At 42.9% G+C, this 144,179-nt stretch overlaps 3 protein-coding genes across 3 annotated transcripts; 1 reads left to right on the top strand and 2 right to left on the bottom strand.

The window, feature by feature from the left end:
- The first annotated feature begins 18,890 nt into the window (after positions 1 to 18,890).
- On the top strand, positions 18,891 to 53,681 carry LOC306932711 (HHIP-like protein 1). Its single transcript, XM_079514613.1, has 14 exons — positions 18,891 to 20,093; positions 38,134 to 38,413; positions 38,762 to 39,041; positions 39,436 to 39,561; positions 39,926 to 40,069; positions 44,172 to 44,284; positions 45,878 to 46,018; positions 46,746 to 46,820; positions 47,128 to 47,254; positions 48,779 to 48,924; positions 49,510 to 49,591; positions 49,759 to 49,841; positions 50,133 to 50,435; positions 51,329 to 53,681. Exons 1-14 carry the CDS (start codon positions 19,785 to 19,787, stop codon positions 52,081 to 52,083), a joined length of 2,964 nt encoding a protein of 987 aa, XP_079370739.1. The 5' UTR covers positions 18,891 to 19,784; the 3' UTR covers positions 52,084 to 53,681.
- Positions 53,682 to 59,993: 6,312 nt separating this feature from the next.
- LOC306932753 (eukaryotic translation initiation factor 4 gamma 1-like) lies at positions 59,994 to 122,887 on the bottom strand. Its single transcript, XM_079514665.1, has 33 exons — positions 122,807 to 122,887; positions 109,130 to 109,182; positions 106,745 to 106,856; positions 106,454 to 106,534; positions 103,491 to 103,523; positions 101,595 to 101,615; positions 100,805 to 101,002; positions 98,539 to 98,641; positions 88,982 to 89,229; positions 79,305 to 79,397; positions 79,062 to 79,152; positions 76,721 to 78,796; positions 76,114 to 76,202; positions 75,794 to 75,965; positions 74,971 to 75,104; positions 73,858 to 74,008; positions 72,650 to 73,065; positions 70,448 to 70,594; positions 69,599 to 69,832; positions 69,039 to 69,143; positions 68,129 to 68,410; positions 67,530 to 67,653; positions 67,272 to 67,389; positions 66,841 to 67,100; positions 66,622 to 66,755; positions 66,321 to 66,493; positions 65,944 to 66,069; positions 65,627 to 65,708; positions 65,350 to 65,448; positions 65,047 to 65,184; positions 64,103 to 64,184; positions 62,628 to 62,768; positions 59,994 to 62,313 (listed from the first exon to the last, which is right to left on the bottom strand). The coding sequence occupies exons 3-33, from the start codon at positions 106,805 to 106,807 to the stop codon at positions 62,132 to 62,134; spliced, it is 6,396 nt and encodes a 2,131-aa protein (XP_079370791.1). The 5' UTR covers positions 106,808 to 106,856; positions 109,130 to 109,182; positions 122,807 to 122,887; the 3' UTR covers positions 59,994 to 62,131.
- A 2,764-nt stretch (positions 122,888 to 125,651) lies between these two features.
- psmd2 (proteasome 26S subunit ubiquitin receptor, non-ATPase 2) lies at positions 125,652 to 142,416 on the bottom strand. The gene is made up of 21 exons (XM_079514316.1): positions 142,166 to 142,416; positions 141,042 to 141,098; positions 139,234 to 139,398; positions 138,675 to 138,796; positions 138,092 to 138,316; positions 135,839 to 135,997; positions 135,132 to 135,276; positions 134,461 to 134,521; positions 134,112 to 134,258; positions 131,639 to 131,745; positions 131,300 to 131,427; positions 131,076 to 131,163; positions 129,854 to 130,016; positions 129,025 to 129,126; positions 128,523 to 128,668; positions 128,074 to 128,157; positions 127,623 to 127,791; positions 127,252 to 127,346; positions 126,950 to 127,076; positions 126,600 to 126,718; positions 125,652 to 126,080 (listed from the first exon to the last, which is right to left on the bottom strand). The coding sequence occupies exons 1-21, from the start codon at positions 142,283 to 142,285 to the stop codon at positions 125,898 to 125,900; spliced, it is 2,712 nt and encodes a 903-aa protein (XP_079370442.1). The 5' UTR covers positions 142,286 to 142,416; the 3' UTR covers positions 125,652 to 125,897.
- Positions 142,417 to 144,179: the final 1,763 nt, after the last annotated feature.

The following is a 144,179-nucleotide window of genomic DNA, read 5'->3' as shown; positions in this document are numbered from 1 at the left end:
ACACGTAATTAATAATTATGGAATGGACCACTGGTTGAGAAAGACTGGCCAACAGTAATAATGGTGATCTCAGCCAGTCTGAAGATTCAAATTCATCCCCTGTCAAAAGCCTATTTCTGGAGCCTCGGGCTCCCACTAGTGACTAGCCCAATCCCAGCACAATGCTGGCTTCTTGTGCCAAAGATTAAACGTGTTGTGTAAAATGTTTTGATCCTGGGCTGAAAAAGCTGTGACCCATGCATGGCCAGTGGTCATTTGGTTATACAAGTCAAGCTGATGTTACATAACACTACAGCCCGAGATTTAGCATTCTGGATTAGACTGCTAGAAGATGACAGATGGATCAGTTGTTGGGGGAATAGATCTGTCCTAGAAGGAAAGACATTTTACATTGTATTATTTCAGGTGAATGTCAGCCAATTTCTGAGAGCAAGATGGAGTGCTGTGATTTTTATACTTTTTCTGTTTTGTATGTGTCTATGGAGTTAACATTACTAATCTAATAGACCCCCAGGTGTGGTTAGAATATTAAAATATGTCTTCCCTGTGTATTTTTTGTTTCTTCCTGAAAGCTGAAAGCCTTTGAGTCAAAAGGCCCAATCAAAAATACACCATTTTTGTGGCATCATCATAACCCATACCTGAAGATCATGTTTTGGGGAGGGGGGGATAAATCACGGCACTCCATCTTTGAATCTAAGATTACCCAGAATACTATGTACCCCATAACCAGGGCTATTTAGAAAACACTTGCTGTTTGCTAATTCTGTCAATTAAAAAGCAAACAACAACAAAAGTTGTTCAGAATCCACGAGCCAGTAAAGTTTTGAGCACTGCCTAAAGCCAAACCTTTGTCTTTTCAAATCTAAAAGGTAGGGTACTGTAACTGTCAATTTGTTGTCATTATTTTATAGAAATGAATGGCATCAAAGAAGTGGTCTCATGACTCTCATCCCTTCCTCCTTCACACATACCTCCCCCTCCCAAGATATTGGGTTTACCCCTTATCACCAAACTGCTTTGCCTTTTTGTACTATTTTGAAAATCATTTTTGAATAGTTCAAATAAACAATCTACAAGCTCACGTGTAGATCGACTAGTTGAACAATTTTAAAATGTTTTTCAAAATAGTAAAAAAGACAAAGAAGTTTAGGGATAATGGCCGGGTAAGGCATGCTTACTGATGAAAATAGGGCCCAATATCTTCAGAACTTATATGACATTTCAGACCAGGAGAGGGGAACAGCAGGGTGAAAATGCTGAAAGTTCATTTAAGTCTGAAAATGTAAGTAAGGGTTTTCCGTGGTTTTTTTGTGCCTTTATGATAGTTACAGTGAAGACAGACAAGAAAGAGGGAGAGAGAGAAGGGGAGAGACATGTAGCAAAGGTTGTCATGAACGGGACTCGAACACGCAACGCGCTGTCAGGCCTATATGTGGCAGGCACCCGGACCACTAGGCCCCAGGGTTTTCTGTGTTGAAGAGATGAACGTGAGGAGAGGATGGTAGGGGTGAAGGCTGGATAAAGGAAGGGTGACGCTAGGCTGGGTGAAGATAGGGTGAAGGCAGAGTGAAGGACAGAGATCAGAGGAAGAAAAAAAAAGGTTTAACTTTTCACATTTTGTCAAGCAAGTGGCTACTTAATCCTGAATATCAGGCAGTGACTTACTGTAACTGAACTTTGCCACTAAAGTGTGAGAGACCCATCCCAGACAGAATATACCATGTAGGCAATGCTTTCCACTATGTACTGTATGTGTGTGCGGGCGCCATGTGCACACATGCATGCCTGTAATATAACCATCTAAGTGAATAATACGCACCCACGTGTGCGTCTCACCCGCTCCCTGTGACCCCAGCCTGCGTGAGCTGTGCCAACCTCCTGTCAGTCCTGTGAGGGATAATGACCCGTAATGTGCCTCTCTCCACCTCTGTCTTTCTCCATCCCTCGCTCCCCTCCCTCCGTTCCCTTCCTTCTGACTCCCTTGCTCGCCGTCCCAGAGGGGGGAAGCGCTGCTTCAGGGGGCTGTTAGCACGGTCAGAGAGCAGATCGGAACTCGAGTCCTCCAGGCAAAAATGTCACATGCGGATGAGGAGTTACTTTACCCATCAGAGACAAACTGGAGGGGAGAGCCAGGGAGAGTGAGAGAGAAAACAAGTGAGAGCTGGGTCTCACAGAGAGGAGAGGAGAGGAGAGGAGAGGAGAGGAGAGGAGAGGAGAGTTGTGAGAACCGAAAAGGGCCACGAAATTATATATATATATATATATACACACACACATAACGCCCATTAATCAAGAAAGTAATCGCGACAATAATTACTAAGAACGAACACACACGCACACACACACACACACACACACACACACGCACACACGCGCACACACAGTTGTGGTTTCTGATTGGTCGGTTGAGGTGGAAAAGGGTGAACATTGTCCACACTCCAGACCGTGCCTCATCCCTCCCAGTCATTCTTTTTTTTAAGATATATTTTTTGGGCTTTTTCTGCCTTTATTGGATAGACTGTACAGTATGGTGACAGGAAATGGGGAGAGAGATGGGGGGTGACACACAGCAAAGGTCGTCGGGACTGGGAGTCGAACCCGCGACACGCCGTCAGGCTGGCTTAGCAGCCTAGGTGCCCGGACCGCTACACTAGCCGCCCGGGCTCCCAGTCATTCTCTACGTGCTATTGGTCAAAAGCCTGGAACTGGCACACATGACTTTACAAATGAAGAGGAATGTAAAACCTTACCATCTATCAGCTTGGACTGGTTAACCTGCAGAATCCTGCACCCATGTACTATGATTGAAGCCTGATTTTATTTTGCACCCCAAAAATCAATGGATCACAATTCCTACTAGGAGCACGGTGAAATCCAACTCCAAAGAGTGTACCAATGGAACCAAATGGTCCCTTATGGGTGCATTTGGTTCCCTTGGTAGGCTCTTCAGAGTTAAATGTTAGATGTTACTGTGAGGAACGCACAATGGCTGCGGATGGGACCTGTTACATCAAACAGACACATCCATCTGTCCAGTGTCATAAATGACTGTTATCATCCTGACTAACACCGCTGTGGGAAGTGAACATCACTATTTGTTCCCTGAGGTAAGGATATAAATCACATCAGGGTTTAGTTTTGTACTAAGAGTACTGTGTATGTACATAAGCAGAAAGATCACCAGCAGCATTCACTCAAATACAGCCTACTCTACTACTACATCCATGCAGTGCACCCACCCTTAATCACCTAGCCACCCACCCGCTCTGGGGAACACACCGGGAAGCTACATGGAGTTTTGTTTCCCATATTGTTGTTACAGTGCATACTGACATTTTTGAAATATTCATGATAATTCGCTATTCTACATATAGGCTACTGTTCTAAAGCTTTCCCTACAGCAACATGTCACATCATGAATGAATGATGTTAAGTACAACTACATCAGTAGTTATTATCCTTTTCTTTTTTCTCTCTCTCCTTTTTGTGCTTCTCTACAGACACCTGAGCTCCCTGCCTCGCCCTGTGGCAGAAACTGTGAACAGCAGATTTGTCCACACCTGGGCTATCAGACAACAGGTGGGGTGACAGTCGCTTTGCAGTCATCCACCTAGAGACTGTAGGAGTGTTCATTCAACTCTGAGGGTGTAAAAACGGATTTTGCAGTGCACAGTAATGAGGAGGATGAGGAGCAGCCAATGTTCTACAGCATCGTGGCATCAAGGCTGACGGACAATTACAGTCTGAGATCAGACAACCGAGGACACAAGGTGTTGTGAATTTAGTTGACCCTCCATTTGGTTCTAAGAGTCTCCCTCTAACTACAGTAAGGGTCGGTGAGGGACACAGTTGAGTGGTGGCTTACAGTAGCACAAAATGACACCAGGCACTATCAAATGACAAGGTCTAAATCTAAAGGTTATTACACGCATAGAGGAAGATATACGTGACCAGATGAGTAATGTAAAAGAACAGATGAGTAGGAAAACAACAGATGCATTTGTGCACAGGCGTCAGCTTATCTGATAAAGTATAGCTGATGGCCATGGCGTCAAGTGCATCAGTATGTGCTTAATGAAATGCTGATGACGAGTGAACGAACAAATGTGTTTTGACCAGTACCTAACCGGTACTGGTCAAGCAGATAAATGTCAGTCCTAATCATAAGAACACAATGTTTGAAAGAAGGAAGAACAGATAGAAGAAAAGAAGGATCAACCACAACCCAAACACACAGGCTGCTGGATAGGGGCAAATAAGATCACAAACCGGGCAGAGTCGGGTGTTTATGAGGGAAAGGTGTTGATACAAATAAATGAGAGCTGGGTGGACAGTATACAGGTAGGGTGACCAGATGTCCCTCTTTGCGTGGGACAGTCCCTCATTTCCAAGACTTTTCAGGCGTCCCACAAATTGAGACCCTGTCCCATATTGTGACTGGCAGCAATCAGTGTTCAAATTGAGACCCTGTCCCACATTGTGACTGGCAGCAATCAGTGTTCAAATTGAGACCCTGTCCCACATTGTGACTGGCAGGCATCAGTGTTCAAATTGAGACCCTGTCCCACATTGTGACTGGCAGGCATCAGTGTTCAAATTGAGACCCTGTCCCACATTGTGACTGGCAGGCATCAGTGTTCACATTGAGACCCTGTCCCACATTGTGACTGGCAGGCATCAGTGTTCAAATTGAGACCCTGTCCCACATTGTGACTGACAGGCATCAGTGTTCCCACTTGTCCCACACAAGCGATACTTCTGTCCCTAAAATGAACAGTTTGGATCTGGTCACCCTATATACAGGGTGCTTAGATATAAAGTAGATATGCAGTAGTACTGTAACACACAGGAAGATTGTTTGCGTGAGTGAATGTGTGTTTGAGCATAAACGATCCAATGAGTGGACCAACGAACACAAGTATTAGAGATGAATGAATAGATGATTCTCTTTCCTTTACTCTGTTTGCTTCCATACCCCCACCCCTCCTATTCGTAGTCTTCCAACATCAAGTGTAATGTTTCCCTTTCCTCCCTGAATGGCCTGAGCCAGGGTTGCATTTCACTGTGCTTGCCTAAAGGGGGCAGTGTGGACACTGAGGTGAAAATGAAAGCCTGGGTACTGAGGCTACTGTAACAGTGACAGAGACAACTGAAGAGGCTGTTTTGGGTGGTTTTAAGTTTTGAGACAGCAAAAGATTACTTAGGCTTCCTGGGGAGATGACAATGTTGGACTTGTACAGACACCAAGGTATAAGCTGAACCATTTAAACCGTACTGCACAATCTGATGGCAATATTTTTTTTCTCTGTTTTTAGCCAGCCACAAGTGTAAAGACATGAAAATATAATGCAAATATATTTTAGTACATTTTAGGACTGAATGATGTACTTGCAAGTTGCATGTATGGAAATTGCTGTGGTTACTGATGCACTGTAGTGTGTAGGCACCGTAGGCTAGAGCTGAAACATAAAAACTATCCTGCCCAGGTTCTACTAAGTATAATTAAGCACAATTCAAAAATGTTAAAAAATAGCCGATCTACAAGATCACAATTCTTTGCCTGGCTAAGTTTTTGCGAATTTTAGAAACTTTTAGATAGATTTGTTTTTTTAGCTTAACCTAAATTACATGCCCAAAATAGGGTTGCCATGGCTTGAACATGGTTAACGAAATATAGGCTATATTTTAGAAAATATAATATATATATAACTAAATATCCAAACATCGGTAATCTGTGGAACAGGACTCTCAAAAATCAGGATAAGCATTGGTCAGGCTCTAGTGTCACATTATGCTTGTTGAAATGTCTTTACATGCATCGTAAGAAATGTCTCAGTCACTCCCTTTGTTCAACTGTAGGCCTACTAAAACTCTCCCAGTCCCATGAACCACATGACATTGCTTTTTCAATCACCTTTAGCTACTTAGAAACAAGCTTTAAACGCTACATTTATTAGTTAACATCTACGGTATGCCTAAATTAAATGTATTTTCAAAAATCTCATGGGATTTTGTTGACACAATCATTTCCATAGTTTAGCAATAGTTTTGAGCTCATGTTTCTTCATGACAGAAATGTTGTTGGAACTTATTTGTATGAATTGTACTGTAAAATGTTCATTCAGCAACACTTTTCATCTTTCTGTACCAGCATCTTTCAGTTTTCTGTACCATAATTATCATTATAATAATTGTCATTATAATTTTACATATTGTCTGTTTATAATTCAAATAAACTGATTGGAATGTGAGATATTAGTGTGACAAGCATTTCCTTTTTTTGAGCGGTGCAATGCACAGCTGTGTATCACCGTCTCCACACCATAGCGCAAAACGGTCTTAAGCTGCGCACTTCTTAAGCTGCTCGCAGCTTAAATTCTGAGTTTTTAGACAGCTGGTGGATGGAAAAGAAGCTCCACCTCCGCGGAAGACTTGAGCGGAGGAGAGCGTTTCCGGGAATCTGGCCATCGCGCAAGTATTCGGCGGAGGTGGAGCTTAATTTCCATCCACCAGCTGTCTAAAAACTCAAGCTTTAAGCAGCGCGCAGCCGAGAACGTGCGCAGCTCTTTTGACCGTGTGGCAGCACCTTATGTCTGTCTGTCTGTTCGTATGAGCACGGAATGTGCTCAGCTGATTGGCTGAGTGTGGAATCATTCAGCCAATCAGCTGAGCATTCCGCCAGAATGTGATGTATGATGATGAAAGGCACCGCTCACTTCACACAACGTGTGATTTTTTTTATAGACTTCACGTTTGACTCTTATTACTTATAGCCAGGATTTAAATGTTCATGCATTTTTTGAGGGGCACTAGCCCCTACTATGCCCAGCTTTCCGGGTTTGTGTGAACACAAACATTGGCTTGTGATTGGCTGAGCAAAGTTGAAGATTGAAGATAAAAGTGGGGGCAGAAAAGTGAAGACGCCAAAACCAGAATGACATTTGTGATGATTTGATTGGCTGAGCACGGAATGTGATATATGATAAATAATGTATGATGATTGATGATAAGAGCGCCCCTCACTTCACACAAGTGTGATTTATATTTTATACTTCCAAAAGTCCACTCACATCATAGTTAAACCCCAATTTAAATTAATTTAACTGCTCACTTGTTGTACTGTGGCTTAAAGCAGTGTACGGTATGTCACTTTTCTCTTCTAACCTGGATTTGAAAAGTGCTCAGCATTTTACCATTGAGCTAATGGAGCCAACCTGCTTGCTCGGGGGATAAATTGAATCTTGACCACAAATTATACGGTCATAATTTGTGTCAGATCCTGTGTCTATAGTGAGACATGACCTTGACATGATTTAAATATCTCAATAGAAGAGCAGGGAGATCAAATAAAACCACCCAAATTGTATAAGTTATATTGTATTAACACACTCTACCATACAGAGAAAATTACATTTTATTCATTACAAAAAAGTTACATGAGGTTTTAACTACCATCAGACAACAAGACAAACCTTCAGACTGAATTTGAAACATAACTTTAGTTAAATTATATAGAGAAAATATGTATCAATACTCTAGTACTTTAGTAAATTTTTGTTACACCCCATGGACTACAGTGCAGTTGTATAGATGCTGAACTTATCTTCTAAAATCATATAAAATTATTTCATACAGAAGGATGGTCTTCCTGCTTTCTTTGTCGCACATCCAATGGTGCCATGCCAAATACAATACACACAGCCTACATTCAACTGTATGCTATTAATAACTTGAACTTAAACTGCCAAATATCAGACATTACAGTACTAATCAAGGGTGAATGTTCATTGAGCGTCCTCTACTAATGATGAATGAATATAATTGGTCATCATTATGAATAAAAAGAGGCCGGCTGTCATCTTAGCTAACACTTGATAATGATGTGCCTTGTCTCGACAGAAGAGAAAATGAATGGATGGTGATATGCTTTCATCTTGATATAACTAATGTAAAGTCCCTGTCTCTGTCTCTGCTGTCAAACCAGTCTTTGCAACGCCCAGTCCCAATTAAACGCAGAGATGGTGACACTTGTATGCACTCCATTCGCTCTGACTGTGTGTGTGTGTGTGTGTGTGTGTGTGTGTGTGTGTGTGTGTGTGCGTGCGTGCGTGCGTGCGTGCGTGAGTGCGTGTGTGCGTGCGTGCGTGCGTGCGTGCGTGCGTGTGTCCCAGAGATAAAAAGTCAAATGGAGGTCTGTAGTGTCACTGGGGGTCCTTGAAATTAGCAAATCTAAATTATGTGTAAAACGAACATGCAGCCTTCTACAATCTACACTTGCGACCTTGGCCTCGATGTCTCTCTCTAGCCATCACATCTTCAAACCCTACCCAGCTACACATACACCAGACGTTCCCCGACATTCTCCAACTAACTTGGATTGAGTAATATAACCTTCACGTAGAATTCAGGGACACACTGTAGAATAAACAATAACATATTTCTCACATATCAACTTAATCATACTGTAAAGTACCTCGTCAGCACCAAACTTAAAACTCTATGTCGGAGGTTTTCAATCTGTCATCTGTGTAAAAATACAGTAGTTTACACAGCCTAACACAGCCTTGTGAAATGTGAATTTGGTGGAAAATTCTCTGTTCTCTGTTCCAATTCTCTAGCCTATGGTACTGTAAATGTACCTTACATTCCAGGTACTTGGGAAGGATTTGAAGATAAAACTATTTTAATAGCCATTAACTCACTATGTTATTAAAGATAACGAGAATAAGAGAATTCCAATCACACATACATTACTCTTTAACATTCATACAAGCTATGTATTCTCGATAAAACCAAAAACAATTTAAGAACAAAAATTTAAAACAATTAACATATTGCGGTGACCTGTTTAAGGTTCTAAATCAACGCATGCACACCAGAGTGAGGTCTATAGGGGGCGGGGCACAGAAGTCATTGGCACAAAGTTCAGCACAAACTATAGACACTTAAAGTGTGAGCCAATTTATTTCATTGTGCACGATAGGGTCAAGACGGGATTATGGCAATTATGGCTTTATATAAAAACAGATGCCAGTGCAACTCACATCTCTCTGCTAAGGAGGACCTTCCAACCCTGTTAAAATGCCTATGGCATTCATGTTAAGCCTACTAAAGGATAGAGTCATAATATACGAGGATGTGTCCTTTCTATGCATTTACATTCTTTGAATGGAGAAATATACGTCACCCTGTGACCCCCTACCCTCAGAGGAGCTTGTCTCTTCTGCAATAATACATTGGTGAATTAATTCACTAAGGCATTCACATCCAGTCTTCTTCCTCCCAGTGAAACACACTTGTCATTGTCAAAAGGAAAAGAACTGAAGGACTGAAAACATTGTACGTCACTATGGATACACAGTTATACACACAGGAAGCTGTCATTAATGAGGCCATTTTAACCATTAAATATATTCTTTGTTGTATAACAAAAAGTGTATATGGTATACTTATATACAGTAGTATATGTTTTGACAATTATAGATTTTTTGACAAAATAGTGATTCCATATTGAAAGTATTTTCCTTTTTTCTATTTAATATATTTTTAACCCACGATTTTGAAACCCATTTTTTCACCCAGTGTCAATTATCTAATGTAATCCTGGGCGCTACACTTCCTCTGCCAACCTGGGGGGGCAGCTGACTGACCTCATGCTCCTTCTATGCATGAGGAGTCCAAGCTGCTTCTTTTCACTTGACAGGGGAGAGTTTCCCTGGCAGAACGTAGCGCGTGGAATGAACACGCTATTATGGCCAGTAGGTAGTGTCCCCTACCTACCGTAGGGGACACGGGGAGAACATGCAAACTCCACACAGAAAGGCCCTTTTGAAAGTATTTTACTGAAAGTAAAGGGCTATTAAATCAATACAATTTCCTTTCAGCTGGTGAACCAAATTATACAAAAAGCGACTCAACAAAAGTGAGATTTTGGGGTGGTACTTGTTTATCCATATCCTTTAAAGTTTAAATATAGTTATTTACACAGTCAGTAATAACACTTTCATATCTTTGCTCTGCGATTTCTGTTCTGCTGTAAATTACATGTCATAGTACAGTGCTATCTTGTGTGAAGAAATATTACTCAGGTCCTGTTATAGTGCCACCATGAGGCAGCTTTTCACCTTTTTACCTATAACTGCACCGATCTGCGTGAAACATTGCATGCACAGTTGCACAGTCCCTCTCCTATAGAGTCAAAACTCCTATAGAGTCAAACCAGGACAAACCTTTGACCTGCATTTTTCACATCTGCCATTTATAGCGCCACCAGGAGTCCGACTTTTGTAAAACACATTTTTTGATATTACTCCTCCAGATTCTGTCCAAAAATCCCACAAATCATTACACAGTATCTCTATATAGTCATGTGCTCAAGATGGATCTGTCCGATATTTCATATTCCATCCCAATAATTGGCTAACATTGGCTTTCAAAGTTTGCAGGATTGGCCGGTTTTGAACGCAACACCTCAAATCATGAACGCAGCGTGCAATTTTCGTGAAATCTTTCATTCACTTTCCAACTAGGCTGAGGAATATATCTCACCCTTTTCACATTGGTCTGTTATAGCGCCACCAACACGTGCGTTTTTGCAAAACACATTTTTGGAACAAAATGCCTCGAAACATCCAATTGCCATCAAAGGCGTAAGAAGAAATGGCACCCTTTTCACATTAGCCTATTATAGCGCCATCAGGAGGCCACAATCTGACCTGGCCTGGTGGAACCTGGCATGTGCCCCGAGGGGCACTTTTTCTAGTTTGCTCTGGGATTACTGTTCTGCTGTAAATTACATGTCATAGTACAGTGCTATCTTGTGTGAAGAAATATTAAAAAGGCAGATTAAAAGCAACAGAACCTCTCACCTTTCACCTCTGGATGATGTGACGTGAAAAATTCCAGACTGGCTTTCACATTTTCAGAATAGTCACATTTTGCAGAATAGTGAAGGTTCTGCCAGCACAACATGCCAGTATACAGTAGATACATCTTTACACTTTACACTTTACACTACACATCTCTACACAAATTGTCATTGTGCTATTTTCTCTATTGTCTTGAACGCAATTAGATGCGAGTCTAAGGAGGAGTCTGTAGTTGCCAGTGCGATGTTATACAAATAATGACCCCATGGTACATATAGAAGCTGTTGCAGGGGGACAAATGCATGAATGTGCAGTATCCGGCATCAGACCTTGTAGAAGCTATATGTGATACATGGATCAGACAATGTCACACTGATCTTTATTACTGTCATTGCCTCCTCCTCACCGTCTTCCTGCTCTGCCTCGCTCTCTTTACCGAGACGCTGTACGCTGTACGCTGTCCAAATTATTATTAGATTACATTTTTTTCGGTTCGGAAGTGCGTGCGTGCGTGCGTTGGATGTTAGGTCTTCAGGCAATCTTTCATGCTCCATCTAGTCCTACAAGGCGAATGTCTCTGGGGAGATGTGACGTGTTCATGCAGATACGTATGCATGCATGCAAGCACTTTCAACTTAATTCAGCACAGCAGCTAATGCTCAACCTGGGTACAAGTGTACAAGCTGAGACCCAAAATTCCAACTTTGACAAATTAGCTGGCAGCGTAAAATGTGTATCCAAATAGTTCAAAACAAAGCTCTTGAAGTCTGTAGCTGTAGTTTAACCTTTCAATTATATCATGTTGGCTGTTCTGTTTGCAATCATGTTTTCAATTATTTCAATTTAACTCTTTAACTCAAATTATTGTTAAACATCTGCATTGCTCAATTTACAGGCACTTATGCCAGTGTCCTCTAATGGTAGAAGTGTAGCTGGCAGAACTACGGCCAGGGTCTGTCATCTGTCCAATGAATCCATTCAGTGAGATCCAGCCTGCTCATGAATTTGTAGGTCAGGTTCCTCAACAGAGCCATGCAAAGGTGGTGAGACCCAAAGAACAGAAGAGCTCACTGGAGGCTAGTGCTCCTGGGTTTCTTTAACAGAATCCTAAAACAATCATTGTAGGCTACTTGTATAGCTTGCGTAAGCTCTTATTATACTTCACCCACAGTGGGGCTGTATAGAGAGGGGTGCAGTAAGCTCTAAAGAGGTTTACCTTGTAACATTAGTAGTAGTACAGTGGTGAAATTTCCGAACCAATATATTTGCTTGAACATAGAGCATTCTCCTCTCTCATATCTTCATTATCCTCTAAGGTCAGTAATAATGTGCCCCAGATATTTTGTACTCTTGGACACACAGTGCCACATGTATAAGGCAGGAAACTTGAGTTCCAGGTCATCCTTAGTTCTACAAATCAAGACCATGCTCTTCTTAGCAGTATACTTAATATCAAAGTCAATCCCATAATTTGAGCAGATATTGAGCAGCTGTTGGAACCAGCCGCTACTAGGGACAGTATGGTATGGTCATTTGATTGTGTTCCGGCTTGGATCAATGGAACTAACATCGGCATTACAATGAAAACAATTTCTTTAAGGTTTTAAAGGAAGAAGGAACATTTTTGACAATTATTTGGGGGACCACTTGCAATATCCTCATAGCCCAGGGCCACCAGTGTGCCCCAGCCCACAGGTTGAGAATCGCTGGCCTCACATACTATATACTGAATACAGTGCCCATGCAGTTCCCACACTTACTGTATACCGGTATACACATACAGAGCACACATATGCAATAAATACACAAATTAATTAGGCTACACTTACAGCATCCTCCACCTATCCGTCCTTCACTGAAATGTTTTTTATTTGAATTTTCACAAATATAAAAAAGGTTTTGAGGTCAATGCTACAGTTTAAAAAACGGTTTTGTGAGGCTTTTTGATACTAAATGTAGGTAGGAGTCCTACCATAGGACCACAACAAATTGTTGAAAAAGCAAGAAGACAAGAGAGTTCAAATCATTGTAAATAATTGTAATTCTATGGGCCCCATATTCCGCCCGGTGCAACACAACCGTTTTGTCATTTCCAACCAACGCAGTAATTTAAAAAAAAGCCCCCAAAAAGTTCTGTACAGACGACGGAAATATGTGACAGTCAAAACAAGAGGGAAGAAACATTTATAACAAGGTGAACTGTGATCTTAAAATGAGGTGGGGTGACGGGGTCTGGAGCACTGCTACCTTAACACACAGGGTTTGTCCTTTGCTCTTAGACCTGTGGGGTGGCGGTGGATCAGGGGTAGAGTGGCCGGATGGCAACCGCAAGGTTGCCAGCTCGAACCTGGGCTCCCCCAGAGTCAGTGTTGAAGTGTCCTTGAGCAAGACTCTGAACCCCTAATTGCTCCTGATGTGCTGGTTGGTGCCTTGCATGGTTTCCGCCGCCATCGGTGTGTGAATGGGTGAATGTAATGCACAATCTATGTAAAGCACCTTGGATGAAGGCACTATATAAATGCACCATTTACCATTTAGACCTGCAGCTTTAAGATAATGATCTTATCATTTCCTTACTAGATGGCGCAACGCTCAATCGCAAAGTCTGAGCAAAGTCATCACTCCTGAGCATGCAGCCATCCCTCATGTTTTAAAACAACCTACATGTAATTGAGAGTGACCATATCATGTGTAATATCAAAATAACACTTCACGTCTTCCCAATGCATGAGGAAGACGTGAATTTTGACCAAGCAGCAGGCCCTGGACCAAACGTTTTAAACGCACGCACGCACGCACGCACGCACGCACGCGCGCGCACACACACACACACACACACACACACACACACACACACACACACACACACACACACACACACACACACACACACACACACACACACACACACACACACACACACACACACACACACACACATACACACACACTGTGCCTTGCCTACTGTACAGACTCATTAGGGAGAATTACAGTGGGGTGGAACTGTAGTAAGAGTCTGTCTGTCTGTCTGTCTGTCTGTCTGTCAGCCAATGGGACGGCAAAGCGGCCTCTGGGCAATGGGAAGGGCCCAGGAGAGGCATATATCCCTGGCACTGGCAGCCACGCAGACTGCAGACTAAGGGGCGACTCACACCTTCGCATCTAGCATACAACATTGATGCATGCTAGATGTATGAAAGGGTGTGTTTACATCTTGCCCCAATGCATTTCCAAAGGAAGTCACATGGTTTGACACAACATTTGTGTTGTACGGCTTTCGGCTGTGTTTCGACTGCCCCCCTCCCCCTCATACAACACAAATGTTGTGTCAAACCATGTGACTCCCATTGGAAATGCATTGTGAGGTTGCATCAGTCAATAAGTCTCATACAACAAGCATACATCAATCTGTTGCGAAGGTGTGAGTCAGGCCTTACACAGACAGTGCAGACTCGCAACACAGCAGTCACACTCACGGCTTGATGGGGAAGATGTTCGAACGTCACTCGATATAACTTCAAACCAACGTGGCTACATACGTTACTATTATCATTTCTTGTTTCATAATAAATAATCCTATTTATAAACGTATCTCACACTGTGATAAGCAATTCAGAAACTCAATAATCAAAAGAGAGATTGTGTGGATTTGAAATAAAAGCATGCTATGATATTTATCTTGAAGGCTTTCCTGTTGACAACGCTGCTGTCTGAGATGGTTAGCTTCAATAATAATATCTTTAATCTGCAGTCTATTTTTCTTTTTCCCCTGAGAGCTTAACAAAGAAAAGTGTTTACTGTAGGTTTGGACTGCAACATTTCAAGGTAATTAAGATTGGCTGTCTGATACGCAGGCTTATAGTAGACACAAATAAGGCTTGTTTATATCACATTTCATGCACAGGCAAAATTCAGGGTTATTTCTTTTCTCCATTTTGTTGTGCATTTGAAAGCATAATAAAATAATAAATAAAATACAACGTAATATAATACTATAGACTATAGACGCACGAACGCATGCGAACGCACACACACACACACACACACACACACACACACACACACACACACACACACACACACACACACACACACACACACACACACACACACACACACACACACACACACACACACACACACACACACACACAATAATAAAGGCAGTCTATATAAGGCATGAGAGCACTCTGAGAACAGAGTAGAGCTGTGAGGTGGACTGTTGGCCTCACTCTGTGTTTTGTTTGGCACATTTAAACCTCCTAGTCCCACCTTAGGATGTGTTTACACTGTCCGTCTGTTAGGAAGAAACACCGCTAGCTGCCTAGAGCGCTTCTTCTGCTGAAAATGAAACAATCACACCCGTGTGAAGTGAGGGGCGCATCATCTTACAACATCGAGGAGGGAATTCGGTATAGCTTGTCTAACTCAAGTCTATAACTCTTGCTATGATTAGGTGATGTAATGATCATGTCAAACAAACAGTGTCAAAACAAACATTAAATTCTCTTTATTGTTAATGGGATTTAATGTTTGCATTCATTCATTTCTCTTCATTGTCAATGGCGTTTTTAAAACAAACATTGTACTAAAAACAAACATTAAACCTGTATATAAGAGGGGCTAGCGCCCCTCAAAAATAACAGGAGGGGGGGAAGTAGGCCGTGGGTATCAATTTGATATGCGGCATATCACCACATCACATGTCATCCAGGAGGTCTATGATGCTTACTTCCGTCTCTGTCAATTTGAAGACCCATGGTGAAGACCCATGGTGAAGACCCATGGTGAAGACCCATGGTGAATACCCATGGTGAAGACCCATGGTGAAGACCCATGGTGAAGACCCATGGTGAAGACCCATGGTGAATACCCATGGTGAAGACCCATGGTGAAGACCCATGGTGAAGACCCATGGTGAAGACCCACATGGTGAAGACCCATGGTGAAGACCCATGGTGAAGACCCATGGTGAAGGGGCACAGCCAGAAATCACGAGTCACAATGTGTCATGATAATTTAGGTCAGCTGATAAAAACCGGACCACGTAAGCGCACAAAAGTCAAACTATGGTCATCTTTTGAAAGTGCCTCACTCTACCAAAAAAAGGACACTGGCATGCCTGTCGTGCTATGTGGCAGCCATTTGATCGTTTTATTTTTTGGCTATGCTATTGCCTATACTTAAAAGCTAAAATGACTCAGTCATAAGTGTAGGCTCTTGTAGCGTCCGTTTTCATCCGTTTCCGAAATTCTTCTGTTGGTTCACTCACTGTGTTTTGTCATGGCTTCAGTTAGCTCGTAACATTAGCTTCTGTTGCCACTCGCTCCGTGTTGTGGCGTTCAGCGTATGGGTTTTTATGCTGTTCAGACAATGGGTTTTATGGGTAAGTCTCGCATTGGCTTAGAGGCAGTCTAGAGGCAGCCAATCATGAAAAAGTGTCCATTACGGTTTTATGGTCATCAGTAGTGGTGCTAGCAAATGTAGTCCAGGTAAAGCACCTGGTAAAGATAGTGTGAACATGCCCTTACACACAGTCACTGTAGTGTTTCCTCTGGGCTCTCATTCATGTCAAAGTACAGTAGTGACTTTACGTTCCGTGTTATACTGTAATGTAAGTATGTAACTATAATGTCATAGGCCTACTACAAATGTCAACAATAATCTTTGCTGATGTTTAATTATAAAAATGATGCATGTGTGTAATATACCTCACACAAAACAATTTACTACACCATTAATCTTCCATTGATTTGTGCATGCATGTGTGCTCTGATCTCACTGTAAACCCCAGGTCTGAGACAGATCACAGGGTTTGCAGTGCTGACTTATCATGTATGGTATGTTTGCGTGGAGTGTGTGTGTGTGTGTGTGTGTATGTTGGAGTGCGTGTGTGCGTGCGTGCGTGTGTGTGTGCGTGCGTGCGTGTGTGTGTGTGTGCGTGTGCTTGCGTGTGTGTGCTTGCGCTTGTGTGGGGTTTCCAGTAAAAGTTGACTCATCCACTCAGTCCTTCTACAGGTTAGAGTTTACAAGCTGTTATACTACAGGCATAACATTGTTTTTTAACTCTTTGAAAACCAGTTTCTCTCTCCTCCTGGATGTCAAACCACAATCAAACCAATTCACTTTTGTGCAGCCACAAAGACAAAATGATCTACTACAATTAGAAAATGCAGGTATATTCCTTGATTTGATGACCTGATGAAAACACTTGCTAACAGAATCGTACAACTGAATGAATTTAAAGATGTCATGAAATGTTTTTTCCCCTCATAATTGTTTCAGTCTGAAAAGGAAGCCTGTTGTGCCTCAACCAATTACAGACTCCGCTGAGGCCGCCCGAAGAAGGTGTTTAGATTTCACCTGATTTATGTATCTGTAAATAGATATAATCTGCAGAGATCAACGCTAGGTACAGAGGGAATAACAACTTCTGTGGTTGTAACGTGCTAAAGTTTAGCTCAGATAGCTATACGGCATATTCGTCGTTGAGATATGTCTAATACCTGCCAACTTAATAGAAACAGTTTTCTCTTTCTAAGAACAGGAAGTACAATTGTGTCTGCAGGCAAGAGGTACGTGCAATCCTATATTAAAACCTGAAGATCTCGTTAAAAAATAAGTGCAGTAATCTAAATGTCATCTTCAACAGGATGTGGTCTGTCGTATGCTGTAGTTCTGCACTATACAGTATGTGCTTACTAGAGTAAGCAATCAGGCCATAAGCAGTTCTATCATAATGCAGTTATAACACACCATACTGGAATTATTTTTGATAAAACATTCTACTTTATACATTATACTACAAATATTTGCTACAGTCAGATTATGAAAAAAGATGATGGTGAAAATGCCAATGACAGTATCAGGGGATTTAGAGTTGGTTGGCGTTGGTGGTCTATGAAGTAGACATGATAACGTGTTAATCCATTTTTTGGATTAACACGTTAGTGAAAGTGTGTGTCAGTGAAAGTGAAAGTGTGTGTCAGTATATTGTGGTAGAGTGGAGTGATGAAATGTCTGATCCCCAGCCAGACAGATGAGTCTCTCTCTTCTAAAACTGTGACTGGAAGATAATGAGACACAGATGGTAGATGTATACACACGTGCGCGCGCACATGCACATGCACACGCACACGCACCCACATACACACACACACACACCAATTCAGAGTAATCATTTCACTCTTAACTTTTACAGTAATACAGAGTTCAATTACATAACACTCAGGATTTTGCTGACGTGTAAACACAATAATTGCTCCCACGTCAGAGGGCACGTCAGAATGTTACTTACTGTTACTGCTACTGCGATGTTTCTTGAGTAACAATGTGTACACCAATCCTCAGTGATAATTCCACCCAGAGAGTGTAAAGAATCTCCCAAATTGGGGGGGGGGGGGGGATTTGACTGTGCAATACTGGAGCTACATAATGTTCATACGATACGATATATGCATGGGGGAAAGACTGGAGCTCTTCAGGGAGAATCCATTGAACCTCATTTCCAGAACACGTCTTCGTTCATTTGACCGCACACACACACACACACACACACACACACACACACACACACACACACACACACACACACACACACACACGCACGCACGCACGCACGCACGCACGCACGCACACGCACACACACACACACGCACACGCACACGCACACGCACACACACACGCACACACACACACACACACACACACACACAGCAGAGTGAATATGTCTGTCTGGAAATCACAGAATGAGGGGCAGAGAGGTCTGGGAATGCTGCAGGGGCGCAGGAAAAAGAGGAGAGGGGGAGAGAAAGCTGTAACTTCAGGGCATGAGACGCGCGTTATGTGAAGGAATGCACGTATCTTTGTGGGAGTGCATGGAAGCAAAGAGGAGAGAGAGAGAGAGAGAGAAGAGGAGAGGAAAGAAGCAAAGGGGGAGGGATCTGAGAGTTGAAGTTGCAGCGTGGCTGAATGAAAGAGCTCCTCTCTCTGAATCTTTCTCACTATTTCACTCTCTCCCTCTGCATGCATGGGTCTTGTCCCTTGGAGCCAGCAAGCACATGTCCAGAGCAAACACACTGAGACTCTCCAAAGGGCACAAACGTTGGAAGTAAACATTCAACAGCAGCTGTGGAAGGTGAAACTTCAAACTACTTGGGACTTACAAAGAAATCTGGTTCTGTTTGTGGTTCTTCCTCTCTGACAAAGTGGACTTCCGTTCAACAAAGTGGTTGCTTTTTTCTTTCCTTTTTGTTGGGGGGGAGGGAAGGAAGTTTTGCCTGAATTCTGCCAAGTACAGTTTGAGAAGTAGCCATGAAATGGATATTACAAGCTAAGTTTAACTGCCTGACCTTGCAAAAGTTTGGAAATGGACTTTGAGATATTGATGCTGCCAGACATCAGTCTGAACACACCTTTGTGTTTGCTTCCTGCCTTTATATCTCGCTTAATAGGTTCACCATCATAGATCTATAGTACTTATTTTCTTCACACAAACCAAAAGGACTGTAGGTATGTAGATAACCTGAATACTATTATGGCTACAGTATGTATCTGCCCACTCTACAGGCAGGTGTAAAGTTAGGTCTGTGTGTCTTACACATGCACATATGGACTCATGCATACATCCATATGCACACGCCCACACACTCCACTAAGCCAATCCCTACATTTAGCAGTGGCGGGAATGCTATGGCAACATAGACAATATTATTGAATATGAAATCCTGCAATATCTGAGGCACCGACTTCTAACCTCCCATGTCCTAGTTGTGTGTTTTGAGCCTATTCTCGAAAAAGCTTTGGAATAGGTGTGTCTCAAAACCTTCTTCCGTCTGCCTACGTGTGCTGAGCTTTCTGCATGAGCACCTCTCTAAGACTATAGCATCCTCTGCATCAAACTCCGTCTACACCATGACCCCGAGGAGCAGCACGACACCCTGGCTCATTCAGGAGAGCACCTCTTCCCCTTACCTCCTCCTACACCTCCTGCTGCTGCTCCTCCAGGCCTGGTGGGGGAGCTCTCACCCCCAGTGTCTGGACTACAAGCCTCCGTTCCAACCGCCAGAGCCACTTGTCTTCTGTAAAGAGTACACCAAATTCGGATGCTGCAGTCAAGAACAGGACGAAGTGATATCGAACAAGTTCTACGCCATCATGGACAACTTTGACTACTCTGGCTTCACCATCTGTGGCAAGTACATTCGCAGCATCCTATGTCAGGTAAGACATACACACACCTTTGAGTTTGAGTGTGAGAGAGTATACAAATATGAGAGCGATACGATTGGTCGTTTCTCAAATTAATTGACGTACTTGAACAACAATCTAATTGACAACCGTCAGCCAATCCAATTGAATATCATGCTATATTGCTTTCATCAAGATAAACTATGTATTGCAATTATATTGTATTGTATTGTATTTTGAGTTGTGGCTCTGCTCCTGTGATGCTCCCGATCTGCACCAGCATGACACAGACTGAGTTCTCAAACCCCCTGAAGCTGAGCCTAAAGATACAGAGTTACATTGACATGACAGAAGAGTGCTTGTCGCCCCCAAGTCGACTGACCAACCAAAACATCCTCTTCCTCTTCTGTCCACAAGAGATGATACTGACAGATAGACAAAGACAGAGAGAGAGACAAACAGACAGGCAGACATTCAGCTAGGTAGGTAGTTGATGTTTTCATCCAACAGCAGCAACTGACATGATATTATAAAAAACTATAGTGGAGAGCATACTTCAGAAGAAGTTACGTTTATTTTGGCTTGCTGAAACCGAAGATGAAAGACTAAAATTGTTTATAATCGATGCGGTTTCACTTTGAGTGCTGAATGTTCCATTAGTTAAGACCCTGTCTATTCAGTATGGGATATATTCAGTATGGGATTCACTAGTTCCAACTTACTTTATAGGGTGTTCCATTTACAGGATTACATAGTGAGTTAATCGGCAAGATGAAAAATCACATCAATGTCAGCTGGTGTATGATGAGTCCACTACATAGGCTATAACAATTATTTTCACTATGCATTTGGACAACAGTACCTTAACTCACTGGACTATAGCCTATAGTGAATGATTTTGCACGCCCGTTTAAGAGGAAGGTTGTGAACACGTGGCATTCTACTTATTTTTCTCTCATATGTCTACTGTATATGTCTATTGTACACTGTCTCACTTTACTGCACATTTGTTTTAATGATGTGGTTTGTACTTCGGCCAGGGAATGTTCTCCCCCCCCCCCCCCCCTCCCACACACATTTCTCTGACACACTACATTGAACATTTGAACCCTTCATGGGACATACCCTAAACATCCACATATATTAAACATGATATAATCCACATAAATCCACACAATTAACAGGCTGACCTAACCTGACCTAAAGGCTACTATACAGCAGGAGGCTGGGGAGGCGGAGGGAGTTAGGAGTGAGGGAGTGATCACCAACATGCTGCAGTAGAGCTGGTGGTGACCTGTGCTGAGCATGTACAGTAGCATGAAAGAGTGAGTTGCGTTCTGCTTAAAAATACATTCTAGATTAAACTACTGAGGGTGTAAGTGTTAGATAGGTAGTCTTGCGTTACCAGACTGTTGCCTCTGGCAATTTCCAAATGCTTTCATCATACAGTCTGGAGCAACGGAAGAGCTGTCATGAGTCAAATATAAAGCGGAAGTGGAGCCTCCTCCCCACTTCCATTTCGTCTTTACAGTCGCACACATTTATCCTAATATAAATAGAAATCATCTATATATAGCTTGTTGCTTAGCAGAAAAAGAAATAAAAAATAAGCTCTAAAGATATTTTAAAATATATCTTCGTGAACGGAAATGGCAGCTTCCTTACTCGGATTTCGGTAGTTCTAGACTCTATATAGCATTCAGAGATTGTGAAATAGTTGTCTGGCTATATGCAAGACTAGATTGAGGGCAACTGCATATGTGACCGAGGGTGAATAAGTGTGGGACAACCAATGTGATGCTCCATATGTTTGAGACTCAATTATAAAACAGGGGGAAATACAAAAAAAGTAATGCAGGGCAACAACATCCTGTCAATAGCTTAGACATTGCATTAAACAAACGCCTAATACTCCTATGAGATGTTTATTTAATTAAATAGCCATATCCTCTCCACCATGTGTTAAGAGTCAACATTCTTGAGACAAAAACACACAACCCATAGTCAGAGGGGGATTAAATCCTGGCTGTCTGGTGGTTGTTTAGACTCCCATGTGGGAGAACAAGGTTGTTATCCTATGTGCTGTACCAACGCTGACCTCCTATTTAAACAATCTGCTTCTATCTGTACTTAAACCAAATTCCAAACAAGTTGGCAATCCTATAATAGATTGCCAACTGAGACTAAGGCACGTGTTGGTGATCTAATGAAAATCCAAAGAACACTAAATTATTTACGTTAAGTATCATACAAGGCCTTCAGCAATATGCTACTGGTATTCCAGATGTAATTCACAAGGAACTAGATAAAGTGCCTCTCGGAGTCTGGGCACAGGTCTCCACCAGGGCAGGTCAGGTTGTGGCCTCCTGGTGGCGCTATAATAGGCCAAAGTGAAAAGGATGCCATTTCTTCTTACACCTTGGATGGCAATTGGATGATTTGAGGCATTTTGTTCCAAAAATGTGTTTTGCAAAAATCCACCTGTTGGTGGCGCTATAACAGACCAATGTGAAAAGGGTGGGATATATTCCTCGGCCTAGTAGGAAAGTATGTGAAAGATTTCAAGTAAATTGCACGCTGCGTTCATGATTTGAGGTTTTTTGTTCAAAACGGGCCAATCCTGCAAACTTTGAAAGCCAATGTTAGCCAAATAGGATGGAATATGAAATATCGGACAGATCCGTCTTGAGCACATGACTATAGAGATACTGTGTAACGATTTGCGGGATTTTTTTTGAACAGAAAGTAATATAAAAAAATGTGTTTTACAAAAGTCGGCCTCATGGTGTCGCTATAACAGGCTGTTCTGGAAAATTTGGGGCAGAGGTTCATCATTGGCATCCAGGGAGTGTGTGTGCAAAATTTGCATCGACCGGGTTAACGCACGCACGCACGCACGCACGCACGCACGCACGCACACACGCACGCACACACGCACACACACACACACACACACACACACACACACACACACACACACACACACACACACACACACACGGACGGACGGACGGACAGAGTGCAAAACATACTCTCTTCCCATGGCTTCGGCCTGGTGGAGACAATAATGACTGATTTATTCTTAAAGTAGTCGACCAACAACTGACAACATGCTGCACTGTGAAGCATTGTAAGGATGCACATTTTTGGTGCATGATACCGTTTCACAACTAAGTAGAAATCAGACCACTCTCAGCCTCCCTGATCCTGAACACATTTGTTTAGTAGACAAACATACTTCAGCTACTCATTAGACTAAACAACAAACGCTAACTACACACTAGTTACATAGAAGCATTAGTGTTTGTAAAATCAGTATTCTGAAATAAGCATATGCAGATGTTCAATACTGTGCAATAACTTTCAAAGATTCAATATTGGCGTCGTAAACTCAACTCACATTCTGGGCAAATGATGCACTAGCCTAAAAATAATATGGACAAATAAACTTGTGTAAGAATCCACAACATAGATTCAAATCATGCACTATGAGACACTGACATATCCCTTCCCTTCATTTAAATATAGGGTTGTGTCATTGTGGTGATTATAACCTACAGTAGGCTAGTTCTTTCCAAGGAGGGCTGACTGTACGTTGGGTTAAATAACAGTGCTGCCACTAACAGAAGACATAAAACTGCCAGTCACACTCGAGTCCAAAACACTGCAAACAAATAAAGTGCCCCTCGGGGGACAGGTTCCACCAGGGCAGGTCAGGTTGTGGCTTCCTGGTGGCGCTATAATAGGCCAATGTAAAAAGGGTGCCATTGCTTCCTATACGCCTTGGATGGCAATTGGATGATTTGAGGCATTTTGTTCCAAAAATGTTTTTGCAAAAATCCACCTGTTGGTGGCGCTATAACAGGCCAATGTGAAAAGCGTGGGATATATTCCTCAGCCTAGTAGGAAAGTCTGTGAAAGATTTCACGTAAATTGCACGCTGCGTTCATGATTTGAGGCTTTTTGTTCAAAGCGGGCCAATCCTGCAAACTTTGAAAGCCAATGTTAACCAATTAGGATGGAATATGAAATATTGGACAGATCCATCTTGAACACATGACTATAGAGATAGTGTGTAACGATTTGCGGGATTTTTGAACAGAATCTGGAGGAGTAATATAAAAAAAATGTGTTTTTCAAAAGTCGGACTCCTGGTGGCGCTATAACGCGTTCTGGAAGATTTGGGGCAGAGGTTCATCGTTGGCATCCAGGGAGTGTGCGGGTTAACGGTGCCGGAGATTAGCTGGTAACAGACGGACGGACGCACACACACACACACGGACGGACGGACTCACACATGGACGGAGTGCAAAACATACTCTCTCCCCATGCCTTCGGCCTGGAGGAGACAAACATACTCTCTCCCCATGCCTTCGGCCTGGTGGAGACAAACATACTCTCTCCCCATGCCTTCGGCCTGGTGGAGACAACTAAACATACTCTCTCCCCATGCCTTCGGCCTGGTGGAGACAAACATACTCTCTCCCCATGCCTTCGGCCTGGTGGAGACAAACATACTCTCTCCCCATGCCTTCGGCCTGGTGGAGACAAACATACTCTCTCCCCATGCCTTCGGCCTGGTGGAGACAACTAAACATACTCTCTCCCCATGCCTTCGGCCTGGTGGAGACAAACATACTCTCTCCCCATGCCTTCGGCCTGGTGGAGACAAACATACTCTCTCCCCATGCCTTCGGCCTGGTGGAGACAAACATACTCTCTCCCCATGCCTTCGGCCTGGTGGAGACAAACATACTCTCTCCCCAAGCCTTCGGCCTGGTGGAGACAAACATACTCTCTCCCCATGCCTTCGGCCTGGTGGAGACAATAATGACTGAAAAGCGGTGATTTGGTGACCGTATTCAGTATAGTCTACTATGCTTATTTAAAGACATTGCAAATTTTTTCTGAGTGAGTAAAGATTTTAACTTTTCAAGATTAAAATTCAATTCAATTAAAATTCAATAAAAAGCTAAATGAAAAAAAGTATCAGATCTGCTACTTGTGTTTTGATGCTTTTATGTGATGCTGTAGTATGATCAAGTAGGGCATTAATTTTCCAAACAGAGAGGAAAGAAAGTCCGCACACAGGCCGTATAGGTGGCCTTCATCAGGACTTTTGTCCAGCACCAGCAAGGGACTGGATGTGCGCTAGCCACCTGTTTTTAAATTCATTTTCCAAAAACACAAAAAGTAAAAATATGGAGATAAGAGGTTTCTGCCAGACAGTAACGATATACTTTACTGAAGTTACAATTTCTAATAGTGTAGTTAGTTTTCAGCCAGGGGCCCAAATAACAAATTTGTGACTCACAAACTGTGCTGAAAGCTTGCATGGTTTGACCTTTTGCCATTTATGTCTTATTTTTTTATTTTGAAAATGTTTTGCCTATAAATACATGCCATAAATAGGGAAGCCAGGGTTAATGTGGGTAAGAACCTAGCTAGGCATTAGAAAATAGTGGGGAGAAAAGAACTTGCCAGTGATGCTTATTCATAATATCAGTCACCACAATATAACATGTTTGCATCTCCCCATTTTACTTTAAAGTAGTAATATACTTTGTTTCAAACTTTAAGCCAACACCAGCAGTAAAACCCTCTGATTCCAGAAATCCCACTGCAGTTTGTAAATTGTTGTCAGTGGTCTGAGAGAGAGAGGAGGCCCCTAGTTCAACTTATCCCACTGCCAAGCTACTTATCCTGGGTAAACCCACCACACTGAGGCCTCTGTTTGAGCTGCACTGCTGGATCTCCCTGGCGCTGATATCAAGGAGACATGGGAGGTGTGTGTGTGTGTGTGTGTGCGTGCGTGCGTGCGTGCGTGCGTGCGTGCGTGGGTGCGTGCGTGTGTGCGTTCGCTAGTAAGACAGAAGAAGGCTTGTCATCGCCACCAAGTCGACTGACCAACCAAAACATCCACTTCCTCTTCTGGTCCCAAGAGATATGATACTGACAGAGAGAGAGAGAGAGAGAGAGAGAGAGAGAGAGAGAGAGAGAGATAGCAGCTTACATTCAAGAATGTAACCTGAAGGAGTCAAAAGACAAATAAATCACACCTGTGTGAAGTGAGGGGCGCTATATTAAAGTCTAAGTCTAACTCATGTTGCTATGATTAGGTGATGTAATGGTGATGTAAAACAAACAGTGTCAAAACAAACATTACATTCTCTGTATTGTTAATGACATTTAATGTTTTGTTAGAGACAAGATGACGTAGATTCTCCCTTCATTGTCAATGGCGTTTTTAAAACAAACATTGAACTAAAAACAAACATTAAACCTGTATATAGGAGGGGCTAGCGCCCCTCAAAAAATATATATATTCGCCCCCCCAAAGAAATACATCTGTGGTGATTTCGGCTTGTTAGAAAATCTTGTGGCTGTGTATGAAATAATTGACCCACACTGGTTCTACTCATTATATAGGCAATTTAGGCATAGCATAGGGTGTTGACTGGTCAATGTAGAGGACTAGTGATCAGCATTTTTTATCAATTAAAACGTAACGTACCATATTATAGGCTATAATAATTCTCACTACAAAATGGCAAACTCACTACATAGTGGTCTGAATGTGAGTAGTGAGTGTGTGAACATGTGGCATATTCTCCTTCTCTCTTTCTCCCTTTCTTCTCTGTCTACTTATTGTACACGGTCTCACTTTACTGCCCATTTGTTTTAATGATGTGGTCTACTCTGTAGGGAATCTTCTCCTTTTCTCGTTTTCTTCATCTCTTTTTAAAAAGTGTTCTTTCTATGACACTTTACCTCATTCTGCGGGTCAGTTAGGGTAGACTCCCTTTTCTCTCTCCTCTCTGAGGTATTTTCTGTTGACTCTTTGTTGAGTCATGGAGTTAAACCAAGAAGCCCCACAGTTAACACGTTGAGCCATCTGGAAAAGGACTGGGATGTGAACATGGGAGACGAGGCAGAGATGCTATTGTCAACCTCACAAATAGTCCAGGAAATCTATGGAAAATACAGGATCAACCTCTAACTAATTGCAAAAAAACCAAACTGATTTTGCATCTTCAATATATCCTGAATAACAGAAAAAAAGTTCCCTGGACTTGTCTGAGGGGAAAGTGTTGAAAATGGCCTGTACAGTATGGCCACCATTGACATCCTATTATATGGCAATATTTTCTAAATTTCCTTATGCTTTAAGTAGCATGTGACATATCAAACTAGGGGGTTTTCATGATGCTGAATCCATTCCAAGCATTAGTTTTGCATAAAAACTCATTGGGCTAAATTTGGCCATAGCAACTTGCCAAAATGCGATGATGTCAGCACATTTGGGCAAGTTGCTATGGCCAAATTTAGCCCAATGAGTGTTTTTATGCAAAACTAATGCAAAATCAGTTGAGTTTGGTTTTTTTGCAATTAGTTAGAGGTCAAATTACATTATTACTGGACTAAAACCCCAGCGTCCCTCCCTATTCTGGGCATGTCATAATAGGCGAACATTCAATGGCAATGGGAAGCTCAATGAAGGTGTCAATATCACCAATCAAATGGTGATGATTAGCAACAGTGAAATCATCATTTTACTCAAAGATGAAATATACAGCTTAAAATAATGTGCAATTTGTGCATAGCATAGTTTGTGTGCCCCGGCCACTCCCCGTTTGGAAATCTTCAGGAAAACATCATGTATAATGTGAAATGTATACATACAGTATATACTGTACAATGCTATCTGGAAATAACAGGCCGCAGAATGCCTTTATTGACCAATCAGAATGTAGTATTCAACAAAGCTGAGTAATAAAATAGTACTTGAAAAAAAAATCACACTGTATAAGTTTGAAAAAAAAAACATGATTATATTACTTTTAGAAACATTTTGCCAAACATCACACACTCCTATCCTCCTGGTGGAGACCTGTGCCCAGAAGGGCACTTTTTCTAGTTATAAAGTGGTTTTCAAACTGTTCAAGTTATTATGACCCATGAAATGTCTACTTCTGTCCACCAACCACTTTGTTTATTGTGCGTATAGTTTTCCTTTTAAAGTCATAAAAGTCCTCAAGTTACCTTCCCTTAAATCATCTCACACAGGTTTCCAAATGCCACGTCATGAAGCACACTTCTAGACCTGACAGGTTTACTGCTTATAGCCACACTGCCAGATTTTAAAGCCAGTATAACGTGTATACAGAATACAGATGTGTCCATACGCTCACAGCCTTACCAGCAAATTAGCCAACAAATGCAATAATAGTGTGTGTGTGCGTGTGTGTGTGTGTGTGTGTGTGTGTGTGTGCGTGCGTGCGTGCGTGCGTGCGTGCGTGCGTGCGTGCGTGCGTGCGTGCGTGCATGCATGCGTATGTTTAATTCTCACCATGTGTGCTTCTGGGATGTAATGCTGGTCTACACATTTTGCACAGCTTCATCTGGTTACCATCCCGATCTTCTCCAAATTTGGCTTAAAACAAAGCACGACAGCATGGACACAGTAGTGTGATTTCTATAATTTATGGATTCTAGGACTTCACTTCTTAGGCGATTATGTAATAATATTATTACATAATCGCCTAATCACAACTATTTCAGATAATCGCAATCATTTTGCATTGTCATCATAATCGTTTCCATGTTGAAAAATGTTCAATACATTTTCAAACATTTCCCAAACATAGCAGAAATAGCAGATCTACAAGCTTGTAGATCAGCTATTTACGCCATATTTACCCTATTTCTTTTATAAAAGTATTAAATGTGTCAGTTTTTCTTAAGTCATTATTTCTCATAAGTGCCATGTGCAAGTTGTGATTATGAAGCCTAAAAAACAAACAGAAATGAAAATTGTATTCATATGTTCCAAACACAATGAAATCATTAATCGCAATTATTTGTGTGACAATTAATTACCAACTTAGAATTGTAATCGTGACAGCCTTAGAACTTCTTCGAGTGTACAAATATAATGAAATTATCCTTGTGTAGCAGAGTGGCTCAGAACCTCTGCCTGATGGCCTCAAAAGTCTAATATCTCCCCTGGTCCATAGGGATATCCCTTTGGTCTAGTGGTTAAGATATTGGATTTTGACACGGGAGAACCAAGTTCGAATCCCGGGCGTTACATTGGTGCTGTGACCCGGAGGAGGTCAAAAGGGGGGTGAGTGTAGCAGTGGTTCAGAGCATCTGCCTGATGGCGTCAAAAGTCTAATATCTCCCCTGTTCCATAGATATTGGACTTTGATGCAGGAGACCCGAGTTCAAATCCCGGGCGTTACACTTGCACATGGTCTCATCAAATATCACTAACACAGTGGTATGTTAACAATGTGGTATGAAGACACAGAAAATATAATCATTGCTGTCAGGAAGAGTCTCCATAATTCAACTTTTTGTGTTGTACGAGAATGTCACACAATGAAGTGGTTTATTCTGTCTTTGGGATTTTAAATATTTGATTCGACCAATGATTAACAAGAGTGGCTTATTACTAACTACATTGGATTCTTTGGAACACATTTTCTCTTTCCATTCCCTGAAAGCTAATGGTTTTGGACATACAGTACCAGGTGTTTGCCCAACAGCGATGGTATTCTCCTCAGTGTAGTTAACTGTTCTTTGTGTGTCTCTGCTGAACCGTGTGCAGTAAGTAGCCTACTAGTGACAGTACATTTGGTTGTGGTGAATCCATTGTTATAAAACAGCTGTCAGTTGTTAGGTGTATTTACTCTTCCCTGTGACCACATAAGCCAAAATGAAGTCCTCTCAATCAGAACAAAAGTTGTCCTGTACTCAGTCTCAGTGTACTGGCAAGGGTCATATGGGGACACAATTAAGACTACATACTAACTAGCCTATGCTACATTGTGAATTGGGAAAAAGGCCCTGATCTGTTGCATGTGGGAATGCATCGTTTAAACAGCTAAATCAAAGTCACTGGATGAATGGTGATATAAATAATCTGCTCAGTGTATGGTCTGCTCTGGTGTGGAAATAACAATAACAACAACCTGCTTTGTACTTTGAGCTTACGTTGGCAGAGCTGCGCTACATACTGTACCTGTCAACATGCCTTTAATTCTCTCTGTGCTGCGACCAGATGTATATGTAATGAATGGGCTACCATTTTTCTATACCTCATCTAGAGTTTAATACATCCAAGCTAACACCACAGGGGTTTATCAACTCAAATAAACGAGTGCTATGCTCTCATTTGTTCTGTATTAGGAAAGAGTTCATCTCTCTTTGATTGTCCGCAATGGCATTCCAAAACCATAATCACTGCAGGAACAGACATCGTGTTCCGCCCGCTGGTGGTCACCGCCCCCATGTATTCCAAAAAACACAATCTTCAAAAGGTCAAACTGGCACAGACGCGTTTGTCTTTGCCAGCTTTTGTCTTTGGTCTGATCCAATAAGGCGGTTTCCCATAGAGGCCAGGCTGTCTTCCCTGCCCCATGCTGTGCTTCCATGTCCCTAACAATTCAATTCAATTCAATTCAATTCAATTCAATTCAATTCAATTCAATTCAATTCAATTCAATTCAATTCAATTCAATTCAATTCAAAGGGCTTTATTGGCATGAGAAAACATACGTTTACATTGCCAAAGCAGAAAGCACAATACAACAATACATCAATACAATCAAAACAAAAAATATGTACATTTGAACGTCAAAATCTTCAATAGATCAATTTCTATATTGTACCAAGATCACTGGATGCAGGTATAGTGCAGGAATATACACAATGATTAGTCTTTAGGGTGGTTGTGTTCCGTTTGATATCCTTCTCCTATCACAGCAACTCACAAATCTTGCTGCTGTGTTTGCACATTGTTGTACTTCGCCCAGCAGATATGGGAGTTTTTTGTCATTGGTCATGTTTTCAAAATCTCTGTGTGTGGTTGTAATCTGTGTGAAGTATGTGTCTCTGATGTCTTGGTACAATGGACAGATGGTTAGGAAGTGTAGCTCGGTTTCTACTTCATTTTGTGTGCAGTGGGTGCATAGTCTGTCTTCTCTCGGGATACAGGGGCCCGTTCCACGAAACTTGGATTAGAGATTAAGCCGAGATTTAACAGATATCCTGGTTTAATATATCCTGGATCAGCGATTAACCGGTTTCATGAAAACTGGTTAATCTTGCCAGATTAATTTAACCAGTTAACCTGGATATGTTGAGGCTTGATTCGGTTTCATGAAAGTGATGCTACATTAGTTACCATGGAAACTAATGCTTTGGACTTAGCCTGCTCCGGACCAGGCTAACAGCCAGGTTTAACCTAATCCTGATGTCTTTACTGTTCATTAAGCAGTCAAACTGATCACAAACCAATGATGTTTTCCACACTTATTCAATTATTATGGGTTTATGTTGCCTTATGTGAGCTTGTAGATCAGCTGCTTTTGGTGAATGTTCCCCAGAATAGGTTTGCTGTCGTGCAAGTGCACGGTTAAGAATAATTATTATATTATATTATATTATATTATATTATATTATATTATATTATATTATATTATATTATATTATATTATATTATATTATATTATATTATATTATATTATATTATATTATATTATATTATATTATATTATATTATATTATATTTTTTGTAAAGGTGAAAACCACTAAATATTACCATTACTCATTGTTTTACAACATATTACCATTGTAACGTTTCACCCACTATTGAACCCTTGACCCACAGTTCACCAGTCTGGCCCCCTCAGAGGAGGGAGTTATGGCCAAATATCACAATGCGACAATATCATTATGCTTACAATATTAAGAATTCTGTTTTAAGTTAATAATTTTTTGGGGTAGTTAATCATTCAGTCTATCCACTATTGAGAGTATGTTCTCTCTTTAATTACAGCAGCAGTATTTATTTTAGAAGCTTAAGTCCTTGTATCAGTAAGTCTTTAATAGATTAGTAATGATACTGAAATATACAGAAGGGGCAGTAATGCAACTATTAACACTTTGATTGCTGGAAGATCTCAACAGGCCTATTTGGATGTTGCTGCCATTTAACATTGCACAAAGGCCTTGTTCGGGGGCCCACAGTAAAATGTTCTCTTATAGCGAGAATCACACGCCTACATCAAAAGAAAGCTGAACTTGTCCACTTCAATTAAAAAAATACATTTTGATTTTACCATGTTCCATTCTGGAGATATTGACCTTTTTGCAACACCTGCATTTGCCTGGAAGTGGTTATCTTGAACAGCGAGCAGAGTTATGGATGGTTTAAAGTCAGAGACATTGACAGGCAGATATAAAATTGAACCCAATAAATATCCTATACATCCTATACACCGAATGAAAGCCCTGAATGTGTACTTTTACGAGGAAAACAGTAAACATTGATCCCATCTACAGTTAGACAGTAATTGGTTATTGAATGCAGCTTGTGCCCACCAGATAACTTCAGAGAAGACATGGACGTGAACTCCTCAATATTCACAAAATAAGGCCTATAGCGACATATAAATACTATATACCGTATGAAACAGAAGACTCTCTGCTTTCATAAGGAAAAAAATTGTACTGTAATAATAAAAAAATCACACCCCTGTGAAGTGAGCAGTGCAACTCTACTTCTCTACTTATTCACTACATATATGCACCGCGCAACTATAAAGAACAGTTGCACCGCTCACTTCACAGGGGTGTGATTTTTATTATTACAGTAGAAGTTTACAGACCAAACTGTAAATAAAAGGTTTACATGACTTTCTGTCTCAGTCCGTATATAGCGAGCTGTAGTGAATAAGTACAGAACAGTTGCAACGCTCACTTCACAGGGGTGTGATTTTTATTATTACAGTAGAAGTTTACAGACCAAACTGTAAATAAAAGGTTTACATGACTTTCTGCCTCAGTCCGTATATAGCGAGCTGTAGTGAATAAGTAGAGAAGTAGAGTTGCACTGCTCACTTCACAGGGGTGTGATTTTTTTATTATTACAGTACAATTTTTTTCCTTATGAAAGCAGAGAGTCTTCTGTTTCATACGGTATATAGTATTTATATGTCGCTATAGGCCTTATTTTGTGAATATTGAGTTCGGGTCCATGTCTTCTCTGCAGTTATATCTGGTGGGCGCAATGTGCATCCACCCAGTATCCAATTTATGACAAACTGTACATGGGATCAATGTTTACTATTTTCCTCGTAAAAGTACACATTCAGGGCTTTCATTCGATGTATAGGATGTATAGCATATTTATTGTGTTTATTGTTATATCTGCCTGTCAATGTCTGACTATAAACCTTCATAACTATGCTTTCTTTTTGATGATGATTGCCGCCTCGCCTAATCTATCTCACTGCTTTCATTGTTTTGATCGCAGTAACATTGGGGGGGGGTCATGGGCACATTGGGCAGCAAAAGTCTTGATCCGTACGGCTATAAAAAGTCCCATTCCACCGTTCGGTTCAGAACTATAGTATAACACGGTGAGACGCGTTGTCATCAGCTGATTTTGTTTTTCAAGCTAGTGTAGGGGAACATGCCTGGGCATGCTAGCCTGGCACGGCCAGACTCATAGCGAGGGTTCACTGATGTTTCCTCCGGGGAAGAATCTTCAGTGAATCCCCGCTATGAGGCTGGCCAAGCCAGGCTATGGGCATGCAGCTTGGGGGCGATGGAGGGGGAAAAAAGCGTCACCCGGCTGTGATGTCGACGAGAAGGAAAAAATGACTTCCACAGATGACAACACCACGGTTTAGGTCGCGGAAAAGTTCGTTATACATTACACCCGGGTCGATTACGTCCCCGACGCGTTCATTGCGGTCTTATCACTACAATTATAATGAATAAAAAAGCGTTACAATCACACGTCTGAGCGATCTCCGATTATGACGGCTCTGCATGGCGATACGTGATCCACCAACGGTAGACCTCTCCTCCTGCAGGAGAAACAGGAGGGGAGGGGGGAATCGAGTATAAAAGCCAATAGGTGGAGGAAAGCCTGGTGAGGCGAGGTTAGGTGAAATTTGATTCTTTTCATACACGGGCTACATCGGCATGGGCGCAGCCATTCTACACTGGTTTATACACGTAAAGCGGTCCGCCCTCCTGTTTTCAGGAGGGGAGGGGTTTTTTTTTTTTGGTTTTTTTTTCTGATCACGTGAGCGGGACTAAGCAGCAATGATAGGGCGATGGTTCTTCATTGTCCGGGTGGGTAAAAAGATGAATGAAAGTATGCTATAAAAAAGTGATTGAAACGTATTGATACGTGATCCGCACCCGACGTTTGATTAATTGATAACGTATTGATACGCGATCCGCGTTGGGAGTGTTAAGGATGCAAACTGCCATAATACCCCATGAAGAAGAAGGATCAGTAAATCTGTGTTCCACCGAATGGGTCTAGAAACAAAAAGCCAGGCTCTGCATTCAGCCAGGCTTTATGATCCTGGCTCGATAAATCCGCCCATTCTAAGCCTCGCTTGGCTTTAGTGGAACGGAATAAACCAGGCTGTAAAGACCAGGATTTAAAAAGTCTGGTTTTGGCCTAAATCCTGGATTAGTTAATCCAAGTTTCGTGGAACAGGCCCCAGGTCTGCCTATGACGGCCTTTCTCGATCGCAATACTGTGCTCACTGAGTCTGTACCTAGTTAGGATTTTTCTTTGTTTTGGGTCGGTCACGGTGCTCAGGTATTCTGCCACTGCGTATTCTCTGTTTAGGGCCAGATATCATTCTAGTTTACTCTGCTTTTGTGTTGCTTCTTTCCAATGTGTCAGGTAGTTTTCCTTTTGCTGTTTTATAATTTGGTTAAGTCCAATGGGTTTTCTATCTCGTGGCTCTGTTTGTGTTTGTGCCCGGAGTTCCAGGGCCAGCTGGCTGAGGGGGCATCTCTCTAGATTTTCGCTGTGTGTGAGTGCCTTGTTATGGAGTGCATCTAGGTCGCTTTCTTTTAGGTGGTTGTAGAACTTAAGTGCTCTCTTTTTTAAGATGTCTTGTTACTATGTTAGACTCACAATGTCACTTTTTCTTTGGCGAATTCATTAGACCACCAATTTCTGGTCAAAGTGATTCATACATAGCTTAATTCATAATTTGCAGGTTAAGTTTGAGAACATTATTCTATATATTGAAGTATGTAGGCCTATGTATTGTAGTGGTTAACTAAATACACATGAATCCAACACAACACAATGACAGTGCTGTCAAATATGTCGACTATCTATTACATCTATGAAAAAGTTTAATCTGCAACACAATTTTATACAAAATGTAGTGGGGGTCAGCTGCTTCTCTCTCTCAACTAAGGGGTCATTGGCCTGAAAAACCTTGAAGACCCCAGGTCTACGACTATACACGGGTCAGACTCTGCAGTGTACACTGTTAACAGTATTACTACATACATTGCAAAGAAAATGCATTTCGATCAGATGCATTATAGAAGAAGATGCCCGGAGAGGCGGCAACGCTGTTGTGACCAACTGGCATTTATTACAAACTCACTGCAAGTCCTAAGCTTGAGCTTGGTGTGTTTTAGTATAAGTACAGTTTTCTCCACTCATGCAAAGCCTTGTGGGTCATTTCCAGCACACGTACAGGTCTCTCTCCGTCCTTCTCTCTCTTGAGCACGTGCACACACACACACACACACACACACACACACACACACACACACACACACACACACACACACACACACACACACACACACACACACACACACACACACACACACACACACACACACACACACACACACACACACACACACACACACACACACACACACACACACACACCTAATCTTAGCTGCCCTCTATTGCTTACAGTCTCGCTTCAACAGTACTGAAAATCACAGGCCTCATTTCAAAGAGTCAAAGGCACTGTTTACCATTGACATTATGGCTACATCAAAGCATGCTACACCACACACACCTCATCAGTGGTTCAGCCTAGAAATGGCACCAGCCTAGCTATCCACGTCTATGTGCGATCTACAAGCCGAGTGGGCGAGTTGTAGGCTTGTATCTGCAGTTTTTGTTCCCCCCAGGATTTGGATGCTGGGGTTAGCTGAGTGGTTAATGAGCCTGCCTGGGGAGCCAGAGCCCCTGGTTGTCCCAGGTACGATTTCAGGCCAGGTCAGCAATGTGTTGATGTTTGTCCCTGACCAAGACTCTTAACCCCGAATTGCTCCCCGAGCGCCATAGAATGGCTTCTCACTGCTCCTAGTTGGGGAGGATGAATTTCACCTATGTGCATTTATATTATATGGGCCCTATTTCTGTCCGTGCTAAACCCATTATCCCTATAAACTCCTTTGCCTTTTTGAATATTTTGGAATTTTTTTTTTGATTATTCAAATATCTACAGTACAAGATCACAACGTGTTGATGTAGATTGGCTAGTTGAACAATTTTGATATGTTTTTCAAAATAGTAAAAAAAAAAAAAAAAAAGGCAAAGAAGTTTAGGGATAAGCGAAATTAGAGCTGTAATGTGACAAAAAACACAGCAATGGAGTGATTCCTATTCTATTGTATTCTAAGTGGTTAAAAAAAATAGAAAAATTCTGCTACTGCAATAATACAATAATGCAATAATGGTGTAATGCTTCTTATGTTTTTATTGTTATTCTTTTGCATTTGCTCACTGTAGCACTTTGAGTTTCTAACGAATGGAAAGTGCGTTATAAATAAAATCCATTATTATTATTACATGTGCACTTTTGACTATTACAGTTACTAATGAATTGGATGCAGTTTGGCAAAATAGCTAGAAAGTTAGATAAAGATAAAGACAATATTCAAACCATTATTCATTTGATTTTAACACCATTATTATTGACATTGCCCAATATTGCCAAAGTGCTGCTGAGCAAAAGCAGTGTGTACCAAGTTGATCTACAGTAAATTTGCAGCAAGCTAATGGCTAAATTGGGATCCAACATAACAGCCGGATGTCTGCCATATGTCATTGTGGTTGTCTCAGTCTGTCCTCATACGCAAATAGAAACCATCCATTTAAGTTACTATACAGTAGCTAAATATGCTTTGACATCAAGGCATTTTGAGGCCATGCACAAACCAGTTCTGACAAATTACCCACCAGAAATACCTAGCTGTGGGATGACCTTCAGATATTTTTCATCATTATCGCTGTAAGTGGGCTTTGCTGACTCATCATGATGATGTCATTATTACGCCATTACATGAGATTTCTCTATATGTAATAATAATAATAATAATAACAATAATTCATGAAAAATATATCTTCAAAATCAGTTGTATGACAAGCACAAAGGGCTCCCTGGCTGCACCTTAGTGTTTTAGTGTGTTACGCCGGGGCTCCACCGGGCGCGTCAGCGTCGTGTTCGTGTCTCCGTCACCGTCAGGGAATATATATATATATATATATATAAAACAAGACATCCCTGAGATGAAATAAAAGCCATAATGTAACTTCATTCTGATTCTCTTGCTATGACTCCATTTCTTGGTCATGATGGTTTGAGTGTCGTGCCTGCCTGTGCAGGCCATGCTGGGTGTGCACCGTGTGGCTCTGACTTAATAACTGACTGGACCTTCTTGAGTTCCTTTGAAATCTGGCTGCATTTTAAGACATTGGCTGGTTATAGCCTGGCCCTGTCAGCTGACCAACAGTGGGAGACATTAAGTGGTTGCGTATGGCAACCACTTAATAGATACTGAGTATAGGTCTGTGTTTACTTTCTATTCGTTTTCTCTGAAGCGGAGGAAAGAGTGGTTTGGTTTACGTATGTTTTAGTTATACCGTAGGTATACAATACAGTATGCATATTTTATTAAGGCATGTGTTATGTTCCTGGGAAGCCACGTGCCTACCCAATATGTACAGTGTACAGTAAAACCTTGCAGCTCTCAACCTAGACAAGGTTGACCACTCAGTGAATGTGTGGGGGGAAGTTAGCAAAAAAAATGTTTCCCTTCACAATAGAAGCAAGTGTGAATAATACATACTGTTTTTTGTTTTGTGTCGTTTAGGTTTACTTTTATTTGATCTAAATGTGTGTCATTATTGTGCAGTGTTCATTCTACAGATATAGTTATGCAATACTATGCGAAGTCAAATGTTGTTTTTTTTAACCCCCTTCAGGAGTGTTCACCATATGCAGCCCATCTCTACGATGCAGAGGACGCAAACACACCCATGCGGGTGCTCCCAGGGCTGTGTGGTGACTACTGTTCAGACTATTGGCAACAGTGCCGCAATACCCTTAGTGTGCTGCTGGAAGGCATCGGGGGCATGGGGCCTGGAACCTTGGCCCGGATTTCCAATGTGACTGTGGGCATAGAAGATGATCGTGGGAGGTTCTGTGACTTCCTGGAGCTGAAGGACAATCAATACTGCTACCCTAATGTACTGTCGAATGCAGGTAGGGGATATTATGTATGAAAACACAAATAGTGCTAATTGCCAATGGGAATGTACCTTTTTTCTGTTTGTCTGGCTGCCTTAACCACACTTCCCAAAGATTTCCAAATGTTCTCCTTGTAAATAGTGAAAATATAGAGGATCAACAAGCTGTGAGCTTATAGACAGGTTATTTCGGAACATTTCTGAAACAAAAATGGGGCTTAATTGGTAAATACACCCACATACAGTACAACTTTATCCCTCAACTCTATATCTGATTTCATGTCTGTTGTGTCTGTCTTGCACAAACACAAACAAGTCAAGTGACACAACCCTCATCTCTGTATTCCACCCCATTTCTTCCCAGAATTAAATGCGAACCTGGGCTCAGTAGTGGAAGACTCTGACGGCTGCCTGGAGCTGTGCCTAGAAGAGATTGCCAACGGGCTCCGCAACCCCGTGGCCATGATTCACGCCGATGACGGGACCCACCGCTTCTTTGTGGCGGAACAGCTGGGCTACGTGTGGGTGTATCTCGCCAATGGCTCCAGGATTGACCGGCCATTTCTCAACCTTACCCGTGCGGTCCTCACCTCACCCTGGGCTGGGGACGAGAGGGGGTTTCTCTGCATAGCCCTGCATCCCAGGTTTATGTTCTGTGCTTTCTGACTCTGACCACCCATGTTGACTATGATTAGGAAAAGTAGAGTCAGCAAACTAGGGGTGCAACAGTTAAACAAACTAATTGATTCAATAGATTGAATTCCAAAACACACAAAGCTCAATGTGCCACGAGTGACACTATAAAGTATAAAACAGGGCATAAGTCGCGAATCAGACTAATACATTTAGTCCATTATAACAAAATATACAAATCTTTAAATAATTTATGAAAAACGCTTTTTCGATTACTTGAAAACGCAATCGATAGAATAATCGCTAAAAAGATCATCAGTAGTTGTAGGCAGCCCAACAGCAAACCAAAGTGAAATATGGCTTTGACTTTTGACTACTACTGAAACTGCTTCTTTGCCTGTATAGGCTTTCCACGGTCAGAAAGGCCTACGTGTACTACTCTGTATCTGTGAAGAAGGAGGAGAGGATTCGCATCAGTGAGTTCATGCTGTCAGCCCATGATGACAACCAACTGGACCACTCCTCTGAGAGGTAAAGGGAGGTACAGAGAATACATGGGAATAGAATGAAGAGAGAGAGAGTTGTGTCTATGTTTGTGTACAGGACACACCAAATGCCTAGTAGAATTTATCACACTGAAGTTGTGGACAATTTTCTTGGTAAATAAGAAAAGGGTCCAATATTTTTAGATTTAGAATTTAATAGTACAACTGATGGTGCGTGCGTGCGTGCGTGCGTGCGTGTGTTTAGATGTGTCTACATTGCATACAGTGCATGTGTTTCCATATGACTGTATGTCTGGGTACTGTATGTGTGCATGCATTAAGTAGCTAATCACGTGTCTGTGTTGTGTGTGCAATGAGAACAAAACCTATGAGCCCATCTTTCTGTTTAGAACACTCTTGGAAGTGGTGGAGCCAGCATCCAATCACAACGGGGGACAGCTTATCTTTGGACATGATGGCTATTTGTACGTCTTTATCGGTGATGGCGGACGTGCCGGTGATCCCTTTGGAAAGTTTGGAAACTCTCAGAACAAGTACGTACTGTTAAATAAGTTGTATGTATTGCTCCCATGAAAAAGAAAATTACATTTGAACCGAAATAATTAGACCTCCTCTGCAACGACAATCCACCCAATTGTTAATGATACTAGCCCTTACCCGTTGTGAAATACTTCACGGGGGGTACTGCGCCCTGGGTGCGTTTTCACATTTATCATTATACATATTATATTATATCACATTATATATATATATAATTATATTATTATAGTATGATGATGATGATGATGATGATGATGATGATGATGATGATGATTATAGTATGATGATATCTGCCAAGTTTGAACATACACCAATACATAAGGAAATTTCAAATTTCATATTTCAGATGGACATGTGATATCATATGCTTTGGTATACTGTCCTACCATTAGGAAGGACTCCAAGCTTAATGTTTTATGTGGGAGGGTGTCAAATCCAATTCACTGAACAATTTCCATCTGCATTTATAAGACTGAATGCATAATACAGTGGCAACTTGTAGTTTGTGTGTGTAGTGTACTATCCTGTTCACTGGAGGGAATTAATTACATTTACAGACTACTAAATGCCATAAACTCTTTAATATGGAAAGTCGTGGGTGGATGTCAGACCCATTTACATCAGCAATGATGGGGTAGAGAATGACATCATAATTATGGTTGATGTTCAGTTCAGCTTGTACTGGTAGCGTTTTATGGTTGGTTGGGTGTCACATTCACTTAACCACATGAACCCTTGCATCCCTATGCTGGGGTGAACACCAACAGTCTGCAAGAATAGTGATTGTTGTGAGCTATTTTCAGTGAAGAGAATTGGTGCTGAGGGGAAAAAGTAGCAAACCTAATATAAAGCCTTGGGGGACCCCTCATCTAAGTATAGTTTGGTTTAATCAAACCGTTTACACACCAATTCAAAGGGTATTTGTTGGCTTTGCCCCTAAAAAACAAACACAAATAATCTAACAAACATGTATTCGTATTAGGAAGGAAGGGACTGGGTCCCTTGAAATTGCCAGAAATAGAAGCTATGACATATGAGATCCTGACAGATAATGTGATGTGTTTGTGCATTGTATGCACGCAATGTTTGGACCTCTGGTTTAAGAGACTTCAGGCCATCGTTAGTCTTTTACAGTGTTGGTAAGCGCTATGACTCAATTCTCAACACATGCATACATGACATGTATGGCCTTTATACTACAAGATACAACATACAGTACACTTAATGGATTGCAGGACCATAACAACACTGGTACAGTTGGTGCACGTGTGTGTGTGTGTGTGTGTGTGTGTGTGTGTGTGTGTGTGTGTGTGTGTGTGTGTGTGTGTGTGTGTGTGTGTGTGTGTGTGTGTGTGTGTGTGTGTGTGTATAGATGTATATAGCTATAGTATGTGCAAGGATGAATCATCTTGAAGTGTACACACATTATGTATGCATCTATGTTTACATGGATCCACTGTGTTTGTGTACGTATGAATGCGTATTGATTTGTTGTGCAGTCATGAAGGCACGTCTGTAAATGTCTTTTACGGATGAGTTCATTTTTAGCACCTATAGCGCACAACTGCCATTCCTCATGCTGACTGGCTGTCACACCTGATTGAATCACAATGGTTGATGGATTTGATGTTAAATAACCACTGCAGGGATAATCATATGGGTATATAATAATAATGTTTTTAATATAATATGTAATTATTTAATTAATAACATTAATTACATATTATTATATTAATCAAGGTGTACAAGACGGACCAGCTATATTGTATGGTTTAGTCACACTCAGGAAAAGACAGGTAGCAGAGACTAAAATGTAAATGTTCTCTCTGGGAGTAACAAGGATGGATATAGGATCAGGAACGAATACATCAGAGGGACAACAGCCCATGTTAGATGTTTTGGAGATAAAGCCAGAGAGGCCAGACTGAGATGGTTTGGACATGTACAGAGGAGGGATAGTGAGTATATCGGTAGAAGGATACTGAGGTTGGAACTGTCAGGCAAGAGGCCTAGAGGAAGACCCAAGAGGAAATGAAATTAAATGAAATTAAATCTATATTTACCCAGGGTATCTGGGCTAAGCTCAAGAACTTGTTTCCAGCCAGGCCCTGCTCATAGAACACATTTCATCGTAGTGGTTGATGCCTTGTTCAAGGGCATTTCAGCGGTGGTAATTTTAACGTGTCGGACGGCTGATTCGAACTGGGAACCTTCCGGTATCTAGACCGCGCCGCTATCCGTTCGGCCACCGCTGCCACTAAATATGGATGTAGTGAAAGAGAACATGAAGTTAGTTCATTTGAGAGAAGAGGAGGCAGAGGACAGGGTGAGATGGAGGCAGATGATATGCTGTGGCGACTGTGATGTGGCAGCACCACAAGGTTCACTATCAGCCTTGAGTTGAAAACTATGTATTTTTCCACACTAAGGGCTCCATTTTCGTCACCGCTAAACCCCTTATCCCTAAACTTCTTTGCCTTTTTTACTATTATGAAAAACATTTTTGAATAGTTAAAATGGCCAGTCTACAAGCTCACAACATGTCAATGTAGATTGGCTAGTTGAACTATTCAAAAATGTTTTTCAAAATAGTAAAACAAAAAAGGCAAAGAAGTTTAGGGATAAGGGGTTTAGCGGTGACGAAAATGGAGCCCTAAGGCTAAAGGCAGCCACCATAACGGTGAATATATATATAGGGTAAATCCAGGGCCGTTTCCGAGACAATTTCCAGGAAAAATAAAACACAATGTGACCCCTTCAGTCCCGTAGTGCAGTGGTAAGTCAGGGCAGTGTAAAACCAGCGTGTGATATTCACCAGGCCAACTGTCTGAACCGCAAACTTGTCTGGCCAGGGATGCTACTTTCCCACCATACTACTACAGTCTCAGAATTATACTGATGAATCAATGAGTGTTGAAGAAGAAAGCAAAAGCAAGCACTCGGTTGAGTATTTCCACGTCATAATGTCACGGGTGCACGGTTCTGGAAGAACAGAATCAATGAGTGTTGCAAGCTTTAAAACGCTGTACTTCCCCAAACATGGATGGCCATGTTTGATTGTATTTAAGAAATAGTCACATTTCATTGACTAAATGTGTACATTTAATAGTAATTTTTTGCTTTGATGATGATGGTGTTGTCTTCATTGTGTCTCTTTACTGGGGCTCTCTCTCTCTCTCTCTCTCTCTCTCTCTCTCTCTCTCTCTCTCTCTCTCACTCTCGCTCTCTAACTAGAAAAGTTAAAACAAATAGGCCTATAAAGGAGGACACAGCTGCTCAAACTATTTCAGTTCAGACCCCAAATTTGAGCAATGTCGTCTTACATTGGGACCCAATTGATTGTACACATTAGAAACAGAAGGCCTATATTTTGCACCACAAACATAGGCTATACGTAGAAAAATTGAAATCCACACTGCTGTTGCTAAGGGTAAGTGATGAGAGGTTTTGTTGACATGCTTGTATTAGTTGTGCTGGGCATGAGGGAGAGACTACACCCTGCCAAATCTAATATTGACTCTACACACTGCGAGCCACCACACATTGCTGGTATGTGGGGGAGAGAAGAGGGATGGGGGATGGAAAGAGGGTGAAAGGAGTATGGAGAGTAAGGGAGGGAAAAACAAGGGGAATGAAGGAATACAAAATTGAGGATGGGAAGAGGGAGAAGGAAAAAGATGAGGGTGCAAGAGAGACTGAAGGTGGGTGTAAAAGTGCATATTATTTTTATATTTAACTACAGACAGTATTTACAGCAAATGTTACTATAGAAAGCTACAAGGCATTATGGTCAATGTAATGCCACAAAATACATACACCCCCCTACCACACCGCACACATATTCTAATCGAAATCACCGATTCGAGACATCTGACATTTGCAGAACCTAACCAAGCGGCAAAATATGTTGTGTTGGGAGTGTGAATGCATCGGGGGGAAGAAAATAAAATAAATTTAAAGAAGCAGATAGGCCTATGCCACATTAAGTATACGTATATTTTTACTCCCCACTCAAAAAAGTGCTAAAATTCGAATTACAAAATGTAAGAATATAATTTTCGATAGAATCTAATTTTTCGCCTGTATTGTGTAAAGGTCCACTCTACTAGGCAAGGCACTGCGCATTGATGTTGACAACAACGATGATGGCGCCCCCTACAGTATCCCCTCAGATAACCCCTTCCTGGACGAGAAGGAAGCACTCCCAGGTAAGGCATTGTGCCAAATAAACATGGTGACACTCAAATCTACCAAGGCATAGAAATAATCTAATGTCATTATATCTGGTAAGACTTTACTGGAACTTTACTGGAACTTCACCTTCATAGCAGTTGGATATGGACTTCATAGAAGCAAATTCATTCATACGGATTTCATCATTACATGTATCATCTGCTTGCATTAGTTTAGGCTCAGTCAAGATGTCAACCATTTATTGCAATGATATTGCATTGTATTTGGCGGTGTGGCTCAACTGTGACACAGAGGAGAGAGTTGGTTGACTGATGAGCTGTCATTTATGGTAGCAGCCAGAGAGACGTTGAGAATGAAAGAGTCAATGTGGTTCTGGTTAAATAGACTGCATAGATTGAACCATTAGGATCATGACCGTATGCAATGCTCTATATGCATCCAACCCTTCCACGTTCAGCTTGGGCTGCCGCTGCACCTCCGGTCGCCAGCCGACTCATTGCTAGTAAACGTACAGTCGTGATTTTGTAGGGAACAAAAATGTATCAAGTTGAGTTCTTTAAACCACACTATTTCATTTGAATACGGTATTTGATGTTATGGTTTTTCATAGTTTCATAGTATTATTTGTGTGGCGACGTTGACATGATAGAGGCCCAGGTGCCCTGCTGGACAAACGGCAATACAGGAAGAAAAGGAAGATTCTGCAACACTGGTAAAGAAACTCAGCTCCACTGGTTCATTATTGATTCAACGTTTCGATCACTAGGATCTTTTTCAGGAATACTATGAATAGTATTAGTATGAATAGTATTCCTGAAGAAGATCCTGTTGATTGAAACGTTGAATCAATATTAAAACAGTGGAGCTGAGTTTCTTTACCAGTGTTGCGGACTCTATTTTTTCTTTCGATGTTGACATGATGACATGAGCTAAAAACGTCTTAAAATCTCCTTTTAAAAACGGCAGCTTTTCCAGTTATTACACTGCTGCCTCCCACTCATCCACTCTCACTACTCACGCACTGACTGACTATCTCTCGCACCCATGAGGAATACATAATCTGCGCTCATATCTCTCTCTCTCACGCGCAATATCTGTAGGCCTATCATAGCTACCTTTCTCTTTCTCTCAGTCACACACACACATGCACGCTCTGGTGTAAAACATGCAAGGTGCAAACAGAGTTAGTTGGCACGTAGCCTCTGCACCCAGGCTTTTATTTTCGTTCGCATTCGGCTCAAGAGTTGGCATGTGATGGCAGGCAGTTTTTAAATCATGATGTGGGACAAACAAAATACATGGGTCTAAAATATCAGAAACACGTAGCCTACCGTACGTCCACTAGCAATGGCGCCCGGAAGTGCAGTGGCGGCCCAAGCTGAACGCGGAAGGGTTGGATGCGACTTGACTTCAGTCTGCCTGAATTACGTGTACAGTATGTAATTGGTGATCGTTGTGGCACGGTGTGTCAATTCACTGAAGGATTGAAATCTTCTTGAGAAATGCCATTTTCAACAGATTGGTTGATGTCTAGTTTAAATGGTTTAATAGATGTATAACAGCCTACATACGGTATGCCCACATGACTTACCTTCCTTCCATTGCAGAGATCTATGCTTACGGGGTACGTAACATGTGGCGCTGCTCCATTGACCGGGGAGATCCTACGACAGGCCGGGGACGAGGCAGGATGTTCTGCGGAGACGTAGGACAGAACAAATATGAGGAAGTGGACATCATTGTAAAAGGTAGGTTCTCACAAGTCCACCCATCTATCCATCTTCATCGGTTTATCCCTTGGATGGTCACAGTAGTAACAGTTCCAGCAGAGGATCCCAGGCTTCCCTTCCCCCACCTGCTGGTCCTCGGTCTGCCCCGTGGCCTCTTCCCAACTGGGCTTGCCTGGTGAACCTCAGGAGGAGGCATCAATACTACAGTAGATGCCCGAACCACCTCAACCGGCTTTGTTCTCCACTGGGGGAAATTCAGATGCCAAAGGCACCTCTCAGTTGACAGGAGCTCTCAATTAATAATATCAGCTATCCTGGGATAACCAATAATAAGTTGTTATTATTAAGGTATGGCCTTTAACATGGAGTTCAATTATACATGGTTACATTTTTCCGTGTTTGTGTGCAAAAAGCATTCATATGACTAGCTCAGCAGACTCAGAACAGGTGTAAATAGTAGAAATTGGATGTTTTCTCATAGTTATAACAGTACAGTTTTAACGTAGTCATCAGTAGCCTACTTGAGTAGCCCATCTTAAAAGTCATGCTGTACATACTGGATATTCGGTATAATACATATTCCGTACGATTCTGTATTAGAAACTACTCTGTAAATTCCTATGTGTTCATTTGATTTATCCATGTATAACTCAAAGTATACATTCATAAGCCGAGTTAAAATAATACTCTGAGAAACTGTGAATTGTTGCTAAGTTGCCCTACATGTATCATTGAATCTTTGAAGGAGGGAACTATGGATGGAGGGCCAAAGAAGGATTCAGCTGCTATGATCGTAAACTCTGTCACAACTCCTCATTAGGTGAGTCTATCTTTACTCACCTTCTCACTCCCTCCATTTTGTGTCCACACTCAATTTAAATCATTTTATATATTAACCACTTAAACCCCATATAGTTGAGTCCCTCAGGGCTCTATACTAGTGTATTTTCAGTTGTCTGCTATTGTGGGGAAAGCTTTCCCCAATATGGATGTTGGGGTTTAAGTGGAGTGTGTGCATGACCTCATTGTGAAACAGAGATTGTTTACGGTAAACAAAATTATACACTTTAGAAAGCTAAAAAAAAGTTAAACCCCTTTGTTGATGACTTGTGTTTATCTCTGTGCAGATGACATCTTGCCTATTTTTGCCTACCCCCACAAACTGGGCAAGTCAGTTACTGGAGGGTACATTTACAGAGGTTGTCAGATGCCCAATCTAAATGGGATCTATATCTTTGGGGATTTCATGAGCGGGTATGTACTATACTACGAGTTGTATGGTATTGTTGTGTACTGTATCTTCAAATGCTTAAAGCAGTCACTACTCACTACATACGACAGGGCATTCACTTCTAGTCATTTTTACTAGTTGCCTAGTTTACTAGTCGACTAGTCGACTAGTTGTTTAACTACCTATTATGTTTGTTTGTTTTTGGAAATAAATATTTGTACATTTAAAAACTGTGTACATGGTGACTATAACTATAATCTACCTGATCTTGAGGCCTACAAAATCGGGGGAAAAATAAAGAATAAAAAAAAATAACTTTTTTTTGTTTGGTCGACTAGTAGATTTACTAGTCGACTAGTAAACTAGTCGACTAGTTGCTTAATGCCCCATACGTACATCATTACATAATTACATCCCTGAACATAGACAATTCCATTGCCACCCCCTCCACCCAAGTCCGCAAACTTGGTGTCATCCTACTTTTTGCCCACCTCAGTCCCACACTATCCCAAACTGCTGCAGAATCACTCATCCACGTCTTCATCACATCCAGACTCGACTACTGTCTGCAATATCCTCCTATGCGGTGCCACTATGTGCAAAACTCTGCTGCCGGCCGCCTGCCCACCAAAACCCGATCCAGAGAGACACTAGTTCTCTGTGACCTTCACTGGGTCATCTTGCTGAGGGGCTACAGTACAGTATGTTCAATGGCAGCTCAAACAAAAATAGTCATAACTCCCTCAAATCTTGACGGATTTACAAACGGGTTGGTTTATTATCTGCTTAATTTTATTTTTTATATGAACGTTGTATAAAAGCATATAAGTATGCGGACGTCTCTGACGTTTATAACCAAACCGTTTGAAAATCGGTTGAAAATTTAGCAAGTTATGGTTATTTAAAAGTACATGCCCCATAGACACAATGTTATGCTGCCCCTCGGTAAGATGGCCGCCACGTAGCAACGTCGCTCTCCATTGGCCAGAGCGCGGGTGAGCCATCTAGCTTTCTTATATATATCTATGCCCACAACCATCTCTCCATCAAGCCTGGAGTAACAGGGCTTTCTCTTTCCGCCACCGCCCATTGGAACTCACTCCCAGCTCACATCAAAGCTGACCCCACCCTTGCTCCGTTTAAAACCTCAAAACCCACCTTTTCAAACTTGCATTCCCGACCTATACCGTTAATTCCAATTGCTCGCTTTGCTCAACGTTTTTGGCTGGGGACCCCCGCACCCCTCCCCACCCCCAGTAGCCTATATATAAGTGAGGGGCGCTCTAATCATCGTACATCAACATCAAGAATGGTGGTCCCTTATTGGCCAAGTCACAGATGTAACATCCGATCTGCACCAAACTTGATACAAACACTGTTCAGGGGTCGGCCATGAGAATAGTCACACACAAAAAAAAAAAAAACTTGTACACAAATAAAGTATGCATCACTACAGTTCTGTTACAGCTGTCTGTATGTGTGTGTGTGTGTGTGTGTGTGTGTGTGCGTGCGTGCGTGCGTGTGTGCGTGCGCGTGCATGTGTGTAGACGTCTGATGTCCTTGAAGGAGAATACCACTACGGGTGAATGGAAGTACACTGAGATTTGTATGGGAAGAGACAAGACCTGTCGATTCCCTAGGCTCATCAACAGTTACTACAAATACATCATCTCCTTTGCTGAGGATGAAGCAGGTATTGTGTGCAGAATTCATGTGTGTCTATGTGTGTTGGAGGGGACTGCAGAGACAGTTTCACAGGACATATGACACCCCCAGCCAAGTCTTATGAGGACAATAGGGCCTCAATAAGCCCAAAGCACTGTACGAGTGGTGCAGATGTTCCTCTCTAGGTCTTCTTGGGTGACACTTTTAAGAGCACAGTTTCCCCACTAGAGAATTCCAGACTTCAAAGCTTTAATGGCTTCAAAGAATTATAGACTGCATTCACTGCAGTCTAGCTGCTAGACTCTAGCTGCTCGTCTTGACTCATCTCTCTCTCTCTCTCTCTCTCTCTCTGAGACTGAAGAGGAAGAGATTGGTTTATGCCAAGTCTCCATAGCCATTAATGCTTTTTACAATAACTCTTTTTTGTTTTTCTCTTACCGTCTCCTCTCCTTTCCCTTTTCTTTCTGCCGCCTGCCTCCTTGTCCACGGCCCCACTCATCTTTCCTCTCTCTTCCCATCTTCATCTGTTCATTTGCTCCTCCCTCCCTGCATTCTTTCCTCTCTCTCAATCCCTCTCATAATCTTGCTTTCCTGTTTTTATCTCCTCTTCAAGGTGAGCTGTATTTTCTTGCCACAGGAGCTCCAAGCGCAACAGCAAAAGCAGGAGTCATCTATAAGATAGTGGACCCTTCCAGGTGAGAAAGGATCATAGAACCTGCACAGGGAGCTATGGTTTAGACTTAATAGTTGTTTATAGATAAACCATTGTTTAGTTTAATAAGCAAGTTGCGATCTTTCCAATAATTGACCATTATAGCTTAGCTAATATGCCTTGTGCAATTTATCCACTGTTGCAACACAGGAGAGCTGCACCAGGTAAATGCAGCATCAAGCCCAGCCCAGTCAAGGTAAAGGGCAAGCTGATTCACTTCCACCCCAAGGAAGGTAAGGCTCAACAATGCAACAGAATGAAAATATTTAGGGGCGTCCACTGGCCTAGTGGTCCGGGCGCATGGCTCATGTGGGCTCTGGCCTGACAGCTTGTCGTGTGTTCGGGTCCCGTTCATGACGACCTTTGCTGCATGTCTCTCTCCCTCTTTCCTGTCTGTCTTCACTGTAACTATCAGTAAAGGCACAAAAGCCAAAAACATTTTTTTTTTTTAATAATGAAAATATTTCATGTCAATTTCTGTTGCTTTGAGCGGATTGGTTTATTGCACCCATTTCTTCCTGCAGAATTTGTGATCAACAAGAAACCAACCACAACCACTACAACCGTTTCCACAACGACCACAAGGAAAACAATACCAACAACAAGAAAAACAACTAGAAGACCACCGACAACGAGAAAACCAGCAACGAAAGCCACAACGGCAATAAAGGCAACAACAAGAGAAACAACCACAACGTTGCAGACTACAATGGCGACAACAAAGGCTGCCACAAGACCCAGCCGTACCTTTAGGCCTAGTGTTAAACCGACCGCCAAACCCACTGCCCCCACTTCAGCCCTGGGACTAGCCACAAGCATCAGACCAGGTCCTCTCTTCTTTTGCGCTTTATTTTTAATCTACGCTTTCAATCTCTAGTAACTGAAACTAATTTTCAGACCCTCCAGAAATGTGTATAGTATACAATGCAAACTGGATTTTATTATTATTACTATTTTTTAATCATCTCCGTACCTTCCTACTTTCCAATTTTCAATAATTTACTTCAGGAAACAGAGTGTTAGTGTAAATAAAGATTTCACATAAATGTGTATGCTAATTATCACAGGATGATTCTGCCAAATCCTGGAGGGGCTGATAAATTCTTCTAGTCTTCTAGTGAAGTCATGATGATGCAGGGCTACTAGCTCCAAATAATTAAATGAATTAGTTGCACTATATTTCATGTCTTAACTTCTGGATAAGTTCAGAACATTGAGCAGATCATTCTGTAGGTGCTAGATAGTATCAGTGATTTGCAAGTGTGTTAATGAACTCAGGTACAGTGCTGGCATTAGCTTATAAAGTAGATTCATTCATAACTTCTTAAATGTTTTAGTTATTAGTGAGTAGAAAAACCTATGGCAGGAACAAAGGTACTTAATTGTGTATAGAGACAAATAATTTGCACTATTGCGTCTAAATCAGAAATGATGGCCTTATTTATTTTAAATAAATCTTTTTGCATATGAATAAATGCCTCAGTTTGGACAATCTTTTTTGTGTGTCTGTCTTTTATGTCCCTGCTGTCCAATGTCAAACCTCTTTCCAGTCCAGTAGCTTTCACAGAATCTAGGTTCAAGAAACCTATTTTTCATTCCTAGTTTCAACAAATTCTGACAAATAGCACAAATTGGTCCTACTCTTTTCTTATTTTGTCATCTGTCAGAAGTGTTATTTTACACATGTTTAAACAAGGGGGTAATTGTGTTTTTCCATCAGGTTATCACTCCACCATCATGGCTACAGCTCATATAACCACGCCTTACACACGAAGACGAGATGGTTCCGCCCTCCACCGGCCACCCCCCACCCCCCAAGCCCGCAGACCCCACCAGCACCCCCCTAGGACCACTTCACAACCTGTCGCCACCACAGCGGTAACCACTTCCCTGAGACGAGCCCAGGCGACTCCAACCCCTACGCGTCGCCCCCAATTGATGACCACCCACCGGCCACTATATTGGACCCCCAAACCACCCACGTCAATCAAGCCCAACCCCACCGTACTCATAACTCAGGAAGAGAAGCTACGGTTGGGGGATAAGCTGGACAACCTTGGGGAGGGGAACCAGGTGCAGAAGAGACCCAGAGAAAGAGCCAGGGGTCACGGTTTCAAGAGGAGAAGGAAACTGCGGGCCGGCACGGTGCGGCTGGTAAGTGCTGACGGCCTGCTGGACCGAGGCCGTGTGGAGATCTACATTCGTGGAGAGTGGGGGACAGTATGCGATGATCTCTTCACCAGTAAGGCAGCGACGGTGGTATGTCGTCAGCTCGGCTTCACCATTGCGCTGGCTGCGATGAAGAGGGCCGTGCTGGGAGAGGCAGGCGACCATGTCCGGATCCTACTGGATGACGTGGAGTGCGAGGGCGGCGAGAGGTCGCTGCTGGAGTGCAAGAGGTCAAAGATCGGAAAGCATAACTGCTCACATGAGGAGGACGTTGGGGTCATCTGCGGTTACAGCACAGGGGTATGAGGGGAGAACAGACAGAACTCAAAACGATTAGGAACAAAAGCAGGGGTCATAGGAGGTGATTTGTGGTGATGACACAAGGAAGTGGTGGGAATGAGTGGCGAGGAGAAGAAGAGAACATAGGAATGTGTTCTAGTTATCACAGCAATAAGGTTAATTGTCATGATGGCTATCACACAAGAGCATGCAGAAGAAGCGATACTGACAGGTGACATTAAATGGCAACTGTCGCTGTACTGTAGTTGTGTGTGGTCCTCATACACAGGAGGATAACCATTACACAAAGGAATGTAATTTAACCATTTGGTCGAAACCAGTATTTTTCTTTGATATTTCTGTTTAATTTGGTTTTGTTATGTTTGCTTTATGTTGTGCATAAAATGCTGCTATAGGCAAAACTTCCCTTTCAGTTTATACCTATATTGACCATAAATCTTGGCCTTAAGGAAACTGGGGAGAGGAGAATGTAATGTCAGAAGAGAAAAGGGGTAAATACAGTATATACGTCATGCAACGCCAAGGATGAGGACGGAGGCATGAATATCCTAATGGTTCATGTTTTGCTCAAGGGGTACAGCGCCCGTCGCAAGTTGATGTGGTCCAGCCCTATGGAATGTATCTGCATGTGCTAATACAAACATGCTTGAAATATTGTTTTAATGCTTTTTTTTAATGTTTAGGTACGATTGTTTATTGTTGGATCACAGATGGACAAATTACATCATTAACTTGCGACTGGCGTAGTCCCACTTGAGTAAAATATTAACTATTTCTAAAATTTAAATAATATTTAAGGTTTTTAAAGGACCACTTTTCAACCTATCTTCATATAATAATAGGTCCTCACTAATAATCATGAAAAAATGGCGCAATTTTTTTCTACTCTGTCTGTGTCTCATAGGAGGGCTGTGGGCAGTTCAGAAACCGTCCTCCAGTGACATCATCGATGGGGAATACAAGCTAATAGAAACTGCAGGCTTTCTAGTCCTGAAAAGTTGCAATGCGAAAATGTAAGCCATCGTTCTCACGATAATGAAAATCTAAAAAAATTTGTAAAAGAATCTTGTTTAAAAAAAGATCTGCCTAATGATGATGTCACTGGAAGACGGTTTCTAAACTGCCCACAGCCTTCCTATGAGACACAGACTGAGTAGAAAAAAATCATGCCATTTTATCATGATTATTAGTGAGGACCTATTATATGAAGATAGGTTGAAAAGTGGTGAAGTGGTCCTTTAAGAATCCTTTTAACAGATTTCGCCTTAGTCAGATGCTTTAAAAAAATCTGGCTCGCTGATTAAATACTGTATGCAGTGTCCATCAGTAGACACCCATGAGCCAATAAACAAACAGAATGTATTTTCAGTGGTGCAAATCACAACCATATTCAGTTAATACATTGTTTATCCACATATTGTATGTTCTAGTAGGCATGTTTGTCACAGTTTTCATTTAAAATGTTAAACTTTTTCAACAGATGTGAAAGAAAAAAAAATCTATGGAGAAAATGCTGGGCATTCTGTATAATTTTATGGAGTACAATGTTTCATGTTTTATATAAACAGCTATGGGCACAGGGTGCCTGGCAGTATGAATAAAGGTCACTGCTGAATGTTTTTTCTATTCAATGCCTGACTCTATTAATACAGTCATCCAACTAAAACTCCACATGGGTTAAGAACAGTCAAGTTGGAAAAGGTAAGCCAATTAAAATAATGAACACAGGCAAACTTTGTTACTACAGTACAGTAGCCTATAGCATATAAGCCAGGAGGGGAAAGAAGCGTACCACCTATGTAGTCGTGCTGCGGCGTGACAGCTTGGCTAACAACACTGCAGAGCTCAAGAACCTGATGCTGGATAGGAATTTGTGGAGGGCAGCGATCCAGGAATCCCGAGTTGGTGTTGGCTAGACCTCACTCTCGCAGCAACAACAACAATAGCATATACAGTAAAATCATATTGAAACTGTTCCTGCTTTCCTTACCCTTTCCTTTGTTTTTTTGGATGATAGGCTACAGGTAGATGCATTCTAAAAATAAATGATTAACACAATTTCCGCCAGGATTAATTAATAACATGCCAGGATATCGCCCTGTTCAACCCTTATTTTGAAGATCCAAAACACCGCGACCAGATGTTGTGTCAGCTTAATGGTGTGTGTTGACTCTCGACCAGTTGTTGTTCTCTGCCTGGAGCATGATCAGCACAGGCCGGCGCCCTACCGTCAGGCTCCGTGCAATAAGCGGCAGAAATGCCGCCTGGGAGGGGGATTTGGAGACTAAAGCGACTGAAAGTGTGCGTGTGCGTGCGTGTGCGTGCACACATGCACATGCACAATGAAGATGGCGCAGTCCAGTGTCTAACCTAACAACAGTGCGAGTTTAAAACGACTTTACCCAACAATTGGGTTAGTTATTCAGGTGCATAGCCTAATAGGCAATTTTGTGTTGCCTAAATTGGGTCTTAGTCGCCCTCTTGTGGTAATAGTTGACCGTTTAGTGGCCTGCTGCACGGATTGTGCAAGGACGTGCTGTGCTTGGCCACTGGCCAGTAGCCATTTTGAGTGGCAGTCGGGGCAAATGCTCTCGCCTATCGGTTCGCAAATCGAGCGGCTAAGCGAACTTCACAACGTTCGACACGGAAACTTGGTCGCCTTAGCTCGCTCAGTGGTGTCTCACGTGGCTCAAGTTTCGCTTGAGACAACGGGCCTCCGTCTTAGTCTAGTCCATAGAGTAATATATTTAGGTCTAGTCCGCAGTTGTTGTAGGCGAGAGGCCGAGAGGCGCCACGAGAGGCACTTGGCCACAGAAGAAGAAGAAGAGAGAGAGAGAGAGAGAGAGAGAGAGAAGCGCCTGTCCGAATCTAGCCTTCTCAACTGCGGAGCACTGGGAGCAGTCTCGAAAATAACTTATTTTTTGTCCCACAAATGAACTGAGAGAGAGCTAGAGAGAGCGAGGGGGAGCGCACGCTAATGCAAATCATCCTGTATCCATAACATAGCATTTGCTACATGCTAGTGCCACTAGGTGGCACTGTGAGAAGTGCTATACAAATAAAATGTACTTACTTACTAGGTGCGGTTCCATTAAGCCTTTGCGAAAAAAGGAAGCGTATGTTCATTAAGTCGAAAAAAGAATGTGCGAATTGTCGGTGTTTCCATTAAACTGATCAAATGTGCATATGAAATAAGTTCATGAAATATGCAGTAGGTGGCACTGTTTTGCCATTAAAGTGAGGCTCATGTAAAGGGTTAAAAACCTTTTCCGCAAGTGTTTCCATAAACTATTTGCGCATTTCCCTTTTTTCGAAAAAGCCAAAAGCCGCCACCTTCAAGCGAAAAAGTGTTTTTGCGAAAAATGGAGACTTATTCGCATTTTGAGGTGTTTCCATCCAGGAGATTTTGCGCAAGAGCCTTAATGCGCAGGAAAACGGCTTCATGGAAACGCACCTACTGACTGTCTCCTTGGATGCCGCTGCGGCTTTTGACACCATTTTATTTGTAGGTTCCATATAGATTAGGGGTGCATCGATGTGGAAATTCTTGGCCGATACCGATGTTAAAAAAATATTCTAGCCGATAGCCGTTGCCGATGTATACCGTATTTTTCCAAATAGTAGTTGTTAATATGCAAAATCGATTTGGACCCCGGGCGTTTATAAGGAACTAGGCTGCAATTTGCAGTAGGCCGTTATTTATTTTTGCACCGGTCTGCACCAGGCCATTATTTGGTTATAGTTCCTGTCGAGCATGTTTGGAGGAATATCACTGCACTCAGTACACTGAGCGACACGCAGCCGCTCTATACGTACATCTCCGTACAAGGGTGTGTTACTGGATTTGGCTGCAGTAGACCATCTGTGAAAGTCAAGTTTTTTACCGATGCGCCGATGGCAGTTAACAAGGCAAATATCGGCCCCTACCGATTGTCGGCCGATACATCGGTGCACCTCTAATATAGATCATATGCAGATCGTGGCTATCTTGCCATTAAGTTAATGGCAGGGTGGCAACTAGCTGCCTCCTGCCTTATGTGCAAATTCAAAACAGGTGGTAGTAGTACGCACTACCCAGGACCGTTGAGTGATATCCAACGAGCACTTCCAAACTCGTACACTAACCATCTGCAAGGAATTTCTTGACAATTTATTTTTCTAAGTGTTGGAGTTTGGAAGTGCTCGTTGGATATCGTTCATAACATGTCTACAGTGGATTTTTATGAAACAAACACTTTTCAGATAATTCAAGCTGCAATGTTGGTGAGTTTGACGTTGTTTAATACAAATCAGATCCGTTTGGATGTATGGGCTGGGCTGTCAATGTCAAATTGCGGCTAGTTGCCATGAAGCCATTAATTAACTTAATGGCAAGATGGCCGCGGTCTGCAAAAACTCTATAAGTACTTTGAGACATGATAGCCTTTTAAAATGAGTACCGGTAGCTTTCATTATTTTATTTGTCATTTTATTTGACTTGTCATTGTTTCCCCACCATTTCCCATTAAATGCAGAGTAGGATTTGTGCAGTTTACTGTATCCGATCGTATGTTACAATTAAGTTTGATTCACACTTATATAATTACACACACACACAAAGGCAATGACGTATGTTATAAAAGTATATAAACATGTAGGCCTATAATTGTGATACATTAGCATAATTATCAAATTATTCCCCAAAACAAGAAATGACTATAACTTTGCTTCTACTTAACTTAGAAAGGTGATCTAAGAGTCTATGTCCATGTTTGTGTTTGTGATGTCTAGAACTTCATCTGTTGCCATGGTGCAATCATGCCATCAATTTTCATGAATTATGAAAACAAAACAAGGACATTTCTACATGTTTCACGTTTAGTCTGACTCTGCAAACTTTTATCATTAAGCAAATTTGCATAAATTGTGAAATTATTAGGCTGAACACATTTATACTATTAATATGCCTATATGTTTTGCTATTAATTTATTGAGAAGGACCTTACAGACAGTCTAAGTCTGTTTAGATGTCCATAAAATACTATCTTGTCATATTAAGTCATGTAACCTTGATGAGTTTAAGTTTAAACCTGGGAAGGAACCTTGAAGGAATCAAACAACATGCACAAGACATGTCTGGAGCTCTACTTACTTTGTCTTCATGCGCACAACCGAAGCCGAGAATCAGCCGACACCATATCAACAGCTGATTACAGATGATCTGTCACGCTCTTGTGCGGTTTCTAGCAAGATTCTCTATAGAGGTCTCTATTAGCAGTCACTACTTCTTCAAATGACCAGTTGGCTGCCCTCTGAAAGATCTGAGGCAACAGCAGTCCTACCTGGTGGTCAGACCACACCCGTACAAACTAAGGTATCACATAATCACAATATCCCTATCTGATCAGCAATGCATAACTCAATCCTGGCGTCTGAGAAGTCTTGGCTTTGACAGAGGTCTTCGTGCTTATAACCAAACCATATAAACCTCAGTAAAACTATGCTTGCCTTAAACCTAACTCTATTCTTAAACGTAACCTCAGTAAAACTACGCCTAACCCGGAAACGTATTTGTAACCTTATTCTCAGTAAAACAAAAATAAAGAATACAGCAGCTCGGCCGCGTGAGGTCGGCGGGAAAAAAACGAGGGCGAAATGGATTATGGGCGACGGTATACCTACCTGTTACCGGTGTGGGGCGTTGCAAGGCAAACAAACACAAACAATGTGCTTTGATGTTGGTAGATTGTAGGCTAATCCCGACACAGGCCTATTCGTTCATAGGCCTATACACATTCAGGAAATATTATCCTATTGTGAATATTTTTGAGAAGTCAGAGAAGGCATATTTTGTATACATTATAATGAAACAAATGTATGCATATACCGGTATTTGTACGACTTTAAGGTAGAACTTCTTTATGAATCCCTCATGCATCAGTGTATTACTCGGTGACCCCATAGTCTTTCCTCTAGCACCACCCTTTGGACAAAATGAGCAGCACCGCTCTAGTCTAGCTGGGCGTTTAGACAAAAAGAAAAAAAGGGGAAAAAAAGAGAAACAAAAACGAAACCCATGTAGGTTACCGGTACTCCAGGGCTATTCTGCTGATTAGTGTTTAAATTACCCTGAGTCCATTATTTTATATGATATTCTAATGTTACTTTATGCTTTTTGTAATGTTTTTGTTTCTTGCTTTTCTTTTTTGCTCTGTGCACTTGCATTTCATGAAAGTTGCTGCCTAGCTCTGGTCCATAGCTAAATGCAACAGCACAACGGCATTAGAGCTATGGACCAGATTAGCCTATAGCCTAATTAAGTTTATTATTATTATTATTATCATCATCATCATCACACATGCATTACTAAAAGCACACATGCACACCATAAAATGAAGCTTTAGGAAACACCATGATGTTAAAAAAGACCTCAGCCGCCCTACTTTCATTCCTGTTGGAATGCAGATTGTAGCAAAGCTTGCTTTCCACAAATAGATTAGGAACATCATAAGGTCTGGCACAAGATAACATTTAGGCCTATATACTTTTTAAGTAGCCTATTCAACACAAAACGCATAAGCCTACTTAGTTGTATGACCTGGCCTCATGGGCCTTTCATTAAGTGTGTTCACTGTTGCTTCATTTTTCAAGTGACACTTGTGGAAATTAAGGAGAGGCTGCTTCTGGTAAAAAGAGGGATAAACTGATAAGAGCAGTTGAAAATGGCTGCATAGCCCTGGCTAAGGTTACAGTCAGAGAGGTTGAATTTCAGCCAATGAGGTTATTTCTCTTCTCCCATTGTGGGTATTGTTGCTAAAAAACAGAAAGTGGGTTAGGTGTTTTGTAGCTCTTTTCCTGGATGCTGAGAGAACTACAGTGCTGTCACAACTAACCTCACGTAACCAGGCTTTCCACCTCAGGTCACAACAGTTGTTCCAAACATTTCTTTCAAAGTTTCATACAACAGCCCATGACTCGGAAGACTACGGCCTGATGTATGCTTGTTTACTGATGCAAGCTCGCAATTCATTTCCAATGGGAGTCACATGGTTTGACACAACATTTTTGTTGTATGAGGGGGTGGGGGGGCAGTCGAAACACAGCCGAAAGCCATACAACACAAATGTTGTGTCAAACCTTGTGACTTCCATTGGAAATGCATTGCGAGCTTGCATCAGTAAACAAGTCTCATGCATCTAGGATCCAACAATGTTGCCTGCTAGATGCGAAGGTGTGAGTCAGGCCTACGGCTTTACTCAGACCTTTACAACAGAATGTTGTATAGCTGATGCATGAGACTTGTTTACTGATGCAAGCTCGCAATGCATTTCCAATGGAAGTCGCATGGTTTGACAACATTTTTGTTGTACGAGGGGGAGGGGGGCAGTCGAAACACAACCGAAAGCCGTACAACACAAATGTTGTGTCAAACCATGTGACTTCCATTGGAAATGCATTGAGGCAAGATGTAAACAAACCCTTTGTTTACATCTAGCATGCATCAATGTTGTATGCTAGATCGAAAGGTGTGAGTGAAGCCTACTGTACAGCTGTCGGCAGGGGCAAATTCATCACTGAAAGCAAAACTTGAGTAGCCTACTCAGCTGAAGGGTTTACTCTGTTACCATGATTATCCAATAGTGTATGATTGTGCATGCATAAAGTTAATGGGAAATCGAGTGGCAAAGTGACTTGGCAAAGTGAGTTTAATGTCGTTTAACATCATTAATGCAATCAGATAGGACTTTTGTTTGGATGTATGGGCTGTCAAAGCCAGAAAAGTATTTTTTTAATTTGTGAAGTTCCCTTAAAATAAACTCTGTAATACTAATAGTCCTTTTGATGCTTATACTGGGTAGATGGCAGCTTTACTACTTCTTGTCTTACGATGAATATCTAAATTGCTGCTGAGCTTGTAGTTCTATTTTTTTATATATATATCTGTGAACATTTTCAATTTTTCACCTATGACATGGCTAAAATGGGAATGCCAGATTTAAAGTGGTTAATGTAAGCAACACCTTTGAAACTATGACAAACGGCTAAACGAGATGCTCTTCATTGTAACCCTACACCACATCAGGCAATTTCCCCAATTAATTCTCCCCCATTTGGTGAAAGGCTGTGCTGATTAGAAGTGAAATCAGTCGGCGGCACTGGCCAGACAAAAAGGTTAACACACAAAGCACACAGCGGCAGCATTGCTCTTTGATTGGTTGAGAAAGGCAACAACGAGCTCCATTTCCTCATTCCAGCTCACAATTAAAGTACAGTAGAGGCATTCAGCTCTATTGTGTGTTCCAACAGAATAGTGGGGGCACAGAGGGCCAGAACGCACAGGGCACACATGACAGTGAAAACTGGCCCTGTGGTGCATCTTCACAAAGAGGACGAGTGTGACCGTTTTCTTCCTTTTATTTGCAATGTTCTTTATTATCTCTTCCAGTTTCAGATGTGAAAAGAGGCATTAATTTTCTTTAATTAAATATCTTTTTTAATAAAGTAAAGCAAAAAAGTATTTACACTTTTTTTTTTTGTCTTTTCGTTTTCTTCTTTCAATTAAATTGTAATCAATGACTTGGGGTGGAGAATTATAAGCACCTTCTGCCAGCTGGGGAGAGAAACATAAATACAGGGGTGGGGTGGGGGGCCTGCCACTTGTTTGTTTCCAAAGGGGAGAGCGGGTTACATGGCATTTCATTTGCATGTTTCATTTATATTAAAAAACAAAAAAAGTATATTTACAGACCTCTCCTGAAATGCATTTCCACTCATGGAAGCAGAAAAGTATCTGTACTGTTAAACGTGAGGGATTTGTGTGTGTGTGTGAATATATATATATATATATATATATATATATATAAATATACACACACACACAAATCCCTCAAGTTGGGATATATGTATGTATGTATGTATATATGCTATGTATATACGCTATACATATATAGACATACATAGACACACATTTTGGGAGATATATATGTATATATATATCTCACACGTATCACGTATCAATAATACCTTTTTCCTTTTTTCCCTCTTTATTGCTTTACTTAGCAGTAAAGTTAAGCAAACGTTTTTTTTTCTTGAAGGATGACCCATCGCTCTTTCAGCCCACAGGTCTTTTTGAAGTGCAGGTAGCATGTAAAAATAGACACACATCAGAGGGAAGGTGTAGGGGTGTTGTGTAGCCATTTGGGGGAGCATCGTGACCCCATACCCCAGCAGCAAAAGGTCATTGTCCATCGCCCCTAAAGGTCATCCAAAGGTCCATGTCCAAACCTTAAGGAGTCCACAACCGTTCCTTAAACTGTCTGAAATGTCCATAGACAGCTGTTGTGTCCTCCTTTCGTTGTGTTTCATTCATGATTCTTATATTATATAAAAAAAGCACACTCCAATCATCCAACACCCAGAAAAAAGAGAAGACAAACAGCTAACCATCTACATAAGCTTGTCATATAGATCATACACCAAACATACGCAAACAGATGTCACCACGTCTTGTCCACGTGGTGCACAAGTATGTCATCAAAAAATAGAGATGTGAGCAGCTTTTTAACGTTCTCCTGTTGGGGTTTTTCAGATTTTTCGTTTTGATTTTTGTTGTTTGTGGTTAAGCAAAACTTCTCCCATAGTGTCACCGCGGAAGAAGCCATTTTAAAACATGGAGATAAAAAAGCAACACTGAAAGAACTCAGCATCTTACTCTCTACGGCGCCACAACACCTCAGTATTTCATCTCCCAAATCTTCTCTTTTTTAGTTTAAGCACTTATTTCATTGAGTTCAAAAACATATTCGGCAGCACAGGAAAAATATAATATGAAGAAACTGAAAGAAAAACAAAAAACAAAATAGTACGATCGAATGTTCGATCCGTAATACAATCTCTCCCAGTTGAAGAAAGGTTTTTTTTCTTGCTTTGTATTTTTCTGTTTATGCAGAAGGATTTTGCTGATTCAGTGTCTTCTGAATCTTCCACTCAACAATCGCACTCCCACATGATCAATGTCTGACACCCCACCAGGCTTTCTTGAAGTCCAGGGGGTGGGGCAGGAGTAGTGGGGGGCCTAGCTGTTGTCAGACTCATCCTCTGCCTCGCGGAGCCAGGTGAAGAAGGCGGTGACGGACTTTAGGGCCACACCCTTGCCCTGTTGCTCGGTAGTGTCCTTGCTGGACTCCCACTTGTAGAAGGCCTCCTCTTTGATCACGTCCTCGTCATAAAGGGTGTCAAAGAACATCCGCAGAAGGTCTAGAGAGAGAAGAGCCGACAAGAGAAGGTGAAAAGAGAGACCAGATCGAAAGTTTTACGTACCAGCCTAAAAGTAAATTTAATACACTACAATTTACCCATTAAGACCGGGAAAGCAGCTGTGTCATTTTTAATTTGAGCTAAATAAAAAGCAGATATACAAGCTCATAATACCTTCATACACAGTTGTGGCTGTCTTGGGTCTGCTTTGCTCACGTAATACTAATATGACATAATGAGAGTCCTGGTTTGGAGTTAATGAATGGTACTAGTCTAGTGTGCATCACATGGTGGTAAACATGAATGACACTCACTGGCAGGCTGCTCCATCTCCACCATGAGGGCCTGCAAGGCATAGAGAGCTTGCAACTCCATCTGTTCGTCCTTCAGGTATTTCTGCAGCAGCTTGGCTCTGTGGTTGATCTTCTCACTGTCCACCTTGTATGGATTCTCACCTGAAGGACAAGAGTGGTGCCAAAACTGACAATGTCAAACACTCAGGCACCATTACCAACTCAAGGCATCATAAGGGTGTTTCACGTTATTGACAACTCTGGCTGCAAAATGTATTATTAAATACAATGGGCTCTATGCACACATGCAAGTTTGTAAAGAACTTGGGCCTCTTCCCTACTTGCTTCACAGGTATTACCGATGATACTAATGAAGGCTCTGTTCCATTCTGGTCAAACAAGAGTCTGGGTGCTGCTATTGTGCATATTGGCTCACTGGAAACACTGCTACACCAGTGGGTCCCAAAGTATCCTTGAGTGGTTTCCAAATGGTCCCGTACAGGTCTGTAACTCTGACAGTGTACAAATGGAACGAAATGGACCCTTATGGGTCCATTTGTACACTCAAGAGTTATGGGTGTCCTTGAAATTAAAGGTTTGAGAACCACTGTACACTAAATGGAACAGAGCCTTAATTAGTATCATCGGTAACACCTGGAAGGAAGTAGGGAAGGGGCCCGGAAGTAGGAAATTATTCTGTGTGCATAGAGCCCATGGCACATGAGCACAGAGGTCAATCACAGCAGGTCTACTTCCACCGTATAGAAAGGAGTGCAGAGCATGCTGGGTGTAGCCCCCTCTCCGAAACTAGCTCCTCGCCACTCGCCCTACACACTTCCATTCGGTATGCGCATAGTTATAAATAATAGAGACGGCACCGGAATTCCTCTCCCATCCACTTGCATTGAGTTGCTCACCCAACGCATGAGGAGTTTTCACCCCTTCTTCCGGATTGGAAAAGTGGTGGGCTCCACCCATTTGGGGCCCATCTAAATCATAGAATTGTATTCAATTCAACAGAGCTCTCATGAACCCGCCGGGCTGAAAGCATGAACGAGCACTGCAGTGACGTACATGCTTGCTTATAGTTCGCACCTCAAAAGGGTACGGAGGCGTGGCCACGGCCGTCTTGAGTGACAGGCACGCAGTGCTGCTGTTACTAGAAGCAGGCAGCGCTGTTGCAGAGTGCACCAGGCGATGATTATATTTACCCTTAGTTTATTATATTATTTATACACATTACATAAAAGCTACTGGCCTTAGCATGTTAATGAATCCATCTCATCTCTCTCCATCCATCCATCCATCCATCACTTTTCCAAACCGGAACAAGAGGTGAAAACGCCTCATGCGCTGGGTGAGCAACTCAATGCAAGTGGATGGGAGGGGAATTCCGGTGCCGTCTCTATCCTCTGCTTGCTGAAACTGTGGTATCCTGCACAGTCTAGGCAAACTGTCATCTGAGCTGGACTACGTATGGCGAGAAGTGTACTCACAGATCATGGCGGACTGGCAGATAGAGGTCATCAACGCTCTGACAAACGTGTTGGAGGACGTCTGCTCTTCCTCCAGGTTGGCCTGCACACAAACTCACACTGATTAACATTCATGATGATGTGACGGGTGATAAGCAGGGTTAACAATGCAACTATAGCATTTAAAAATAAATCACACACGTGTGAAGTGAGGGGTGCTCTCTCATCATACATCATCTCATTCTCAATGTTTGTTTACACAGACCCTCCAAGCTGGACATAGGAGGGTCTAGCGCCCCTCAAGAATCGAACCACATGGGAATAGTGTGGCTTGAATGTGGATCTTAGACGTCATGTGGCCAGCCTGTGACGTCAGTCATTTATGACATCAGTCGTCTCTATGCCATCTATGATGATGCATGATGCCAAATTTGTGCAAGATGTCAGCATGATCAGAGCCCTACTGATTTGACATTGACATCTGTCATGATCAGAGCCCTACTGATTTGACATTGACATCTCTGCAGTTTATTAGTATATCAATCCCCAACATGGTTTGATGTAGTTGTCTGATTTCGACAGACAGTTGCCAAAGTGTGTGGTACTGGTATCCATATTAATTAACTGCCATCTAAGGTTGTTTGCGCTGTCATAGATTTACGGTCTGTGTTCCATGGTACGTTGCTGACAGATTGCAGAAATAAAACAATATAAATGTATGAGTGCATCAAGTGTCAGCTAGTCAGAAAATCTTGGAAGTGCAAGAAATAGGAACTCAAAGGCACTGTCGAAGTTCCTGATAACGTAATTTTATTCTTAGTGACCTAACCTAGACGAACAACGTTCAGCGTTGGTTAGTCACGAGTACGCTGCAACCTTAAAGCTGATGGTCACAAACAGAACTAAACATTGACCTAGATTTGAGACCAAATGTCCTAAACCCTCTTTAGGACATTTAAGCGTACCTCGATCCAGTCGAAGATCCTGGTGTTGTCGGCATTGTCCTGATTGATGAGTCTGTCCAGCTGTTTGCTCATTTCAGTGGGGCTCACCTCTTCCTTCTTGTCCTTCTCAGTCTCATCGCCCAGGGTGAACTCCACATTCTATGAAGATACAGGACAGAGGACACCATGATATGTTTGACATGTCCAATAACATGATTCTGTTGGAAACGTATTGGCTGGTCTTGCACATGGCTAAAATTAACAGATAGACAGGAAGCTGTGCCGTCTTTGACTGAAAATGAGTGGTGCAGGTGGAGCTCTGACCTTTTCTGTCACAAACTTATTGACATCTTCGTCCTCAGGCAGGAAGTCTTTCCAGCCAAGGCCTGCCTCCCTCCACATGGCTCCCACCTTTATATCGCTCTGCAGGAGCAAGAGAGGAAGATGGTATTCAGACTGATGCATTCATCAATGTAACAACACCCATTAGTGGGTTAGTTTAACATCATTCAGTTTTCAGTATTCCAGTGTAATGAATTAATGATATTGTGACAGTGTGTCAGGGTTAATAGGGCGAGTAATTAACAGGGTGAAATCTCACCATTCCTTTGCAGAGTAGAATGAGGATATGGACCAACAGGCCTCCGGCCATACCCAGAGGAATGAGAGGCTTGGCGATTTCCCTGCACACGCGCAGACACACAGAGAGAGAGACAGAGAGAGAGAGAGACAGAGAGAGAAACACAGAGAGAGAGAGACAGACAGACAGACAGACAGACAGACACAGACAGACAGACAGACAGACAAAATATTTCCCTTATTAGAAAACTAATTTCACATATGGATGTTAATTGCAGAACATGCTTCACAGTCTCAGATGTGTCCGTTTGTAAGCCTCCAGTGAGGCCTGGGACTCACTTGAAGAGCTGTCCCATGGGGATACCTCCCTCGTGCAACATGGGGGTGATCAGCTCAGCCAGGTACAACCAGAAGAGTGGGATGTCTATAGCCATATCCTCTGCCACTTCTAGGATTTCTTGAAGCCTGGAAACACAAACTGAGTTTAAGGTCTTTTGCACATCAAGCCCGATACAAATACACGTTATGAAAATATAAGCATTTGACACTCGCATCACAGCAAGTGCAAAGTTACTTTTCTACAACCATTCCTGAGTACGTTTGCACACAGAATCTACCTCAATTTAAAGAATGCAGTTAAAGAATGCTGCTAGACTGTCTCGCTAAAGAATGACTTGGCTTAATGACAGTCCCCCTTTTCTCTCAAACGGTCTTACCCTTTGTAGTACTGCTGTGTAGGCATCATGCCAGTCTTGATGAGCTGGTGCAGCAACAGCCCCATGTGCTCTCGCACGATGGTGCTGCGCTCTAGCGTGCTCTCCAGACCGTGCCGCACAAACACAAACAGCAACTGGGCGCTGTTCATCTCCTGTACGCACTGCAATGCCTCCTGTTGGTTCAGGCGAGCACAAACACAGACAGTTAAATGCGACGTTGGGAGGATTTACCATAGTGTAGCCAACATCACATTTCAAAGCTCTTGCTCATGTTTTCCATAGAAACAGCACGGGTGTGTACCTTCATGTCATTGATGTGGAGATATTCTTCGATGATGGATTTGGATTTCTTCTCCAGCTCCTCCTCAGTCAAGGCAGGCTTGGTGGGGGTTTGGGGACGTGGAGGTGGAGGGGTAGGAGCTGCCTCCCGCTTCACTGTTAATAAAATACACAGTCAGAGACCAGCTCATTTATTTTTTTTAGACAAAGCTTCATGCCGTCCATCCAGTGGTTTACACACCATTCTCTTTGCTCCTGGCGCGGTCTCTGTCTCTGCTACCGCGGTCTCTGTCCCTCTCCCGGTCGTCCGTCATGCTGGCCACACGGCGGACAGCGTCGACTGGCCCGCGGTGGTCTCTCTCGCGGCTGTTCTCCTTCTCTCGGCTGAAGCTGCGTTTGGTCACAGTCAGTCTGTTCCTGTCGTCCCGCCTGTCGTCCCTTCGGTCGTCCCGTCGGTCAAAGCGGTCGAAGCGGTCCCCACGCTCTCTACTAGAGCTGTTTCTGTGGTAAGGCGAAAGGAAGGGGTTAGAATTGGATTGGAGCTCAGATCTGAGTGACAAAACAGAGCATTGTTTGTGTGTATATATGTGTATATCATATAATTTATATATACATCAAATTGTATATTTGATAGAATGAATATGAAAAAATGCACAGGGCTGCTCTTCTGACCTCTGAGGCACTCGTCTATCAGATTCTGGAGCGGAACCTGAGTTGGCCTGCTGCAGAGCAGAGAATCTGTTGGTGCTGGTGGCCGGACGGTTGCCTGACTCTGTGACTGGGACTGGACCTGGACACACACACACACACACACACACACACACACACGCACGCACGCACGCACACACACAGATATCCATGTTCAGTCAAAAGTGTTAAGGTATTCTCAAGTAAAAATGGAAACGATCTGATAGACTGAAGGGTACCTACCAGGCTCTGCAGGCTTGGTACTGGTACTGGAAGTGGTTCCACCGCTGCTACCTTTACCCCAACTGCCAAACATGCCTTTACCTCCTGGAGCCAGCAGCTGGTTGTTAAAGTCAAGAATTGGAGTCTGTGGAGGTGGTGATCATAGGTTAGAACCACCTGGTAGTTAGAATGACCGGTTGGTTAGAAGTCAGAACCACCTGTTATTTAGGACCACTGGCTGTGTGTTGGTTAGCACCACTGGTTGGTTTGCATTCTCAGGAACTCAACATGAGACGGTTGAGAATAAGCTATCTCTAGGCCCAGCTGTTTTATTATCTTTTACTAATTTAGTTAAAAGAAGAATACAAAATAATAATATAGTAGAATATCATAGTCTCTATGTCACCAGGTCTGGTTCTAATACCAGTAGGAACATATGCCTAACATTCATGTCTTTTGGTGAGAGAAGAAACCCATGAACAAGGGAAGAAAAACTGAATAATCAGGATTGAAACTGTCCTTTGTTAACTTGTGGGGCAACACATAGGACAAGGATCACGAAAAGTCCCCAGGCCATGTATTCAAACCCCTAAAGGAGCCCAGACACGTCCACGTCCTACCTTGGTGATTTTGTTGAGCCGTGAAGTGTCGATGGGTCGGCTCTTGGTGGAGATGGGGATTGTGTTCCAGCCCTCATCCTGGGGCTGGCTACGGCCCTGGGGGTGAGCTCCCCGGCCGCCAGGCCCCCCTCCACCCATTCTGCCCCCCGAGCCTCCCATCGGCTTGGACATGAATGCCTGCTGGACCTTCATATGTTCTCTTTGCTCGTCCATCTCGGCATCTTTGTGGATCTGGTCGATGGTCTTGGGACCCTGCTCCCCTCGCCTGGGCACCCAGTTACTCTGGGACAGAGGGAGGGACAGGTAGATGATGAGTACCAGGCTTGTGGCGTCGCACTAGCAGCTCGTACTGGTTTGTGCAGTGACAAGAGACTAGAATACAAAGGCAACTGGGGATTGCCATAACAGCTAAATTGGGTAAAGAAAAACATGTTTGCCTGAATAAGGATATTGGATACATTGTTATAATAACAGGTCTGATGTACAGGTCTGCATCTCCAGTTATGGGCTGATAAGAATGAAATAGTTATACACAGTTATATACATAGTTAAATTCACTATACAACTCTACAATACGCTACATTCACAAACATACAGCACTCAGGCATGAATTACAAAATTACATCAAATATGTCAAACCAGATAAGCTATTGTTCATAAGAAAAGCAGTCATTAAAATAGTGTTTTTAATGCTGAATAACAGAATGAGTTCTCTTTTGGAATTGTACTCTGAGTCTAGTTGTTAGATACCGGTATTATGTTATCCTGTGAGGACAATAGAACAGCGAAGAATACAAACCTAGAAAAACTTCTACTACATAATGACATCTCATGTGCAGGTTACATACACACAATATGATAACCCATCTTGTTGTATGTGAAAAGCAGTATGTGCGCGTGTATGTGTTACCCGTCGCAGATCCAACACATCCTGCAGCATGAAGCGGATCCTAGAGGAGGTCTTCTTCTCCTTGATAATCTTCTCCATTTGATGGAAGTACTGGTCCATGCGAGGCTTAACAGAAATACAATTCAGTTAGTGCCGTCATAGATGCTTGCGATTTGCTCAGTAAATTGCCCTGTGGTTCAACGGTCAGATAAATCATGCCGACAGCATGGTAGCTACATTTGTCATTTACACATCTTCTGTTAAAACACTTTTTACCCCCCCGGCATAAAACGATGCATCGACTCAACTTCGACTTTACTGTCTGACAAAAACTGGGAAAAATCTCAACTCGTTAATGCCCTAGTGTGCGCGCATTAATCCTCGTGCTGGGAAGAACGTAGGCACTGCCTAGCAGCCTGGACAGCACGAAAGGTTCGCTTTGAGCTTCGGCTGCTTGGAATTGATATAAACTTTATAACCCGCCATATGGTGGGTATGGCGATCTGAGGGGTAAAATCTTAACCCGTCATCTGGCGGGTTATGGGGCGGTGTTAATGTATCATTATGCAGTATGTATGTACCTTGGCCTTCTCAAAGTCGAGATCTTTGCCAATGGTGGCGAAAAGTCTACACAGGCACTCCAGGGACTCTTCGTCGTGGTTTTTGAGCAGCTTGACGATACAGTCGTGCATGATCACTTCCGTCAGCATCTTGAGCTTGAACAGCTCCCCGATGAACTTGATGTTACCCAGAGAGCGCCTCCTGGCCTGGTCCTTGGCATAATCCAGCTCAAGTTTGAGGCGATCCTTCTCCTCCTGGTTGTGGCGTTTCCAAAAGTTAATATGGCAGGTTAGCTTACAATGGATTCCTGGGTCATTTATTATACAGATTCAACATTAAAGACACATTGGTGTTGTAGTTTTTGTCAAACATCATTATTTTAGTTTTAATGCACTGACTGACTGAAATATAATAACGATATAATGTTTCTTTTAATATATTCAACTTGAATCAGTTTCACATACAGTACAAGGTGAATTACTTTATTTTTTTACTTCAGCATCTGCTCGCTGTTAAGCCCTAACCACACCAAAGGGTCAAGACGGTTTTAGCGTTGTCCCTGCCGTGTGATATGTCTTGTTGCACGTTGACCCACGTTGACCCTAGTGATTCAACGCATGGAATTCAATGGCCCAAACCACACCAAAGGGTCGAGACGGTTTTAGCGTTAACTCTTGCAAACGTTTGGATCCAAGGAGTTGCATGGTGACCCTTTGGTGTGGTTAGGGCTTTACACATCTATGTGAATGTGGAATAACAACAAGTGACAAAATCAAACTTAAAATCATCTGGGATTTTTTAGACTGACAATTTAGGTGATTTATAGACTTAAATGTGGCTGACATGATATTAATAGAACATGAGCATACCGCTGGGGCAGCATCCAGCTCTTTCTGTTTCTTCTCAAATATCTCGTCATCATCTTTGTCCTTCTCAAACTCCTTCTGGCAGCGGTTGAGCAGCAGCTTGCGGAAATTCACGACTCCCGGCTTATCTCCTGTGGTGGGGACTTTGAGCTGAGGAGGGGGAAAGACACGGGGAGAATGGTTATCATACAGCAGCGGTGGCCGAACGGATTGCGGAGCGGTCTTGATACCGGAAGGTCGCCAGTTCGAATCAGCGGTCGGACACGTTAAAATTACCACCGCTGAAGTGCCCTTGAACAAGGCATTGAACCACTACGATGAAATGTTCTATGAGCAGGGCCTGGCTGGAAACAAGTTCTTGAGCTTAGCCCAGATACCCTGGGTAAATATAGTAATCATTTCATTTCATTTCATTTCACACGGGTTAGTTGAGCTGAGGCGGGTGAAGACACAGGGAGAATGGTTATCATACAGCTACACGGGTTAGTTGAGCTGAGGAGGGTAAAGACTCAGGGAGAATGGTTATCATACAGCTACACAGGTTAGTTGAGCTGAGGGTAAAGACACAGGGAGAATGGTTATCATACAGCTACACGGGTTAGTTGAGCTGAGGAGGGTAGAGACACAGGGAGAATGGTTATCATACAGCTACACGGGTTAGTTGAGCTGAGGAGGGTAGAGACACAGGGAGAATGGTTATCATACAGCTACACGGGTTAGTTGAGCTGAGGAGGGTAGAGACACAGGGAGAATGGTTATCATACAGCTACACGGGTTAGTTGAGCTGAGGAGGGTAGAGACACAGGGAGAATGGTTATCATACAGCTACACGGGTTAGTTGAGCTGAGGAGGGTAGAGACACAGGGAGAATGGTTATCATACAGCTACACGGGTTAGTTGAGCTGAGGAGGGTAAAGACACAGGGAGAATGGTTATCATACAGCTACACGGGTTAGTTGAGCTGAGGGTAAAGACACAGGGAGAATGGTTATCATACAGCTACACGGGTTAGTTGAGCTGAGGGTAAAGACACAGGGAGAATGGTTATCATACAGCTACACGGGTTAGTTGAGCTGAGGAGGGTAAAGACACAGGGAGAATGGTTATCATACAGCTACACGGGTTAGTTGAGCTGAGGAGGGTAAAGACACAGGGAGAATGGTTATCATACAGCTACACGGGTTAGTTGAGGAGGGTAAAGACACGGGGAGAATGGTTATCATACAGCTACACGGGTTAGTTGAGCTGAGGAGGGTAAAGACTAGCCTGGCTAATAAGCCAGACCGAATCAGCCGTTGGCAAAAAAAGTTGCCTGCCGGCGGATTACAGTCTGGAGAGGCTTAATTGTACGCCCATTTCCTACACCAGAGAACTGGTGTGGCCAATCGGGACACGGTATGCAATATGGGCGGGCTTTGGTATAGTGGCGTTCAATGCTTGAGACCTTTGACTGACAGCTCTGACCAATTGCGTCAAAGAGAAAATGTTTGAACCTGCCCCCCAGGAAACAAGATCCATACACAGCATCTCCTGACTCAAATACCACACGACAGTGTGATTTGAGTCTGGCTTATTAGCCAGGCTAGGTAAAGACACATTGCAATATAATATTGCAATGTAGAAATACTCTGTACAAGTAAAAGTCAATATAAAATGTACCTGAATAAAAGTACAAAATGTACTTAATGCAGTAAGTACTCATTATGCAGAATGTCCCATATCACGTTTTCAAATCTGCAAGTTCTGGATCGGCTATTTTCAAATGGATTTCGTTCCAAGGTCTCAATGCAAACACAAACTTGTGTTTAGATGCACGACATCAGCTTTTCCTCCATTTTGCAATCCGTGGTCAGCTGAATGCCACGTTTCACGCGGGTATTCATTACAGTGTGCAGAGGTCAAAGTTCAACTTAGTTTGTACGCAAGCACGAGCTGACTTTGTTTGATGCAGCAACAGAAAATGCCATTGGAAATAGTGGGTTTTAGAGTGCAGTTGCGTGTTGTGCCTGAAAGCCCCATAAAAGTGAATAGTAAAGACATAATCAGATTAACAGCAATGGGGTAGGCCTATGTGGTTAGAAAGTTACATTGGCCATCCCATATATCAACATATCAGTGACCCAGAAACGTGGCACAAAATGGAAGTCATTACTGGAGCAGAAAAGACCCACACACATGTGTACACTCAAACAACAAAAGACTTACCCCCATAAGGCAGCGGCACATGTTGGCATAGGCCACGGAGAAGTTGGGCTCAGAAATGGCCTTCTCAAAGATGAGGTCGATGACTCCCTTCAGACGTTCCTCCGTGTCGATGGTGAGCTCAGTCACCTGCTTCATCAGCTGTTGGAACATCTGGGGGGTCAGCTTGTTCAGGACGCTGCGCACACGCTTGAAGAGCTCTTTGGTCTTGGCCTCCTCTGACTCGTCCTCTGCCTCCTCTGCCTGCACTTGCTTCGGCATCTTGGCCGCCGGCTTCCAGGCCTTCTCTGCCTTGTTTAGCTGCACGTCTTCGCTCATGCCCGTGTTGATTGTGATGATCTTCCTGGCTGGATGATCTTTCCTCTGGCCCTGCTGGGAGCGACGAGGCCCACCGCTCTGCAGGCTTATAGGAGTCATACCTGGAGGCTGGGGGAGGTGGAGTGGAGGAAGGCTTGAGTACCGATCTCTGTACTTTTATTGGTCTATAGCAGACAAACACTCAAATAAATACGCAATGGCAGCCAGTAACAGGGTAACAGGTACGGTCACCCCTTTTCCATCTCGCCCCACTACTCTACCCAGCTGTAAATAACAAACATAATTTGTGTTGGTGATTATACAAAAGGTATTATCATATTAATTTATCATTGTTAAGTTCACTCTGTATATCCACGGGCATAATAGCATGATGATGCCATTACAAAACATGGGCTACATGGAAGAAATGTGTTTAATAAAACGAAATTAACTGCTAGAAGGTTAACTTAATTAAGCAGTCACCGTCTCCGTGTCATGTTATTCTTTCTTAATTTTACAGAGTATAGAGATTGACTACTATACAATTAAATAAATCTGTATACTGTATACTGTAACTGTTAACTACATTAAAACATTTTGCGGGGGCGAGTTGGTAAAGGGGCAAGTCGTTTGGTATTCCAGTAACAGTACCCAATATAGGTTATAGGAATCACAATAGTAGATAGTTACACCAACACATGACTAGGCCTACTATTATAATGTTGACTACCAAGATGATATTGAGCCATCTTGGACATCTGTAATAACTAATTGTGTAAATACAGAAAAGGGTAACAATATTCATAATAAAGTACAGAAACATTTAGGAAATATCAAACAATTCCTGGAATAGTACTGTAGAGAAGCTAGCTGGTTCACCTTCTCCAGAAGATAACTTCTTGGTCCTCCCCCACCGCCACCGCCACCCCCACCCCCACCCCCTCCTCCTCCTCCTCCTCCCATTCCAGGCCTGCCCAGGTTGGCAAAGGAAGGAGTGAAATCAGGGCCACAGTTCATGCCTGGTAGACGACTGGGGTCCAGCTGTCGCAGAGGTGTCTTATTGGCCTAGGGTGAGAGGGAGGGAGAAAGACAGATTGACTGACAATATGATAATAAGAAATATGAAGGCTCGCACGAAAGTGGGAAAAAACGGCGAGTACATAAACTGTGTGAATATTATTCTTATATTATTTGTTATCAGCAAGACGTACAACCTAGAAACAAAATAGGTACGATCCAGGTTCGTGTTTTACCACGATCATTCGGGATAGGGTCGTAGTCTCAATAACGTTTCTATTACCTTGGGTCTCCGGTCTGTTTAACATTATGTGTAATACCCGAGTGGATCCGAGAAGACTCGTACTCTGTGCTGATCGGTAGGGAAAAGCTATGTGATGATTAGACTGTCCTGGGATCAGATTACTACAGCGCAACATATGGGGGTACAACGTTGAGAGCGCACAAATCGTTATCGAGGTGAAAACATGCAATTTAATGTAATTTATAATGCCGTTATTGTAGCAGTTAAATTTCATTATTGAGTATAACTGGCATCTAGCCTACTGTACGGCATTTTAGGTTTGTCAGGTCCATAAAATAATAGGTCGGGTCTGTAATATTTCGGAACAAACCAGATCTCTGAAACAAACCTAACAGGTCCGTTTCTTTGGAGTCGGTCGACTCCAATGGAAATGAATGGAAATGACAGCTTCCTGCCATTTCAGGAGGTGTAGTTCCAGACTCTATAGCATTCGGAGATTGTGGCTACGCAAGAATACATTTCACAGGTCCATCTCGGACCGGTTGGGGTCCGTCATTTATAAAAAATCTTGGAAACTGTCTCGGGTCCATCATTTTGGACTCTTGAAGAGCAAGTACAAGTGTTTTGGTTCCTATGCAGGACACAACAGTGTTCCCACAGTAGTTTTTCTTGTGCACGCAACAGGTATAGACCTTAGTTGGCCTACTGTAGTATAATTCCCTGGGGACTTGTCAACTAAGTATATAAGGCTTAAATGGTCAAGTACCTTGTCCAGGACTACATCACTGATGGCTGGCAGGCCCTCAGGTTTGCTCATGCTGGCTTGGATGAACTGGAAGCCCAGAAGGAATTCTCTGTCATACTTCTTCTTGTCTTCTGGGTCAAGTGGCTGCCCAGGTTCTGGAAGAAAGAAGGAGACAGGCGATGCATTTGGTTTGCTAATCAGCCCAGCAAGACAGACTGAGAGACAATTTTCGCAGTTCTTTTGGATGTTTATAAAAGGACCACATCACAAACAACATTCTCAACTTCATAGTCCCGATCCCACTGGTTGAGAAACAGTCGCTGGCTGGCTGCATAAACGGGACTTTTGGACAGATTGTGAGACTCAGACGACTCAGGAAGAGCAAATACACAGTGTATCCAAACACCCACACAACATTAGCAAGGCAAAGGTCGGTGATGCAATGGTCAATGGTCAACAGACTTATAGCATGTCATGTAGACAGCACAATAATTGCATTGTATGTAGTCATAGCACATCATAGTACATATGTATAGCATAGTATAGTATATATGTATAGTTAATATGTATAGTGTCATTATATAGATATGTTCTAGTTACGTTCTTAGCTTACGCATGTTTCTTGATAAATGCATTTTATATATGTGATGTATTCCCATACTTTTGTTCTTGCCTAATGTAAGTCGCTCTGGATTAAGAGCGTCTGCTAAATGCCTAAATTGTAAATTGTAAATGAAACGAAACTTAACAGCAATCATTGAGAGAGAAGGTGAGATAAGACCACAGAGTACACAGGACTGCCAGCCGATGGTCCACAGATTGGGACCAAGGTCCAGGGACCCACCTGTTTTGTACTGGTACTTCTTGTCGCCTGGCTTGATGTTCTCAGCATCCAGCTTGTCTTCCTTGTCTTCCCAGGTGAGGTCAGGATCTTCTGGGGCAGGAGGGGCTACGGGGGCCTGAGCCTCCGGGGTGGGAACTGGCTCTGGCTCAGGCAGGGTCTCGTCGACCAGTTCCTGGTGGTAGAGATGAAGAGGGGAAGGCAGAGAGGGAAGGAAGGAAGGAGATGAGTGAACAACAGATGGAGATCAGCCTATGGGAGTTTAAGAGTATGATGCCTGAATTATAAATTAAAAAGTGTGGTGTTAAGGCAGGTTCACACACCTCTGTAAAGGCATCCAGGAGGTCTCCCACGGCCCCCTTGTTGTTCAGGTCCTTCATCTTTCTCTTTTTCTTTGGCACAGACACAGCAGCTACAGACAAAACACAACAAACCATCAACAAATCATCTCCAGATTTGGGCGAAGTTTCAGCCCAATCTGACTTCTGCTGTAGTTTTAAAAACTTTAAATATTTTCTAAATCAAAATTGGCCTACTGGCAGCGTGTACAACAAATTCTGTGGAGTGGTTTGCAAGAACAGAAGACGCTATAAAGACTTACAAACTATTATGAATTATGAGGAAAGAAAGATGGGGTCTATATAACAGATATATTGACAATATGTGAGAAATACTCAGGGATTTACTTCCTTGACCTACTAGCAGCATGCACAACATATCTGGCACTGATTGTTTTGCAAGATTAGCTGCGTACAGTCAGACACACATCGGACACATGTCTTCTAATCTAGAGTCTAGATGGCTCGAGCCAGTGCAAAAGGCAATACAACTCTATACTTTACATTAACAAAAGAAGGTTTGTGCGTATTAGTGATTTACAGAGTGGTAATTAATAATGATCCATTCTGGAATAGAGGCAGTGACACTGACCTTGCATAGTAGTTTCCTCTGGGGCAGGGGTAGCTGTGGAAGGAGGGGCGGTATCCTCCCTCTCTTCGGCTGTGGGAAGAGGAGGGGTCGGCACCGCCTCTGCAGTGACGGCTGTGAACACGGCGACTGCCTCTACAGGAGCAGGAGTCACCTTGGCAACAGGCGTTGGGGTCTCTGTCTTAGTGTCAGGGGCAACGGTCTCAGGGACATGAGGCGGGGTGGGTGTCTCTGGCTGGACTGTGGGTGTGAGCGCTGCTGGGACAATGCACGTTTCCTGGGCAATGGGTGCAGGCGTTGCCTCAACAACGGGTGAGGGAGTTGCCTCGACAACGGGTGATGGAGTTGCCTTGACAACGGGTGAGGGAGTTGCCTCGACAACGGGCGAGGGAGTTGCCTCGACAACGGGTGAGGGAGTTGCCTCGACAACGGGTGAGGGAGTTGCCTCGACAACAGGTGAGGGAGTTGCCTCGACAACAGGTGAGGGAGTTGCCTTGACAACGGGTGAGGGAGTTGCCTCGACAACAGGTGAGGGAGTTGCCTCGACAACGGGTGATGGAGTTGCCTCGACCACGGGTGAGGGAGTTGCCTCAACAACGGGTGAGGGAGTTGCCTCGACAACGGGTGATGGAGTTGCCTTGACAACGGGTGAGGGAGTTGCCTCGACAACGGGTGATGGAGTTGCCTTGACAACGGGTGAGGGAGTTGCCTCGACAACGGGTGAGGGAGTTGCCTTGACAACGGGTGAGGGAGTTTCCTCGACCACGGGTGATGGAGTTGCCTCGACAACGGGTGAGGGAGTTGCCTCGACAACGGGTGAGGGAGTTGCCTCGACAACAGGTGAGGGAGTTGCCTCGACAACGGGTGAGGGAGTTGCCTTGACAACAGGTGAGGGAGTTGCCTCGACAACGGGTGAGGGAGTTGCCTCGACAACGGGTGATGGAGTTGCCTCGACAACGGGTGATGGAGTTGCCTCGACAACGGGTGATGGAGTTGCCTGAACAACGGGTGAGGGATTTACCTCGACAATGGGTGAGGGAGTTGCCTTGACAACGGGTGATGGAGTTGTCTGGACAACGGGTGATGGAGTTGCCTTGACGACAGGTGAGGGAGTTGCCTGAACAACGGGTGATGGAGTTGCCTTGACGACAGGTGAGGGAGTTGCCTTGACGACAGGTGAGGGAGTTGCCTTGACGACAGGTGAGGGAGTTGCCTTGACGACAGGTGAGGGAGTTGCCTTGACGACGGGTGAGGGAGTTGCCTTGACGACGGGTGAGGGAGTTGCCTTGACAACGGGTGAGGGTGTTGCCTTGACAACAGCTGAGGGTGTTGCCTTGACGACGGATGAAGGCATTGCCTGGTTGAGTGGGAAAGGAACTGCCTTTACAACGGGTGGGAGTGCCGCCTGGGCGGGAGGCGGGGGCGTGAGTACATCCAGTTTCTCGGAAACATCAGGTTCAGCAATGGGGCTGTCGTCACGCTCTGCCGTGCTAGTGGCCGGGGCCTCTGGGTCCTGTGGGGCAGGCAGCGGCAGGCCATTGGGGAGGCGGAGCTCCTCCGGCTGGGCGATGGGCGACTCCAGGTGAGCCTCCATCTGACTACTTGACGGAAGCGTAACAGAGTGTCTCGCTGGCGCTACCTCAGACACCCCGTTGGTGGTGGAGGGAGGGGCAAGGACTGTGTCTAACGAAGCAGGCTCAGCCTCTGCTACAGACTCCTCCCCTGTCACATCCTGCTCAGGCTCCTTCTCTGTTCTGTACTTAGCTGCAGAGGTGTGGACAGGGGCTGGGAGGGGAGCGGGGTAGGCTGGCACTTCAGGTGCCAAAGGCTGGGCGGGAGATTGTTCCCTGGGGGCCGGGGGGGCGTCCATCACGTCAGCGACAGGAGCGCTGGGTGGAGGGGTGGAAGTAGTGTTGAGAGGGGTGTCGCCCAGGGAGGGTGACAGGTCCAGGGGTAGAGAAGAGGGGGGAGGGGTTTTAGTGTCCGTGTCTGATGGAGGAGACTCTTTAGGGAGGGGTTCTCTCTTGATAAGTTCAGGGGTCTTTGATAGAGGTGGTGGTGTGGGCCTCCCTCTGTCATCTGAGAGTTCAACATGAGACATGAGATCAGATGGGCCACAAACTGAAAGTAAATCCATTTAATCACACTCAGCAGTACATAACCCAATATAGTACCCCCCCCCCCCCCCTTATTTGTCAAAAAATACATCCATTACATCATTCAATGAAACTGAGATCATTTTGTTGCAGTCAAAAGGTAATTAGTTATCACAGATGCGTTATTCTTCTTCATCTCAACGAGTTTATCTCCTCCAAATCTGTGTGTGACTGTGTTTTCCACTCACCAGGTCTGACCAGCGCAGGTATGGTGGCAGGTGTGACCTTCTCACCGTTGGCCTGTGTCACAGCTGTACTCTCTGATCCAGATACGGCTGACTGATGGAGCATGGATACAAACACAAACATGAGATATAACAAGCAATAATAACCACTGGGAATTTCCACTCCTCATGGAAAAATGAACAGTAGACAAGGTGTAACTGTGTTGCTCAAAAAAGAAGAAAAAAAGAACTAACTGTGTTGCTCACCTGTGGCGGGGTTGGGGTTGAACCACTGCGGCCACCTGACATAATCTCTTCTGTAATGTCTCTACCTCCCTGGTTAGGGTCCCGTATTCTGATCTACAATAAGTAAGACAGAGCAAGTTCAGATGTCTGTAAAGAACAACCACTCATGATGTAAGGAGAGAAAAACAGTAGAGAAGAGCACTGAAGAAGAGAGCACTGAAGAAAACAGCATGTTGCTCACACTGGCTGCTTCCCCACCCTAAATGAGGGAGAGGCAGGAGGGAACAAGAGGGAGAGAATGTTTTAAAGGCAAGGAATGAAGCATTTTCACAAAAACCTATCTGGACTGAAGCTTCCCATGATGCAATGCCTTAGCTTTTTGCATTCTCTCTCTCTCTCTCTCTCTTTCTCTCTCTCTCTCACACTGTAGCCATGTCTCTTTGAATGAGGCTACATTTCTCACATTCTTCCCACATAGGTTCACAAAAAAAAGGAGAAAAAAAAAGGAAAAACAAAGTGACACAGATATTGTCACTCAGCTAAATGTGTTCCAGACGCTTGGTCTGATCGCAGCTCAAATTGTTTGTCGAAGCATGACTCGAGTTAGCCGACTTTGAGCTAAGTTACTAAACAAATTCCAGCGCAGGCAGGGCCTGTAGAAAAATGCCTGGCTCTGCTAGTCACCAAGTCAAAGTACAAACATTGTTACAACAGATGGCTTTCCTGCTTTACTCTGGTCATCCACATGAAAAACTAGAGAAAATGTGTTCACACTGTATGCCTCTACAAAACATGACAAGCACATGTTTGTTATCTCACTCTATCTGTGTATCTATCCCTCTATTGAGAGAGCCAGTATGAGCCGGAATGTAACTTGTGTCCTAGGGAGCTTTACCTGCCACGATCAGTACCCCTCTCCCTGAGCTCCGGAGACCCTAGTGGGCCTCTCCCATCCTGGGGCTGGAGTAGTGCTGCCAGCCCAAAGGCCTCTGCTGGAGAACTGTCTGGGACACGAAGTAGCACGCGGATTGGCCTCTCTGTGTAACTCACACACCTACACCCACAACTGGGATAGCTAGCTAGAACGCTAGCGCTGCAGGACCGGGCACAGCCTTACTTGCTCCCAGTAAAGCTTGCTAAGCGAGCTGTCGTTCTACCGTTCCCTCACGCTTACAGAGAGAGCAAGCAGGAGCGGGGGGGGGGGGGGCTGGGGGCGCAGTTGAGGGGGAGGGAAAAAACTGGCCTTGTAAAGCCACGATACTGGAATGTGTGCCCCCGCCCACTGAAATGAACAGACAGTCAATGGGGGCCAGAGAGGAGGGGGAGAGCAAGGGGGAGCTTCCAGGGAAAAAAAGTCCTCCAACTTTATCAAATGAGCTCCAGCTCTCAGAAGAAACTCCCCCTTTTCTCAGTCTCTCTCTCTCTCTGCTGCTGCTGTTCTGTCATTCTGCACACTCATGCTAGTCACTCCTCAACCTTTCAGGCTCTCCCTTCCTGAGAAAGAGAGAGAAGGGGGAGGGGGAATGCCACAGCAGCAGTGGAGTGAGAGAGGAGGGAGGGAGGGAGGTTAGCTTCCGGCTGTGAAGGGGAGGAGACCAGTAGCCACGTGGAGCTGAGCTATGTGCTGACATGTCCTTCCCCCTCCCGTCCCCGCCCTAACTTCTTTTGACACACAGAGGCAGAAAGAGTAAAGGGAAGGAGAGAACGAGAGGAACAATACTGTTTGAAATGCTTCAGCATTTAATAGTAAAGCAGGGTTTTCCCAAAAATGTAGTTTTTACCCATTTAAGGGTTTGCAGGTTTTTATAGGTCACAAGTAAATATCCTAGTTTTTATCACATTTTGTCCAAAATTAAATAAAATAATATTTATCCAAAATATTTTCATTAATTAATTAAAACAAGTGTGAAAGACGATTTTCAGGGGAAAAAAATCTAAAATACTGAAAATAGCAGATCTACAGGCTCACAACACATTATGCCACACTGCAAGCTTGTAGATCTAATTCCACTATTGGAATATGGCTTAAGTGATTCATTCATCAAGTATGTTGTAATTTTGGGTCGCAGGGAGACGCTAAAGTTCTCATTTGGATCTCGAGCTGAAGGGTTTGGAAAACCCTTCAGCGAACGAGAGAGCAGGAACGAGAGAGCAGGAAAACTGGGAGAGATTGTGGCTCAGTTACAAGACTCAACTCTGGCAAAGGCATAAACTGGCTGAGCAAATCTTCAAATGAACACACTTGATCTGTCACTGCAACATGCTGCCACATAAAGCTAGGTTATCATTTGCGCACACACACGCGCGTGCACACACGCACGCTCATCTCCACCTCTCACACAAAGTGCAATTGGATCTTATGTGTGTGCGGGGGTGCGTTTGGGCGGCAGAGAAGGCGAGGTCTATGTGCATTAAGCGTAGGACCTTGAAGTCAGCATTGCAGTTATGGGCCGGGGCCCTTGGGAACAGGCCGAAGTCCGCACCACGGGGCCACCACGGCCAGCTGCGTGCTCCCACAGTCACACTGATAAGCAGCCACGTTCCCCACAGTGATGGGGGAGGGAGGGGTGACGGTGACACACATGCACACTGCTTATCTACTTCTTGTGGGTCTTACATCGAAAGCAGAGACTTTGCCAAAGCTTAAGATGTTCAATCATGGTTCATTCGTGTACTTTTTCGTGTACTTTTTACTTTTTTTTTCTTCTGTCAGTTACAGACCTAAAAGGGTCCATTTGGGTCCTATGCCCAGCTTTGTGTGTACCCTATAGCGACAATTTGATTGGCTGAAGGCTTAAAAAGTGAGGACAGAAAAGTGAGGACTGAATGGCCGGAATGTGATGATGTATGAGGATAAGAGCGCCCCTCACTTCACACAAGTGTGATTTTTACACCCATCACATCCTGCAGTGGAACTTCAGTTTTCAGCTTCACCCAGCTGAACAGCGTGGTTGGGGAGAGAGGAGCGTGGGGCAGTTAGGTAAGTGTCTTGCTCAGGGACACTTTTGACATATTGCTGAGGGCTGGAATCGTACCTGGGATCTAGGTTACTCAATCAGACAGACAAAAGACATTCCCTGTAGAACTCAGGAATAGATGAGATGACCTAGTCAAATTTACAGAATAACATTATCAGACAGACAACAAACAGTCACAGTACAAGGTATAGACTAGATTATTACAGGTCCATTCCATTGGCAAATTACATTTGGTGGGTTTTAATCCAGTAGAATGTGTCTTTAAGGAATAGAATATTTTAGCCCAACGGAAACCAGAGAGCAGAAACCTTGCCTCCAACGTTTTGAGGGGCGCTAGCCCCTCCTATATCCAGCTTTGAGGGTTTGTGCAGACAATGACATAGCCACCTAGAATAGAGCACAATATGGTTCATCCCAGCACAGCTAAGAAAGTGTAACCAGGAGCAGCTACAGTAGTAGCCTCTATATGACACATATACAGTATCACAGGGACCCACCACATACCAACCGAGGGCCATCTTGGAGAGCAGAGGAAACGCTAGACTCGAAGACATGTATTGCATGATTATGTCATATAGATACAGCGTCTCAAAGCCCACCAACTTAAGGTCAAGGCCAGTACTATCTATTTCAATCAGTGCCCTGATTGAAAGACTAGAATGTCACCACACGTCAGGATCATCTTCGGTGAGATTGTGAAACCGCTAGCTGAGCTATTTTGTCACTTCACCTCAGTTACCTAGCATGTCGAGCAGAGTGGGCTATGGCCCTCTATAGGGTACAAAAGATAGTGGCATCATAACTTTCCCAACATCATTTTTGAGGGGCACTAGCCCCACCTATGCCCAGCTTTGTGTGTCTGTGTACTGTGTACCACGGAAATTATTTGATTGGCTGAGCACGGAATGTGATGTATGATGATAAGAGAGCCCCTCACTTCACACAAGTGTTATTCTTATGTCTCTGTGTGCACCTTGAAGATGAACAGTGAGTGTTTTGAACTCAAATCTTGGTTGTCTATGCAGGGACCAAGTAGGAGTTACTGAAAGTATGGAAATATAGAGAAGATGGAAAGAAAATGCGTTTTAAGTTTGTACATAAAAATGGTGGGGCACTAAGGATGGCCATTTCAGTCAGTAAGTCACACTTTGGTCGCAAACTAGATATGGCAAAAACCATTGGTATGCCATGGAATCTGTTGTCCACCTTCATGCTCCCTTGAAGGTCAACCTTAACAATTTTGATGACCCCCATGTCCTATAATAGACGGCCACCCTTAGGTCAAAAGTTCCACTTGTAAGCAATCCCCTAATCTAAATGGGTGGATTACCATGAAACTTGCTGAGCACTTTCAGTATCCCCAGAGAATTAACAAATGACTTTGTTGTACACAAAAAAAGATAATCTATTCAACAGGCATATTGCAAGATAAACCCTTCTGATTGTAACGACCACGTGGCCTTAAGTAAATACAAAGTCCTAACAATTACATTATAGTTTGGATCCATTCCCAAAATACACATTTATATGGCTGTAGGGATACATTAAGTATCTGTGTCTCATTTTGCAGGATTCCATGGACTGTGATCAAGGACAGAGTCTCTCTTCGGTATTGGGCCAAGAATTTCCCTTTCGGTGCATCCCTAACGATAATCAACACAAACACTATTTAGAACACCCAAATCAAATCATATTACGGCGTACGTGTTCAATTAATTATTCAAGTAAAGCAAATGGCATAAATGTTACAAGTTACAAGGCTGCATTCTGGAGCGTCATCTGTCGTGCGTGCCAAGCTGTCATTCTCTGTACCGTATTTTTCCCACCACAGAGTAACCTCACGTCAGTGATCACCACCGCTATCTTAAGTCTGGTAAGACGGGTAGTGTCGGTAGGCCAGGTGGGGTGTTACTATGTCTAGAAACGGACGTAGTTTAGACTTAGTTAAAAAAGTAAATGAATCCACAAAACTAACGTAATTTGTGTTGTTGACCTATTTCTAAAATATTAGTGCAACTTTCGTTCATTTTTGACCCCTCTATCACATGGAACTATGTTTTTTCCATGTGTTCCATGTGTCCAATTTTGTGGATTCATTTACTTTTACTGCGTGGCACCAGTGCCCCCCACAAAATGACCGGAACTACTTAATATTCACCAAAACCAAGGCAAAACTCCCACCACGGGACTCGGGCAATCAATTAATACAGTTGCAACCACTATATTAATGGCGGTATTTCATACAGCTTAAGTTAAAAAAAATCTGAACTATCCCTTTAATACGGCATAGTTAAAAAACTATTCATCTACTAATCAGGGTTGTTGACGTCCTGGACGTCCTCAAAGGGACATACACCAAGCCATATATGGAGATCTAGGGATTTGATGAGGTCAGACCAACATATGGAATGTCAGAACAGGTCAGCTCCATATATGGAGATCTAAGGGTTTGATGAGTTCAGAATAACCATATGGAATGAATTCTGTAGTGGCCATATATGGAGTTTGTCTTTAGTGTACAGGGTTTGATGAGTTCAGAATAAACATATGGAATGAATTCTGTATTGGCCATATATGGAACGTGTCACGAGGTGTGACTGACTGACAGGAGATTCAGGTTTTCGTCGCAAACAACAAACATTATACCATTATTATATATATATTATCTTACACCACTATTAGACTTAAAATTATGATTATATTATACTATTGCTTGAATCTCCCTCTTCCTGCCTCTCACCATTTATACTTTTCTTTTCTCTGTCTTTCTCTTCTCTCCGACACGGTCAAGGCAGATGGCCGCCCAGCCTGGAGATCCAGGCTGGGCTGATGTTTCTTCCAGTTAAAAGCGCCATACACTGGGTCAAAGTCATACACTGGGTCAAAGTCAGACCCAAAAATGAGGCGATCAGATAAATTCTGACGTGTCAGAAAACATAGTTTGTCTCGTCGTTTTCACGCTCTTGCACTGTAAGTAGTAGTAGAGCTGCAACACAATTCCCTGATTCAGTCAGTCTCTTTTTCTCACACTCACACTCACACACACACACACACACACACACACACACACACACACACACACACACACAGCAATATCTTATTATATTTTAATAATCTTCTCTTTATTTTAACCAACCAAGACATCCCTTTGCAATACATTTTACTAGGGCATTGAAATACAGTACCTTTCTAACAGACAGAGGGAAGTTCAGGAACCGTTAATTGTGTACTGTCACTTTAAAAGTGAAATGTATACATCAGCATACGACGGTGTCACGCACCAAAAAATAGCCAATCTACAAGCTCACAGTGACTGGTTGCACCGCGTTGTGAGCTTGTAGATCTGCTTTTTCGGCAACGATAGACTGAGAAGTTGCACATTGAATACGTCACGTATTATGCGAGACTATTCAATCGATCTGCGGGAGTGGCAGGGAGATATAACTATGGCAGGGAGATATAACTATGGCAGGGAGATCTTTAAATGTGTGCACTTCAACTGCCCTCCATACCTGAAACAGTCACTGATACCATATACATCCCCATATCCACTTAGAAATACTCAACATCCCTATTTTGCTATTCCCCAAAGCTCCATTTGACTGGAACAATCTTCCTCTTTCTATAAGATCTGTGACCTCCCCTGGCTGCTTCAGGACTTCCCTGTATTCACACCTCAAAACAACCTGTTCATGCTACTAACACTGCCCGTACTGCTGTTTACTTCTGACCCCTGTTTCAAGTCACTGTACTGTACTCTTAATATGCTTGTCCAGAAAAAAGTTGGGGGGATGGGGGAGTGGGTGGGAGAGGATGAGCAAGCTAACTGTATCTGTACATATCTGTATTGTCTATTTGTGTAACTGCACTGTACTGTATGTAATGTTTTTTACCTATGTACGGGACCCCCTCTAAAATGAGATGCAACATCTCAAGGGGCTATCCTTTCAATAAATTCTAACCAAATTCTGATTTGAGTTTCTCCAAACATATTATGAATTGGATTATAAATTATGGCAACGGAGACTTGCTGTGCAGCAACTAGCAAGCACCACATGTCTTGGGTGGAAGAGAACGGATGTTCCGCTGCAGCAGCTGATGGCTACCGTGTTGTTTCGACTCGGTGCAGACATGCAAAGGTATCGCATTTGGGTTTAATACAAAGCATTATGGACAGATGCCTATGCATTGTCGAAATGCTCCCTGTCGTGCATGCAACAACTGTGGTAGGCTACATTATTGCACTTAGCTCCCCTCTTGCCTTTTTTTAATGTTACCAACGTTTTTCACCCGGTCCACCATACTTCCACGGTAAACGATGACGCACCACGCAACCACCCGTCGCGTCCAGGCCCCCTTATTATATATAGCGAGCGGCCCATGACGTCAGGCGCTGCGGCTATACCCGATAACAGGCTCGACAAGCCAAAAGCTTATTGATACTCGGGTCTCGATAAATGCCGAACTGGGTTTTTAATGGACCCGATTTTCGGGCTCCATCCCTACTCAACATACTGCATATGTTGAGTAACAAAACAACTTTGCTCCTATGCACACACAGGTATTGCAGATGTATTGACAGTTCATTGACAGAAAGTTGTTCATAATAACAAATGATTTTTGTGAAACAAAGTCATTATAGAGACAAAGAAGATAACCCAAGCTAGCTGTAGAAGTGAAATATTGGTGAGTTACCGTGAATCAGATTGGACATTGCAATCAGACAGTGCTCAATCTATATTCCACTTTCAAAACAAATATGAAAGGAAGTTGTGTGTTGATATAATTTGAAAGCGCCTGCACTGAGCTTTCAAATGTTCCTGCACGTACAGAATGAGTAGTAGTACAAAATGACATTTCTAAAATCTCAGTGTATGGCCAGCTTTAAAGGGGAATTGTTTTGTTATATGTACAGTGTCTTGAAATAAGTGGATGTGATTTTGTTCTATAATAAAATGTAATTGAAAATAGACATCACTTTTCTTTGCCAATAGAGAAATCTGACTTAAAAAGACATCAATTACAATGTGTGGTGTTGTTAGTCCAGGCAGTAGGCACCCACTCTTTGAAAGTTTAAAGATGGATGTCCTTACTTTTGAGATGTGCTGCTATTTATCACATATCCAGGACTTAAGAGTTAAGCTGGGCTAAGCTCAGTGTTCCAACAACACACACTAAAGTGCCTGCATGCAAGCCATGCATGCACAGTTTCTGTGCAGATGGAATTCTGTGGAATGATTTTTCACATTTTCAAAGTCATTCCAGTCATTGCAAAGATGGGAGGAAAATGACCAATCTTTGATGTTACACTCCAATATGAAATAGCCGAAAGTCTCTGGTATTCTACAGACAGTCTTTTGTTAGAGCCACATGTTTGATAGCCTGGGGGAACTGAGAGCGATCAATGAAACCAACAGAGAAAAATGAATACAGCACACAAGCTTAAAGTCACTATGCAGTAGTGAAACGCTGTAAAGCCCAACGCCTGTGGTATGTTTTGAGTACTGAATAAATAAAAGGGGCCCAAGGAGGGAAATGGAACCCCTGGAAAACTGGCTTAACAGTTCCACCATGTTTATAATACTAAGAACGAGAAAAATAGAATACCAAGAAAGAACTATGTTTAAATATCCTGACCCATACAGTAAAATTAGATACACGGTAGTCACAAGCATTCCTATATGGGAGATACTATTCATGAATATACTGTATATCTCGGCAGAAACCAGCTAACTCCAAAATGTAAATCTTTCAGGCAATGACAAAACTAAATATAAGTGAAGAAAACTATATATTTAAAACAAAGCAATACTGCCTCATCAAAGTTGGTATTGTGACTTAACATATTTTAAGATACTTGAATGTGTCGTCATATTATCACCACTTTACCCCAATCCAGCTCAAGTGATAAGAACAGCTTACAATGGATCTCCAAGCTCACAATGCATCACAACACGTGAATTAATGCCCTGATGCTTCATGACACTGCTTAAATAGGCCTACAATAACAAGCAGGACTTTAAATATTACAATAACTTCTGCAAAGAGGGGTTCACGGAGTTGCAGTTTCAATAGAACTAGTGAGAGAATAGCCCTGAAACTGTTAGACGACAGTCGTGTGATCCATATGGCTAGGGAGAGAAATGCTATATGAACTCATTCTTGTCACATTGCTCTGCTCAGAAAACACTACATACATTTTAGAAATAGAATTCCCTATTTTCATAACATTAGCGTCAGTGCTAAGTTTGATAAACAGGTACACTGCATAATTCCTTTTAACAGACTACAGGAGGAAAAACCCTGACTTGTTACTTGTTAGTGTGTTTATCTTCCGATCTGCAAGCTCTGTGTGGAACACAGGGGAGAGGGGGTGGAGTTAGCTAGTTATACCAACAGTTTGAGGATCGAATGGAGTTAGGTTTGGTGCTTGGAAGCTCTTTTTAATACTTTTCATTGGTTCAGAGTGTTCAGTAGTGATTTATAAAAAGTAAAGCTGAAAAATGGAGTAAGCTGGTTTCAAAATATAGATTTTCAAATATAAGCTTTTGTTAAGCACTTAAGTCCTATATACTTAGCCAATCTACAAGCTTGGTTTTAGATGGGCAATTTTGCAAAACATTTGCACCTATATGCCCAAGATGAAAGTGTTTAAAAGAGCATCAACAATTATTAATCTCCAGTGTGCCGGTTAGGTGCGGAGTCATGTAGTTACTGTACCTGTTTGCGTTCCCGTTTGGTGGAGATGTGTTGCGGAGGCGGTTGTTGCTGCAGTTGTTGCTGCTGCTGCTGCTGTTGCTGCTGCTGCTGTTGCTGCTGCTGCTGCTGCTGCTGCTGCTGCTGCTGCTGCTGCTGTTGTTGTTGTTGCTGCTGCTGCTGTTGTAGCTGCTGCGGGGCTGCATTCATGATAACGGGCGCCGGCTGCACCTGGGGTGTGAACTGGGCCTGGGCAGGGTAGTAGGCCCCCGCTGTGGACCAAACATACAGAGGAATGTAAACACACACACAGTCGCACACCCACATTGACACACAGCCACGTCTACCTGACGCACACGGCACGCAGACTCACAGCATGCATCCTGTGCTTACACAACGGTATGCATTGCACACCTAATGTCACCGATGGTTTAAAATGTCCTGCACAACCATCTTGATTTTGTTTTTCCTCAAAAAAAAGTCTGACACCTTCTGACGAGTCACAACAACTGCAGTTTCATTCTTTTATAGTACACAATGGGTGGATTCAGCTTAATTTTGACGTGACAGTTAAGATATGGAGGAAAGGGAAATAGTGGGGATATTATGCAGCAGAGTAGTTCCATCCTCAGCAACAATCAAAAGGTGTTTGGGTCCAGAACTCCAGATTTTGGGGTTCGATGCTGATCAAAATTGTGATGAGTACTACTAGACGACCGATTATCCATGTTCTGACTGATATCATTTAAAAGTGTATAATCAACACAAACTAAACAGAAATAAGTTATTTAGCCATTTACTCCCTATTCAATGTGATGCACTGTGAGCTTGTACTGTAGATGTTTTTTTATTCTGAAAACTTTTGAAAGATTGCCCAAAATAGCAATGCCAGGTTTTAAGAGTTTAAAGTTAAAAATCATAATGTCCCTGATCAGCACCAGGTCTGATGTTAAGTTGCACTTTATATTTTCTTTAGTGTTGCCCAACCACCTGTACTGCTTACTGTATCTCGGTTTCATCCTTAATGGGGTTGCGGTGCTGCTATGGCAACTGAATGAGATCAATAAAGGCCCATCTATCTATCATTTCAAAGGACACTGTTTATTTGTATGACTTTGTATATGATTTGTAAGACTGATGATCAGTTCAATAATTAGTCAGATAAACAAGGTTCAAATTCCAACCAAAATGTTCACAAATCAACTAGTATACAGTATATACTGCTGACTAGCTGCTTCTCAACGTCTTATCGCCTGAAAAATCAATCTGTACCATTTTAGAGTTAGACACCATACAGGTAGGCCTTTAAACGTTGACACAGCAATCCCTCCCCTCGCCCAGGCTTGCCTTGGAGCCCTCTACACTCAACACCATGGCCTGCTTCACAAACCCCTTTAGAGAGCACAGGCCAACCTGCCACCACCATAAATACGAAAAATGTGAATCACATAAGTTCAAAGGCACCACCACCCGACACTCAAAAGTTAACCTCAGCTGCAGATCTTCAGTGATCTTACCTGGTCTAGCTACAGTATGAACCTCTTTCAACCCGCTTTCAATCTCATACTCCCCCCCCCTCTCTCGGATAGAAGGAAGAAAAGAAAAAAATTTCCTCACATAGAAGTGGCCTCTCTGTCTGCCTGTTGGGAGCTCTCGCTCTCTCACTCGCTCCTTCCCCCCTGAATGCATTTCAGCCTAACTCACATTACTGAGTCTGCATTGTTGACCAAGAGCGGCACAGCCTAAATATAGTCAAAAAACCACACCGACTGGGAGAGAGGGAGGGAGGGGGGTGGCAGGACAGAGAGAGAGATGGAGTGAGAAAGTCATCACACCAACGGGGGAAGAGAAAGAGAGAGAAAAAGAGAGCGAGAGAGAGGAATGCATGCATGAAATGAGAAAGGAAGGAGAGAATGGGATCTTTCTTGGAGCACTTCCCAAACCCTGTAAATGAGAGACTTGAGTTATGACTCACAGAGTTCACACAGAGAGAGAGAGAGAGAGAGAGAGAAAGAAAGAGATGTATAGAGAAGCATAGGGGAGATGAGTTGGATGGTGGTAGAGTAAGGCAAGGGTGTAAATCGACACAGCGTCTAGACACCTACCCTGGGGTGCCTCCTCCTGTTCTTGAGAGCCGCGGTTCCCCATGTCAGAACTCCTGCACCACTGTGAGCATGTGTACACGCAGGGTTAAAGGAGGAAGGGGACGGGGGTCGTCTTCAAACCCCTCGTCTGTTCTTCCTCTCTCTTAGTACAGGTGACCCTCAGAAAAGCTTCTTCTCTTTCCCTACTTCCAGCGTGTCTGCCTTTCGCCCCTCCTTCTGACCTCCCCCTCCCTGATCACTCCTCCTTCTCCCCTTTCTCCTCTTTCCTCCCTCCCTCTTTCCTCCCCCTAAAGTGTAGACAGGGGCGAGCTTAAAGGGCCACTTCACCCTTTTGCAACCAGATCTAATTTTAATGATGTTTAGGACACAAGAAACACTTCCCTGGAGATTTTATGTGTGCAATATATGTTTTAGATATTTTAGTATTTCAAAGTGCCTGTGATGTCACAGGCACTGGTCTCACTTCCATTCCTGGACTACATGTTGTCTCAGCAAAGGTGCATACATACTCCAGTTTTAGGTGATTAGCTATCACCTTTTTAAAAAGAGTTATCATACTTGCGGTGATGTCCTTAACTCCATTATTGCCCGCTATAGGTGGTAGCATAAGCACACCTAACCTGTGCCACCCGTCCGCTCTCACTCTACGATCCTCGTTTCATTTCCGGGTTATCAGTGGGGGCTGTTGTTGTGAGGACATTGATCGTTAGCCGTAAGCTCATACCCCTTAGCTCTCGTCAGAAACAGTTAATGTCCGGAGAGATACGATACAAAGTCACAAATGATTTACGATCGTCGGGATGTGCAACAGCTCACCATGGACATCGCTCGAAGCTTGAGAGCTGGTGAGGACGGAGGCTCTCCATAGCAACCGGAGCAATACTAAAAGGTAAATTGACGGTCGCCGCTTTCATGTGGTTCATGGGGGTACGAACATGTACGTACAGTAGGTGGCACATAGCCTGATTATCAGACTGTAGCTTTCTTGAAGCTTCAGTCTGACATTGTCTCCTGTCTGAGCGATTTCAAGGGGGAGGGGATTAGAATTTCCCTCAACCAATAGCCATTGGTGTTGTTTTTCCCTCCTTCCTCTGTGTGAAAACGGGACACGGCGCTGATTGGTTGTTCGTTAGACCCACCCCCACCACCGATTGGATAATACATTTTTGTACCGAAGAAATTATAGGTTCACAGCACAACACCAGACCAAGAGATGCAGTCCACTCAGAGAGCGGGCGGGGTCTTTGGGCTGGATCCAGGCTAGGTGGCACATGCCGTACCCTAGCCTAGGGGGTACGATTATAATCGTAGATAGCAGAGAAAAAGTTAAGCATTGATGCCGCCTCCCTCTGGTTCAGATACGCATAACTGTCTCTCTCTACTGCTCGCTCTGTCAGCACGCGCAAACACACACACACACAGGCGCTCGCGACGCTAACTGCTTAATTTCTACAGTCTACAAACAGCAGGTGGGTTTTTTCTCAGTGCTTTAGCTCTATGTGCCTACAAAACCAAGCGGACCGCCCACCCAACTTCTAGACCAATCAGTGAACAAGGTGATAGCCCTAGAGTGGAAGGACTTGTCGGAAAGTAAAAACAGAGATGTGTCGGCCGTCGGGCACCGCAGTGATAGCTGATCACCGCAGTGATAGCTGATCACCGCAGTGATAGCTGATCACCGCAGTGATAGCTGGGCACCGCAGTGATAGCTGATCACCGCAGTGATAGCTGATCACCGCAGTGATAGCTGATCACCGCAGTGATAGCTGATCACCGCAGTGATAGCTGATCACCGCAGTGATAGCTGATCACCGCAGTGATAGCTGATCACCGCAGTGATAGCTGATCACCGCCGCGAGTGACTCATTTTCAAACCCATAGAAAACTACACTGTGGTGATAAGCTATCACCTCAAACTGGAGTATGAATAGGCCTTAAGACAGCCCCTCCCCTCTACACAAGGATGAGCAGTACGCCAAAGCATTATGGTCATTGTAGGAATGCAAACCCTAGTCAAACACACAGACTACATTATTTTTCTGGCCATAGGGTGGAAATTTCAAATTTTGCTACTGTTATCTACTACAAATTCAATTAACATTGAGTGACTGCAGTTTCTTCCAACGGTGGAATGTTCCTTTAAGAGCTAAAACTAACAGGTCAGAGAGGAAATAAGGAAGACCTGAATACCACCCCCCTCCCCCCGGTCTTGACCCTCCTCGCAGTGATCTGATCTGTGTTGGGTACGAGGTCACAGCCAACAGAGGTGGCCTGTGTGTGTGTGTGTGTAAAGGGGGGGTGTTAAAAATACACGGCTCACTCCTCCCCACTATGTCGTCACCACCAACACATGAGTCTGTTTTCACCTAGTCCCAGGAAAGGAAATGAGGGCGCTGTTTTTCCTTTATTTTTTGACAGATTGGTTTTCACCCGACCACTAGCACAGCTGTGTTCGCTGGTCGCTGACAGTGACACCTACTGCCCTGGAACGCTGAGGCAGGGGTGTGTACTAGTTTAGGGCATTTCTATGGGTTTGCAGCATGGTCAATTTTGTTTTAATATTCCAGCATAGAGGGAACACATATTCGGATGTTATGAAGCTTCCTGCCTCACATCTGTAAGGCGATTGTGGAATGTAGCAAATGTAATACAGATTCATACACATGGACGCAGCTATATTTGTATTGTGTGTGTGTGTGTGTTTCATTGTATGATTGTAGGAGGTCAGGCCACTCTGACCTCATGGCACATGCTAGATTCCCCAAGCAGGTGACACTATATTATGTCACATACACTCAATGCTGTATCTACTACACATCAGAAAGTGTCCTTAAAGGTATATTCAGTGATTTCACTTAATTCAAATATCACTTATTTTTTGTTTTTTGGATAATCCTCCCTACTATAAAGTGTGCTGACCATATAAGGAGTTCCTCCCTGTCCCCAGTGAGCCCCTGGGGTAAAAAAACCCTAGTTTCGGTTTGGGCTTTGGGCGGCAAAGCCTTCATCCAATCAGAATGAGAGGGGCCTTCCTCCAATCATGATCGAGTGGGGCGGGCCTTGGTGCACGTGCCGTTGGTCTGTTGTACTTCCCCCACTGTAGAGCGTGTGCATGTGCACATCTTGTTACCGGGGTGGACCGGGGTTTTTTCCAAATCACCCAAATCACTGAATGCTCCTTTAATTAAACACATTTAATTCAAATGTATAATTTTATTGAATAAAGACTGTGCTGAGCTGAGGAAACATGCACGTAGGCAAAATGCAGCCTGGGTGAGAACCCGTAAGAGAGACAGGGACATTCTAGGTGGTCGGTTCTAGGGCGTTAGGTCTCAAGGAATTACTTTTCACTTTTTCCTGTAATGATCATTTAAAGGCTTGGTGGGACTGCTTCAGGGGCGGCCTTGACATTTCCATATTATTACGTTTCTTACATTGAAATGCCGGATTAGGCTGGCCTCACTCACAGCCAGTTCTCTCAGACTGATTCATACTTCAGTGGGACACAAGTAGATGGTGGGTATAGCGCCTTGATGTCGCAACCACTAGCAACTTCTGGGTTTCAAGTTTACATCAAGCCACACAAGGCTTGGGGAAAATGAAAGGTGCACACAATTGTAAAGAAGGGCAAGACAAAGATTACTGTGCTCAGACACACTGTAGGGATTTATATTTCATTACAGTATCTTCTGTTGTCCAAGGACAATTAATCCCAGCTCTTTCACATCCTCACAATAGAAGAACAGGGGATAGAGAAAGAGAGAGAGAGAGAGATTCAGCGTAAAAATAGGCCAAGTTGCCCTTTAAAAACCCATCCAACCCATGCGAATGAGGCAGAATACACTCTTTGATGCTCCACTTAATGTTCCAGCTGATTATTTCCCACTAGGATTCACAATAACCAACTCCCCTCAATAACAAGGCAAAGGGTAAATAAGGACTCTCAGTCCAGACGCTGGATCAGCAGCTTTAATCTTAAAACAAACACAATTTGCCGCTAAGTTACATCAGCCCTTTGTCGATATCAGCTCCCACACATTAACCCTGAAGCTGAAATTAAACAACAGAGTGCATTTGATTCATTCCGACTTCCAGTGGAATATTAAACAAGTCCATTCAAGTTCAGCCTTGAAATAGACCCCAAGTGTTAAACGTAGGGCTGTCCCTCCCTGCTCATACCTCATTGAAACTTCAGTTTGAATTAGCATTAAAGCTTCAACGCACAACATGAACTGACACATGCTTTCATCAATTTCTGAGCTTATTATTCAATTATATATTTAATACACATGTTAGTACTCAATTATCATTGAAAAATCTAATTCACCTAATATCCCATTGTGCTCCACACAACACCTGAGGTTGTGCTTTACCATCATTGTTGGCACAACAGTGATCTGGTCAGGAATGAGGCGCTTGTTCCAAGTTCCACAAGCATCACTGATCCAAAAAGCACAACCTTGATTTAAAAATGTAATGGTAACAGTTACCATTCAAATTAAATGTCAAAAAGTCTTATATTTTGGGGCAATTTGCTCTCAAAATAATCCCCCCCGTTTTTTTGCAAGTGTCATCTCTGTTGCATCCCTGGAAATGCAAGGGATCTGACAGAGACAACAACTAGTCCCTGTTTACTCAGCCAGTCCAGACCCATTGAGAATTTGAGATGGCTCTGTGCCAGCCTACTTGAGCTAACTAAATCTGATGTTGTGACTGCAATCTGAATACTGCACATAAAGAAACAAAACTTCACTGGCAGTGCTTAGTTCATCCTCATTATAACCAGTAAGACGCCCTGAGGGCGAGCGAGAACTGACAGGGTGAGGTTGCATGCACGCATCCGCCTGGGTGACGGCAGACTGCTGGGCGAGCGCTGGCGCTTTGGCATGGGGGGGGTCAGATCAGCATATGGAATGAATTCTGTACTGGCCATATATGGAGTGTGTGTCTTGAGTGTACAGGGTTTGATGAGGTCAGATCAAAATATGGAATGTCAGAACAGGTCAGCTCCATATATGTAGATGTAATGGTAGCAGCGGGGGCAGTGTCTTGTGTACAGGGTTTGATGAGGGCCGGGCAGTAATCTTCGGGCCTGTAGTGTAGGTGTCAGGTGATGATCCAGTCTTCTCCATGTATGGCTATCCAGGGTTTGAGGGTTTGGGGCGGTGGTGGCTCAGGGGTTTGGCCCCATTTATATATCGCCTTTATCCAAGGCGCTTTACATAGATTGGGTGAATTCACCCATTCATACACCGATGGCGGCGGAAACCAAGCAAGGCACCAACCAGCACATCAGGATCAATTAGGGGTTCAGTGTCTTGCTCAAGGACACTTCAGCACTAACTCTGGGGCTCCAGGTTCGATCTGGCAACCTTGCGGTTACCATCCAGCCACACTACCCGTGATATATATTGCCGGGAATTGTAATATCACAGTGATAATGAAGCTTGACTGTCTTCATCGCAGAAGAGAAAACGAATAGCGCGTGTGTGCGTGCATTTATACCCTGCTTTGTGCTACATACTGCTCTCCTTTGCCTTTGTTCTTAACCAGAGCAGCCTGGGTAAGCCTGTCCTCAATCCACCTTAGCACTGCCACTCCAAAAAAACAAAAAATAAATATGCCAGCTGCCTTGGCACAAGGAATGAAAGTCTGAAAACTCCCAGATACTTTTTTCAGGAATGGGCATGTGCATGTATGCGTCTCAGGATCTGTGTGTAAAATGTGTGTGTTGTTTTGCACAAATGGGGGCACTATGTGTCATTAACCCATTTTGACCTGAGATCAGATTCTAAAAATGTCTTCTACATCCTGACAGTTTTCTGAAAAAGCTATGTTTATGTCAGTAGTTCTTCGACTTTTCAAAAATAGCGCGCTACGAGCTTGTAGATCTGCTATTTTTCAATAGCTAAAGCATAACATAATGCTAACACCAAAAGGGGTTCCCACCCAAAATGGGTTAAAGCGTAAGCACAACACACGATTAGACAGTAGACACAGATCAGACAAATAGTGTGCAAGTGGCAAGTAGCTTTGGAACGAGAGGCTGTGAGTGAGCCTGTGTGTTCCAATAGTTTCAGTTCAGCTAATGACATTACACTGGGCACCGTTTGTGGACAGGGACAAATTCCAGAAATGCTCTTTCAAATGTTCCAACAACTGGCTCCTGGTCCAAAACCACACTGAATTATGTGTGGAATTACAACTCACACACTGCCCTCTAAAGCAAAATGCATACTTCAGTTCATCTAAAAAAAAAACAGACATTCATGTCAAATTAAAGATGGGCCCTCACACCCAGAACAATTATTTCCCCCACTGACTTCTGGATCCAATGAGAGTACAATTAATGAATGTACAATAAAATCACTCAAATACAAAGCACATTAAATGCCAAATGGCACACCCAGGATTGTGCAAGTGTGTATTCTCATGGCAATGTGTTACAGTTTAAACAAAGGCACGACATAGCTTAGATAAATAGCAGCAGGGGATCATTGGGTTTGTTTTTAGGTCATCGTGGGTTAATGTGGTGTACCGACATAGAGCAACCACTAGATGGTGTGGTAACACACGCAATGAAGGGCAGAGATTCCACTAGTGCACTTTGAAGGGCCTTTGTTATAAGATCAAAGCTGTAGGGACCTCAAAAACTCTTGGAAAATAACTGTTCCATTTTGAGAGATAGTTTTGTAACCTTTTCTGGTCTGTATATGGATCAATACAATTATCTATAGATTGAAATAAATTAATGTTTTAGTAACTGAACCAAGTAAATGTAAAAAACAATTTCGAGATGTTTGCAGTCAGAGACATGACATTTACCACTATTTTGTACTCATTGTGTGGTTAAATTAATTGAATTGTTTAATTGAATCATCAAACAATCAACAGGGTAAAGAGGATGCATTTTTTAAATTAAAAGGTTAAAGGTCTAAATCACGATAGAAATCATTGCTATTCAGTGTTTATTCAGTAACGGGGGTCTCCCTTCTCCCTACCTCTTTAGTAAACCAAGTAACGTCATTTTTATCCAGAGATAACTCCACAAAGACCATTATCAGATTCAATTTTATAGAGTTCCATTTCTAAATATGTCTGTCCATTTGGTTTTCATTTCATCACATCCAATTTCACATTTTTATCCTGGTATCAGGTCTTTGTCCTGATTGGACAAAATTGGTTTCCTGACCATGTATTTTCTGTTTACTAAAGTTATGTTGGAATGTAGATCTATTTAACACTTCACTAAATAATATCACTTACACCCCCTTTAATCTACTTACCCCCCCCATTTAGTCTATGATGAAAATAATGGCAGCCCTTCAATGAATTATGTGGGGTACACTTTCTAGTATACAGCGGCCGTGGCCTGTGTGTTTGTGTGCGTGTTGGGTGTGTGTGTGTGTGTGTGTGTGTGTGTGTGTGTGTGTGTGCGTGTCTGTGTTACGCGAGGCCCATCACGGAGCCTCTTACCATAAGTACCATATTCAGCAGGGCTGGTGCCAGGGTAGAAGCCAGGAGTGCCAGCTGGCACTGGGTACTGTTGGGGTGTGGCCACATAGGTCGCTGATCGGTACTGAGGAACATAGAGAGAGGAGAGAAAGAGTCAGTTTGCTTGGTGAAACACTGCAGTTAAACCACTGTCAAAGCACAAGAAGATTAACACGCTACTGTACTGTAGTCAACAAACCTCCTTGCCTCCTCTTAGTTTTTTGACATTTATTTATTTGATAGAGACAGCATACAATAAATGTATTTAGCTAAATGCTCATTACCTCATTTTTATTAGCACATAAGAAAGTACTGGATATGCAAAAGATCAATGCCTTCCACAATGGATGCCTCCGTAAAATCTGCCGCATCTTCTGGCCTGAGAAGATCTCATTCTCAAATAAAGAGCTGCACAGGATGACCAGGTGCTTCAGTGTTGGAAATCAAACGCCGCCGTCTACGATGGCTGGGTCATGTGCTCCAAATGGCCCAGGATCAAATCCCAAAGGTTGCACTGAGATGGACCCCAGTAGGGAAATTAAGTCAATGTCGACCCAAAACGACCTGGCGACGTACCGTGACAGCTGAGCTAAATGAGATGAACCTTACATGGAGCGAGGCACAACATGATGCAGCACAAGACAGGTTCCGATGGAGGCAGATCGTCAAAGCCTTATGTCCCACTTGGGACAAAGAGGATTAAGTAAGTAAGTAAGTACATAAGAAAGTAGCCCACGGTTCCCAAGCTGTGTGGCCCATATATAAGGAGCCTATCTCTTCTTTCTGTGCCGCAAGGCAGCTTAATGTACAAGTACACCCCTGGACATGGCACTAGTATGTCATAGGGAGCTACCCCCAACCCAATCCAACCCTTGATGTTGTATGCGAAGGAGGGAGGGATCGGGTACCATTTTTATCTTTAGTATGACTCGGCCGGGGATAGGCTGAGCAATGTACGTATTGAGGATAAAAAGTAAGGACAGAAAATTCAGGACGCCACAAGTGATTAGCCACAATCTGGATTAATAGACATTAAAGAAACCCGATATTTCCCGGGTATGTAACAGAAGGGTTTAAGCAATAAACCAGAGAAATTCAGGGTTTGGCATACATTGTGTTAAGTTTTTCAAAACTAGCAAAAATGAGAACACATGACATTGGGGTTCTCATTTAAAATCATGCCCGGGGGTTCAAGGCTGCATGGTCTGATAATCTATCCTGGCAAACGGTTTGTAGCCTGTTAGTGTAGATTTAAATTATGATGACATAGACACACTGCATTTGACTTGTGAGGCTTAACCTGCCACTGGTACCACAACTCTCTACTTCATTTATCTTCCAATTCCAACACGTTCTGTTCTTTGTTGACATGAGTCAGTAGGCAACTAGGTAAAGGTCTCTGGGTACATTTGTTTAAAGACAAAGCATCCTCCCAGTAAGATTGTGCACGTTTCCAAGTTTGATAGGTGGCCTTTATTTTTTTTATGGAGAAGGTCACTCTAGGACGACCTAGGACGATTCTCACCCCTTGGAGAATTAGGATAAGCAGGCGACCAGCAGAAACCCTCCACCTACCTCTTTGGGTGTACAAGATTCACGTGGATGACATACTCAAGGTGGAATTTTCTTTTTGTAAACATCAAAAATCATAACTTGCATTTCTGGGTTTTTCTATTGTCAAAAATATAGTACATTTGGAAAAATCCTAGAAATTAAATATAATTTTTGGGTGTCAGTTGTGAATGTTTCTATGTGCATGATGTGGGGGGTCTCAGCTTGTGTCAACAGGGGCTCCAAGGAAGAAAAGGTCACTCAGGAACCACTGCTATAGTGAAACGGGCAGTATGTCTGGCCAGTTAGCAGTACCCCCAAAAGCAAATAAGAGTACCATAAGCAAGCTGTCCTAATTTATACCATGAGGACCGACATGGCTCGCATCTATTGCATTGTAACAGTCCCTTTCTAACCTTGCTTCTGTGTTACTTTTAAACAAAAACACACTCAGCATTATGGGTAGGGAATAGGGATCAGCTGAGCAACGTGAGGATCGTGCTAACAGAATAGTGGAGGCGGCAGATTTACTCGAGCATGAGACCACACACTGCAGAATCTCTCCATTGATAGAGGGAGGGGAAAAGAGTTGCTCTATCCACAGACCATGTGCATTTTACAAGAGACATGCATGTGCATTCCGTAGCCAGGTATGGAGCGCCAATTTGCCTATTCACGTTTGTTTTGGATGACTTACCTGTTGAGGTATGAAGTAAGCCGCTGCCTGTGGTGAGATGGGGAAAGGCTGCTGCTGTTGAGGGATCATCATCATCTGGGAGCCAGGTCCTGGCTGGTAGACGTGGGTAGGGGCCACCGGCCGCGGGCCGCTGTTGGGGGGCACCCCCCGAGGCCCGCTACTGGGGGGCAGGTTGGCCCTGTTTGTAGTATAGTACGGCTGGAGAGAGAGGGGAGCGAGACAAATGAAGGTGGGAGCAGAGGAAGACGAGATGTATTGGAGAAAGGATGGGAAAGTGATAAAGGACAAACATGAGGAGACAGAAGAAGATAAAGGAGGAGAGAGAGTGAGAGAGCAAGTGTGATGATGACGGCAGGGGAGGGGAGGAACATGGATAGAGGAAGGAAGAGACATATTAGGGGAATATTGTACCTCCCCTTCTTGTGAAAATAGGGCAACCTCCCATACATATATATTCAGATACGTCACTTGGATCAGGTTGCCCCTGCTAGTCCAGCCTAACAACTAGAATTGTACTTTGTCCATGGGTCCAAGTGGAAGCATATTGGCTCCGACAGCCAGGAAAGATAAAGCACCTAGCACCGGTTCATTGAGAACTTCCTCATTGGCATTCTGCTGCTGGCCTGGGAGCCAACCACCACAGCCAGTAAAATTACACCAGGCAACAAAGCACAACTCTGCCAAATATTACACATGCAATCACACATGCACGCACACACACACTCCCACATGGAGGGTGAGAGGAAAAACAGAGGAGGCAGCCGAGAAAGGAAAGTGAGGGATAAGTTACCTGCAGCGACCTGAAGCCTCCCTTCAGCGGCACAAACACAGACCACACACAGACACATCCAACGGAAGCAAAGAGGAAGAGAAGGGAGGGAGAGGGAGTGAGGAGAGAAAGAGCAACACACAATCAGTTACAGAGCATAGCACCCAAAAACCTACTACATTGAGCAAAGCAGTGAATTAATGAGCTGCATGCAGAGTGTGTGCCAGCAGATATGGTCTTGTTATGCTTGGACACAAAACTGTAGAACTAACAAACCATTAAGCACCAATTAATCACCCTGACATTCATCTGCTGTGACAACAAAAAACACCTGGTGTGAAATAGACAGCTTAGTGTTGGAAAGCCGACTTAATTTTAAAAGCAGCTCATTTACTCTTCCATTACATTTGATTCAGCTGGAATACAGTATGTGCTGCAAGCCTGCAACATCTACATCATTTGAAATGTGTCCGTCACACGTGAGAGCTTGAAGCAGTTGTTTTCTCCCCTGTTCACTTGACAAAGGCTGCAGACTAGACAGACACATGGTTTACACAGTGTACAAGGAGACACCTTTTATAAATGTTTATACAAAGGTTCCTTCAAGTGATTTGGTGGTTGCATTATATTTTCAAAATTTGGGTTCAAAAATGTTTTGGGGTATTCTACTTTATTCATGACAAGACAGTGTGAAGAGACAGTTCAAATGAGGCAAAGTCTTCAGAGGTAATCAACCACTGGAATGTTGAAGTTAGACGGCAAACAGAGGACTTAAGATAAACTCTGCTTCTTGACCTGCTATCTAGAAGCAGAGTTTTGTTCCCTGAAATACAGGCGGCAGGCTTTATAATAGATTTCTACATCCGCACTGACACAGTGTTGTGTTACATGAGAGAAAAAAAGTCAGGTCAAAGTCAGCAGCCTTGTCATTATTCTAATTAATTAAGGTTTTGCTCATTTGTTTTCAAGATTGTTCCATTGGTCATCAAGTTATAATCTGATCATTCTTGATGATTAAAGGGGATTTAGCCATTTAGCAAACCTAATCTGTCTAGTCTGTGTATCAAGATACAGGGATGCAAACAAATGTAGGAAGAGCTACTTGAAGGAAAAACATTATCAGTATCCTAATCGTCACCATAATGACAAATGTATGTTGCTAATGCTAACATGAATAGAAGAGAACATGCTATTAGTATTCAGATCAGTATGAGTCAGATATACTGGAGCATGGCCCATTTCCAGAACTCATAATGTTACACCTGCTGCTACGTACTGTAGCTAATGCTAGTAGTTGGCCAATGTCAAACAGTGTACAACTAAATCTAAACCATATCAAATAATATTAGTTAGCCAACACAAAAAAGCCAATGTGGACTGGTGACTTCAACGTCTGTGGGGAGTAGACGCTGCTCTCAAAATGCCTGTGCAGGCAGAATGGTGTGTAATGCAGTGGTGGTCCAGACAGACTAGAGTAAACTAAACAGCCACGTAACCAGTGATGTAAGGTCCTCGCAACAGGTCCTGACAGTCAACGTTTGCTCAATGCAGTTCACAATGCCAATAAAAAAAAAGCACACTGTAGGAATCGTTAGATTCAAATGGGCTTTATTGGCATGTGGAAAATAAGTTTACATAGCCAAACCAAGTGTGAAAAAGCTGAAAACACATTTGTTTGCATCCCTGATGATAACACAAAGAATCTTTGCAAAAATGCATTACCATTTACCTCATATCATATTATAAGAAAAATTAAGCAACAGTGCTTACAATAGCAGTCTTCAAGCCAAGCTAGTGCTTGGGAAGAGCTTCAAAACATTCCCATTGGTTTGAACATGTGTTGTATGGCTGCCCTTGACTGGAGTGAATTCACCCCACCCCACCCCGCAAGAGGTTAGTCAATTGTGCTGTTAGTACCTGTTGGTGTATAGGTCGGGGCCCTGGGACAAACTAGAGTGGGAGGAGAGGCACACAAGACAAGAGGTTAAAGACCCCCCAGAAAGATCAGCAGACAGACTCAATGCTGGACTCAAGCCCCCCACAGGTTTACATTTGACCAATTTAGCTTACACCCAGGTGAAGATCAACTTGATAAGTCAAACGGCACGGCATGTTCAAACACCCAGAAGTAACAAATACATAGTCGCTGTCGGGCAGAAACCTTGTATATTCATATTTCATCATTCTATTTGTTTTCCTATGGCCTACTGTTGCATAACAGTGTTGTGAAAAAATGCATATTTTCAAGCTCACAACGTGCTGCATTGTGAGATGGTGGATCTGCTCTTTTTAAAGACATTTTTGATGTCTTTTTGATTTCCCCTAGCTCTGGTCCATAGCTCTAATGCGTTTCATTTAGAGCTATGTTACTCTCAACTTCCGCCGCTCGCATGAATGCAGACCAGCCTCTCCTCTTTAGCGTAAATAAAAAGAACGTTTTTGCTACTCACCAAAACAAAGGCGGGTTGTGTCATTAGAAAGCCTACTTTCCTTAGTGGACGCACTCTGAGTCCCCCACCACACGTATAAACTGCACTTTTTGGCCAGAAAGGGATTTTTTTTCACTGGAGGAAAAATATTCTCTATGAGGCAATTCTCTGGGCAATATCGGTAGAAGGCGCAGTGGAGTAACTAAAAGTATTTTTTTCCCGGTGGAAACAAAATCCCCTTTTGGCTAAAAAGTACAGTTTATACGTGTGGTGGGGGGCTCAGAGTGCGTCCACTAAGGAAAGTAGGCTTTCTAATGACACAACCCGCCTTTGTTTTGGCGAGTAGCAAAAAAGTTATTTTTATTTACGCTAAAGAGGAGGCTGGTCTGCATTCATGCGAGCGGCGGAAGTTGAGAGTAACATAGCTCTAAATGAAACGCATTAGAGCTATGGACCAGAGCTAAGATTTCCCCTAAAATGACATGCCCAAAATGATCATGCCAGGTCAGGTGTAAAGTGGTTAGAGGGACACTTCACCCTTTTTGCAAAACAATATGTGTTAATGACATTTAGAACATTTTCCTGGGGGTTTTTATGTGCGTAATGCGGTTTTAGATATTTTAGCAGTGAGCCCAGTGTCTCTGATGTCATCGACACTGGGCTCACTTCCTTCCTGGACTACAATTCCCATAATGCTATGGTGTACTGCTCCTCCTTGTGGACAGGGGGAGGGCTGTCTCACTGAGACAACATGTAGTCCAAGGAAGCTTTGAGAAGGAAAGGAAATGGTCACGTGACACTTTTATGGAGGCTTTCATGGGAGCCAAACTACACCCAGAAGTTCAGCAGAATGCACTGGAGTCAATGAGAGCCCAGTGACCAGCTCATGAACAAACACTATTTCTGTGACTAGACCTTTTGTAAAGTAATCACTTCTGGAAAATAACATAAGATATTAATGTCTGCTGTGTTGCTTTTCGATGTGTACACTGTGTCATTTTATAGAGGTATAAAGAGCATAAAGTACCTTTCTGAACGTACCAAGTATCGCAAGACTTCAGAGCTAGAAACGATACCTGCTGCTGTTTAGATCCTCAAATAAAATTATAAACTGTGCACTCTGTGCATATCGAAAAGCAAGTGATTAGAAAACAACCTGTGATATGTCTTCGTTTATATTCCTGAACTGATAATATGGCAAAGATCTCAATTGTTCAGAAATCATGTTTGTTATGAGCTGGTCCAGCAGGCTCCATTCACGGCCATGTATTCATTGAACTTCCAGGTGTAGTTTTGCTCCCATGAAAGTGTCATGGCGCAGCCCAGTCACGTGACCATTTCCTTTCCTTCTCAAAGCTTCCTTGATGTAGTCCAGGAAGGAAGTGAGCCCAGTGTCGATGACATCAGAGACAATGAGCTCACTGCTAAAATATCTAAAACCACATATTACACACATAAAGACCCCAGGAAAGTGTTCTAAATCTTCTAAACATCATTAACATATATTTTTTTGTAAATGTTTCCCTGTCTGTCTGTAAAAATAATAACAAGAGCTTGTGACTAAACAATAACTACAATAGAACACAGGTTCTTTTTTCTATTTCCTGTTTCGGACATACATTTTCCGCCCGACATGAGTCAAAGCAATCCATGTGGATACATACAAGAGACTGGGGAAAGCTAGTTTATTATGCTTTGTAATTTGTGGAGCTTGAGTGCAGACTGAGTAACAGTTTGTGGTGCAGAGATGTAGGTGAACAGACCTAGAGAGAAGGTGAGCTTTGGCTTTATCATGTCACAGAGGAACAGCCCTGGAGCCAGGACCTTGAAATTAGACTTTCAGCGTTTGAGCAACAATGCTTCCTAAAAGCGTAAGTAAATGGAATTATGCCGCAGTGACATGGGTGAGAGGAGTGTATTCAATAAGATGGAATGACGTCACAACCTATAGCTCAAACCATGAATATGGGGGGGGGGGGAGTGCAGTTTAAAAAAAACGACATTGGTGGGGATTCATTCCAAACTAGAATGCTAAGGAACAACTATTTTGGAATGGAACACAGCCCAGCTAAGTCTGAAGTGAAGCAATGATGTTAAGGAAGTGGGTGGACTGAAGGCTGGAGCCGATAAACATAGAAAGGTAGGCAAGCTTCTGTGACGCACGCGGAAGCTTGCCAATCTTCCGCGTGCGTCACAGAAGGGGACATTCGGTAAGCCAATCAGAGGCAATTTAAACGTTTGTTTTCTCATGCCAATAAAGCTTCTTTGGATTGAATTAATAAATTCCAGAAAAGACACGCTGTGATTGGCCAGTAGTCACTACTTAAGTGGCAGCGACGCAGCGTGCCTTCTGCACTTCCACTTGACTTCTGCCTTACAGTGCGATACAGGTCGCTCCAATGAACTGCAGCGGTTTATGAGGCATCTAGGTTTTTATATGCTGGGGCCTACCTGTCGGGGTTGCGGTGTTGGGTTCATTTGTGGAGGCGGGGTGGCATACACCACAGAGGGCTGCCCAGGGGAGTAGGAGGGCTGTGAGAGAGAGTCAGAGAGACGTATGAGATGAAGAGAACACTGTGAAGGAAGATGTGTGTGAAAATTATATTTTCTTTGACTTGATAATTGATAATGATCGACTAGAGCCCAACCGATTAGTTTGGTCAATATATCAGTTTGTTTGATAGTTTGACTATCCCCCCCCAGGCACACACACACACACACTGACAGTGAGGAGGATATTACCTGTGAGAGACCTGGGGAAGGGGAAGATGGGTGTCCCGTTATAGGCTGTGGTGCTTTATTCATTTCATGGAGTTCGGCATGGAGGGACGTGGGACACGTACCTGTGTAAAATCTGGAGAAAGAGAAGGAGAGAGGGGGTGAGTCAGGAGTTAGGACAAAGGGCCACAAAGATATTGTCGCAGTCGGGCAGAAACCTCCTGTGCAGAAATCCTCATTTCTATACTGGCTCCCCCCCTGGTCAGTTACCGGGGAAACTCCCCCCAGCCAGGTGATAAGAAGCGGCCTGCTCACTCCTCATGCATTGAAGCAAGCATGAGTTTAGTTCTGGGTTCTCCTCAGGTTGGCAGAGGGAGAGTAGCGGCCAGGATTACAATTTACGAAATTGGCACCGGGTGAAAAAATGGGTTACAAAAATCGTGGAAGAAAGAAAATAATAATAATAATAATCCTGTCTCCATATTCTAACTTTGTGTTTTTGTGTTTGTGTTTTCATAAATCAATGCCCTACCGGATCATCCTATAGCATCACACAAAAGCATCAAAAGTAGCAGATCTACAAGCTCGAAACACAGCGCAAAGCAACACTCGTCGATATGCTAATTCTGCTTTTTTATTTGAACCCTAAAAAGTAACCCCTTTGGATATATGGATCACAACACAGGATGGGTTACTCCCACCCACCTGTCCAATTATCACAAAAAAAGCTGCTGACAGTAATACAGCTCCTTAGAAATACAGTGTGCATGCTATGTGTGGAAAATAATTCAGCGACGAGGGCAGCTGATGAACTGGAGTACCGTAGCATATTGGTGCCAATCCTTTTGTGTCATGGTAAATAATTATTGTTGGGCCATCATTCAGCCTGGTGTAATAACGTGAGAACACAGCTGGCCGACATCACTCTTTTTGTGAATCTAATCTCTGTTCTGATGGCAGGACTAGTGAACTGGGAGTCCAGTCATTCTGAATCTAATCTCTGTTCTGATGGCAGGACTAGTGAACTGGGAGTCCAGTCATTCTGAATCTAATCTCTGTTCTGATGGCAGGACTAGTGAACTGGGAGTCCAGTCATTCTGAATCTAATCTCTGTTCTGATGGCAGGACTAGTGAACTGGGAGTCCAGTCATTCTGAATCTAATCTCTGTTCTGATGGCAGGACTAGTGAACTGGGAGTCCAGTCATTCTAATCTCTGTTCTGATGGCAGGACTAGTGAACTGGGAGTCCAGTCATTCTGAATCTAATCTCTGTTCTGATGGCAGGACTAGTGAACTGGGAGTCCAGTCATTCTGAATCTAATCTCTGTTCTGATGGCAGGACTAGTGAACTGGGAGTCCAGTCATTCTGTTCTGATGGCAGGACTAGTGAACTGGGAGTCCAGTCATTCTTCTGAGAATCAATCGATTATATTTTGATGTGAGTGCATTTATCTTGCCAATGACAAACATACTAAAGGACTTTTCTGCTTGACTTGACTTCTCCATCAGCACAATTACCTAGACAGCTGAATGTACACTAATGCAGAGCAAGAGAGGGAGTTAGTGAAGCTCTGAGGCTAAAAAATATAGATTTATGGAGGCAATAGGATATAAGAGGAGGCTAATGAAACATTTTAATGACACCATTGCAAAAACAAATCGGACCAAAATCAGACGAAATGGAGGCATTTCAGTGCCCTTTCTCTGTATTGTATTGTATTGTATGTGATAAAAGCCTGGCAACATCCTGTCAAGTTGGCCATTTCATTTGATTTTGAATGAACCCAGACAGTAAAATATGAAATATCTGCAAATTGCTGGCTGTGGGATAAATATTTGTTTTTGTCAGGAAAGCAAAACCAGGAAATGGGACATCGCTGGCTGTTTGTAGATGGGAGAGGGAGGGACTGACTGTTACGTCGTACATGTTTCAAAAATTGTAGATGAGTCAGTCAGTAAGGGCAGACTTGTAAACGAGGAATCAGATTAGTCCTTGCAGAGAAGTACATGCTTGCAGACAAGCTATGCACCCGAACCACATATAATGGCAGCAATGTCATGTCATCATAACTGGATAGCAAAGACGTGAATGTTTTGAACAGATGTTGCAGTGCACTTTGCCATCAGTAAAATAATGTCACCCACCCTCCCCTCTCTCATATACACACCACACACACACACACACACACAACAGAGTACACATCAGGGAAATATTACCAGTTTCATATGCATTCTAAATTTATACAGGCTATAAAACATTGTTGATTAAAACCTCCCAAGGAGCACTAGAAACATGTTACGTTTTAAACAGGAATATTAGGATATTCATAAACTTTAATATGACAAATATAAATGATGAATCAAGTATTGACACCGGTAAGCACAAAAAAAAGATCAAATGGCACTTACACTTATTTATTTAGGTCCCAAATGTGGGAGACTCCGTGGATCGGTTTCTTGTCCTGAGAGAAAGACAGATGGAGAGACCAAGACAGACAGAGACAAAAGACAGAACCAAACTAATTAAAAACAAGCCTGCTTATTAATTTTACAATACCAAACAAACACGGTTGTAGTTAGGTAGTAGGCCTGCCCCCTCAGTTAATTGACTGGTTTTCTGCTGGTTGACCACTACATTGTTAGTTGTCAATACAGAGTAAATTTCCAGAAAAATACTGCATACTTCTAGCATAAGTATGCTTTTACAGTATTGTACTTGACAAACTCAAATCTAAAACATTTGTCAATTAAGTCAACTAGTCAATTAGTCGATAAAAACCTTGTCCATTAAGTATTTATTTCTGGTGCTGCTAGGTAAAACAGCTGAAAGTGACAATACAGCAGTGGTTCTCAACAGACTTTTCTGGATCAGGGCCCACTTAGTTGAAATTGAAAATCTCAAAAGCGTTGGCGGCAGCCGGTTAATTGGTCAGATGTGTTCATTTTAATGACCAATCAGCATTCTGTCAATCAATCAATTATCAGACGGTATAACAATGAAAACTCATTTTTTCTTTAATTTCTTTAATGTTATATTATCTAACATATAATTGAGCGAAGCAATGTCGCTGTCTGCATGTGTTTGTCTGCCTGTTTGTTTGTCTGAGGCAATGTCGCTGTTGCGCATGCGCACAATTGACTATACACATCCGGGTCACGTTACACCACAGTTGGTTGCCTGACGTCCGCTGACGGGTCGCGCGCATGTGTGTGTGTCAGACCACACAAGCCGGCCACTCGGCCAGGTCAAATTTCTGACGAGCCGAAATCATTTGGGCACTACAGCGGTAAAATAGGAGTATGAATCGGCCCTTAGATTGGGCGATTGGGCGAATATATCGGCAATCGTAGATTGGATGAGTCCATCTCCGAATATTTTTATTAGGCGATTTTCTCCGCATTTTTATTTTATTTTGCAAAATAATACTCAACCTTATCGAAAATCGAACTCCTCAAATGTAGCCCAAATAAAGTTGCTATAAGCAATAATATGTCAAAACTTGAATGACTTTTTTTCAGATAGCGTTTATTTGTTTATTCCAGCAAAAATAACTTTAGGACACCTCTAGGGGGCAGTCTAGGGGCAGTCTGCCTTCAAAGATGAGGAATAATGCATTGAATTTGCCTGTCTACTTCCTGATTGGTTAGTAATTTGCTGTTGGTAACTTTTTGACCAATGACAAAGCTTCTAGGAAAATCTATGAATGCAGACTGAGGCCCCTAGATGTGTCACAGAGACTAATTTGTTTTGGGAGCATTTAACCCATTGCTGGCTGTTTGAATACTAAAAAAGAGAAAAATAACGTTACAATTTTGACATATTATTGCTTATATCTTTAACCTGTACAGCCGGCAATGGAAACCCCCCCCCCCTCCCCTTCCAGCAGCAGTTACTGTAGCCTACATGTTGTTTACGTCCGTCACCAGGGACTCTGTTTAATATAGTCACACCACACCCGAATGCATACTGCTGTCGGGGGGAAAAAGAGAAAAAAGAAAAGGAAAAGACCAGGAGTGACAAAGCGTTAGCAACAAGCTACGCTAACAACACCAGCGTATGGTGGTGATGTTAGCCTGTCTGATTCAACTTCACTTCATCTCCGCCTGTAATCTAAATGATTGTTATTGACAACATGAACGTGCAGTCACGTTCTTACCCTGACAACGGCGCTGAAAAAACAAGCAGATGTACAAGCTCTCAACACTTGCAATACCCTCATGGCACACCATGAGTCCGGGCCACAGCTTGAGAACCACTGCACTACATATGGGTCATTGGTCTTTATTCCAGTGTAATAATTCACCTGGGGATATGAACCCCTAACAACAGGGTCACGGTGAGACAATATGGTCTCTAGTCTAACTTACTTTATATATCTCTCACACACACACACACACACACACACACACACACACACACACACACACACACACACACACACACACACACACACACACACACACACACACACACACACACACACACACACACACACACACACACACACACACACACACACACACACACACACACACACACACACACACACAATCAGGGTGTTTCTTTTAAGTAGTAGGAGAAATTGTGCTTCTGAGATAAGGCATTTATCAGGGCTGTTATAATTATAATTCAATACAAGCAGGTAAACACAAACAGGCAGGTGCAGATCAGGAAAAACATTGATTGACACATGCTCATCCACATTACAACACAAAAAATGAACTAAGTGCTAGCCTGTAAACTAGGCCAAGTTAGGCTACGGGCGTGGGAACTGACAGGGAATAAGCTCAAAGTCTCATCCACAGTCTGGGCTCTGCTGCCTTTTAGACCAGAATATCTTGCAACCAGACCCCATTGTTTTCATTGGCTACTCTGTCTTCACTTTGACTGGGAGGAAGTGACGTGTGCCTGCTTGTAGCCAGTCTGTTTACATTCTTTCTGTGGCTAGTTAACTATCCTGCTAACATGTGCAATTTGGAAAACAGATCTATGCCATTCACCAGGTCTTGCAAAGTCAGATGACAACTTTGACAAGCTGGTCAATGCACAGGGGACTGCGAATTAGTGACAGTCCGACATCCCGTTAATCCGACACGCCAAAGACATCAGGATGGAGTATGAAAAATCAGACGGTTCGTCTTGATTACATCATTATAGAGATTAGAGATCATGTGTTCCAATTTGGTTTGTGATATCAAACAATTCGTTTTACGTAAGTCGGCCTCCTGGTGGCACGATAAAAGGCAGATGTAAAAAACGCAGGGCAAAGGTTTTTCCTTGGCCTCTAGGGGTTGCGCATACAAAGTATCGGCCTGTTATAGCGCCATCGTGCCGGAGATTAGCTGCTCACAGACAGGGACAGACGGACGGACAGACAGACAGGGTGCTAAACATACGTCTTGCCTAGCCTCGGTCCCAGGCTCACTTAACTGCGAAAAAGAAGAGCCTGGTCACAACCTAGGACAAATAAGCTATCTAAGGCAGGACTTCCGCCGTGTAACCCCCCCCCCCCCCCCCCCCGGAAGTTAACGTTTTTTGACCAATCGCCGCGTTGTGTTCCCGAAAATGTATTCCCGCTGAAATGATCATTGGGTGGGGACTAGTAAACACAGCCGCACCGCGTGACGTAGTTATCTTACACGCAACACTTCCGCCACTTCCGCTGATAGTCTTTTCAGCGTAGGTCCTGCCCAGGGTGCGTCTTGCCAGGCTGAAGACAATGATTACCGATTATGGTATCGCACACACCATACAGTAAGAACTCTGAAAAAAAATCGAAATATTAATTTAAAATATATTGCAAAACAGTAGTATCAAGAAGAAGATACATATTGTCACGTTTTAATATTGTGATATATCATGGGATGATATTGTTACACCCTGTGTGTGTGTGTGTGTGTGTGTGTGTGTATTTTCTCTGTTCCAGGTGGAAATATGCTGAGTGGAACCTGGTTTGATACTGAAAATCTACTTGCCCAAGACTAAGCCTCCTTCCTTCTGACAGTGTCTCAATATATAGCAGCCTACTCAACATGCTGTAACTAACATACAAATACATTGATAAGGGTGTAGGCTGTGTCATTTGTGTGAAGCAGTAATAGAAGCAAAGTTTGGGATTTCTCCACCACTACATAATATGCATGTGCAATGCATAACCTACAACACTGCCTTCCTAGCCAGAAAGGGCACCCCAGGGGACCCGATTTTAGCGGGAGTGTGTGTGTGGCCAGTGTGGGGCAGTTATGTGAAAGCAGAGGCCAGGTCACCACCCCCATCTCAGGCTGTCCCACCCACCCCTGGTCATTTGAGCTGGTCTGAAACACAGCAGAGCAGTATCCCCACCACCACTGGTGAAACATGCTGCTTCAAGTGTTGCATAAGCCCCCCATGACCTGATAGAAGCAGAGGGAGAGGGAGAGAGCACATGGAGACATAGTGCCGCTAGTAAAGGCCCAGGATATCGGGTCACTCCAGGAAGGCTGAGCAATTCTGTTCACTTAATTAGGGCGTTTTTCCACTGCCTAGTACTAGTACTGCCTCAGCTCTCGCAAATTAGACTTGTTTTTTGGAAAGGTTTTGTACAGTATTGTAGCTGTGACGAGAAAACAAATGGTCACCTGCCGAATGTGAAAGCGAAATGACACCACATGCATTGCTGGCATGTAGAAGAGCTACTGGGAAGAAGCGAATATAAGAAATCAAGTGGTTTGTCTTTCAGACAGCAGTGCTCCAACTTGATTGTTAGATGCCGTTTGAGAGTGAGATGCAAGGGTTTCATCATGCATGTTTTACATACCACACTGTCAGTGTCTGTACAGTAGGCTGTTCCTCCGCCAACTCCAGTTTAATTCCAATTTTCACGTCATAATAAGGTGGCTTTTTTCGAGTGTTATCTCTGTTGTTATCCTGAAATACACTGGGGCTGACTTTCCCAAACTGAAATAATACCAATAAATTACCAAATTCATGTTTTAATTAGGGCTGTCAAAATAACTGAGTTAACAGTAATTAGATTAAAAATGTTAACGTAATTAAACCATGCTTGGATGACTCGCCCCATACATCCCATAATCCCATCGACTGCACAATCTAGACCTATCTGGATGGCAATAACCAACATATGTTGGTTATTGCCTTTCAAGGCTGCACAATTTACAGAGGCAGAGGCTCAAATCACATAGCACGACAACAGGGAGAGAGACAGAGAGACACCATCCTACCACACATGTTAAATGTATATATCCACCTTCTGACATTTATCTCACCATTCCCACAACAATATACAGAAAAACATAGTTTGAAATAATCAAGCCATTTTAAGATGTGATTAATCTGATTAAAATCTCTCCAAAATGCACTATTTTTGTCGTGAAATGAAATGCATCCCACTGGATCGGTGCAGGCGCAACCCAGAAATGTAGTAGTAGAAAAAATGACTCTGTCCGTTACATTACTTTATTAAAATAGCACAAAGTGCATTTCAGAGAGTAGCTGGGGAACTGAGACACTTCCCAGCTTTGAGAATAGACTTTTACCAAGGTTTAGCAGGCTTTGTTTCGGTGAGTAGCAACATCGTTTTGTTTATTTTCGGGGAATTTGAAACCCTCGCACGGCAGTGGGAAAACTGCTAGAGGGCAGTGGAGGCGTGCCTGGCAGGGCATTAGTGAGACTCGCTATAAGCACTGGACCAGGGCTAGGCTGGGTATTGCCAACAACCTCATGATCGAACGATATGTATCGCGATACACGTTGATTTCGAATAATGAATGTGTGTCCTACTAAATACAATATACTTTTGCAGAGTCTAGACCACCGATAGCCGATGTTTTGACAAAAAATAAATAAATAAAGTTTTTATGGATATATGCAAAAGATTTAATCATATATATCGTAACCGTCGGGCAGAAACTGATTCTGATGTTAAAGCCACGTCATCCACAGCATTTCCTGATATGGTAATTGATTTACATTGTACATTGATTGTAGTAGCAACAGTGGTGCTGGCTGCTGCTGACAAAAGTCCAATCAGCACAACCGATGATATTTATAATATGATTAATCCGTTCTCAAATCTTCTATTAACGGTTACGTCACCTACGTGTACTGTCATGCTCATTTCAGCAAGGCTGGAGACCGGAGAGCCTATTTCAACCGATTACTTGGTCAGAAGAACTACCTGTAGTAATATAAATATTTCATTCCACTGTTGTCTTTTTCTTCTTTTTTGGGAGACTTCTTTTCGTACCTCCAGAGGGGGGCTCAAGTACCAGGTTGAGAACCACTGCTCTAAATTACCTCACACAGATGAAGTGATAAACACACCCAGTCTCTAGCATCAGTAGTTAAAGGAGAATTTCAGACTAGAAGGCTTTCTTACCTTTATTTGTAGTTGTTACGTCCCCACCAAAGAGGTCCAGGTGTTATTTTGTGCAAAAGAGCATTATTGGCTATTTCCCCGACCATAAATATGGGTATGCGCATGCATAAAGTGAATGGCAAATCGAGTGGCAAAGTGAGTTTAACGTAGTTTAATGCAATCATATTGGACTTTTCTTTTGGATATATGGGCTGTCAAGGCCAGAAAGTAGTTTTTTGGCACTCAGTGGGCGTTCCCGCATAACTTCCTGGTTTGATACCCTCTATTGAAATGAATGGGGCATTGGGTTTTTGTGCTAATTCGCTTATTTCCATCGCTCAAAATTGTTTTCATATTAGTATCCCAAGCGACACACTTATTTCGATGGAAATAGGCAAATTAGAACAAAACCCAACCCCCATTGACGGGTTATGGTAGGGGGGAAATAGCCAATAATGCATTTTTGCACAAAATAACACCTGGACCTCTTTGGTGGGGACATAACAACTACAAATAAGGTAAGAAAGCCTTCTAGTCCGAAATTCATCAGCGACATTACAAAGTTGATGAATGTCAAATTTGTCAATTTTCCGATGGTGGTAACAAGCTGGGAAACAAGATAGTTTCCCCGCTTCGTCCATGTGCCCCTTGTGTGCCAACATTCACAATGGCCTGTCAAAACCCATATATAGCCACACTTTGGGTTTTCAAGTTTCATAGCAGCAAACTCACTAGCACCAAATGTCAGATATATACAGTACTGTACATTTTTAAAATAAAATAGTTAAAATAATAAGAAAATAAAAAACACTGGCAGCTCAGCTGAGGAACACCTGCCTTGTGTTTGCACTTGGACTATTTGTTTTCATCTTTCACTCTGGCTAAAGCCATCTTTGGGCCAAAAATAATATGCTCTCAGATTGTTGACTGTGAATTGATATAGACAATGCTTGCCTGTCATGGCTATATGGACAACTATTTCTCTAACATCTCAAGGCTTATGTGGAATCAGAATGCCCTTGGCGCCAAGGTGCTGAGTCTTGTTAAATGAACTAAAAACTAAAAACAAACATATCACTGACACTGGATTTTGTGTTTGATAATCAAACAGGCAATGCAACAATGCCAACTCCACTGGCTAGCTAACCGAGTTTGGTCAGATTACTTTTACTTCAAAATCAAACTTTGAAAAGATTGCACCTTGATGCAGTCAAATATTCTGACTTCCACAAATGCTATAATGATAATTATAATAATTAAGTAATTATTTTAGAAAAAATAAAAACGGATCGAGAAGAAACTATGATATTTCTTAATAATTTCACCCAAAAGTTAAACGCTAATAACAATGTATGCCTATTGACATAAAAATAACACTAAGTAGAAATTCGGGTCGCTACGCGGCCCTCACCTCTAGAGTTGGGGCCAGCCCTTACACCTACATGACACAGTGATATGTCCTATTAGCGAGTGAGTAAGGTATTATAGGCTGACCATATTCTCTTGCGCACACGCGTACACACTCTTATTTGAGGAGGTTGGTCCGCGAAACCCCAAGTGGTCTGCGAAGCACTTGCTGGACCACTTCCGTGGACGCCAGGTTGAAATTCCCTGCGCAAAGCTGCTGTGGTAAGATGACTGTGTATTCCTCTGACTCATCTGTAGTCAGAGTATCTCTGCTTGGTGCAGCACTGACACACACACACAGTGACACACAGTTAAGGTGGCCTTACACTAGCCGATAATCGGGCATTTTTGACGCTCGGGGGGTGCCCGACTCAATCGGGCACCCCCCGCGCGCGATCGGGATCGGCCCGATCAACATCAAGAATGTTTGATATTTGCTCGGCCCCGCTCCGATTATCCTGTAGTGTGTGGCGCTGTCAGATTTCAAATGCCCGATTATCGGCTAGTGTAAGGCCACCTTCAGTGTGTGATACTACAACATCTGCGTTTCCCATATGCATCGCACTTCCAGCTACGGCAAGCAGCAAAGACCATGGGTGTTATACTAAAAAGTGTGTGACCCATAAAATCTGGTCATCACACGGCATAGATGTTGCTCCCGTCCGGATGTAATTCGCAAATATGTGACCCTATAAAATCTGGTCAAAATGGTTGTGTCTGCAAATGTTTTGTATTTAGATTTGTATTAATCTAATTATAGTAAACAATTATACTAAAAAAGATAAATATCAAGGGAAAAGAGACCTTTTTACAGTACAATAATGTTTCAAGTTTACACATACATCACAAACACATAAACAAACACTTTATTTAGAACACATCCAAATCAAATCATATTACGGCGTTATTCCATCAAAGCAAACGGCATAAAAAATATTATCTTGCCTCTTCTACAAAAATAAAAGTTACCGTCACACGTGCCAAGCTTTCATTCTCTTGTATTATATATCGTACTTGCATTATTTCCCACCACAGAGTAACCTCGCGGCAGACTATCCAGCATATAGCTATCCACCTCAGAGGAAAGTCTGGTAAGGCCGGCAGTGTCGGTCGGTAGGCAGGCGGAGCTTTACCATGTCTATGCTCGGACATAGAATAAAATCAGGCGATGTAAATAGCTTTTCAATGCAATGGGTCCCGCGACCCAGGGGTGGCCTTTTAAATGGGTCCCAGCAGGGACATTTTATGAGTCTTACTTCAACGACGTTAGAGTACACTAGTACAGTACCAAGTACAGTATTGCATCCCAGGACCGGAGGGTGAAATTATTGCATCCTCTCAATTTAGTGAGTCTAAGGATGCAGGTTGCAGGCTATTTGAATCACTGAAATGGGTATACAGTACAATATTTCGAGCAAGATTTGAATTTGGATGTCTAACTTGAAGTTTTTTTTACACAGTGGAAGTGAACCCACTCAGGCCAATGGCTCACACCCAGTGGTGTAATGGTGATATTTTTTTTAGCATGCGCACATAACTGCTGTTAAGCCTATATGGTTTATAGTGTCTGAGTTTTAGACACACACACACAAAAGTAGAATTAAAATAATCAGACTAATTTATTTATACTGTGCTGCTTGCAGTGGCGAAAATAAAAGTTTGTTTTGGACAATCTCTTCTTTGATGGTGGAGGAGGCACCAGCACCACAGAAGCGTTAGCCTACTGGAGCCATACTGCTGTGCCCGTGTGCTGTGTTGCTTACCATTAACTTGTGTTCAGGTAAACAGTTAAAGTTGTTGTTATGCAAAGTAGTAGGCACTTGACACTGTGTGAAAATAGGGGCCCGGGGGCGGGCCTACCGCCAGTAAACCTAGATTGGGTACTTGGTGCGTCTTTCAAAGTCTGGTAAGTGGTGACCGAGGTGGTTATGTGCGTCTTCTCTTGAATCTAGGCTAGGAAACACGTTCTAGCGTGCATGCGCGTGCAGTACTTAGTTCAGACTAGTCATTGGTCCGACAAACAACAACCTACCTCCAACCTTAACCATAACCGCAAGCACGGGAGCAGCGCATGTCCGACATGCGGGACGCATGTCTGACTAATGCTCCATTCCGTACCTGCGCGTGCACGTCACAATGTTTTTGGTACCACGGTGTGATACTGCGTTCTACGACCATGACACCACTGCTCACGCCACTGAAACCAAGTGATGAGGACACGGTGTAAATAACATAAGAGTCTACGGTTGCTGCAAGCAGCGATAAGGCGAGACCAAGCAAGAAGCCAATAAGAATATGCACAATAAGCCATAGAAACATGGAAGACTGAACTTGAGAAAAAGAAGACAAAGCAATTGTGACAGGGTCAGTTAGAATTTTGGGGGCAGGGTTCTTGAAGACTCATACGCTGAGTTGGCGGTGCCCGGACTTGAACCCATGACTTTGTGTTCCTATGGCAAGAGCATTACCTACTGAGCTATCCGGACACAATTAGTTGTTTTATTGTTAACAGCAAAATAATTCAGTGTTTTTTATGACAATTATATGTGTCCTGGTTTTGGCCATTACTATTACGTGTGTTCGCTGTCCATGTGTTCACGTACAAACTTCTCTTCAACTGGGATTTCAGATAATGGTCCAAAGATTGTGTGTAGAACGTTTCACGCAAATTGCTCAAAAATCCAGGCAGAAAATCAGGCATAAGCATTTTTCAAACTGCTCAAAATGGCGGAATATTTTAGGGCGGAGCTTACTGGTCAAAGTGACAGATGTGTTCCCAAAGAGTCAAGGAACATGTGGAAACAAGTGCCATGACTTTTGGCCAAACGAGGCATGAGTTATGCCTGTTCAAAGGTTTCATTTTCAAAAGATTGTTATAGCGCCCCCCTTTAGCCAATTGGAGTAAGACTGGTTTCAGTGACATTTGGCATGACCCTCTACCATACTGTGAAGTTTCATACGCATTATTATACTGCATGTATGAATTAGGGGCAGAAGAATTTTCACAAAACAGCCATTTTCATAGGCTCATAAAAACGTCAAAAATGTTAATGTAATTCCGATTTTTGATCTGTATGGGTCCAAACTCCAAAGTTCACGTGTAGACGTTTTCATGCATTTTCACCAAAGATCATGGGAGATAGATTTGAACTGTTTTTCATATAATTTAAAATAACTGGTGATCTAAGGGCCAGAGGTCAAAAATAAGAACACGCTACTTATTCGGCATGAGGAGACGCATATCATCATTCTATAATTCTGACAATGTCTGAATGTCTGTCTGTCTGTGTGTGTCTGTGTGTCAGAAACACTGCCGTAGCTCCTCACTGCCTGCACCAATCACTCCCACGTTTCACACAGGCATTGACCATAATAATATGGAGGTCTTAACAAAGCCCTTTTTCCAATTTAACAAATTATAAATTAATAATGAATGTATTAGTGAATTAAAAATGCGAAAACGCACCCAGGGTGCAGTACACCCCGCGGCCACAAGTGGCAAGTATTTCACAACAGGTAAGGGAATCAAAGTTTTATTGCCGATGGTCAAACGGTTCATGAGCTATGCGTGGTCAAAATTTGCATTTTTAATTGAGTGCTATAGCGCCACCCTTTGGCCAATGGTCATGGGCTTCGCATCATCACCGTTTAGCATGGCCCTCTACCATATTTCCGAGTTTCACGAAAACCGACAGCCAGCACTGCTATTTTTGGCGGAGGAGGAGAAGAAAAAAACAGACAAAAACAATAAGGGACCTTCGGGACTGCTTGGTCCCTGAAATATCTGGAAACCCCTTATTTGTATTGTAAATAAGATAAGAGACCCTACGAATTTCACCCACCTTTTTACTTGTAAAACTGTGATGTGACAATAAAGATGATTCTGATTCTGAGATTGTAATTAGAATGAGAATTAGCCTCTACCATCTTCCTGTATGAGAATTTGCTTATACAAGGTGGGCGAGTCACCTGATTTACATGCTTTACATCTAGCCGCCTGACCGGCCATTTGTCTGACAATGGCCGGTCATGACAGGCTGAGGTTTTGTGTAAATAACTGTATTCTATGCTGGTGAAAGGCAAGCATCGCAAACTAGAAATGCACAGAATCTCTCTCGTGTGTGGCTGCTAAAAACTCAGCTTCCCATCATGCACCTAACTGTGCACAATGTGAAGATCAACAGCGCCACATGGCTGCTAAAAACTCAGCTTCCCATCATGCATATGTGCAGTGTGAAGCTCAACAGCGCCACTTTTTCACCTGTTGGTACTCTAAACAGACATACATACACGCATGCAAACAATAGTGGACATTGCTGTTCAATTGAGTGGTTCCACTGTGGTTGCACCACTCAAAAATGCAATCAAGCTTCCTTGAAATGTTTAACTGTGTAATCTGGACTGATTGGTTATTTATTTTTAGTAATTTTTAGTAATCTCATAATGTAATATTGATTACATGTAACCAGTTACCAACCCTGTTGCTAACCTAACCTCTGATAGCATCGTCCATCGATGAAGCGTGCGCGGCTTTAGCTACATGCCACAGAGGCGTGTCTGTCTTTCTGTCTGTGTAACAGCCAGGCATGCACACGACATAATGCACAAGCAACCCCCGAACATATGACCGCTGTCAAATGCTTGTCTGTGTAAACTGAACACCGACAGCAAACATCTGGCTGAGAAGACGTGCTGCTGAGGCGTGATGCGCTGCGCCACGATGCCGTTCACTTCCTCAGGCCAGACGAGGAAATACCACGTGGTTTTCCGTGCAGCCGGCTTCTTCACGCCACACCTCACATAAACGATGGCTATATGACACCTCCTCATGTGACACAACACAGCAGAAACAAACGACAGGCGAGGCCACCCGCTTGCTGACTGACATCGCGTGTATAAATTAATGGAATACAATACAATCGTGAGAGAGTTGGCTAGCCTCGTATGATCCCACCACGCATACAGTAGCAGCATTCACCGCTAACTACGTTATGATCTCGCTGCCGGGGTGCTGGCTGGGAGTGGTGGCGGGTGGCTGTCAACAGCGCCCAGACAATCTGATCACTGTACACCAACAATAATGTCCGAGATGAGAAAACATCATATAGGATCCTAACGCTAGCATTCTCACCCAGGTCTCCGTGACAGCTCACCTCGCTTGAATCGCTGATTATGATGCAGTGCGGTGCAGTAGTAGCGGCAGCATCATCACCAGTGCAATGTGAGCTGACACGATCAGGACAGTAGCAAGTCAGCATGCCGGTACGTTGGCACCCAACCTAGGCCTCATTAATAACAGCTACCCGTGACAACACAACGACCATTAGCGCCCATCAAGGCCCAGCCGAAGCTGTCGGCTGTCACAGGTTCAGCCGCCTGTCGGATTCAAAGCCACCCGCCTTCTCTGTCTCTAACATATTTCCACTGCCAGTGACACAGTCTCTCATCCACTGCTTTGCTTTGTTGCTTAAGATAAATTAACACCACCAGCCTGTCAGGACATGATTGTTGTCCCTTCTATTGATTAACTCCCATCACATAATTAAATAAATAAACAAAACACTAGCTCTAGTAACGAGCACATAATCAACACACAACCAACACACACCGCTTCCATCTTTGCCGGCAAGATCGATTCATGGTTTCACGTTGGTTGCCATCACATGGTTTTCGTTTTAGATAAACTATTAACGCCCCAATGTTTACAACTATAAGAACAGAACCAATAACAGCACAATGTACGCTATTTAAAAAAACAACAAGCACAGGCGCCACTTTCTAGTACAGTTGACTGGCAGAATGTTATAGCTAAGCATGTTAGCATGTTAAACTAGCCGACAGATGATATTATGAATACGAGTAGAATGGAAATGACGTTAGCTGACATTCCTAAACAACTATGTCATGCAGACAACACAACACCAGTGCCTTACCGAGATACAAAATGTTTCCATCCTGGGGAACAATAACTAAAATGTAAAAGTTTAACGTTCCTCTGTTGTTTGAGCTGATGTTAGCATATTAGCTTGCTAGCTATCTGGGGATGGCTGAAGTAAAGAAAGAACACCCACGTCGTCTTTAGCATGAAGCTAACTGGAGGTAGCTAGCTATAGTAATCCCCCCCTGAAAACAGCAGGAGGACCAGTCAGCAGATACCAGGCAGTGCAGACAATAATACATGATCTTCACTTTAAAGTAGAACACACAGCGGGACAGGCTGTCAGTCTGAACGTCATGTGAAACCCATAACTGTCTCTCGTTACATTAAAATATATATATATATTAATAAAAATAATAAAGTGAAGCGACCGAGGTGGTTTACCTTTTCTCTCCTTGAGTCCGCAGAGCCGGACGGACGGAAAATCAGCCCGGAAGCCGGTACCAGGGGTAGTTCCGGCGAGATTCCCGTCACGTGACCATCAGTAGACTAGACTTCTTCGTACGACAAACAGTGGTGGAAGTTTTTATTCTAGCCTACTTTTAGTTTATTTTTGTTTCTTGAACTATTGTGGAATATATATATATATATATATATATATATATATATATTCCACAATAGTTCAATATATATAATATATAATAAGATATATAAGATGTCATTATACCATGTAATTTTGTGATAGCTTGACATTTCAACATCATACAGCATATGATGGGAAGCAATTCAATAAATACGCAGTAAACATTACAGTAGGCTGTTTAAAAAAAATAGAATTAAAAATTACTTTGGTAAAAAAATAAACTGTAGGCCTATTGTGTTATTATTAGTGCTCATTATTGCTATATAGTGTTTGTTCAGTTTAGGAGTCTTCATGTCTTTCCAGCTTTTTATTAAACAGAAAATGCATTTTCAGTTCAGGATACCAATTTTATCCAATCAGGATAGAGAACTCAGTCAGGATACAGACTAAACAAGTGGAATTGTAAGCTATGACACGGTGGTGCTGTTACTGCTGTAAGACGTGACATTTTTCAGTAACAGGACTTCTTTGTCACTCCAGCATGTTCGTAAACAGAAAATACATTTTCAGAGTTGGGACACCAAATTCATCCAATCAGGGGAGAGAACCCATGTATCAGATCCAGGTCCAATTTTGTCTGCTCGTTTATGTTGTTTTCAAATTGGTATTGAGACCTCAAAATATATTTTGTTTAAAGAGCTGGAGAGAGTGATACCTCTGTTAATGAACACTCCAGTATAGCTCCGTTTGGAACTTCATATTCCAAACGGAGCTAGTCTATAACAATGATCACAATTGGAATGGAATGTAGAGCTATTTAACCCTTATTTTAACAAAGTAATATCTCTGCAGGCTTACAGCACCTTGAAGTTCATTCAGGGCAGAGGGATAAATAGGACCCATTGACCGTCATTGACTATGTAATATTCTTTGCAACTGTGGGCCACAGGCCTCAGAAAGTCTGTATGATGTGCTTTGTATGAATCAATAATAGCATTGTTTACCCCAATAGTCCTTAGGCCAGAGGCCTTATCGGATATCGTTGCCATAAAAAGGGACAAAAGCGACAATGTGATTTTTGTATTGCTACATCTGTAGTTTATGAAATGATGTGATAGCAATGTCAAAATGCCAGCTGATTAGGCCTACTTGTTTTTGGCCCTTATATCTGATAGGCTATATGATGAAAAAAATGGTATATAGTGAAAGGCATAACTCAACGACTAATGGGCCGATTTGGATGATTCTGACATGATCATAGTATACATTTTCTGGGGTGCTGAGTTGATTTAAGAGGTGACTGAAGCAATTCAAGTTCAGGGTCATGTGTCAAAGGTCAATGTCAAGGTCATTTTGGATCCAAAATGTCCTATAATACTACACATGTCCTCTAATTCGTACTGTCGTTGCACAGGTTGTGGAAGAGCGCCCTCTATCATAAACACTGAAAACACCAAATTACGTCTATAGATGTCAATGGCTGTATTGAACTATGCAACCTCTTCCTCATCAGAACTGTCCTGTTCAACTGTAGGCATTGCATCTTCCTCAGGTGCTTGGTTTGTACAGTTCTGGAGTTTGCAGAGGTCTGTACATCTCAAACCATTGCTGAGACAACTGCAGTTAGGAAGCTTGCATACTCGTGCACATTTACAGGCCAAAAACTCAAGGACTACATCTGGTGCAGGGGCTGTGCGCATCCACTGAATTGCTAACTCTCCACCATCAACAGTTGTCCATCCACTCTGTATGGGATCTGGTGCAGATGGGTGAGTCTGCAGAGAGCATCTCCATATTCTAGTCTGGTAATTGGCACGGAATGACGGAGGGCATGGAGAAATAGTCGTTGAGTCTAATGATCATAACAATGTGAAAGAAAATATTTAAAAAGAAGAGGAAAGGTTATATTCGTGGACAATCAAAATATGTTGGATTTTTGGTGTCATTAAAATTAATGTTGACATGGCACATTCATTTCTAAAAGGTTGCAGACACCTGGTTTACCCCATCATCTTCAGAGATCTACAGTACTGTAAAATGTATATGTATGCAACGTATCAATCTAGCAGAGGGGGGGCGGGGGGCATGACGAGGATAGGTATGGGCATTTATGTTTTTGTTGGTGTGCATGGTTAACCACTGTTAAATGTCATAAAGTTGCAGTCATAAATGTGTGGACAGTTCAAACAGGGCCTAAAACATGTATTGTACTACATTCGGTACTGCTGACTTCTCTTTAATGTAATTAGGTACAAGGAACAATAATTATATTTAAGTGATTTATTACAATATACTGTTAATATTTTTTGTATGACTTAAGTTATTTGTTATCCGACTAATATGTAATCCAGATAATTACATGGAGTCAGTTACTACCTAAAACACCTGTGGTCTTCAAGGCTAGTTACTATCCAACCCTGCCTATATTTCTAACTAGTGCTATAAACACACTGCCTACAAACCTCTTTGGTAAGGGAGGTGAATGTATAGGGCTAGGCTATGATTTCAATTAAAAAAAAATAATCACAACCATGTGAACTGAGTGGTGCAAATAGTCACTAGATTCTTTAAAGAAAATCATTCATTACAAGTTAAACGTGTAAAATCACCTTTTGTTTTTGCTTTTCTGACATTTATAGTGTTGACTCCAGCATAGTTCAGTATTTTACAGTTAGAAAGACAGTGAAAAAAATATAAGCACAACACTTGACTTCAAAAGATTTATTTGACCAAGTGATCCACTAATTAAGAGGGAACAGGCTTAAATATAAAATAAACCATTAGACACTGAATAGTGACATGAAAGAAGGCAGATAAATTCTTACTTAAGTGAACCATAGGTTTTATTTACTTTAAACTTTTACAGCACTGTAACAAAAACAAAAACAAAATAAAGAACAATGTGAAAGCAGTGTGTGTGTGTGTGTGTGTGTGTGTGTGTGTGTGTTTCGTCTACGATTCATAGTTTGGGTTCTTGCGGAGGATGACAAAGCCTTCCAGGATTGGGGTGACGGGGAGGTACTCCTCTGTTGCCAGTTCAGCCCGTTCTCCATGAGCCAGCAGCACTGGTGTTGTGTGGGTCTGAAAACCTGTGATGGCCTTGGGCTTGCCTGCCTGGCCAACTACATCCACAGCCTGTGAACAGATTACAAAGACAGGATTTATTTGTTAAACTGCAGTCAATTACAATTTGTTCCTCAAACCTGATCTTTAGGACTACACTGTTATTTTCTAATGATCAGACTGGCTTTGTTTATTCAGACATTCAATCAGGATCATTAAAAAATCTGGCCAGTCTGAAAATAGCCAAAGCCATAACCACTTATAACCTATAATGTACTTTGTTGACCAAAGTCTCTTGTGTGTCTACTAGACCCTTCCCTTTCCCCCGGCCCCTACAACAAATGTGCCTGATAACATGAATCCTGTTAAGTTTTGTATTAGAAACCCCATGAGATGCTGTGGTCAACCTAGAAGCATTAAGCACAATTCCTACTAGACAGGTTTCCACAGCCCTGGTCCTCAGGGATACTGCCATCTTTTTATTGATGCATTTAAAGCTGCAAAACAATTTTGACCCATCTCTTCCAAATCCAAATGCCAGCACCACCAGGGTTTCTTTAGGACCGTTTATAAAAGTATTAACAATCTTACCTGTCCGACTCTGACAGATACAGGCAGTGGTCGTAGCTCCTCGTCGAAGGTGACAAGCATACGTGGCTGCATGGCTGCTACCAGCCCATAGAGAACATAGTGAGACTTCCCCAGGATTACTGCAACACACAGAGAGAACAGCAGGGGGCATTATTAACACAGTACACTTCTACACTACCAAGTCATGGCAGAATACACGGTTATGTTCCACTAAATAGTTAGTATATAATTTATTTGAAAAAAATAGTTTTTAATGGCATTTGAGGGAAAGGCCAGGAGGCGGAAACAAATGTGTTGTATGGAGATAGAGGGAGTAATGTAAGGAGGCCAGAGAGGGAAAAATGACTAACTGTTCTTGACGTCGAGGAAGGAGACGAGAACGGTGAGTAGTCCGGCCACGGCCACCTGACTCATCAACTGCCGGTCGCTGTGGTATGGACACAAGGTCAACGTGCCTTTACCCAGGTGAGTCAGACCCTGCAGAGACAAGGGAGAGCTGTAAGCCATACACACAGCAAACATGCACACACACATACCGAGCATAAAGACATACAGTATCCGTCCCAAACACATGCATGCACTCACACACATGCATGCATGCACGCACTCGCAGGCACACACACACACTGAAACTACACACAGAGACAGTTACCTGTGCCAGTCGGACCATGAAGAGGTTGTTGGGGTCTTTAGCGTGGTACTGTGCCAGCTGTCGCAGCATGGCAGCCAGACGGGCATTGTTTGTGCCTGAGGACAAGATGCAGAAAATACACTTTGTGATATGGCATTGACACTCTCAGAGGAGGCTTAGTTAGTAACTATCATTTGTACCCATTTGTAAAAGAAAACTGTACTATTAAAACACATTGACTACCAAGGACGTGATATTGCGTAATGCAGTTGCCCTGGCCCTACACTCTGCACTTAACCACAAGGGAGAGGAAGAACAGATGTGTCCGAATGCTCTTTGTGGATTATAGCTCTACTTTTAATGTCTGTTGGAACTAATGCTACAGTACCTACCGCTGCCAACCATGCCCATGGCAAAGATGGAGTTGTGGGAGACCTCAGGGTCAGCGTCGTGGGAGAACTTGCTGAGCGTGTCCAGGATGTTGAGGCGAGGGTTTGACACAGAGATGAGGGCCAGGGCCAGGGGCACTGCCCGCCTCAGGGTGGGCTCACCGTATCGCAGCTGGAGAAAGACATTAAACATGATCAGAGGATCAGTAAGAGATATGAAGATATGTTTTAAAAACAAAAATAGGTCAGACAGAAATTGGAAAAAAATGCTAAGAAAATGATGTGAGATATCGAACCAACAGGCAATAACAATGAAACTCAGACAAGGAAAATGAAGAGCTAGTGAAGTAAGAGAACAAGAAAACAACTGCTAAAAAATAACAGATTAATTCATGGACAAACAGAAGAGGAAGCAATTAATATTGATCAGCCGGTGAAATGCTGCTATACTGACCAGGTGTCCAAATGTCCGTAGTGCCATCTCTGATCCAATTTCCTCTCCCATGGCGATGAGCGCAATACCTAGAACTGCCACACCCTGAAGACACACAGAAGACATACATTGTCATCACACTACAATAACAGCACTGAGTCTTGTGCAAATCTGGATGGTGCATTCTGTGACTATCATAGTATCATAGTTATATTATTTCAACATTCAGTTTCCTTTATTTCCCCCAAAACAAACAAGCAAACAAACAGTGGGTTTGTTGGTCAGCTGTTAGCTTAGGTAGCAAGCTATTATGTCCAGTAGTTGTGGTTAAAGAAAACTAATGAGGAATTATATTGTGGGCTTCTCTCTCCCCAGAAAGAGGACAGCTGACATGGGAAGCCTTTGCAAAATACACAATTACTGTATATGTAAAAAGCAACAGCTGCCCTGATGTGTCCATATGTCGTTACCTGGTGGGAGCCCATGTCAGCAGTACTCTCCTTCTTCTCCTTATCTTTCTTGTCCTTCTTGTCCTTGTCTTCTTCCCGTTCCTTGGCCTCATAGTGTTCACTACAGATGTGGAGCAGCTGTTGCACCTTCAACACATTACCAGAGCCTGGGTGGAGGGGAAAAGAGAGGGAGAAGGGAGGGGATTTGTGAGGGGAGAAAGGGAGGGAGGTAAGAGGGAGGCAGGGGAGAGAGAGATAACACATTAATAAGGAATAATAACTCGAGGTAAAGTGCATTAGTAAATTCAGGATCAATCTGAAGTCAAGGTCACATGATATGATATGTCTGTAAAGTATGTCAGAAATTGGAGTGACATTTTCTGCATGACTAATGCATTAATTTGTCCGTTTGTGTGTCCAGTTGTGTATGTATCTCAATCTCAATGTGTAAATTGTATGAATGCAATTGTACTGTATGAATATGCCAGTGATGTCTGAAGATGTGTTGATGTGTGAGGCTGACCCGCGTAGGCACAGATGTCCACAAGCGTGTTGGCAAAGCTGCGGAAGGGTTCAGGTACAACCTGAAGTGCTGCCAGAGTGGTTTCAATGGCCTCTCCTTTACCTGAAAACCACACAATGACAATGGAGTTTGTTATGGGACATACAGTCCACGCACGCACGCACGCATGCATGCACACACAAAACTGCAGACTTTACAACAGCTGAACTAGAAATTGATATTGGTAAAGATATCTCCCTTTAAAAGTCTATTATCTGCATAGCACCTTTCATCAACACACGAGTATTGATTTCACCACAAGTTTAAATGGTCCATTGTATCGCATCGTAAGGTAGCGCAAAATACACTGTGGTCCATTTCTGTAGATCGCTCCTCAAAAGCAATGACATGGTAGTCATTCCCAGGTGGAAGCCAATCCTATGAGATATGAAATGGAAGCTAACTTATAAACATAACCTATTGATTGAATACTTTATTAGCAGTTTGCAGAAAAAAAGCACAGGAAAGTACAGTTCAATACAAGGTCTGCTAAGAAGATTTTAAACCCAAGAAAGCCTATGGCTTCATCGGGGGTCCTTCATTAAAAACAACAGCTATGCGTCATCTCAAGCAACACAATAATTAATATTCTGTCATATCCTATACTGACCTCTAAGACTGGATACTGAGAAAGACTACCACAGTGTAAGCCTGGTTGTCAAGCCCCCAAGCCATGAAGGGCATGCCCATTTGACCATTTAACTCGTGGCGAAATCAGTACTCGCCTCAAGGACACGTAACTGAATAGAAATGACTATCAAAACAGCAGTAAAGCTCTGGCCCCTCTCACCCAGATGGTTGAGTCCCAGGCCCAGTGGCAACCAGCGGGCATATGTGTCTTTGAGCTCCTGCTCGCTCTTCTCCATGATGGTTTGGACGATGGTGGAGGTCACGTCTCCATTGCACGACCCCACCGCGATCATACCACATGCTAGAGCAGTCACACCTGCTACCTGCAGGCCACACACATAAAGGCACTTCAATATTATATCATACATAAGTATGTTAAGGTATTGCTAGGGGATAATGACTTAAAAGATTAATTGCATTATCTATGGGCCAAAAACATCTAAATCAGATGTCATGTTAAGCTAAATGCCAAAGCTCCCTCTAAAGGATGATCTCAACCTCAGGTTGAGATCATCTGTGATGCGATAAAGACATTAACTGCCAGGTATTCATTTATTATTCCGCCACCACCAGTGTTTTTCAGTGAAAACCCTTATTTTGAAGGATGCAATTAAACGCTGTGTGTACTGTCTAGTGGCGGACGATTCTTTCACCCGGAAAATACATTTTGTAACCACTGTCATCGGTTCTTTAGTGATATGGGCTGTTGAATAAAGCTTGTTTTGACCAAAACCGCAATCTGCGAAAACAATACGAGATAAAAGTATTTTTGTAAATCTAATTGCATTGAGCCGGATAGAGACAGATAAAGATTTTTCACTTCCGGTTCACTAGTATGCATAACTGTTTATGTATTTGTGGTGTATGTACATTTTCTAAGTGTCTTGTAAGTCTGTGTGGGCTGGGCATCTTATGATGCAAGACACTATAATAAACAGCGGTGCACATGCGTCGCCAAAACGTTTGCTGCGCGGCAGATCAAAGGCATGCGAGGCGCGTTTGCGTACCAACAGCTGAGACAGGAATTTAGAGAATCCTGACACAACATTATGGTGCGTACAGCCAGGCACTCAGAGATATTAACGTCCTGTAAGTAGACAGAAATAAAACTAGTGTTGAGTCTGACTAATCATTACAAGTGGCTCTTATTTTGATGAGGAAGTCAGAGCACAGGAAGTCTGTTTCAGTTGTAAACAAGCTACGATGACAGTTTTTGCAACTGAAAGGGAAAGTTATGGTGAGCTGTCAAAGTGCTAGTCGCCACGTTAGCGACCATATTTACAATATGAAAACCATGCATCTGTCACTTAAACAATGTAGGTTACACACATTGGAATGACTTAAAACATGGAACCTATGACAATCTATCTAGTTGAGCTCACCTCCATGCTGGATTTTGAGTCTCCCATGACAGGGAGAAGCAGTGAGAGAACATCCTCTCTGTTGGAGCCAGCGTACGCCAGGCCAAGTCTGAAACACAAAAGTGACCAGAAGGTAAAATGTCAAAGCCAACACTTCCCAACTTCCACCACAACCAGTTGGCTAGTCAGTGAGAAGAAAAATGGATGAGGCTGGACGGAATGACAAATGAGGGTTTCTTCCTCACCCAAAGATGGCTCCTATCCTCATGACGTTGCTGTTGTGCAATACATAGTCTGACAGAAGAGCCAGGGCGGGGTCACACTCATTCCTGACCCCAGAGTTCACTATACCACAGGCCAGGAGAGCACCAGACTGCAAACATACAAAATAAGTGATGTTAGGGCTCTGAGCTTCTCATAAGTGTAAATGGATATGTTTTGTTTAGTATAATTTTGTGCATATACAACATTTTCATCTGATCTGTATTGTCAGTAGAAAGCAAGTCCAACCTCTATGTAATAACACATTTGACTTGATTCTGACTCCGTAGTACTAATTACAACAATTCTGTCCTGAAGTTTACCTTGATGTAGTCCTCAGAGGAGTAGAGGTATTTGTCTATTTGTGTCAGACCACCGTCCACATCCCACAGTAGAATCATACCCAGGGAAGCTGCAGCACTCAACATGCCTGTCGACACAAATACAGCCATTGAGCCACCCAACCATATAACAATGTCAAAATAGGTCAAAAGTAAAATAGTAAAAAACGGGTGCAGCAGTACAATGTAGCCTGATAGCAGGGGGGTACCGGAAATTCCCTCCCATGAAAACTCATTCACTGCCACAGCCGTTTTATTTTGTAGTCCCTTCACTGCCGCAGCCTTCCGCCAGAGGTTTTATTTTGAAAACCCCTTGAAATTCACCATATTCATATATATATATTTTTGGGAAAAAACCTTCCAAGGAAGGGACTGCACACTCAGAGACGGACAACTTACTGCATCAACTTATTTATTAGCACGACGCGTTTCTCCGTGAGCTTCGTCAGGTGCTATGCTAGCGCTATATATATATATATATATATATATATATATATATATATATTAGGCCTGTCAGTCGATTAAAATATTTAATCGCGATTAATCGCATGATTGCCCATAGTTAATCGCCGATTAATCGCAAATTAATCGCATATTTTTTATCCGTTCTAAATATACCTTAAATCAGTGGTTTTTAAGATTTTTCATATCAAGGTCCATTATTTATTCTGCATTTGAGCCACGGACCACCATTTGATGACATTTAGCCTTCCAGACCCAAACTAAAGAACTGTATTGATGAGAGAGATAACAGGCTGTATGTTGATCAAAATAACATTTTTTCTAAGTTCTCTAATTGTGTAGACTTCTTGTAAATTAACTTTAAGTAATGCATTTGTTTAACAATTATTCAACTCTTGAGAGTTAAAGATCTATAAGGGTTAATTTGGTTACCAACCCTCCATCATTTAGCTGTGGGCCACCTGGAATCCCCTCAGGGACCACTGGTGGTCTTTTCAAGTTGTAAATACTCAACATGGGAGAATGCTTGCTTTATTGCAAATGCCATGGAAGGGGGAAACAAAATCATAAACTCAACACACACACACACACACACACACACACACACACACACACACACACACACACACACACGAGAGCCCCTGCCCCTCTCTCCTGCAAGTCAACATTAGCTTTAGCACTCATTAGCATGGTCTGTGTAGCATGATTAGCATCAAGCTTCCACAACTAACTAACTATGTTTGTCAACCAAAACTGCCAGAGTTTTGCTTTTGCCCAATGCCCACTTCAAAGAGCTTCTGATCTAACACATTGTGAAGCAAATTAATTAATAACGAGCCGAACGGAGGCATTCAGCCTCTGCTCACAGCTCAACTGTGCGCAGCCCTATAGTACTGACGGTCCGGAGTCAGGACTGAGTGTGGGAATGGTAGAGAGAGAGTGGGGGGGGGGATGAGAGAGAGGCGGGGCTATTGGAATCTGCCTGCCTGCATTCAGATGCATGCGTCTCTCAACCGTTCTGTCAAACTTCACCGTGCGTTAATCGCGCGTTAATTAAATTAACGCCGTTAAAAGGACGTTGAGTTAACGCACGATTAACGCGTTAACTTTGACAGCCTTAATATGTAAGGGATAATATCTGGCTAGGTGGTCATTGTCGGGAGATAATTCACCGACAGGGAGTTTAACCACCGAGGCGAAGCCGAGGTGGTTACACTCCCTGAAGGTGAATTATCTCCCGACAATGACCACCTAGCCAGATATTATCCCGCTTATTACATGGCTAACTAACATAAATTAATCCATTGATCCAAAACACAACAAAAAAAGTATTCCATAACTTCGCGCTGGCTGCGTCTGCCCAGCTGCAGGGCTGAAGCACTGTCGGAAAACAAGGAAGTGAGTTGATCAAATAGAATCCATTTTCGGGTCCAGCTGCTTCGTCTATTTCTCGCTCAAATGTTTTCAAAAACATTTTTAAGAGCAATGTTTAGCTGTAAATTACATTGTGTGTCAGTAGTGTGTGTGTTTACATGGCTGTTATGTTGGAAACGGCAGTAAATCAAGCGGGCGCAGCCGCGCAGCTGGTGGTGCTCAGAGGGTTTGATTAGGCAGCGGTCATTATACAGCGGAGCGGTCATTATCATGAGATAACTCACCGCTGAATTAAGCGATTGACCAATCAGAATCAAGCATTCAACCAAGCCATGTAATAAATATATATATATGACTACACACACACACACACACATCTGTTAAATTGGAGCAGAGCGACAAAATTCAATCTGGAACAGACAATGAAAGACCTACGGTTAAGCTTAATATGTAGTATTCCCCAAAGTGTACACCTATGTAAAGCATACAAGGGGAGAATTCCATTTTTGGTAAAAGAAAATTGTTCAGGCCCTAGATGTTAGGCAGGTGGAGGATAGCATCCACGGATCCACATGGATTAAAACAAAAAGAATAAAAGTTGACTTGAGTGCCCCCTCACCATGGTCCTTGTTCTTATACAGCCACTTGTTGCCATCGTCTGTGAGCAGCTTGTCCTGACCGAAGGCGGCGTTAACAAAACCGTTGACAAAGGATGAGGCCAAGTTCATGCGAGCTGAATCCACCTGAGAACCGCTGCCTCCAAACCCTGACACACACACAAACACGACAATGGTGATAGGTAGATGGATCACAACTATCTGTCATTCAGACAACTTTAAGCATTTATGAGCAGATTATTTTGAACGTGAAAAAAAAAGACACACACACACTACTGTTGGAAGTAAGCACAACTAGACACACATCTCAGATTCATTGTGTGTTCCAAAAGACAAGACAAACATCCTCACTGTTGTTTTCCAGATGGGTTTTGTAGATGTCGTCAGGGACTTTGGGTTCCATGATGTCCAACTGGGTAAGGGGAGGAGTCGAGGACGAGTGAGTCACACATTAAATTACATTAACACGGGGAGAGATGTGATAATAATAATAATAATAATAATAATAAATGGCGCTTTCCATAGTACTCAAAGACGCTTTACATGTGTGAGGGCCAGGGGAGGGAACATAAGAAAAATAAACTTAGATAAGTAATAAGAAATTAAGGATTAAAACCAATAAAACAGTACATGTAACAAGTTAAAAACAGGTCAGCTTGGGAAGGCTAGTATAAACAGGTGGGTTTTCAGTGCGGTTTTGAAGGTATAGGGAGGGAGGGGGCATCTCTGAGTCTCTGTGTTTGGGGAGAGAATTTCAGAGGGTAGGGGCGGCCACAGAGAAGGCCCTGTCGCCCAGGTTTTGCGCTTGATCTTTTTGGGGACCTCAAGTGCTCCATCACAGATAAGAAAAGGCCATTATCCTTCATCTCCTGCCCATATTCCCACACCATTACCCCTTCAACATCATCCTCCATTTCTAAAATCACCATTACTGCCTGCATTCTTTGATGCAGAGAGAGGGTTAGACACTCAAGAACACAGTCTGAGTGATAATGTAATTTTCCACACTTATTGTTTCCTACCTCTCTGGCCAGGGCCAAGAAGTTACTGTTGAGTTGAACATTGGACATGATCTCCGTCAGGTCCTCGTAATCCTCCACATCTTCATTAAGCTCCAGGAACATGCCGTGACGACCCAGCATGAAGGCCATCTCCTTCTGAATAACACTGCAAGGCATAATCACATCCAATTTCTATCTATGCTCCACGTTTCCTGTCTGGGAAACTTTAAAACTTAGCTAAAAAAGGGCAATACGTAATCAACCACTGTATGATTGGGTTTTTAGAGTCAGTGATCTACTTTTGGTATGTGCCTTACCCCTTTACCTAGATTTAACCATATACCAACTCATATGGCAGCCTTTCCTAATCTATGGATTGGGACCCGTGCAAATCGACTCTAGTGCAAATCCAAATTGGACATCTGAATTTTACCCTGTACCTTCCTGTTATTTTCCTTGTGTCTTTTCTTCTCTACTCTCTCTCTATTCCAACTCTTCCATGAAACTGAAAAACATTAAGAGCTTATACAAAACAGAATGTCTTCTTCTGAATATGTAATATGGCCTAAAATCTTCTGAATATGTAATATGGACTCAAATTAAACCGTGGCACAGTCAGGGTCACTCACAATCAACTCCTTACATTTTCCTGCACTACTTCTGCCAGGGGACCACACATGCCTCAGTTAATCTTTATTAGGATGAACATTGTCTTCTCCAGGGCTTACATGTCCTTGCAGGAGGTGAAGATGTTCTCCACCAGCTCCACATCATTGAGCATGAGGGCCAGGCGCAGAGCCTCAGGGTAGCGGTTGAACTTCCTGAAGATGTTCAGGGAACTTTTAAGCAGTGCAGAATTCTCTGGCTCGGGGACGTAGCTCACACAGCTAGAAGGGAGATTTGTCAAGTTAGAGATGTCAGACAATGTTTACTGTAAACTATGAATAGAATTAATCTTCCAAGCAAAACCTAGAGTTTCACAGTTTGGCAGCCCCTGCCAGTGACAAAACCCAGAACAGATGTCTTTAATTTACTTGAATACTTGGACTCCCACATTTAGAGTAGTCATAACTGAAAGAATCTTTATATTATAACTAGGGCCGGGACTTTAACGCGTTAATTGAGATTAATTAACTACAGAAAAATTAACGCGTTAAAAAAAATTAACGCATTTAATCGCACCTTTTTTTTCACCGTGGAACATTTCTCACTGTGTTTCTAGTAGTACTGAATTGGCTGCGGCACGCGAGCTGCAGCAGCAGCAGCAGCTGTTGTTGTTCACTCTACACTACAGGCTACAGCTCCGTCAGAAAGCCCAAAATCCAAACCCAAATGAATCTAATGAAGAAGCCGCTTATATCGCTTTTGCTCCATGGATGGGACATTTAGATGTAAAAGCTATCGGATGGACGCGTGGATAGCGGCATGGCTGTGTGCAATGTCAGAGGGAAAGGATCCATTTATGACCAACGTTAGCTTATATGCTAGGCTTGCTAGCTGCTTCAGTTTAACATGTCTCACAGACCACCGGAGACGCGCGGTGATTTCACCACAGCACGAAGCTGTCAAGCTGTCCTCGATGCGAAACATACTGAAGTAGCAAGCGACAAGCGTGGGTCAGCCCCAACCTCATGTGAAATGTTTCCCCCATAATAAAGTTGTTTTTATTTGTTCTCATGCCCCGCCATGTAAAGCAGATTTGAGTATTTCATATACACACTGAAGACACTATATAGGCACTTGCTGCTCTTGTTTATCTGTTGGGATAAAAAAGTTGTATTGCTTAAAGGGGAATACCACTCATTTTCAACATTTTTCTATGGAGTTGTGTGCACTCCATTATGTGTTGCCTATAGAACTGGAGGTCTGAAAAAAACAGTAACATTATGAAGTACATTTTTGTGATGTCACTGAGATGTACTTCATAATGTTACTGATTTTTTTTCAGACCTCCAGTTCTAGGCAACACAGAATGGGGGGAACTTTCTTATTATATCCACACAACAACTCTAAGGTATATTAATGACAGTAAAATGTTGAAAATGAGTGGAATCCCATAGTCACTATTCACTGGGATACCAAAAAACATTTGAAAAATAAGGTTTCTCACTGTTCTCGGGTTGAATATTGATATGCGATTAAAATGCGATTAATCGAGATTAATTAACTACAAAGCCTCTGATTAATTAGATTAATTTTTTTAATCGAGTCCCAGCTCTAATTATAACCATATTTCAGTTCTTCATTTCCGTTAATTTGTCATTAACATGTTGCCTCTCTGCCACAATCTTCCGAACTAAATTGAACATTTAAAAAAAGTTAAATGTGGGGCACGGTGGCACAGTCGGTAGTGCTGTCGCCTCACAGCTAGAAGGTCCTGGGTTCGATTCCCGCTGGGGACGCTGTGGGCACTGTGGGCATGTTCCCTCTTTAGTGCCCATACCCGAGTTGGGGTTGGCAAAAGGGCCTTTCTGTGTGGAGTTTGCATGTTCTCCCCGTGTCCCCTAGGGTAGGTACCCTCACAAAAAACATGCAGTAATCCTGGTCTCTAAACTACCTCCCCCTGGCCAGCCGGGGCGCCTGATGGAGGGGACTGGGAACTGGTCGGAATAACGTGTTCCTTCCACGCGCAACGTCCAACCGCGGAAACTCTCCCCTGTCAGGTGAAAAGAAGCAGCTTGGACTCCTCATGCATAGAAGGAAGCATGAGGTCAGTCCGCTGCCCCCCCTCCAGGTTGGCAGAGGAAGTGTAGCGCCCAGGATTACATTAGATAATTGACACTGGGTGAAAAAATGGGTTGCAAAATCATGGGATAAAAATAATTAAGAGAAAAAAAAAGTTAAATGTGAATATAGATTTTAGCTTTATTTTTGAAGGAACCCTTACATAAAAGCTCTGTGGACCACTAGTAGTGTCAGTAGCGGACACTGAGTAGAAGACCTGGGCCCTTGAGAACATTTCTCATGAAACATGAACATACCTGGTGAGGTAGAGGCAGACCTTGGCATAGGCGTTATCGTCTATGTAGTTCTCCAGCATGTCCAGCCTCTCGACCTCCATCAGCAGGTCGCAGGCCTCGTGCTCGGCATTGTGGGCCATGTTGTACGGTACAATCTCCTTCACCAGCTTCAAAAGCGTCTCCTGCTGTGTCTTGTCGCTTTCCTCAATCTCCTGCCACTCCTTGGCCACCTCGCCAGCCAGGTGCCTGCCAGAGAGAACCAGTAGGCCTATTGGTTAGACTCAGAGTTTATGTAGATAACAGTATTGAACATGGCCATGTTTTTTTCCTTTTATGCAAGGGCCACCTCTGATTTTTGTTGTCAATTTGTTTGTAAAACACTAGTTTGTATATAAATTGTGTTAACAAAAAAAGGGAATTATGAAATGCTACCTTGAATACTCAAATAAAGTATAGACACACCAAAAATGTAGTTAAGTGTACTCAAATCAAGTTACTTCATTACTGTCCAACACTGGTCATTTGTAATCTGACTCATGACAGGTGCACAGTTAAGTGGTGTGTTCCTTCATAGATGCTGTTGAGCCCCTTTCTTTTGTCCTACCTGACATATTCGTGTCCCCATGAGGCCAGCTCTTCCTGGGAGCCTAGCAGACGATACTTGAGACATTCCCTCTCACCGCTCATGGTCATGGCCAGAACTGATGCCACATCAGCACAGAAATGCTGCAGCACACAAGGACACAATCCTTTAACTCAGTAGTTCTCAAACTATTTTGTGCCAACTGCCAAGGACCCCCAAAATCGATACATTTAATTCAAATCAACATTTTGTTATAATCGATTCAATCTATAATGGTTTTAGATTTACTGCTGCTCCTCTATACATTGGCCGCCATAGCCGAGTGGCTAGTAAGTCTGACTCTAGAGGTCACAGGTACGATTCCAGCCCTCAGCTATTGGTGAAGCTGAAAACTGAAGTCACCCCGCGGGATGTGATAGGTATTTTTTTTTGTATCTAAAAAAAATAAAACTTCATAAAGACAAATAAATTGTCAGCATCCTCTTGACACCTGTGTCTCATCCCAGTAAAACAAATTCGTTTTTTTGGTCTCAGAAGAACATGCCTTATGTTTAAAGTCGTCAAGCTGGTGCCAGCTCACCTTGTTCTCGCCGTCTGGCATGCCATCATAGATCTCCTTGAGTTTGCCATAGTGTTGGCGCAGGAACTTAAGGGGCTTGGGAACTGAGGTCATGGATGTGGTGGAGGAGCGGATCTGTCTGCGTAGTTCCTCTAGGGCAGGACGGTGCAATTCCGTGTTTTCATCCTTGTTGTCAATGGGGAAGAAGAAGCCGGTATGTTTATGCTAATGTCATTTACGGCTAATGGTGAACCCTGGCCTCTTCTAACTTCCTCCACATTATTAGCCTACACTCCAGACTCCAGAGCTGTTTGGGGGGGGGGGGGGGGGGGGGGGGGTGGAACCTTAATTCAGGGCCTGTACAGACGAGGACGTATTCGGTGTTTCTGGGGCAAGTAATTAGCCGATCTACCCTTTTTGTCACACGGAGACGGCGTTTTGGGGGACTTTAACGGCTAATTTTGAAACTACCTTCCAGAGTGGGAAAGTTTGGAGACGCGACTTTCACGTCTCCGTGTGTACAGCGAATGCCGCCTAATTTGCTGAAACGGTGATGTCATAGTCCCCTCGCCCCTCCAAACTAACCAGTGTTAATGGTTTATTTCACCATAACCACTTACATATAAGTATCACAGCTATTTTATATTTGCACATAATGTCTATAAATCTCTTCTCCAAAAATGGCCGATCTGCAGCCCGCACGCATGCAAACCGTTGTTGAGATTGAGCAGGCATGCACGAGAGAGGAGTTGTGTGTGAGGAGCTGATCACAGATAGAGGGAAAGTGTTATATTTGGCCTATTATTTATGCTATATATTATTGACCGCGTCGCAGTCACAGTCACAGAGAGAGAGAGAGAGAGAGAGAGAGAGAGATGCTGCGTGTTAAAAAATAGAAGGGGCGCGCTCTCTCTCGCTCGCTCTCTCTCTCTCTCTCTCTCACACTCTCTCTCTCTCTCTCTCTCACACTTACTTTGTGCTTGCTGCTGTTTTCAGAAGAATTAATCCAAGGTTTGTCATATATTATGGTTTAGTAGGCATACACTTTAGCTGGTCAGTCAGTGTGTGCAGACTCAGAGAGAGAAGCAGCACTGCTCTGCTCATTAAATTGATATGACGCATATGCGCATCTGATCAAGATAATTAGTTATTTGGCAACACCTGTGTGAAATACCAACGCTTTCATATAGCCTTTAGAATAAGCCTTTTCTTTTTTTTGTGGCCATCTACAGGCCAGCCATGTGTACTGCATCTTTATCTTGAAAACGAAGCAGTTTACCGGTCTCGAGTGGACGTCGTACATAATTAACATAACCGCAATGTAGACGCAGTAAAGTTTTATATCGTTCACAAAACTTAGGCGGGGAACAGCCCGCGACGTCCTCGTGAAGGCAGCCCCTCAGACACATTGTAGACAACCTGGATGGTAGGTAATCTTTACGATGCGGTGGTGGAGGCTTGGTAGCCTGGCAACATGGATTCACTCACACCTCCTCCCCACTACTAAAAAAGCTCACTCTTTTCCATGCAAGATCTGTAGCTGTCTTCCCCCTCCCTCGAGAATAATATTATTAACAGATATAAAAGGTACACAGTAATTTAACTTTGGGAGTGTAACCAAATGGTCTCGAAACACATTTAGGCTATTGGGAACGTGTGTGCATCACAGTGCATGTGTTCACATAACTGGCTGCCAATTCCTCCGGGTAAAACAGCGCATTTTTTCCTTATCGGCTAGCGGTAAATTAGCCGTCAAGGCCTAACAGTAATCGGTTAATAAAATGTCTCCATTTGTCCACCCCAAATTGTAATTTAGTTGTTATACTCACACTCAGTCTCTCCACCATCAGCTCCAAATCATCTTGTAGCTGTTTGTCTTCCTCAGACTGAGGAGAGAAGAGATAATCACACATCATAAAGAAGGGGGGCATATGTTAGTCCAATGTACCAATAGTCCGACATACGTGGCCGGTTAAGACTATCCCATGGCTTCCGCGTGCGGGTTATGGGTAGGGTTAGTAATGTCGGATTCTTGGGACGTCGGACAAAAGCAACGCATCTTTAGCTGTTATAACAGAGATGCATGATTTCAACCAGGTAGCGCTTCACTGACAGATCATGCTAGCTAGGAAGCAGCCAAATAAATTGAGTAGTTTACAAATCTTGATGTTACTCACTCAACACTCATATGGTTACAAGCAATAGAGTGTTGGTGTGGCATGCACCACATACTGCTATGTACTAACTATTACAATTTTGATGTAATAATCAATTGTATGGCAGTAATACAAATAACCAGAAACACAAGTTACCAAGTCCGCAGAATATCAGATTAAATCATAATGATTTACATTTTACAGCAATGCAGTAACTTTTGGTCAAACAAGTGTTATACCTAAGCTGTCATACAACATAAACAGGCTAACGTAAACAAATGACGAATGTAGATGTACATACTATGTGCCGTTTTATTAATTTATTTCTTCTGCTGCTAAGTTTCATTATTTGCCATTGTATATTATTGCTGTTATTCTTATTGTTTTACTAGTGTTGCTACAATGTTGAGTTTTTTTTAAATGTATTATTATGTACTTGGACGTAAGACATCTTGAAAACACATTGACAGCAAACGTCAACAGTCACTCACAACATTAGCATGCCGGTGGCAAGCTAACCCGGAGTTAGCTTTAGCTGACTGGAGTTACACACACACAACAAGCAAGCAGCATGACTTGCAAATACAGCAGTTTATTATTGGACTTTCTTCAGAGACCTTAGAGAGGGCTAAACGAATACAATGTGCATGTTCACTAACTAAACGTGTCGTTGTGTAGTGGTGTGTGTTGAATGACAGAGGCCTGCTCCTCCGTGTCGCAGAGGAGCAGTGACTCAGGCAAAAAGCACACACAGCTAGCTTCACCTCAACGAGGACACAACAACGACCCATTCTTACCAGTTCTTCCTCCTTCGAAGCCTTCTTATCCTTTCCCGTGGCCTTGTCCTTGTCTTTCTCTTTGTCCTTCTCCTCCGTCTTCTCGGTCTGCTTTTTCTCTTTGTTTTTGGCGTCCTCCATAGTTCTACTTCTATGGACTCTCGGTTAGCAGTGAACGAACTGAAGAGGATGGATCTATGGATGGATGCGTGAGATACGACTTCTTTGTCGGTTTGAGTTGAAGATGAGATGTCGCTACTGCCGCCTGTTGGCCACTGGTTCATGTACAGTTGTACACTATGGTTGTACACCACCACACACTCTTTATTATTTAAAAAGATTCTTTGCCAGGGATACTGGCACTTATAGTCTAGCCAGCAACAACCTATAGAGGGCAAAATATTCAAAATTTCATCATGCTTTATCTAGCATGTGATGTGCCAAACTAGGGGGTTTTCATGATGCTGAATCCATTCCAAGCATTAGTTTTGCAAAACGGCCAATGCTGTCATCACAAATTGATGATGTCAGCACATTTGGGCAAGTGGGCATGGCCGTTTTAAGCCCAATGAGTGTTTTTTTTGCAAAACTAATGCGTGGAATGGATTCAGCATCATGAAAACCCCCTAATTTGGCACATCACATGCTAGATAAAGCATGATGACATTTTGAATATTTTGCCTTCTATAGGTTGTTAATGGTATGGTCACATATTGTGCCAATTATGAAAATTGCTCAACATATGCAAGTTAGCATCCGGCAGTTTCTACATGCTGGGGACCCATACTAAACATTGCTAACATAAAACGTTGGTGTACTCAACATGTCCGGGTTCACTTTTTGGCTACTAGGCTAACTGGCGGAGACGGTTTGTTAAAAAAAAGTTGCATATGAATGATTGATTAATTGATTGAACATTGTATTAACAGTTTGTAGAATTGGTACAGTTCAATTAAAGTATAGGTCTACATGCAGGTCAATACAAAATCTGAGAGGATAAAACCTAAAAATCACTAAAAGCACTAAGACTTGTTTACATAAGGGTCCTCCATTTTCAATTCATCAGAACATTTGGACATATGATACCTATACACAAAAAAAAAGAAATAGCCTAATTGTAGCCTTGCACGGTTAGAAAATAAGGGAAAACTTATAGGAAAATAGTGGGGGGGGACTTTAACTTTTTTACACTGGCCAGTTTTGAATCGCAGCAAGCTGGCAGCCGCCCTAACTATAAGTGCTCATTGAGAGCGGTTTTGGAAGGAGTATAGAGATTCACATTTCTTAACGGCTGTTGGTAGGGCGTTCCACATTTTAGTGGCATAGGAGCGACATGAGTTTGTGTTTGTTTAACCCTATTTTTGTTACAGTCTATGGTTTAACCCCTTGTTTGTGTCGATCAGTTATATGTATCATAACAGATCTACAAGCTCACAGCTCGCATTATTAAAGTGGTTATTATACTGTATATTGCTCCTTTCGCTGGGGAGCCCCCTAGACCCCAAGAACCCGGGGATCTCCGGGCCCCACTTTGAAACTCTTTGCTTTGAGAACCACCAAACTACCAAGTAAGGGATAATATCTGGCTAGGTGGTCATTGTCGGGAGATAATTCACCGACAGGGAGTTTAACCACCGAGGCGAAGCCGAGGTGGTTACACTCCCTGAAGGTGAATTATCTCCCGACAATGACCACCTAGCCAGATATTATCCCGCTTATTACATGGCTAACTAACATAAATTAATCCATTGATCCAAAACACAACAAAAAAAGTATTCCATAACTTCGCGCTGGCTGCGTCTGCCCAGCTGCAGGGCTGAAGCACTGTCGGAAAACAAGGAAGTGAGTTGATCAAATAGAATCCATTTTCGGGTCCAGCTGCTTCGTCTATTTCTCGCTCAAATGTTTTCAAAAACATTTTTAAGAGCAATGTTTAGCTGTAAATTACATTGTGTGTCAGTAGTGTGTGTGTTTACATGGCTGTTATGTTGGAAACGGCAGTAAATCAAGCGGGCGCAGCCGCGCAGCCGCGCAG

This window comes from Electrona antarctica (genome assembly GCF_951216825.1).
Source record: "Electrona antarctica genome assembly, chromosome: 11".
In the NCBI taxonomy this organism is placed as follows: domain Eukaryota; kingdom Metazoa; phylum Chordata; class Actinopteri; order Myctophiformes; family Myctophidae; genus Electrona; species Electrona antarctica.
Note: the sequence above shows the minus strand (reverse complement) of the source record. Positions and strands in the feature narration are given on the sequence as shown.

Coding starts and splice junctions, on each gene's coding strand:
- LOC306932753 (XM_079514665.1), bottom strand. CDS start 106,807: ATGAATAAAGCACCACAGCCTATAACGGGACACCCATCTTCCCCTTCC. Junction 98,642..100,804: donor CTTACTTCATACCTCAACAG/GTAAGTCATCCA, acceptor TATGTTCCTCAG/TACCGATCAGCGACCTATGT. Junction 67,654..68,128: donor GGCTCAACAAAATCACCAAG/GTAGGACGTGGA, acceptor CCACCTCCACAG/ACTCCAATTCTTGACTTTAA.
- LOC306932711 (XM_079514613.1), top strand. CDS start 19,785: ATGACCCCGAGGAGCAGCACGACACCCTGGCTCATTCAGGAGAGCACC. Junction 40,070..44,171: donor TTTGGAAACTCTCAGAACAA/GTACGTACTGTT, acceptor TATTGTGTAAAG/GTCCACTCTACTAGGCAAGG. Junction 49,842..50,132: donor TCACTTCCACCCCAAGGAAG/GTAAGGCTCAAC, acceptor TTCTTCCTGCAG/AATTTGTGATCAACAAGAAA.
- psmd2 (XM_079514316.1), bottom strand. CDS start 142,285: ATGGAGGACGCCAAAAACAAAGAGAAAAAGCAGACCGAGAAGACGGAG. Junction 139,399..141,041: donor TGATGGTGGAGAGACTGAGT/GTGAGTATAACA, acceptor ATTGACAACAAG/GATGAAAACACGGAATTGCA. Junction 129,127..129,853: donor CCTGGGACTCAACCATCTGG/GTGAGAGGGGCC, acceptor TGTGGTTTTCAG/GTAAAGGAGAGGCCATTGAA.